The sequence below is a fragment of the Cervus canadensis genome, chromosome 21, assembly GCF_019320065.1.
Source record: "Cervus canadensis isolate Bull #8, Minnesota chromosome 21, ASM1932006v1, whole genome shotgun sequence".
Lineage (NCBI taxonomy): Eukaryota > Metazoa > Chordata > Mammalia > Artiodactyla > Cervidae > Cervus > Cervus canadensis.
In genome coordinates, this window is record NC_057406.1 from 53,732,098 (window position 1) to 53,876,276 (window position 144,179).

A 144,179-nucleotide genomic window follows, 5' to 3' on the forward strand; every position below is an offset into this window, starting at 1 on the left:
ACAGTTCCCACCAAGGGGGTGCCAGTTTCCGCGGCTGTCAACCAGTCCGACCAGCCCGGGCTGGAGCAGGACAGTCAGCTCGGTAAGGAACAAAAAGGAGGCAGAGCCGACGTTTGGACCCTCCCCCTAACGGTCTCCGGGCCTCTGGCCTCAGGCGGCCGCTGGACTCCCGTTTCCGGCCTTTGCAGGACCACAGTTCCCAGCATACCTTTGGCGGGAAGTCTTTCCCGCTGGATGACTACGAGTCCCGACATGCCATTCGGCACTCCAGTAGATTAGATGGAAGAGTGGAATGACCCCGTCGCACGCAGGGAATTGTAGTTCATTTAGCTGGTGGCTCTTAGAGGGGCGGGGAAGAGCCGGGTCGCTCTCGTCAGCTGAGGAGAATGATTCATAGAGGAGGGTCAGGAGAGAACATCTCTGTCTGTGAAAGCCCACTTAAAAGGCTGGACTGTTCTCCGAGGGAGGGAGAGGCAGGGGAGCAAGCAGGGTCTCGTGCCTGACCCTCAACGTTAGGCCATCCGCCAGGCCTCTACCGAGTACTGGGCCTTGTCAGGGGTGGCGGCAAAGCGCCGGTTGCTGGGGGACCGGTGACGTCGCGGGGTGAAAGTTGAGGGGCGGTGACGTCGGGCCTGCCCGGGCGGAGGCTGGCGGGCTGGAGGCAGAGGGAGGGAGGGAAGGAGGGAAGGAAGGAAGCTGGGAAGAAGCGAGCGAGCGGGGGCGCGAGGCGTTTACCTGGAGGCAGCGGCTTGGGCGCGCAGAGCGGCCGCGGCTCCCCCGCACCTGCGGCCATGGATGAGGAGCGCGCCCTCTACATCGTCCGGGCCGGCGAGGCGGGGGCTATCGAGCGGGTCCTGAGGGATTACAGCGATAAGGTAAAGAGCCCTGGCCCCGGGCGTGCGGTGTAGCACCCTTGGGCCGCCCCCCCGGGCTTGCATATCGCATCCCTCCCAACCCCCCCCCCCCCCCTCACGCCGGGGATGCGCATTGCTCTCCCCCGAAAACGTTTCCGGCTTGGGCATGCGTGTTTGTGCCCCCAGCCTTTTCCATCCGTGCATCCTGTATCCCCCCTGCCCCCACCCTGGCGCCCACCACTCTGATTCCGGCCCAGCAGCTTGCTCCACGGTCCTCTTCCCAAGCGTGCAAGTCACACCCCCGGAATCCGTGAATGTCTGTCTGTGCCCTGTGCCCCACTCTTGGATGCAGAAATGCACGCGAGGCTTCCTCACCTGCATAGCATAAAAATACGTGTTTCTTTGCATAAACACGGCCTTTGACATGCTTAAGACGTATCGGCCACGATGGCAGTTCTTTATAGACGTACAGCACTGTACAGTTTTCAAGGCGTGATGTCTCATATATGGTCTAACTTGATTCTCAGAATATTTGTAGAGTAGATAGTATCAACCTTCCCATTTTCTAGATGAGAAAACCGAGGCACGAGGAACTGAAATCACGTCAAGGTCGTGGACCTACTGTGTTGTACCTGGGAGGAGACTAACTCCTAATGATACCTGTTATTTGTATCGCATTATCAGCTTTCCCATCCTTTATCTTATTTAATCTTGACAGCCGTCCTGTGAGGTTTTATCTGCGTTTTGCAATTGAGATTCTAGATCGGTTAAGTAACTTGCCCAAGGTCATACTTCTGAGCTGGGATTCCAACCTAGGTCTTCAAACCATTCATTATTCTTTCCACTTTACAACTCTACACTAAAAAGGTATCTTCTTTTATATCCCAGTCATTTCTCTGAATGTCTCTTCAAGAACCGTTAGTTCTCCATTACTTTTCCTTCCAGGAATTGTGCAAGCTCACTTCTAAAGGTGACATACCACACCTTTATTCTTCCATTTAGAAGACTACTTTGTAGAAATGACTGACTTTTGTGAAAACACACCCAGCACCATGTCACATCCTAGATATAACATCTTTCTTCCTTTCATTTGCTTCCATTCATAATTTCTGTGTTTGCTATGTGCCCACCACTGCACTAACCTATGCTTTGCATCACGGAGCTGCCAGTATGCCATTTCTGCCCTATGTGGAGAATATCCAAAAATCAGGCAACTTCACTCCCTTTTGATCTTCTCAACAATCCTGTGAGGAAAGTGACGGTATTCCCCGTTTCACAAATGAGAAAATTTAGAATGTTGTTGCCCTAAGTCCAAACAGTCATTGAGAGATGGGGCTGAGATTTGAATCTCGGTTTTCTGATTGCTCTTTTACAGTACTATGCTGCTTTCTTTGGGAGGCTGCATGGATTCAGTTATCCTCATATCTTAGCTTCTTCAGTCTCTGATATGCTTTATTGTTGCATATCTGCTTAACTTAGGAGAAATTAATTTAATGCACAGGTGTACATATTGTGGAGATTATGGTCGTCCCTTGGTATCTGCTGGGGATTTGTTCCAGGACCCTTTCCCTCCCTCGTGGATACCAAAATTCATGGATGCTCAAGTCCCTTATATAAAATTGCATGTTGTTGTTGCTTAGTTGCTCAGTCATGTCCAACTCTTTCGTGACCCCATGGACTATAGCCCACCAGGCTCTTCTGTCCATGGGATTTTCCAGGCACAAATACTGGGGTGGGTGCCATTTTCTTCTCCCAAAACAGGGATTGAACCCGCATCTTCTACATTGGCATGCAGATTCTTTACCACTGAGCCACCTGAGAAGCCCATAAAATGGCATGTGTGCTGTGTGCTCAGTCGCTCAGTCATGTCCAATTCCTTGCAGCCCCAAGGACTGTAGCCCACCAGGCTTCTCTGCCCATGGAATTTTCCAGGCAAGAAAACTGAAGTAGGTTGCCATTTCCTACTCCAGAGGATCTTCCTGACCCAGGGATCGAACCTGCGTCTCTTGTGTCTCCAGCATTGGCAGGCAGATTCTTTACCACTAACACCACCTGGGAATAACCTATTCACATCCTCCCTTATACTTTGAATCATCTCTGGATTGCTAATAATACAATGTAAATGCTATGTAAATAATTGTAAATACAATGTAAATACTATGTAGCTAGTTGCCCATTAATTCAACTTTTGCTTTTTGGAACTTTTCCAGTTTTGTTTTGTTTTGTTTTTTTCCTTCAAATACTTTTGATCCATGTTTGATAAATTCATGGATGTGGAACCTGCAGATATGGAGGCCCGACTGTATATTCATGCAACTTGATTTTTAATTGCTTTCCAAAAAAGACTTGAGGCAGCTACAAACAGATTTTCAAAAGAACAAAATGCAACAGAAAACTTGGCTGTTGTGTTGAATCACCTAGTGTTTATTTAGCGCTTATATCCCAGGTATCCAGCAATAAATAGAAATTTTCTTCTGTAGGAAGGGAGGAGGAAAAAACCTCTACCTGGATCTCATCACCTCCTTCAATATTTCTCCTTCTCTTCACGACTAAAGTAGTTAGAACTCCAGATTTGCTTCCTCCAGTTTATCTCTTCCTTTCCTTGGTCTCCCTCCAGGTTAGTTTCATTTACTACTCCTGGCCAAGTGCTATCAGAGCTTAAGTTCTGAACTTTCACTTTGGGAATGGTTTTAAAGTTGTAATGCCCAATGTGTATAGTTTTGGGGTGGTATGCTGGGGGCCAGCCTTAAGAATGCTGTGACTTGATGTGAACTGGGTCGGCCAACTCCTTCAGAAAAGAGCTTTCGTGTTTAATGCTGATTACAGTAGATCCAGAGAACAAAGAAAATAGCTGCGTTTCATGTTGGCAGTGGGGCTTTGCTCCTCAAGGGAAGAGACATTAGAGGCAGATGAAGAAGAAGGGGAAGTATAGTTGCAGTGGTCTGGCAATAAGAATGAGGAGGTCAAATTAATTGTCTCACTTCTGGGAAATGGAATCTGAAATTATAAAAATGTGCCTGGGTCTACCATGTGCCTCGTTTTCTTTATCTGGAAAAATGGATGAGAAATGTTTAGAATGAAGTGATTATGAGGCATTAAAGAGTCTAACCAAGAAGGGAAATGAAAGATTTAGAGAGGGAATGATTAGTTTGTTGTTCTCAAAAGGAGGCTCAAGTATTGTGGAAAGAAGGTTGAATTTGGAGTCAGATAAGTCTTGCTTCAGATCTGCCATATATTAGCTTCATGACTATGGCTAAGTTATTTTAAGCCTGAGTCTCAGTTTCCTTATCTGTAACATAGGGTTCCATCACCTAAGTTATTATGAGGTCTAAATTAACTGATGTATAATGCCAAATACTGTACAAGGCATTTAGGAGGCATTCCCTAATGATCAAGGTTCTCAAGAGGTCCTGTGGCCAGAGCACAGGTTCTGAAGCCAAATTGCCTGAACTCTGATCCCCAATTTACCATTCATGTGGTGTAGAACAAGGCACTTAACTTTACTGTCCCTCAGTTCTCTCATTTGCCAAACACAGATAATAATTGTACCTGCATCATACATTGTTGTCAGGATTAAATAAGTTATATGTATAAATCAGAACAGTGCCTGGCACTGAAGAAAAACCCATAGCTGTTAGTTCTAAACAAAAAAGTCAGGGATTAACCCTGTGGCATGGAGTTGACGTAGCCTGATTAAAAAAAAAAAATAGAGAATATACTTCAGTTTTTCTTTTTCCTTGACCCTTGGCACTTATTAATGGCTGGTAAAATACCTTGTACCCTGTTTAGAGCAACATTTACCTGTCTGGCTCCAGGTAACATCTAATTTCTACTGTGTTAAGGAGATTCTGATTTTCAAGCCTTCTTCTTTACTTCACTGATATTGTTATCTTGCGGAGAAGGAAGATCTATCTATCCCAGAAAAAAGGAAATTTGCCTGTTTCTCAAGGGCATAATGCAAATTGACTCAGTGTAGAAAAGTATTTTTTAAAAATAGGAAGAGTGGTTGCCCTTTTCCTCTCCTCTCAATTCCTCTGTTAGCATGTATTGAGTGCCATGTATCTTGTTCTTTTAACAGATTTAGTAGAGATATTGGTTGCCTTCATTATGATTATCAACAATAAACAGTGATCTGGGGCCTTGAGGTGCATAAAAGTATCTTAGTTCCTTGAATCCAGGATATTTGACCTAGAAGGAACCTCAAAGATCATTGGGTCCAATACTCTGAATTAATAGGAGAAGAAACTGGTGTAGCATCATCGTCAACTATGATGATAACTACAGAGGTGGTTTGTGGCCATAGAGGCCACCTGGGCATATGATTACCCCTTGGCAAGCTCCAGTAGAATTCCATTATGTAAGTATGACAAGTTTATGGCCAAATGAAAGGTAAAAGTTACTTAAGATACAGACAGGTAGGTAGGTCTCTGAGATGAGTCCTCATTAGAGAGGAAAACAGCACTGATAGTAGTGAGGTGTGTTTATGTGCTAGAAGAATCCAATTGATAGGGACCTGATTTGGAGACAGTTCTAGAAAAACAGCCTCCACATTTGAATAGGGTGTATAAACATCCTGGACCATGTAAGAGGACATTTTGTTTTACACTCTGAGGCTGAGTTCTGACTCTTTGGGTTCATCCTGAAGATTTCTGATGAGCACGTGTAGGGGCTGTCCCTTTGTTGTCCATGTTCTTATTTCCAGATTGGACTATATAATCTCAGTCACTGGGCTTTAGTTCTAGAAATAATCTCTGTTCTAAAACACAGCACCGCACACACACACGCACAGACAGACACCACTCCAGTTAGGCTGATTCCTTTGCATTGGTACTGTTTGAGTATATCTTTGGAAATCTGTGAAGTAAATCCTAGCTGTCTAGTGGATCAGTATTTGGCCAGATGCCTCACCATAGACTGTGCAGTAACAACAGTAGTGTCTGCTTATTGAACACCTGCAATGTGCAAGGTGCTATACACAAAGATAAGGAAACTCTTGACAGGTAGTAAAGTTGAATAACTTGACCAAGGTCACACTTTCAGTAAACAGTGGGACTGGGCTCAAACCAGTGCTTTCTGACTATTGAGCCTAGCCTATTCATGGGATGTGAAACCTGGTTGGCGGGGAGCCGGGGGGAGTCCTCAAGAGCTGGATGTGTTACTGAGCTGTTACTAACTTACTTGGTCTCTAAAGTTTTACTGTTCAGTTCATATTTGACTTGTTGCTCCTGTTCATCTGGAAATTAAGCATATAAAGAAGGTGACGTGGTTGACTGTTGGCCAGCAGTTCTAGAAAGGCATCTACAGCCAGAAATGCTGGATCCGCTTCCCTCTCAGCCTCAAAAAGGGGAGAGAAGAGTTGTGCTGTGCTGTGCTTAGTCCTCAGTCATGTCCGATGCTTTTCGACCCCGTGGACTGCAGCCCACCAGGCTCCTCTGTCCATGGGTTTTCTCCAGGCAGGAATACTGGAGTGGATTGCCATGCCTTCCTCTAGGGGATCTTCCCAGCCCAGGATTTGAACCCAGGTCTGCCTGCATTGCAGGCAGATTCTTTCCAGTCTGAGCCACCAGGGAAGCCCGGTAGAGAATAGGTTAGGTATGATCTAAGTTGAATAAGAGAAGCCTGCCTTAGAGAAGTCAACATCTTTGAATCCAAACAACCTTAGGGATCTGAGTTTCTGAATAGATTGGCATGTTATAAATTCAATTTATTGCCTCACACCACCAGTATATTTGCTAATTAAATTAAGTCCTCATGCTAGTTGGACAGGACTTTTGAAAGCTTTTCTTCCTCCCTTCCTTTTTCCCTTCTTTTCTTTCTTTTTTAATATTGTAGTTTTATCACAGGATCAACTTTACATTTAAAAGGCAAGAGAAAAATTAGTCCTTGGTACTATTCTAAATTATCACCTTAAAAGATTTAATTCTATGTAGAAACCTTTTAAAAAATATTTTCATAACTTAGTGAGGGTCTTTCTAAAACATGATTTGTTTTTCTGTTCCTTACCACAAATGCAAAAAACAAGTTTAGGAGGACTATTATATTGGCAACTAGGTATATTTATTCCAGATAATGTATGGAATTAATATTTCACATATGATGCAAAAATTAAGCTTTCTTAGTTCTAAATGCAATTATGTATTTTCATTTGTAGTGAACCTTTACTAGGCTTCAGTTTATAACCAACAGAACAATCTACTGATTCTTTATCTTTTATTCAGTGTTAGTTTTTACTAAACCTTGGGTCTGTAAATTTCTAAGTTAAAGCTTTTGTTCTTCCTTCCTTTTCTTCTTTCTTTTCTTGTTTGTTTATTAATTCATTTACCTGTTAATTTTTTTTCTTTTAATAATAAAAACAATATACCAACAAGTTTTGTCAAAGGAACCACTAGAAATTCCACCAACCCTGTACAGTTTTTATTTTTGCATTTTTAACACTCAAGCCTTTGTTTGAATGCATCCATCCATCCATTGATATAGGTACTGTCATCGTAGACGTACAATTTGATATTTTACTATTTTTACAGTTATTGTCATAAAATAATTTTCCATGTTGTTACAGAACTTTTTAGCCATCTTTAAAAAAACTGCAGTATGATAATGTTTCAGATGAATGCACAGTAATTTACTTACTCAGTCTCCTGTTGTTAGATATTCAGGTTGTCTCTTTTTTTCTTTTGTAACATTTGATAACACTGCAGTGAATATAATTTTTCTGCCCTTTGGGTGATTTCATTAGGATAAATTTCTAGGAGTAGATGTTCTGGGTCAAAGGATATGAATATTTTTATGGTTGCTATTATGTGTTGCCAAATCACTTTCGTTTTTTGAAGATGGTGTCAATTTATACTGCCTCCAGCAATATTACACTGTGGATTACTGAAGCCCATTTCTCAGAGAGCTTTATGTCCTCAGCCTTGTTCTCCTTTGATCTGGTCTGTAGGCTACTGCTCAAAATATTCTTCCAGAATAAGCTACTATTTACACCTCCTTCAGAGTCTTCCCCTGGTGGCCTGTCACCTTTATGTCAGTTCAGGTATAAATTTTTAAATCCAAACCCTCACCATCTGACATCCATTTTAATTGTTTTGCAAGCCATATGTGAGGCAGCTTCTCTTTAGGTTTCCTCAAATGGCCCTTCTCTATTACCTCTAAGTCTTCCCTCTGACCATTTTGTACTTCAGAACTGCTTCTCTGTCAACATTTCTCAATCTCATTTAATTTCAAAAATCGCTTCTTCTACAAAGCTGTCAATGCAGAACCACCTGTAGTGATAATATCTTTAGTACTTACTGTATTTAACTCCTGATGGGTTGCCAATAAATGTTTGTCAGTGTTGCCAATGAGAAATCCAAAGGAAAGGCAGAGAGATGTTCAGTAAAGGTTTTTTTTTTTTTAAAGGAAAACTTAGAGGATTCTTAAGCACACTTGGCTTTCTTGAATAAAACTTGAGAAGAGAATGAGGAACTTTATGCTCTATTTTTTGGGTTACTGCCACTCTCTGATGGTGGACAACTTACTCCATTCTCTGTTTCAGCTACAGAGAAAAAATAGTGTTGCCAGTCATTTCAGGAGAGTCGTGACCCTCCTTTTCTTTCAGTTATTTTTTTCTCAATATCATTGGCATCATCATCATTATCATCCTAATGCTAACTGAGTGTTTACTGTGTACTAGGCACTCAGATGGCACACTATATGCCTTAGCTGCTTTAACCCTCACAGCAGCTTTGTGAAGTAGGCACCCCTCTTTTCACATGAGAAATACAGTTACAATTTGTTACTTGCTTAACTAGTAAGTGGTGGAACCATGGTTTAAACTCTCATTCCTGCAGAATTACTGTCCTTCCCTATCTATGATTCTCTGATGATTTCTTAGTGCGTTTGATATAGTACAAGCTCCTGAACAACATTGGAAGATGCTTCCAAATCTCTGTCTAGTCTACTTTTCCATTCTTATCTTTCTCCACTCCTGTCATCCTCTAACATGTGTCCTGTGTTTCATTCCAACAGAGCTGCTTATTTCACAAATATATCATACCATTTCACACATGAGCCTTTGTTTCCGTCCCTAGAATGCTTTCATTTGCCTCCTGGCAAACTCCTATTCATCCCTCAAGGTCCAGCTCAAATGCTTTATGCAAAGCATTCCAGATTTCCCTGGGTGGTTTGTGGCTTGGTACTCTGTTCTTTTCTGTATATATTTTTGCTTTAGTCTTTTTGTACTGCTTTATAGTTATTTGCTTACTTTATAAAGTAAGTTATATTCTTACTTTAGTAAGAATATTGAGGTGATTTGGGAAGACAACTTTTTTTTATAGACATCAGATATTTTTTAACATAGCCAAAATGAAAAATCTGTATATTTAAAATGACATTGTTTCCCTTTTTTCCCTCTTCAGCATAGGGCTACTTTCAAATTTGAATCAACAGATGAAGATAAAAGAAAGGTAAGCCTTGGTCTTACTTTGTGTGGTGTGTGTGTCTGTATGTATTTTCATTCACGGCTTTATAACAGTGGACTTGGTTTCATTTGATGGGTTAGTTTTCAGTTTCCCTTGAGTTTGGTTTTTAGGAACTCTGAGAAGAAAGACAAGTGCCAGGTTTAGTATGAATTACACACAACACCCTCCTGCTCCATCCCCATAGGACCATTACACTTGCATAAATCAGGGGAATGGGAAGGGTTCAGAGGGGACCCTCCCCCGTATCGTCTCCTCTCCAGAGATTGGCTTTGTTTGGTGGCAGGGTTGCAGGCTGCCAAAAATTGCTAATATTATAAAGCCAAGCTTGACTTTGAGTTAAGTTTTGGGGAAACAGCTATTGATCCTACTGTGCCTCAACCACATATTGTTCTCTGTGCTGGCAGCTTTTTTTGTAGCTAGCAATCATCTTGGTCACTGACTTCACGGGTAAAGAGGAAAACGGGATCAAGAGGCTCATCACTAGAGGAGTTACTATAAGAGAGGGTGCATCAGAGATTGGATCATGAAATGTCACATTGGCCTGTTGGGGTAGCTTGTGGTTGCTTTATTTAGTTGATTAGAACATGATGTTCAAGGAGAAGCTCACCAGTTCAGGCTCAGTGTTTCCTGGGCCCTGTACTTCTATCCTTGGCCTTACAAACAGTAAGACCAGGTGAGAGAGCATGACTGAATCTGTGTAAACCCATGATTGCGGCTGGAAAAATAGCTTAAGTCCAGTGCTTTGCTGGTAATGGTTTGATCATACCTTGAAATCATCCCTCTCTTCACATCTACTCCCATATTTAATGACAACATTCTACTCATTTTGCCTCTTAAGATTTCTCCCTGCATTCCCTCTTTAATCCCAGCCCTTGTTCATACGTTCATCTGGACTACTGTACCAGTTTCCTAACTGTTCATTCTTTTTCCAGTTATGCGCCCTTCAGTCCATTGTCCTTAATTCTATAACAGCAATCTGATTGTGTCACTCCCAACCTTGAGTGACTTTCTTTGTCTATAGGATAAAGTTCAAGCTTCTTATCATGACCTCGATGCTCAGTGATCTGAAGTTTGCCTGCTTTTGCAGCCTGTTGCTTACTTCTGTCCCTTGTAATTTATGCTCTAGCAACATGAAATGTTTCCAGTTACAAACACATACATCCCTTCTGTTTCCTACTTCCTATTGTTGCATGTGGTGTTTGCTGCCTGGAATGCCCTCTTGTATATTTCTTCACCCTTTCACCTGTTTAATTCCTACTCAGCTCTAGGAGCTTCTCCTTCAGGAAACCTCCTCTGGCGTTCCTATTTGGGTGAAGTGCCCCTTTTCAGTATCCCTATAAAATTTTATATAAATCTCTAATCCTATGCTTATTATTTGTTTCTTAATTTTATATGTGTGTGTGTGTGTTTCTCATTGTTAGACTCTGTGAACTCCCTGAAGACTGATGCTATGATAATATTTATCTTTATATCCTCGGCATCTAGAATGCCCAGCACAGAACAGGTACTTGAAAAGTTATATTGAATGAGTGACAAGGAGTATAAACTTTGGAAGTTAAAGATTTACTCTGATTTTCTTTTGCATTTAAACAATGTAAACAAGACTAGAATCCCTTTTAGAACAGGGTTCTCAGCCAGGGATGTGCTGTTTGGGGAGCTTTTTCAACAGGCCTGCTCAGGCCCCATCACTGTCTATTGAGTCAGAATTTGGGGGATGGAATCCAGGCATGTGCATTTTGATAAATGGTCTTCAGGAAATAAGTACATTACTCACTTGGTGGGAGTAGAAAATAACACAAGTCCCTGTGGAATAGAAGCTAGTTATATCTATCAAAATTACAGATGCATTTTGCCCTTTGACCAAGCAATGTCACTTTTAGATCTCTTCTGTAGATAGATTGAAATAAAGTAAGCAGAGTTACTCATTGAAGCATTGTACATAATAGCAGATGATTGGAAACAATAAAGCCTCCAGGAATCAGGGAATATTTGTAGAAACTTACAGAGATTTGCATAATGGAATACTGCACTGTGTTCAAAGAGAGAGGGAGAGGGAGGAGAGAGACTATTATGTGCTAATGGGAGAGATGGTCAAGTGAGAAGAAAAAAGAAGCCAGGTGTTAAAAAAAAAGAATATATACGTTTTTTAGGTATTCAGGCTAGGAAGGCAGCTGCTGTTTAGTTTAGTTGAGAGAATCCATACTATATCCATAGATTTGTGGTACCTTGTGGATCTGACACTAGAATCTTTGACAGTGCTTTCACTAGTCAAAGTAAATGCATACAGAGATTTCCCTCCCTCCATACGGCTTTCAGTTAAGGGAAGAAAAATTCCTACACAGTTGCTAGTAAAGCATGTTTATTTCCTGTAGGTTAGTAGCAAAACTTAACATTATCAAGGTATTGTCTTTTACTGCCTTTTAGATTTTTGGTGACTATAACTACTGTACTGGTGTTAATTTTGGTTTAGTATATAAATTGCTGCTTCCTGGGAGGTCTGATATAAACAGATGTCATTAGGGACCTAGCTAGGTAATCTTCATTAATGTAAAAACATTGGCAAACAAAACTATTTCAGTCTCCAAAGGTTAAAACCATTAGTGACTCTTTCATGCCTAAGGCCCATAAAGACTTTGAAATCAAAATTATTGGACTTCTCTAAAGGATCTGTATCCTAACAGCTTTTTAAGTTCTCGGTGTAGAGAGACATAGAATAATAGGCATGTCTCCACATTAAACCCAATCTTAAAATAGGAGGAACTCAAATTACCATCCAATTTGCTTTCCTGCTCTAGTTCTCTTTTTCTCTTTGCTAAACATGTCTCTGAAGCCTTCTACCAGTTTGTTGGTAACAGCATCACCCCTTTCCATAAACTACAGGTGCTGTTGCTCTGAAAAACACACCTCTCTTATGTAAAACCTTATGACAACCAATAAGTAGATGTAAGGGAACAGAGCCTTTCAAAAAATAAAACTTGATTATGTGAACTTTCTAGGAATTGGTTATAAAGTATGATCCTTAGACCTAATTCCTAACATTTGTGTAGCATTTTACATTTTTATAAGGATTTGCTTTTCAATAGTAAAGTAGTAATGATATAAGTATGGAAAGACTATTGCCATACCAATTTTATGGGTAAGAAAACTGAGGCTCATGTTAATGACAACTTGCTAACACTCACGTCACTAGTAAGTGGTGGAGCCTCACGCGGAGAACAGATTTTCTTGCTATTATGTGCAGCTCCTCACTGCTTAGTGCTCCATGGCTCCCACTCATTATCACTTGAGGTATGTTTCAGAAGGTCTGAAATTATGACTCAGTACCTTGTTTTATCTCTTATACCTTGAGACACCATTTAGGCAACTAGACTAGACTTAAATAGGAAAATATCAAAGGAAATTACCAACTGCTGCTGCTGCTGCTAAGTCGCTTCAGTCGTGTCTGTGCGACCCCATAGATGGAAGCCCACTAGGCTCCCCCGTCCCTGGGATTCTCCAGGCAAGAACAGTGGAGTGGGTTGCCATTTCCTTCTCCAATTAGGAGTGCTTAAATTTTTCCAGAGAAGTAAAGACAGACACATTTCTGATGTTTGTGCATAGAATGCAAATAATTCCAGGTGCATGTGGCTCATGATATATTTGGGTGTAAGCACCTGTGATTACTGAAGCATTTACTTTACATCTTCTCTACCTAAATAGATGGTTATGACTATATACCAACACATAAACAAATGTATCATGCAAATATGTAGGATGGAGGAAGGTATGATGAATAATCTGAAATTTTACACCTTAAGGAAATGAAAACTCTTATATTGGTTTATGAAACACAGCTGATCTCAAGGCCAATAAAGAGAACTAATTGCAATAAATATTGAAAAATACCTATCGTAAAATGATTAAAAGAATTGCAGCTCTTTCACCTGTAAGAATACTACCATATCAAATGCAAAAAACTTCAGTTGTTGTCTGAGATAAACTTTTAGGTATTTAGTTATTTTCCTGAAAAGAATCAAGTTAAAAATAGTTAAATTTCAAACATTTATTTCATTAGCTTCAAACTGACATAGGTAAGTTCATATATCTGTAAAGGTATAGGGTAGTTACTGAGATGAGAACTCTTTGAGGACAAAAATTCTAACTTACTTTTCTTTGTACTTTTAGTCCTTGGCACTGCATGTGGCACAAAATAAGCACCTACAATACGTATTCGTTAAATGAATAAAGGGGATTGGGGATTGAGTGGAGACCAGAATTCTTATGACTTGTACATATGGTTTGGTTTTGAGTTTGATGTTTTCTTAAGTAGGCAGTAGATTCCCAAGCACTTTTCATACTGTTGTTTACTGAAAATGCAGAATACAAAAATATTCATACAGTGGGATCACAACCATGTAAAACTAATAAAAAGTATACAAAGAAAAATGTCTATAAGGAAATTCACTAAATAATGGCTTTGTATTATCACTGTGGATGATATTTTCATTTCTCTTTTTTATATTTTAAACTTTTTCATTACAGTAGATCAGGTATAAGAATATGATGATAATATATGTGATAATATATTCTTTCAGAGTTATGTGATTCGGGATGTAAGCAAAGACCAATATGTTTTTTAATCATTTATTCTCTCTAAAATTGGCCCTTTGTGATTATCTTACATACTCCTTTTGGGGGAACATAAAAGTGTTATTAGGTTTGGAGATAGTATCCCTTGTGGAGCTGGTTTATGGAGTGAAATAAATTTATTTGAACACAAAAGTCCATTCTACCGCTTGAAATATTTCTTCTTCTTTCCACAAAGTTGGATGTACTTGGCATATTAGTGGAGATCTCTGTAGTCCACAAATATTTTTTCAGTAATTCCTGTGTGCCAGGTCCTGTGTTAGGCCTTGGTTCCTAAGTTGGCTATTTTCCTATGGTGTTTGGTTTGGCATTTCTCAGCTACAGATGCATACTGAGGGTTGTCATTGTGGACTATAGAAAATGAATGGGTAATTTTCCATATTAGAGTCCCCCAAGGAAAATGTGCCAAGATAGAACCATTAGTCGTATACTGTGAGTCCATGCTTAGGGATAGCTTGAGGCATGAAGGCTTGTTCTAAAAGCCTTTTACATTTAGCATAGTTGTTTGAAATTGTTAAACTCCAATTTTCACCAAAACAAAATGAGCTTTGTGTGTCTTGCAAATTTGACTCAAATTTTATTTGATGTCTTCACTTTGGGGAATACCTTGATATATGATGCAAGTTCGGTTCTCATTTAGAAACCAATAACTTTAAAGATAATCATTTTTAACATCTTGATTTCTTTAAAACACACAAACACACATATTACCAAATACATTCTAAAACTTTTATTTTTAAAGTTTCTATCCAGCTGGATCTGGCATAAAACTTGACCAGAAGGGCTGAATTATATCATAGGCCAGGATGAATGCCTCACAGTAGTTCATAAGTAAAATAATTTAGACTTCATTCCAGACTCCATTTTTTATTTTAGATGTGTTGCCAAGGTATTGAAGGACTAAATGCAGGGAGAAAGAACAGAACAGCCTTCTGATTTAGTAAGCCTTAGATGTGATAGTCCATACATGATCTCTGTATGGATCACTTTCTGCCTGGGAATGTTAAGAGTAGTATCTCTAATTTGTACTTTAGAGTTTCAGATCCTTTTTCTCATATAAAAAACTCAGCAAGAAGTTCTGCTTCCGGCCATGCCAGTGTGAGAGCTTTATGAACCTGCTCCTCAATGAAACTGGTTATTTAAACAGCAACAACAACAGCCATTTAAATTATCTGGAAATAGTCCTAAAAGCATGGAGTCAATGAAGGAACACGTATTCAGGAAAATATACTGAGAGTCAGAAAAGTGAAAGTCTGTGGTATTTGAACTGAGACCTGCTCCCTTACTTCCCACTGTCAGTGGAGTGAGATGGAAACGCTTCTCCAAACTGAGATCAAATTGCCAACATCCCTTGGATCATAGAAAAAGCAAGGGAATTCCAGAAAAACATCTATAAAATGTTTTTATAATATTTTCTAAATGTTATAAAATAATTCTGCTTCATTGACTATGCTAAAGCCTTTGACTCTGTGGATCACAACAAACTGTGGAAAATTCTTAAAGAGATGGAAATACCAGACCACCATACCTGCTTCCTCAGAAATCTGTTTGCAGGTCAAGAAGCAACAGTTAGAACTGGACATAGAAATAGAGACTGGTTCAAAATTGGGAAAGGAGTGTGTCAAGGCTGTATATTGTCACTCTGCTTATTTAACTTCTATGCAGAGTACATCATGCAAAATGCAGAGCCAGATGAATCACAAGCTAAAATCAAGATTGCTGAGAGAAATATCAACAACCTCAGATAAGCAGATAATATCACTCTAATGGCAGAAAGCAAAGAAGAACTAAAGAGCCTCTTGATGAGGATGAAAGAAGAGAATGAAAAAGCTGGCTTAAAACAGCATTCAAAAAAGTAAGATCATGGCATCTGGTCCATCACTTCATGGCAAATTGATGGGGAAAAAGTAGAGACAGTGGCGGATTTTATTTTCTTGGCTTCCAAACTCACTGTTTGGATGGTGACTGCAGCCACGAAATTAACATTTGTTCCTTGGAAGAAAAGCTATGAACATCCTAGGCAGCTTATTAAAAAACAGAGAGACATCACTTTGCCAACAAAGGTCTGTATAGTCAAAACTGTCATTTTTCCAGTAGTCATGTATGGATGTGAGAGTTGGACCATAAAGAAGGCTGACGATCGAGGAATTGATGCTTTCCAGTTGTGCTGGAGAAGACTCTTGAGAGTCTCTTGGACAGCAGGGAGATCAAACCAGTCAATCCTAAAGGAAATCAACCCTGAATATTCATTGGAAGGATAATGCCGAAGCTCCAATACTTTGGCCACCTGATGCGAAGTGCTGACTCATTGGAAAAGACTCTGATGCTGGGAAAGATTGAGGGCAGGAGGAGAAGGGGACGACAGAGAATGAGATGAGATGGTTGGATGTCATCACTGACTCGATGGACATGAGTTTGAGTAAGCTCTGGGAGATGGTGAAGGACAGGGAAGCCTGGAGTGCTGCAGTCCGTGAGGTTGCAAAGAGTTGGACATGACTTAGTGACTGAACAACAGCAAACTGATAGAGCCAAGATCAGAGCTCCTGCTTTCCTCAGTCCTCAGTTGGAAGGCTCACTAACCAGTAGGGACAGGGGTAAGGCCAGCATTCCTCATCCTGCCCCAGCCACATGTCATTGAGACAAAATTCTGGGTGAGTTATAGCTGAGAGATGGGGTCTCTCTTCTTTCACTCAATCTCCACTTGTGGATCATGGGCTCTACCTTGAGTAAGGCAACATTGAAAATATTGGGGTATCAATTGCCCTTGCCCTGGCTGGTGGGACAAACAGATTCCACCTTGGAAGGCAAATTGAGGAGTTTCGGGCCTGCTACTCCCCTGTCTCCTCCAGTTGAACTCTCAAGGAGGTGTCACCTAGAAAGAAGCATGCTGTTGTCTCTGCCCTCAGCATCAGAACCAAGGTTCAGGAATTTTGCCAAGAGAAACAAGCAGACCTTATAACCGAAAGCTCTGAATCTCTCCCCAGAGGGACCAACTTTTTGCAACAGTGTAAAGTTCCTGCCTGAAGGTACCGGTTGTGGTGAAAGGAGAAGGAGTTGGGAGACTGACATATTGATTGGAGTTATAGGGCTAACCAGAAGTCTAGCTAGTTTGCTAGAAAGGAAGGAGGAAAGACAGCTGGGAGGAACCTTCCTGTAATTAGAACAAATCTTAAATATGTACCTCAGGAACTATCTCTTCAAAGGAGCTGTAATAAATTGGTTCAGTCTGTAGAGCAATTTGTGCCCCAGGACATTGTTGAAGACAATAGATCAATCATTCTGCAGTTAGTGGAGCTTAACAGCTGGGTGTGGTCAGGGAAGAGAAAGTCAAAGAGAGGCCTGCCAAAGCCACTGTCATCCCAGGATGACTGTAGCACACAAAAGGGTGAGTCCCAAGAGGAGCTACATCTGTAGGGAGGAGGAGGAAAATATACTCAACTGAAATAATTCATCCAGTCACTGAGCAAATAAGAAAAATAACAATAGCAAATCTCGGATGACATAAGCAATACCCAGTGTTGATGTATTATCTAAAATGTCCGGCTTCAAAAAACAAAACAAAGCTATGTGAAGAAACAGGAAAGAATGACCTATACACTGGGGGAAAGGCAGGCAGTGGAAACTGCCTGTGAGAACAACCAGAGGGTGGATTTAACAGACAGACTTCAACATATTCAGTATAAATATATTCGGAAGGGACTTCCTTGGTGGTCCAGTGGTTAAGACTGTGCTTTCACTTGAGGGGGCTTGAGTTTGATCCCTGGTTGGGGGAAGTTCTGCATGCTGTGTGGTGTGGCCAAAAAGAAAAAAAAAAAAATTCAGAAAAGTAAAGGAAACCATAATTAAAGAAGTAATACAAAATTTGATGACATCACAACAAATGAAGAATACCAATACAAAGATAGAAATGATTAAAAAGAAAAGAACCAAATGGAAAGTTTGGAAGTGAAAAGTACAATAATGGGAAAAAGATCACTAAAGAGGCCCAGTGTTGGGTTCAAACTGTCAGAAGAAAGAATGAGCAAATATGAAGATAAATCAATAGTGTATACAAGGTAAAGAACAGAGAAAAAAGAATAATGAAAATGAGTGCCTCAGAGAAATATGAGATGATGTTAATGTAGCAACATACATATAATTGGAGTACCAGAAGGAGAGGAGAGAGAAAAGGGAAGAAAAAATATTTGAAGAAATGTCTAAAAACGAACTAAACTTACAGGAAAACAACTTACATATCCAGGAAGCTCAATAATGTCTGAGTTAGAATAACCTCAAAAAGATCCATAGACACATCACAATAAAAATGCTAAAACTCAAACACAATGAGAAAATTTTGAAAGTAGCAAAAGAAAAATGGATCATCACTTACAAAATAGTCTCAATGAGATACACAGCTGACTCCTCATCAGAAATGTAGTCCTGTGGCAGAGGAATAATGTATTCAAAGAGCTCAAAGAAAAAACCTCAACCAGGAATCATATCCAACAGAGCTATCTTTTAACATTGCAAGGGAGATAAAAACATTTTTAGATAAATGAAAAAATGAATTTGTTCTAGACCCACCTTACAAGAAATACTTCAAACAGAAAGCAAGTTACCTCAAACAGTGATTTGAATCCACACAAAGAAACAAAAGAGAACTAGTAAAGGTAATTATGTAATTATAAAAGATAATATAAATGCATATTTCTTCTCATTCTTTTAAATGATTTTAAAAACAGTTGTGTATAAAACAATGTCTTTAGGGGGGGAGGAAAAAAAAAAAAACAATGTCTTTAATATATTGTTCAGCTAGTAACATACAGAAACATGATACATTTGTTGGAAATAGCACAAAGGTTGATGAGAGCAAAGCTGTACTGCACTAAGGAAGTGACTCTAGATAATACAGGCACTATTTGGTTCTAGAGAACCGAAAATTATAAATAACAAGGCCAAAATAACAAAAGCTGTAAGTATATACCAGCTGTCCTTTCTCCTCAGTGACTTCAAAAGACAAAATTACATACCAAGTAATCATTTTTGATATGTATAACAATAATGCCACCAAAGAGGGGGAAGGGACAGCATCATATAGAAGCAGTGTTTCTATACCTCACTGGAATTAATGTAAATTGAAGCTAATTCTGTTAAAATATATACATATATAAGCTATTTAAGTCCTAGAACAACAACTAAGGAAATGACTCAGAAAATAATTCCATTTTGTAGAAGACTACAAAATGCTATTGAAAGAAACTAAAGAAGATCTAAGGGCTTCCCGGGTGGCTCAGTGGTAAAGAATCTGCCTGCTAATCAATGCAGGAGACACAGGTTTGATCCCTGACCTGGGAAGATCCCACATCCTGTGGAGCAGCTAAGCCTGTGCACCACAACTGCTGGGCCTGTGCTCTGGAGCCCGGGAGCCACAACCACGGAGCCCGGCACACTGCAGCTCCTGGGACCAGAGTGCCCTAGAGCCCGTGCTCCACACCAAGAGAGACCAACACAGTGAGGGGCATATGCAGCACAGCTGGAGAATGGGCCCCGCTCCCCACAACTAGAGAAAAGCCCATGTAGCGACAAAGACCCGCCACAGCCAAATGCAAATAAATAAGATTTAAAAAGAAATTAAAGAAGGTGTAAAGAAATGAGGAAACATCCATGTTCATAGATTGGAAGACTTATGCTCAGATGGCACTACTTCTCATTTTGATCTGTAGATTTAATGAGATACCTCTTAGAATTCTGGGTGGCTTCTTTGTACAAATTGACAAGCCAGTTCTGAGATTCATGTGGAATTTCAGGGGATGCAGAAGAGCCAAAACAATCTTGAAAGGAACAGACCTGGAGAACTTACAACTCCCAACATCAAAACTTATTACAAAGCAACAGTAATCAAGACAGTGTGTACTGACACAAGGGTAGATAAGCATACATATGGTTGACCTTTAAGCAACTCAAGGTTTAGGGTGCCAATTCCCTGAGCAGTCAAAAACCCATGTGTAACTTTATAGTTGGTCTTTCATATCCACGGTTCTGCATCTGCAGTTTCAACCAACTGTGGATCTTGTATGTATTTACTGGAAAAAAACCTGCATATAGATATAGATGTAGATCAATGGAATAGTATTGAGAGTCCAGAAATAACCAGTCTGTCTGTGATAAACAGATTTTTGACAAGGGTGCCAAGATCATTCAGTGGGGAAAGAGTAATATTTTAACAAATGGCACTGAGAAACTTAGCTACATATAAAAGAATGCATTGAACCTTTACTTCACACCATGTGCAAAATTTAACTCAAGATAGATCAGACCCAAAAGTAAGATCTAAAACCATGAAACTCTTAGCAGGAACGTAGGGTAAGTCTTCATGACCTGCATTTGGCAGTGGATTCTTAGATAGGACACCAAAAGCACAAGCAACCAAAGAAAAATCAATACATTAGACTTCATCAAAGTTAACTTTTTTGACTTATACTGTCAAGAAAGTGAAAAGACAACCCACAAAATGGAAGATAGTATTTGCTATCATATGTCTGATAAGAGACTTGTATCTAGGATATATAAAGAACTCAATAATAAAAAGACAATTGAATTTTAAAATGGGCAAAGGATCTGAATATACATTTTTCCAAAGAAGATATACACATAGCCAATCAACACGTGATGCTCAACATCATTAACCATCGGGGAAATGAATGTCAAAACTACAATGAGATACCAGTTTATACTCACTGATATGGCTAAAATTAAAAAAGTCAGATAATAAATGTTGACAGGGATGTGGAGAAATCAGAATGCTCAAACATTACTGATAGTTTACTGCATATAAAATGGTGTGGCCACTTTGGAAAATAATCTAGGAGTTCCTCAAAGGATTAAACCAAGTTACTATATGGCCCAACAGTTGCACTCCTAGGTATCTACAAAAAAGAAATGAAGATATGTGTCCACAGAAAACTGTGTACTTGAATATTCACAGCAGTATTATTCATAATAGCCAAAAAGTGGAACCAAACCAAATGTCTGTCATTTTGTGAATGGATAATGGAATGTATTATAGCCATACGATAGAATATTACTTATCCATAAAAAAGGATAAAAGTAACTGTTATAAGGGCTTGTAACATGGATGAACCTTGAGCATATTATGCTAAGTGAAAGAAGGAAGACACAAAAGGCCACATAATGTACAATACCATTCATATGAAATTTCTAAAATAGGCAGATCTGTAATAACAGAAAGTAGATCATTGGTTTCCCAGGGGCTAGGGAGAGCGGGGAATGGGGAGTTACTGCTAATGGGTATTGGGGTTTTTTTTGAGGATGATGAAAATGTTTTAAAATTAAACAGTGATGATGATTGCACAAGTGTGAATGTACTAAAAATCAATAAGCTGTATACTTGCTAACAGTGTAAATTTATGATATATAAATTATGTATTGATAAAGCTGTTATTAAATACTGCATGTCCACCATTCCAAGCACTATATGAATATTAACACATTTAATCCTTATAACAAAGCTAATAAATGAGCTACTGTTTTCTTACTTATTTTACAGATGAGGAAACTAAGGCACGCAAAGAAATTATTTGCTTAAACTAGTGAAGTAAATTACTTGCCTAAACTTGTGAAGTGGGAGGACATGATTTAAGCCTATGCAGTCTGGTCCACAGACTTTGTGCTGCACCATACTGCCACTCATTAATAATTGAGTTGACCTGTTGTATAGCTTATGAATTGATTCTGTTTTTTGATTGTAGGCTCCAACTCTCTCCAAAATTTGAGAGTTGTTGCAGAGCATAAACAAAACTTTGACACTGGGCTAATTAAAACCATTGACAGAAAACAGAAGCCCAGGATTTGCAGTATGACTGGATAGGGTAACGAGTGTCAGCCCTCCCCATAAGCAGCACAGTACTTGACCTATCGGAGTTAGGCATGCTGCAGATTTTTTTTTTATGGTTATTATTTTGCCTAAAATGTAGGGTTTTGATTTTTTTTCTTCTCAGCAATTAGCTCTTCTTTACACTGTTTGGCCATGTACTAAGGAAAGGGCATAACATGTACATCTTTGGCTGATTGAAAACTCAATCTTTAACACACAGCTTAAATTGCTATGCATTGAAATACATTTACAGTCCTTATTCATTTTACATATGTTCAGTCTCCATAGTATTATAAGTAACTTGAGTTATGTGCTTTTATAGCCCCCTAACCCCAACTCAACCTTTCTCACTTGGTTAGTATTTATTTCTCTTGAATAGTTTGCATGTACTTGAATTTTAAATTGAGAGCATTTTAAGTTTTGTGCCTGTATCAGGGCTATGTGCACAAGTGCTCAGCAATGAACTCTATAGATTCTAAATGGATACTATAGAATCTATAAAACTAATACAAAATTGCCATGTTATAACATCCGCACTTACCTTTCAAGTGGCTTTGGCATTAAATGGAAAATGCAGATAAAAATTTCCTAGCCCTGTTGTGCTTGTGCACAGTGTGCCTTTTAATATTACTTGACCTGCTCGTCCACCTGGCCATCTTTATGAGGTAATGTGCATAAGTCTCTATTCTGTCCCAAGCACTGTGCTAGAGATTTTTAAATGTATCATCTCATTTAATATTTATAAGCCCTAGATGTTATTCCTGTTTGTAGAGATGAGGAAATGAGGCTCGGTGATTAAAAAAATTTGCCAAGATCATATAAGCTAGTATTTGAACCTAGGTGCTTTCCTTACTTCAGTTGTACTGTTTCCTAATAAATAACCTGTGAGATGTCTTACTCCTTACAGTATATTGTCTCAGATGCTGTTCATGTTAAATAATATATAATATTAATAATATAGATAGGTCTTTCACAATAACTCTGTGAAATAGATATATTTATATCTTGCACACGATGAAATTTAGCTTCAGGTAGAATAAATAAATTGCTCCAGATCCAAATTCACAAAATAATAGAACTAGGAATTAGAAAAAACCCAAACTGTTTCTGTGCTTTTTTTCTGCTACACCACTCGTGTGTTCTTGTGCCTTTGAAGACCTCTAACATCACAGCTGTCTCATTGAAATAACTTTACTCTTGTCCTTATTCTCGGCTGTCTTAGTCTGCTCATGCTACCATGACAAAATACCAAAAACTGGGTTGCATAAGCAAAACAAATTTATGCCTCACAGTTGTGGAGGCTAGAAGTCCAAAATCAAGGTGTTGGTAAGGTAGATTTCCTTCTGAGACCTCCTCTTTTGGCTTATAGTTACCTGCTCTCTACTGTGTACTCATCTGACCTCCTCTTTGTGCAGAGAAGGAAGTGAGTGGGGAATGAGTGAGCCAGCCCTCTGGTGTCTCTTATCAAAAGGATACTATTCCCATAAGACCAAGGCCTCTCCTTCATGACCCCATCTAACCTTAATAACCTTCTCAAAGCCCCATCTCCAAATACCATCACACTGGGGTTAGAACATCAACATATGAATTTAATGGGAATACAAATATTTAGTCCATAACTTCAACTTACCATCAGATCCCTTGATTATCTTCTATAGAGGCCTGGGCTACTAGAGCTGAGATCTAGGGATTTAGAGATAGAGTATTTCAGAGTGAAGAGCTGAGCGTTGTAGAGTAGATGATGTTGGAGACAAAGAAATTCCAGAGAAACTTTATATAGGTAACACTTTAATACACTGAAAAAGACAAAAAGCTGTAGAGATCCATGGGATAAGAATCTGTACCAGTCACCAAGATATAGAGTATATGTTGTGACAGGATGTACATCTTCCAGCTTTGTTAGTGTACTTTTACATAATCAAACTATGACTTGGCTGAGAACTCAGTAAAGATTAAATGTGATAATGTTCCCTTATTTGGCAAACTAAAATGCAACAAATGATAATGCTTCTGTATTTGTCAGCATATTAACTTAAAATTCTAAAGTATGTTTTGTATAGGTAGTGAAGAAGAGCGTTTTCTGAAAAATAAAGACTTGCTTAAGTAGTAAGAAAACCAGAGTTGGCTGGTACTATATTTGAAGAGAAATTAAAAGTTTTGACATGCCCATTTCTGCCCTCAGTCAAGAAGGGAAAGGCAGCTGATTGGTTTTTAAGTTTTCATTTACACCTAAGCTATGTTTCCCATCTGTTAATGAACTCTTGATGATGCATCATGTCTTTCTTGGGATTGCTAATTAGTAAAGAAACTTGAGCCAAACTTACGTAATTGTTGTTACTATGAACTCTCAGTCTTTTGGCAGGATCACCATGATATAGAGCATAGCCAGAAGGATTGTATTACTGAAAAAAAATGTACATGTGCAAGAAGGGGAGCTAAAGGTGAAATTAAGGAAGTGAGATAAAAATTTCATTCACGAGGACAGTATCCATTAACTAAAAAGTGATAATTACTATTGCCTCCCATAGTAAAAGTAGGGGAAAAAAACCCCAAAGTGTATAGATATCATATCATATTAAACTAAATGTAATTGAAACCAGCTTCATGGGCATTTATTTAGAAAATCTCATCTTTCGCTTTTTATAAAGAGATTTCAGATTTGACCTCCAGAATCCTAACGTTTCTTAGAAGCACAGTGTAGAATCCTGGCAGTAAGTCATTAATTGTTTAAGGTCTTTGTAAAATACTCTTTTTTAATAGGTCTGTCTTCTGGCACTGACAGCATTGTTCCAACTATTGATTATAATAAGCTTATTTTAGAATTTAATACATCTCTTTCTGTCTTGTGCATACACGTGTGTGCGCGCATGTGCGCACACACACACACATTACTGTGCACAGAGGGCAAAAGTTTAGAACTATCAGATTTAGGTGTCTGACCTTCAGCTCCAGTTAAGAACTAAAATTAGATCCCTGTGGAATATATATCCAGTGACATCCATCAGAGAAGAGTGTAGGCATAACCCTGAGAAGCCAGGGAGGCACCATTCAAGGGACTTTGCCTTAACTACAAAATTGTTTCCCATTTGAATTTTTATCTTAAAAATTCATGTGCTTTTTGTATTGTGAGTTGTAACACATTTGTTTATTTTCATGTAGAAACACTTCCCTGCACCCACCCTTGATAAATCTTTTAGTAAAACAGTAGTTAAGGAGGATGCACAAGGATTGTCCTGTGACTTTAAGTATCTCTGGCACTGTGCCAAATCTCCCAGATGAATGTGCCTATTTTAAGAGCAGGGTCCTATCCCATCACTCTAGGAACACTGGTTGATTGCAGTGAGAGCCTAAATCAAGCTTGTGGCTAACATTGCAGATATATATAATGGACAAGAAGGTGGGGGTGGGATGGAGAATCCACTCTTATTAAAGAGAAAGTATTTAATTCTTATTAAAGAGAATGGATAGGTATTTCAACACACAATAGAAGACCAGAAACAGTAAATAACAAGAAGAACCATGTTTTAGGACTTGTCTGTTTAAGGAGAAAAAAAATCAGTCCTCAGTAATTCCTTTCACAGACCTAGCTTATCCCAGAATTGCTTTGAATGTTGTAACACTCATTTTTTATTTATTTTGTCACCAGATACCAGTAGAATGAAAAGAGAGTAGGACTGGGGGTCAAATAATAATCTTAGTCCCCTTTTCCATTGTAGCTTTCTGTGCTACTTAAGCAAATCATTTAGCTTCCTTGGGAGTCAGTTTTCATTATCTATAAAATAAATCCCCTGATCCTGAGTATGGGCTTCCTAGTTGGCTCAGTGGGTAAAGAATCCACCTGCAATGCAGGAGATACAGGTTCCATTCCTGGGTTGGGAAGATCCCCTGGAGGAGGGCATGGCCACCCACTCCATTGTTCTTACCTGGAGAATCCAATGGACAGAGGAGCCTGGTGGGCTACGGTCCATAGGGTCTCAAAGAGTTGGACATGACTGAGCACACACACACAATCCTGAATATGTTATTAGGTATTATTTTCTAAAAGGATTCTATGGTCAATAAATAAAGGAAGTGTCAGCTTAAAAACATGTTTCTTTTCCATAGTTCATTTGAGAATCTTTAATACTTTAATAAGCCTTATAAATTTCCCATGTTTATTCTTCAACAAAACCCATTTTTTAATAGCACCTTTTGCACTGCTAGTGTTTATTGATGTTAAGTAGTCATTATAGCCCTTTATAACTCTTAATATTCTGATTCTGGAAATTATACTCATTTTGTTTGGCTCTTCAACTGTTTTCTGGCCTGTAGTTATCATAGGGTTACTGCCAAGTTGAACTCACTGCCTCTGCTGTGTGTGTGTGCTCTGCCCCTCTTTCCAAGTTGAACTGAAAAGTTATTGCATTTTCCTGTTTCTTATAAATAAAACAGACATTAGTTTAGTCCTTGTCTTTTGCAGTGTTCATTTTCTCTGTTCACTGGCATTTCATTTTTGATTTGGTTGTTCAGTCATTGGCCCATTTTTAGAGGTCTTGTTCTTAGAAATGTACAATTTTGTCTCTTACTGTGTACCATCCTCTCATTTAATAAGCAGCACTGTAATATATAGGGTATTATCCCCATTTCACATGTGATGAACCTTATGCTCAGAAAAAAACAAATAACTTGCCCAGATCTCACAGGTAGTAAAATAGCAAAATGAAGTCTCTCTGACTTGGCAACTCAAATTCTCTATTATGGCATATACATTATAGTTATAATGGTAAATAACATTTGTTGAGTATTTTATTCTAAGGCAGCACATACATATTATCTTATTTAATTCCCCCAATAGCCTGTGAAGTAGATACTATCATTCCCATTTTATCTTGAATTTAGTAAACAGACATTGGTGAATTGTTAATGAATGGATAAGTAGATGAACATATACAAACCAACCATGGCACAACCAGGCCAAGTTGGTCTGAGTCTTGGTATTAGATATAGAGTAGTTGCTTAGTCATTGAAAATGTTAATTGCTCAGTCATGTCTGACTCTTTGCTACCACATGGGCTATAGCCCACCAGGCTCCTCTGTCCAGGCAAGAATACTGGAGTGGGTAGCCATTCCCATCTCCAAGGGACCTTCCCAACTGAGGGATCGAACCCACGTCTCCACAGGCAGATCCTTTACCGTCTGAGCCACCAGGGAGAACAGCATCATTTCTGTCACTTATGGAATGATGGTAGGAGAGGTTCTATATGGGGCATCACGGGGACACCGTATTTCAAAGGTGCATTCTTATTTAAATTTAAAGCCAAGTTGCTGCAACAGAGAGACCCCCAAGGAAGAAGTGATTTAAGGAATATGGGCATTTATTACCTTTCCAAATAACAGTTCATAGGTGATCAACCATGCAGGTGAGTAGCTCTGCTCCATGAGTTGATTCAGTGACCTAGCTTCTTTACAGGTTTGTCAAATCATATCTTTAAACATTGTCTTAGCCTATACTGGGCTGCCACTTCCAGGTTCTGGACTGCAGAAGGGGACAAGAAAGGGGAGAAGGCATGCCCACTATTGTAATGACCCAAGCCTGAAAAGGGCATACAATGTGTCCTCATACATTCCATTGGCAAGAGTTTAGTCATATGGCCATGAAGAAGAGCTGAGAAGTGTAGTGTAACCAGGCAGTCATGAAACGTGCCACAGTTCTCTTACTGTTAAGAAAGGGAGGATGGATTTTGATGGACATCTATCACTTTTTACCACAATGCCTAATAATTAAAGTCTTAACAAGTTCCCTGGTGGCTCAGTGGTAAAGAATCCACCTGCCAAGGAAAAAATGTGGGTTCAGTCCCTGGGTCCAGAAGATCCCCTGGAGAAGGAAATGGCAACCCACTTTAGTATTCTTGCCTGGAAAATTCCATGGACAGAGAGGGGAGCCTGGCGGGCTACAGTCTACGGGGTCGTAAAAGAGTTGGGCATGATTTAGCGACTAAGCAACAAAAACAGAGTCTGTTTATGAGGCTTTATAGTATTTCCTCATTACTCTGGGATCTGAGTTAATTTTACTGCCTTCATTATATATTTGAAGAAAACTTATATGGGATAAAATGCATTCTCTAGAGCAGTGCCTTCACATTATTTGTGATGAAGAACCAAGTTTTTTGCTTATTTGTTTTTTAATTTCCCTCTAATTTGTAGTTTGACCAGTAGTTGTGAAAGTACAATAAAAATGAATCATTAAAGAAGTAATTACATGCTTGGATAGCAAAGTCAGATCACCATAAAGTTTTCTGAATACATATTCTCAACTTTTTATGTGCTTAGTCGCTCAGTTGTGTCCGACTCTGTGACCCCATGGACTGTAGCCCACCACGTTCCTCTGTCCATGAGGATCTCCAGGCAAGAATACTGGAGTGGGTTGCCATGCCCTCCTCCAGGGGATCTTCCCAACCCAGGAATCAAACCCAGGTCTTCCTCATTGCAGGCAGATTCTTTACCGTCTGAGCCACTAGGGAAGTCTAAGAATACTGGAGTGGGTAGCCTATCCCTTCTCCAGCAGAACTTCTCAGCCTAGGAGTTGAACCAGGGTCTCCTGCATTGCAGGTGGATTCTTTACCAGCTGAGCTACCGGGGATGGTCTGATAACAGTTTGTGAACTGGCACCAATCTGCAGACACTTTTGAGTGGTAATATTTGTCTCAAAGGTATTTTCTTACTACCTCTTTGGGGTTGCCAGAGTGTAATAGACTATGATGTCTGTATTATAAGCAAAGACATTTTCTTTGTATATAAAACTTGACTTTTCTCTTTTAAAAATATTTTTAGAAATCAACTTTTAGAAAAAAAAAGAAATCAACTTTTAGGACAGCATATAAATCATGATGGATTCATTATTTGAATTCTCATATACATGTCATAGCCTGTTTCGCTTGTTTCATAGTTGAAGTCAAAGCTAATCCTGGTTTTACAAATTGATAGTGAAAAGCTTACCATTCTGGAGCTGGAAGAAGGTTGCCTAAAAGAGTCTTGATGCATGATATAGAGGAAGAAGAAAATCTAATAAAGTGACATGCTGAGGGTCACAGTTAAATGAGAGACAGCATAATATGATCATGGACTTAAGTGGAAATCACACTGGAGTCAGATGATTTGGATTGAGTCCTGGCCTTCTACTTCTCAGTTAAGTGTTCTTAGGTAGTCATTTAAAGAATCATATAGTCAGTGTTCAGTAAGCATTCCTTAGATTGAGGAATATATATGAAAGTTTTTTGTAAACTATAAAGCACATAAGCAAACAGTGTTACTGTTAAAATTATGAAGTCGTCCCTTCTGATACTAAGTCCACTGCTTTTCCTGAACTCTGCTATATTTCATGCTAAACACCTGTTGAAAACAGGAGCCATATTTAATATTGCATCAAATTAAAATTGCTGGAGAGGGGATAGACTACCCACTCCAGTATTCTTGGTCTTCCCTTGTGGCTCAGCTGGTAAAGAATCCTCCTGCAATGCAGGAGACCTGGGTGTGATCCCTGGGTTGGGAAGATACCCTGGAGAAGGGAAAGGCTACCCACCCCAGTATTCTAGGCTCGAGAATTCCATGGACTGTGTAGTCCATGGGGTCTCAAAAAGTCGGACATGACTGAGCGACTTTCACTTTCAAATTAAAATTATGTTTATAAGGACTCTATAGCAATGTGGAAAAAGTAAATTTAAAAGACAGGAAACAAAATTATTTACACATGATGATTGTGATTCTGTAGTCTAAAGTAATGTGCTTGTTACTGATACTCAAGTAGATTGACTACTGACTCCTTCTATCCACTGCATATAAAATGTTAATACTGCATAGTATAATTATAAACATCTTTTCTATTTTCTTTGATAGTTTAATGCATTTTACATTTTAAAGAACATGTATAAGGAATTTAACTCTTCAGAAAAGAGAACTTTATACGAAGACACATAATTTTTGCTTCTCATATAAAAAGACTTTTTTACACCATAGGGCAAACCATCTTACGTGTACAATCGTAAGAACAGCCTTTACTGCTTCTCCCATTCCTTCTTAGAAAGGGCAACTATCAGGACAACATTAGTTGGCTTCTACTAATGCTTTAAATTCAGGGAACTTCTTAGTATAGTCAGTTTATATGTTGGGTGCTTATTGTGTTCTTGTTGCTCTGCTGAGGGCTGCAAGGATTATGAAGAAATAAAACATAATGATAGTCACAATTCAAAAAGTGCTTGTTATGTCCCAGAGACTGTTTCACAACAGCCCTCTGAGATGTAAGTGATATTATTCCCATTTTACAAATGAGAAAGTGAGGCTCACAGAAGTAAAAAAATGTCTGAATCATAGTGGTAAAGCTGGCAGTTAAATCCAGGTTTTTCTGATTTAAAAGCCTCTACAGTACATTTTCTTCTCTCATAAAAGAAAGATGTCCTTTCTACCTTCAGAGAGCTTTTAGTAGTTGAGGTAAACTCATAAAAAAAAAAGGGAGAATTCACTAAATACCAAGGATTGCTACAAATTTTGGTATGGGCGTTCCTTGGAGAAGGAAGAACGTTGGGGGCTGAAGTAGTAAGGAAAAACTTTATATCAAAAGTTAATTTTAAGCTTAGTTTTGGAGAATGGGTAAAACTTAAATAGTCAAAGAAGGAGAAGGACTGATGCATATAAAAGGGAGATGGCAAGAAAATAAACAAAAAAACAACAACAACCTCTATATAAAATAATTTGAAAGAAATATAATTAGAGAGGAGGGTTTGATAAGGGAGCAGTATGAAAGAGAAGACTCAGAAAGCAGGTTGGAGGATCATAAATGCTAAGCTGAGGATTTGAGATTTTTTACCTTATAACAATATATAAATGATAACCAGTACTGAACACTTAATGCTTCCCAAGCACTGTTCTAAGTACTTTACATATGTGATGTCATTTAGTAACTTTCCAAGGTCACACCATTAGAAGACAGTAGAGTCAGTCTTTAAACACAAATTTAAATCCAGAACCCCTGCCCTTAATCACAACCCTGTTCTAATTCTGGAGTCTATGATAAGTTGAACAAGTTTCAGGCCCAGGACCACTGATCTTAAACAAGTAATACACTTTACACCTCAAGTGATTTTTAACATTTATGAAAAGTAATGTGACCAGATAATGACATCCCATCCCTATTCCTGCCACCCTGATACGTCTTTAGGACAGTTGAGGAGAAGTTAAGGTGTTTGTGCTAATGGCTTTCAGCTTTGCCTGCTCTTCTGTGCTTATCTGGTCAGTTACTCTCAGTTAACCCCTGGTCCCCAACATCCAAGTTCTATCAGTCCATTGTTAGTTGTAGTTCATTGGTTCCTAGAGTGTGGCTCCTGAACTAGCAGCAACAGCAGCAACTGGGAACTTGTTAAGAGACCCAATTCTGGCCTCATTCCAGACCGACTAAATCAGAAACTCTGATTCAGCCTGTGTTTCAACAGCCCTCACCTAGAGATTATGATACTAAGTGAAATAAGTCCGAAAGAGAATGACAGATACCATATGATATCACTTATATGTGGAATCTAAAATATGACACAAGTGAACATATCTATGAAACAGACAGACTCAGACATAGAGAACAGGCTTGTGGTTCGCCATGGAGGAGGGTGAGTAGGAAAGCGAAGGACTGAGAGTTTGGGACAAACTATTATATATGGATGGATAAACAGCAAGGGCTTATTACATGGCACAGAGACCTATAGTCAGTATCCTGTGATAAACCATATGGAAGAGAATATGCAAAAGAATGTATACATATATATGTATAACTGAGTCACTGTACTGTAGATATTAACACAAGACTATAAATCAACTCTACTTCAATAAAATTAACAACAACAAGTAATTCTTTAAGAGATTATGATGCATGCTAAAGTTTGAAAACCATTACTATAGTATACTCTAGGGTTTCCATTCGGGAGCAAGCTACCAAAAGTTTTTTGACAATACCTGGTATTAAAATTGAGAATTTCAATCTTGAGTCTCTGCTGCTGGGTCTTGCAGTCTAACTTTATTGAAATAGCCATGGCTACTAAGCTAGTGGGGGGTTCCCAGGTGGCTCAGTGGTAAAGAATCCACCTGCCAATACAGGAGATGTGGGTTCGATCCCTGGGTCGGGAACATACTCTGGAGAAGGAAATGGCAACCCACTTCAGTGTTCTTGCTGGGATAATACCATGCACAGTGGGCTACAGTCCCTGGGGTTGCAAAGAATCTGACACTACTGAGCATGCGCACTGCAACCTAATGAGCATTTTAAAAGGGCTTTTTGTCAGCCTCTCTGAAGTAATTATACTTTATGAACACACCTAAGCTTTGCTTTATGACTTTAATTCATTCCTGAAAACCTTACCTCTTAGTGAAAAGATTTTAAAGCAGAAGATATTTCCATCAATTTTAATGGAAAAAAATTATGTGTTTCATGGTTATCTAAGATACCAAAATAGTTTTCAGATTAAAAAATATATCAGTTGAACAGTGATAACAAGTTTGTATAAATAAATACTTAGAAAGTTAATAATAACAGTTTGTACTTAAAATGTTATGTAATGATGATTTATTGTACTTGCAAAAAGAGGAAGAGAAGGCTTGATAGTGAGAGGTGGCTGGTGGTGGAGGACTACAAAGGAATTATTCTTTGGAAGGGGCTGGAGAGTCAGGTAGTAAACTTTAAAGCAGATAATCTTTGGGAGTGTGTGGGTATCTTGCACTTAAAAACAGCTACAGCACACCTGGGCCTGCCAGTGGGATACAGGTGAAACAGCCTCTGTTCTCAAGGAGACTGGAGGAGTGAGATGCCCCAACATCTCACTCTATAAGGAACTAAGTGCTTGTGGAAACTAAGCGCTGTATAGAAGGAGAGCGGAGGGAGCGGCCGGGGAATATTCTAGACTCCTCAGTCTTCAAATTAAACCTTAGAAAAAGAGCGGGGTCCTAACTGGTGGAAATGGGGACAGGGTAGGCCATGCTGAGGTAATGGTGGGAGAAGGTTCAGGACTTATTGTCCTGAACTGGGAGGGACTGGGAGTCCATTTGGAGCACTTGGAAAGGAAAGAAAAGGAAGGGCGTGTGTGTATGACAGAGATATAGGAAAGGGGACACTGAACTTATTTCAGCTGCATTCTGTGGGCCACAGGGAGCTATGGAAAGCATTTGAAGAGAGCAAGGCATGTTTTAGGAGGAGTAAAATCAACGGAAAAAAAACTAGTTATAGCACAGGAAAATACCATTAAGGCAAAATAAAGAAACAAGAGCACCTTTGAAACAGGAGTCGTGCATGCACTCAACAGATGGGGGAATCATAAGGAATGCTACCTCTTCAATGTTCTTGCTTGGTGTTCATATGCAAAGAAAAACTTCTGATTCATCCAAATGCGGTACATGGTTTAATTTTTCTTTATAATATTCTCTAAATAGAAATGATCGTATTGAGTAGAGCAATGAATGTATCTGTTAAATATCACTTCTTATATTTTGAATACGTCTTTGATTTTTTTTAAGTTGTAATACAAAAAAGGGAGGGGTTCATTGTCCAAGAAGTGGTATTACTTTTCAAGAGACATTATGACAAAAAGCTACCTAACAGTTGTCATGTGAGGCAAGTCTGTGATAAGAAATGACATGTCTAAAAACAACTGATTGAAAACTATGCTTGAAACAGTCTCAGTTGTGGATTTCCTGCAAGCCTTTAGGTGAGGCAGTTTTTAACTATAAATTTTGTAGGCCTCTCTAATCTCTTTTATGTAGCCTTCTTATGTCCCAGAGTTTTAACAGTCCATTTGGTTTACAGCCTTGGCTATTTGTATTCATACTTTGCTCTTTTTCTTTCTTGAATCTGACAGTGGAGGAAGAAAGAAGTCATTCCTACCCACAGATTTGGAGCGGGGAGAGATTTTATTATTGTTTTTGGTTTAGAAAGAAAAGAACTAAAGATGTCTGTGTTTTATTAGATATGTAGAACTCCAAGTTCACATATATAATATTTTATAATACCTTATTTATTATGTATTTCTTAAATAGGAATGTAGATAATTCCTTCTTGGGTAAAATTATGTGGGAGCAAAGGTTATTTAACTCCACCACCCAGGAATATAGCACATAGGAAACAGTGTGTAAAAGATTTTTTTTTCTTTGTCTTGGATGTGAGAAATCTGAAATTGGAAAAATTTTCCTTTTTTATATATTTTTAATAATGGGCATATTATACTTTCCTCTATCCCAAAACAGCATTCATGAAAAAAAAAATGCTTTTATGATGATATTAAAATATTAAGTGGAAGTCACTTCTAGTTATCAGGTTTGTTAAGGGATAGAGTTAACAATGTAGTGAAGTTTTTTTTAGCTTGCTAGGTTAATTTCCTTTCTATCTCCATCTAGAGAACACAGAACATTTAAAATTGACATTTCCATAGCTGTTTGACTCAGATGTACTGAGAAGATGCACATGGCCTAAAATTTCTGCCAAGATCATAATTCTTGACCCACAGATAGCCTCTTTTAGTTAAAGTCTGATGACAGAGTAATAGAAACTTTGTAAAACCTTGTATTGGTCATAGTTGTTGTTGCTTTTGTTTTTATAAAATGTAACGGGTATAGAAATGGTTGGCAGTGGAATGGTTATACCTGCTGCTCCTCATATAAGGTTTGAGGTTCAGAGACCCAGATCTACAGTTTATGGAGAAGAAAACTGGACATTGACTTTTAAGAGAATTATCCGTGGTTCTTAAATTTGGCAATGACAGAAAAAACTTTTTCAAAAAATTCAAGATAGATTACACTTTGGGTCCAAATAAAGAATTGTTTCTGAGATAGTGATAGCAAGATTTGGAACCAGGACTACTAGTATATTTGTGTAATCTGTGCCCTACTCCAAGAGAATAAAGGAAAGCTAAGATCCCTGCCCACACTCTGAGCTTCCCAAGCCATATGTCCTGGCACAGGGCTGCGCGGAGGAAGAGGGTTTTTTTGGTATTTGACCACCCAGTAGGAACACTTTCTGCAGTTAGCGTGGAGAGGGGCACCTTTTTGCAATTGACTGAAAGGAATCATATATGCTAGCTGAGGCCTCTTTGGAACCCAATACTTGGAATAATTGTTAACAGTGTTGTCAGCAAAAGATCTTCTCTGGGGTCATTTGATAATTAATTGTTATTACATGTTATCTAAAGAGAGTTCTAAAGTTTATATAACATGGGACTACTGCCCATAGTACTATAAATTCAGAAGACATTAGCAATGCTGAAACTGGGCAAAAATGAAGGCTTCTTTAAGTCTTTTTATAAGAGCCTATATTTGTGGCCAAATGTGAACCAGTTCGTGAGGCATTAATTTTTATTTCCAGGAAGGGAATAGCTATGATTCAGATGATTACCTTCCATCCTCATAGTATATGTAATCTGATATTAAAAATTCTTGAGAACAAACTTATATAAAATATTTGAAACTCATCTGTATAAAGTCACTAATTCTCTTTTAAACTAAGAATATTAGGCTGGAAGTTAGGAAACCCATACTCTAACTGTTGGTACCCCACTAATTCATTCTGGCCTCATACAAGTAGCTTAACCTTTCTGGCCCTCAATTTCCAAATCTGTAAAGTGAAAGAAGTGCACCAAATATACGGTCTCTTTCAGTTCTAACATTCTGTGACTTTAAAAAAGTAAAAATCTTTTCTAGCCAGATCTTGAACTGCAATTTAATACATTGATGGAGAAACAGTCCATTTTAAATCACTTAAGCCAAATAACCATATTTTTCATACTCGTTCTTGTTTTCCAGAAACTCTGCGAAGGCATATTTAAAGTCCTTTTAAAGGACATCCCAACAACATGTCAAGTGTCCTGCCTGGAAGTTCTCCGCATTCTCTCCAGAGACAAAAAGGTTTTAGTTCCTGTAACAACCAAGGAAAATATGCAGATACTGCTGCGACTAGCCAAGCTAAATGAGTCGGATGATTCTTTGGAGAAGGTGTCAGAGTTCCCAGTTATTGTGGAGTCATTAAAATGTCTTTGTAACATAGTGTTCAACAGTCAGATGGCACAGCAGCTCAGTCTGGAACTTAACCTTGCTGCAAAGCTCTGTAACCTCCTGAGAAAGTGCAAGGACCGAAAGTTTATCAATGACATTAAGTGCTTTGACTTGCGCTTGCTCTTCGTCCTGTCACTTTTGCACACCGACATCAGGTCACAATTGCGCTATGAGCTCCAAGGACTACCGCTGCTAACCCAGATCTTGGAAAGTGCCTTTAGCATCAAGTGGACCGATGAATATGAATCGGCCATAGACCATAATGGACCTCCTCTCTCACCTCAGGAGACAGACTGTGCCATTGAGGCCCTTAAAGCTCTCTTCAATGTGACAGTAGACAGTTGGAAGGTGCATAAAGAGGTAAGGTCAAGAAGAGTATTCTCATCTGCTTGGAATTTCATTGGTTTGGGAGCTGCCTGAAACAGAGGAATGCTAAACAGGGAAATGGAAGAAGTTTCCAATTCCCTCATTAATCAGTTACATGACTCAGGATACATTTCTTAACCATTTGTAACTCTTATTCTTTGCATCTGTATGACACTTATCCAAAGAATAGGGTGAGGATGGACTGCTGTTTTGTGAGATGCCTAGTTCCTTTTCTGAGTTGTACTATCATGTGTCTTTTTTTTTTTAAGTGCCTCTTTCAGAAACAAGGTTTAAATTATTAAAAGAGTTGATGGGAAACAAAACAATGATTCATAAAGGTCTAGGAATGTTCATTGCCTGCTATTTTAAAGAAATATTAAGATATTTAGGCCAGTTGAAATCAGTCAGAATGGATGTCTGCTCAGAAGAGTAAAAGATACTGTGTTTATCACCTGTCATACCAGTCTCCTGATGTGTTACTCTGTAGTATTAGATAACTATCAGAAGTGTAGGATACAGCTAGGATATATGCTGATACACAGTCTTAGGAAACCAGTATAATTACACCAGAGTATGGGAAGGTTATTTTAAACGACTTGATTTATTTCTAGACTAAGATCCTTTTCTGTGGCTTGGACCATCCAGCAACCCAAAGTGAGGCAGATTTGATAGTTTATATTTGAGTACCACAAGAACAGTATGCTAAACAAGAAGATTAGTTTAAGAAAGTCAACAGTTTTCAGTGAAGAGGACGAACCTTTTCTCTTGCTTCTACAATCTTAACATTTCACATTTACCCCCTCTCTTTAACCTTAAATAACTCATAAAATTTAGTCTCTTTCTTAAAAAAAGAAAAGAAAGAAAAAAAGTATTTTGGTGCCAGAGCAAATTATCTTTTCTGACAGTTGACTTTAGGACTTCAGTTACCATTTCCCTGTGTCCATCTGAGGCAGCTCTCACCATGAATAAAGATCTGGTTTTGCCAGCACCCTACTTTGGAAGGGCTATCTCAATGCGGTGCTATAGTAGCAGTATGCAGGCATCTGAGTTTTAAAGTGCAAATAGGTCTATATTTTGAAACCAAATATTTGAAGATCAGTCCTAACAGCTGTTTTAGATGACTGTAGTATGGTTAGTTTTTCCTGGGACTTGGCAGAAAAAGATGCAGAAAGCCCACATGCTCCATTTGTGCTTTGAAACCAAATATTTGGGAGTATTTAAAATGTTATGTCTCTATGCTTATTTGGTACCTTCTATGGTTATTTTTCTTACACTGTTTGCTTTGGTGTTTTTAAGTTCTCCATTTAGTTGCAAGAGCTTTTCTGAGACTGTTGGTTTGCCATTGTTGGAGCCCCTGTTAATTAAATTGTGTCCAAAACAGTAGCTCACACCCGTTCAGATTCCTGACAGAAAGGGTTTATAGTTCAGTGGCACATCAGCATATGTATGGAATGATGTGTAATAAATATCCGTATACCGAGATTAGCCCTAATTAGGGTGCTTCAATTATAATTAATAGCAGGGCTGGAAGAGGCTTTAGAAAATGTTGAAGTGGCAAATACGTACTCTGTATTATAGGATGTTTATTTTTCAAAAGATAAATCATAAAGGATCAGTAGTCCTGAAGTGGACATCTCAACAAACCCCTTGTGAGTCATGGATCACTTGATACAACCTTTGTAAAATGTACCGAGTTAATATGCCTCTGGGCTATTTTGAAGTTATCAGAAGTTGTAAACAGTATTGAAAACAGAGTCTTGCCAACCCATTTAGACAAGAGTATGGGGAAGGTTGGGCTTCCCAGGTGGCATTAGTGGTAAAGAACCCACCTGCCAGTGCAAGAGACTTAAGAGACCCAGGTTTGATACCTGGGTCAGGAAGATCCCCTGGAGGAGGGCATGGAAACCCACTCCAGTATTCTTGCCTGGAGAATCCCATGGACTACTAGTGGGCTACAGTCCATAGGGTTGCAAAGAGTTGGACACAACTGAAGCGACTTCACACGCACGCACTCATGCATGGGAAAGGTTAATTTAGACCATTTGAGTCTCCATAAGTCTCTAAATTCAAATTTTAGCAAGCATTTGCTCATTCAGTTAGTCAACAAATATTTATGAACAATTGCTAGGTATTACCCAGGCATTGTGAAATATATTGGTGAATAGACAGATAGTCTCTGCAAACTTCAGTTCTATTGGTAAGACAGATAATTAGTAAACAAATATGTAATTTAAATTGTATTAAGTGCTAGGAGAGAAACAGTATAATGATGGAGAATATTAAGTATAGTTAGAGAAGGCCTCTGAAAGTCTCTCCTGAGATCTGAAGACTGAGAAGGATTTGGCCTTTTAAAGAATGAGCGGAGGAAACCTTTCTCAGAGATTGAACAGCATGTAAGAGACACAGAAATCATAGAGTACTTTTTATTGAGCTGTCTACAACTTGACTATGATGCTTTGGATGTGGCCAACAAAATTGGGATCATCTAAACTGAGTTGGGCTTCCGTGGTGGCTCAGACAGTAAAGAATTCACCTGCAATGCAGGAGACCTGGGTTTGATCCCTGGGTCGGGAAGATCCTCTGGAGGAGGATGTATTACTGGCAACCCATTCCAGTATTCTTGCCTGGAGAATTCCATGGACAGAGGAGCCTGGCGGGCTACAGTCCATGGACTCACAGAGTTGGACACAACTGAGCAACTAACACACTACAACTTGGCATAAAGAAAATCTATAGTAAGCGTGCAGAGAAACTCTTCCTCTTGTCAGGAAGAGTTCATTTACCTGAATTTTAATATCTACTTGATTGTCAGATTAAAGACATCTTTCTCCAGGTGAGCAATCATCTAAAGAATTGTTAATACTTTAAAATACCAACTGAAATAAAGGGATATGGAAAGCTGACTGTATGGAAGAATCCAACTTTAAAATACAGATTTAAAAATAATACTTTCCTCATTCTGAAAACGAATACTTGCTAAATAATACTGCAAAGATCTAAGGGAAAAAGCATATGAGCAAGAAGAAAGTACAAATTACCTGTAAACCTACCACTCAGAGATAAGCCTTGTTTGCATTTTGCTGTATATCTTTCTAACCATTCTTCGTTGTATAATATATAAACATTTATTATTTATTTATTTTTACAAAAATGCAGTCATTTTATCATCTTGCTTTTTTTCTTTCCCACAATAAATGTTCTTAAAGAGTAGTAGATTACATGATGTGTTCCTTGAAGCCATAAAGTTCCTAGGAGTGACCTCTGAGGTTGAGTGGACAGTGTTTCAGGTTCCCACCCTTTCTTTAAAAAAAGCACCTTTGATCATTGCTGTTGCTATTGTTATTTTTCTTTAAATTTAGATTGTAACTAGACTTCATTTGGGATATAAAGAGTTCTGCATCCAAAAAAAATTTTTTAATAACCACTTTCTTCTCATATTTGTTAAAGATAATAAATCTTTATGAAAGAATGAAAGTGAAAGTTGCTCAATCATGTCCGACTCTTTGTGACCCCATGGGCTATACAGTTCATGGACTTCTCCAGGCCAGAATACTGGAGTGGGTAGCCTTTCTCTTCTCCAGGGGATGTTCCCAACCCAGGGATTGAACCTAGGTCTCCCGCATTGCAGGATTCTTTACCAGCTGAGCCACCAGGGAAGCCCTTATGAAAGAACACTCACAAGTATATGTGTAAAAATACTTAAAAGTATTCCTTCATAAGGATCCATCAACCTTTAACCAATGCCCTATGTGTAAGAATTTGGGGTTTTTTGCAGTTGTTTGCTATTTTAAATAGTAATACAGTGAGTTTTCTTACAAAATCTTTGTAGATAAATTCCTGCGCCAAAGGATTTTTCAAAACTTTAGGGTTTCTTTTTATGTATCATACGTATTTAAATGTATATGTGTTACCAAATATTGACCTTCAGAAGAACAGTGCTAGTTTATACCTTTCAAAACCTGGGCATTTCACTTTTTAAAATCTTTACCTATTTTACAACTCAGTTGTCACAAAAAACATGCTTGGTTTTGGTTTTAACTGTTCCAGTAGGTATTTTTATGACTGTTCATTTACAATTCTCAAAAACAGAAAATTAAATTTTTCTTGAGGTTTAGCAAATTAGTGGAATTTGTTCATTTTAGATTCATGCCTCAATGTTAAATTCCTATCTGGAAGCCAATGCCGTCAGTAGAATTTGGAGATTCTTTTCCATTCATCAGGAAATGTAGCTAGCCTTATTTCCACATGCGGTGTCTGTCTCCCTACCTTCCCCCTTGTCTCTTTCTCTCCCTTTCCTGATAGTAGTGTATTTTAAATGGTCAAATGATTCCTTTTATAGGACCCAAAGTCAATTCTAGAAAAGTTCATGGAAATGATCCTGTCTTCTTCCTGTTTTAACACTTTGCTAAATCTCTTGGCTCATTGAGGAAAGCGTGTTATTCTAGAGATCCCTTACTTTTAACACATGTTCCCTTCTGCAGTGTTTCCTAGGTATCCGTTCAATGTAATGAAAAAATATAAGAACCAGCACACATGTTAGAGCCAGACAACCAAGCACAAACAGAGAAGTGGTACAAGTGTCTGAGTATTAAAGGATGCTGTTTGAGTGAGACAAGATAGTGAGTATCTTTAGGAGTCAGTTGGAATGTCACATTGTAACAGAAGAGATTGATTCCATCATTATTTTAGAGACTTGGAAGGAAATGTGAAAAAAATACATGACATTATTTAATTAAAAATAAAGCTTCTCTTAACTGAATCATTTTTTCAACAAACATTTATTTTGTCCCCAACACATGCAGAGTTTTGTATTAGGTACACAATATGCATTATAAAGCATCTTTGCCCTCAGAGAACTAACAGTACAATAGGAAAATCAGACATGTGAACAGATGGATACGTAACTGTTTTGTCATATTATTTACTGTTCTTCTCTCCATTTTCTGTATGTTTGAAAATAAAGAACTACCTCAGAATATACAGATGCTACAAATGCCATGTATTCTAGATCTTTGGAGGTATGTCTGACCTCACTTAGTCTTTCTGCTAAGCAATATACCTAGCCCAGAGTAAATGTTTAGTGAGTATTTGTTTTATGAAAAATAAAATGTGATATAGTCTGTGCAATCTGCATAAATAGAAATATATAAGAGAAATAGCCCAAAGTGACAGGGAAGAAAGTTTATGATACCTTTAAAATTTTCACAACTATTAAAAATTTTTTCTAGAAACCTAAAACATTTAATAACATTGTTTAGAGAGCAGATTCTAGCTTTTTTGAAGATACAGCACACTATTTTATAGCATTTATATTTCCCTTTGTAAGTTAATTCAAAAAAACATTTATTACTTTATGCCCAGCACCATGTTAGCTGTAAAAGGTGTGGAGGTAGAATACTTAATCTTTGCCTATAAAGAGACAGAGATCTTTGAACATACGTGATTTAGAAGGACAAGTAACTGAAAAATAGCCTGGGTAAAATATAGGGTGAAATACTACCCAGGGTATAGCTATATTTCCAGGTAAGAGTACAAGTGTACGTTTGTGTGTGTGTGTGTATTTATGTTTCACTTTTTGTAGAATTGAAATTGAATTTTCATAGGACCAGTTTCCTAAACCTTCTTGAACTAATTAGAACTACCCTGGGATAACATAGCCTGTTTAGGACTCACTGGTGTGAAGTATTCTCCTTTCAGACTTTTTCTCAGGCCTTGATTAGATCAGTTACAGCTTTCAGTGAAAAGGTAGGAAGATATTGATACCTTTACCAAACAAAAATGAAAATATTCCAGATTGCATAGTAGAAAAAAGCAATGGTACAGTTCAGTTCAGTTCAGTTCAGTCGCTCAGTCGTGTCTGACGCTTTGCGACCCCATGAACCGCAGCATGCCAGGACTTCCTGTCCATCACCAACTCCTAGAGTCCACCCAAACCCATGTCCATCAAGTCGATGATGCCATCCAACCATCTCATCCTCTGTCGTCCCCTTCTCCTGCCCTCAATCTTTCCCAGCATCAGGGTCTTTTCTAATGAGTTAGCTCTTCCCATCAGGTGGCCAAAGTATTGGAGTTTCAGCTTCAACATCAGTCCTTCCAATGAATACCCAGGACTGATCTCCCCTAGGATGGACTGGTTGGATCTCCTTGCAGTCCAAGGGACTCTCAAGAGTCTTCTCCAACACCACAGTTCAAAAGCATCAATTCTTCGGCGCTCAGCTTTCTTTATAGTCCAACTCTCACATCTATACATGACCACTGTAAAAACCACAGCCTTGACTAGACGGACCTTTGTTGGCAAAGTAATGTCTCTGCTTTTTAATATGCTATCTAGGTTGGTCATAATTTTCCTTCCAAGGAGTAAGCATCTTTTAATTTCATGGCTGCAATCACCATCTACAGTGATTTTGGAGCCCAGAAAAATAAAGTCAGCCACTGTTTCCACTGTTTCCCCATCTATCTGCCATGAAGTGATGGGACCAGATGCTATGATCTTAGTTTTCTGAATGTTGAGCTTTAAGCCAACATTTTCACTCTCCTCTTTCACTTTCATCAAGAAGCTCTTTAGTTCTTCCTCAGTTTCTGCCATAAGGGTGGTGTCATCTGCATATCTGAGGTTATTGATATTTCTCCCGGCAATCTTGATTCCAGCTTGTGCTTCCTCCAGCCCAGCGTTTCTCATGATATACTCTGCATATAAGTTAAATAAGCAGGGTGACAGTATACAACCTTGACATACCCTTTTTCCTATTTGGAACCAGTCTGTTGTTCCATGTCCCGTTCTAACTGTTGCTTCCTGACCTGCATACAGGTTTCTTAAGAGGCAGGTCAAATGGTCTGGTATGCACAGTTTATTGTGATCCATACAGTCAAAGGCTTTGGCATTGTCAATAAAGCAGAAGTAGATGTTTTTCTGGAACTCTCTTGCTTTTTCAGTGATCCATTGGATGTTAGCAATTTGATCTCTGGTTCCTCTGCCTTTTCTAAAACCAGCTTGAACATGGAAGTAATGGTACAGTAGTGGAATCTATAAATAAGAAGCAAAGTCTATATAAAAAGATCCCCCCACCAAAAAAAGATTCCAAAGAGTTTCATGAATTTCTACCTCTCTTTTAGTGTTATCTCATTTTGATTTCCACTGTCCCAACAAACTTGCTTGCTTTTCTCTTTCTTCCTCCTCTCCTTGTCTTAGGGATTTTTTTTCCTTATCAATCTTTGGAGATAGTAGGATTACAGAGGAGAAAATATTGATGCCCTAAAAATATCAAATCTAAGCTCTTGAAGAAGTAAATGACAGTTTATAAGTTGTTTGTATACTGTTTTGTAATGAGCAACTATATTTAATCCTTCAAGCATCTATATGAGACAGGAGGAATATTAATCTCATTTGACAGATGAAGACAGTGAAGATCAAAGAGTTTATTTATGTAGTCACCCAGCAGAATAACCGATAGTAGGAAATCATGTCCACTCTAACCTTTGTTAAGTAAAACATCTTAAATGATAGCTCTTATTCAATAAATATTTATTGAGCCATAGACTAATAATAGAATAAAAAGTTTAGAAACAAGCATATACATATATAGTCAACTGAGTTATGATACAGGTAACATTGAAGTGCAGTGGGAAAAGGTGGGTTTTGTAATCAATTAAAAATGAATTTAGGGACTTCCCTGGTAGTCCAGTGGTTAAAAATCTGCTTGCCAATGCAGGGGACACAGGTTTGATCCCTGGTCTAGCAAGATACCACATGCCACGGGGCAACTAAGCTGTGGGCCGCAACTCATGAGCCCACACTCTGGAGCCAGCAAGTCACAACTATTGAGCCTGTGTTGTGCCTAGAGGCCGTGCTCGCAACAAGAGAAGCCACTGCAATGAGAAGCCCACACACCACAACTAGAGAGTAGCCCCTGCTCATTGTAACTAGCAAAAGCCCGCATGTAGCAACAAAGACCCAGCACAGCCAAAACTAAATAAATAAATTTAAATCTCTACCTTACACCATACAGAAAAAATTAATTTGTGATGGGTAAGAGATTTAAAAATGTAAAAGGTAAAGTAATAAAAGCTTTTGGAAAAAAGTAGAAGATTATCTTCATGACTCTATTTTAAATAAACATTTCTTAAATATGAAAGATTTTTAAAACAGTACAAAGTAAAGATCAAACTATAAAGGAAAAATTGACAAACTGGCTTTCATGAAAATGAGTTTGTCAAAAAAAAAAAAAAATGAGTTTGTCAAGAGAAGAAGGTAAAAAAGCAGGCTACCAAATGGGAAATTATATTTGTAATACATATATGCAATAGGTACTCTACCTAGAATGCTTTAAAGAAGTTCTACAAACAGTGTCAATCAGCCCAATGGAAAAATACGCAAAAAGCTTGAAGAGGCACCTCGTAAAAGAGCTATACAAATTACTTATAAGAAAAAAATGTGTTCAACATTATCAGCCATCGGGAAAATGCATAATAAAACCTCTGTACATGCACCAAATGGCAGATTTAAAAGGCTGACAGTATCAAGTGTGGGCACGGCTGTAGATGTGTAAGCTGGTACCAACACTCTGAAACACTGTTTTGTGGAACCTCCTAAAGTGTGTCTTATGTATATGACCCAGTGTACCAAATGATATGTAAGAAAGTATGTACATGTTCATAGCAGCACTCTTCAGTATAGCCCAAGTGTCCGGCAAGAGTAGGATGGATATGTGAATTATAATATACTCATATTCAGCAGTGACTTCCTAACCTAGCTATGAGGAAACAGATTGTTTTCCCTAGATGTCAAAATGGAACTCTTTTATAATACAGTATTACACACAATGTCAAACTGCTTGAAAAGTTTCTAAATGTTCAAGTGTACCTTCTGTCCTCATGGTATTGCAGATCAGTGGCAAAAAGTGCAGACCAGCACTTCCAATAACACTAATCTCAAGTGATGAAAATGAACAAACTACAACTGCACAGAGCAAAGTGGCTGAATCCCACAACCAGATGCAGAAGGGTCTCTATTTTATGATTCCCTTCACATAAAATTCATGACAACAAAAATCACTCACCTATGATGTTATTTTTTAGAATTACAATTGAGGAGCTGGAGATCTATCATTTGAAGAGGTCATGAGGGCAGTTCTGAGGTTCTCAGTCCTGGCATTGCTCTGTTTTCATGCTGGTTATATGGACGTGCTCATTTTGTGAAAGTTTATCTAGCTGTACACTTAGGATTTGAGCACTTTTCTATATTTTATTTACATTAAAAAATATTGAACATTTATTAAATATATGCCCTCTAAATTTGTGAAGGTAATAGATGGAGAAAACAATGCCTACGTAAGTATATAAACAAATGTGGAATTACAGATTATGATTCCCTGAAAGAAATCATAACAAAATACAGTGAAAGAGAATAATAAAAGAAGGAATCTACTTAGATAAGGTGGTCCAAGAAGGGGTTTCTCTGAGACCTGGAGGATGAAAAGGAATCAGCGATAACCATGGCAAAAACTCCAGGGACTTCAATAGTTATTTTGAGTACAGAAATAGAATTTAGTGTAATTACAGTAAAAGAGGATATGCAGACATAAGGTGCAACCTGGGAATTGGTGTCACAAAGACTGGGACAGGAGGAGAAGGGATGGAAAGAAGTAGGATTTTCACTGGCAGTTGCAGAAGTGAAAAGACTAGTGGAAAGATTAGCATGCAGTTTTGCAAGAGGCTTGTTGACATCAGCAGGAGAAAAGAATGATGTGATATTTAAAATAAAGAAAAATTTAGTGTTAAAGGAAGTGTATTCCTAGTTAATTATCCAAACCAGAGAAAATATGATCTTTTTAAGAGTTAACTGCCGTGGTTAGTTGCTCAGTCGTGTCCGACTCTTTGCAACCCCATGGACTAGCCTGCCAGGCTCCTGTCTCCATGGGGATTCTTCAGGCAAGAATACTGGAGTGGATTGCCATGCCCTCCTCCAAGGTATCTTCCCAACTTAGGGATCAAACTCAGGTCTCCCGCATTGCAAGTGGATTCTTTCTCATCTGAGACACCAGGGAAGCCCAAGAGTTAAGTAATAGATGAATTTCACTTGCATTTCAGTGTGCTTCATGTAATGTGATGTATGTAAAAGTAATTTGCATATTAGAGGATTTTGATTCAGGCATTTGAAGATGGATGGCAAGTAGAACAGCATTCATTCCAAACTCTTAGCATCTCTAGCATTCCACTGGTCCCCCCTCCCCAACACACAATAATTTCCTTATCACTCATTTGAGCTCTATCAGTCTTCCCTTTTGATTTCTTCCTACTTCATCCTTTCCCCTCACCCTCAAATGTTTCATTGAATGTACTAAGCATTTTCATGTATATCAGCTTCTTTAATCCTTTTGTAACCCCAGCAGTCTCATGTTTGTGGAGCTGCATAGAGGAAACTTTGACTCAGAGAAGCTATGTGATTTGCCTAAAGTCACAACCTATACTCTTGACTCTAAGTGCAGTGCTTTTTCTACCATGCCATTGAGACCTTCATCTTTTCCAAATCAACACGTGATAGTGTTATTTCAAAATAATGAAATATTTCAGTATTGAAATATGAAATATATGAAATATAGAGATATTCAAAATATTACATTATGAGTAATGAAACTGTGCTGTTATTTGTTAGATTTTATAAAAGACATCTTTCTAGAAGGGCTAAGTTATATATAGGAATATAAGATGTTGTTGTTCAGTCATTAAGTCATGTCCAACTCTTCACAACCCCATGGATTGCAGCACGCCAGGCTTCCCTGTCCCTCACCATCTCCCGGAGTTTGCCCAAGTTCATGTCCATTGAATCATTGATGCCATCCCAACCATCTCATCCTCTGTCACCCTCTTCTCCTTCTGCCTTCAATCATTCCCAGCAACAGGGTCTTTTCCATTAAGTTGGCTCTTCACATCAGGTGACCAAAGTATTGGAGCTTCAACTTCAGCATCAGTCCTATATATGTATAATGTGTGACCATATTTCACTTTACATAGACTTGAAATCAATTTTATATATATGTGTATATATATATATATATATATATATAAACAAAACTTTAAAGTTTTTAATAGTTTTTGAAGTAATTGGAAACTTCCTAAAATGTAACATATCCAGGATCTGATTATAATAGATAATTATCACTAATTTCATATGTCTTCTTAATTACTAAAGATCTGAAATAAAAAAGATACAACCTTGATGCAGATGGTTAAAAAAATTGTAGTGGCCCAAGATCTCATTAAAAATAAAGAGGTAAACCAAATGATTATTCAGAGCTTAGCTTATCCTATTATTTGCTTTCCCTCTGACTCTGAAAGTGAAAGTTGCTCAGTCGTGTCCAACTGTTTGCCACCCCATGGACTGTACAGTCCATGGAATTCTCTAGGCCAGAATACTGGAGTGGGTAGCCTTTCCCTTCTTCAGGGGATCTTCCCAACCCAGGGATTGAACCCAGGTCTCCTGCATTGCAGGCAGATTCTTCACCAGCTGAGCCACAAGGAAAGCCCAAGAATACTGGTGTGGGTAGCCTATTCGCTCTCTAGCGGATCTTCCTCACCCTGGAATCAAACTGGTGTCTCCCACATTGCAAGCAGATTCTTTACCAACTGAGCTATCTGACTCTACCTGTCTTTAATACTGCTACCAGTGAGTAAACATTAGGAAAATAGGAGATTAAACTCAGATTGCTTGTTTTTATCACTTGCTTGTCACTTTGGAGAGCCCAGGAGCAAGATTGGGAGGAACTAGGAGATTAAGAAGATTCATTAAAATGAAGTAGGTAGATGAGTAGGTTTTAATCCATTGTCTTTGAAACTTAAGAGATACGATATTTTTACTGAGAACACACAACCTGCTTCTGAAATATCTGATAGTATTATATCTGTTTGAATTTTTATACTGACTTGTAAACTGGAACAGTATACTATCCAACAAAAGAATCTAGACTTTCTGGAAATGGAAAAGATCCCTAGTTGCACTGAATCTTGTGATCAGGTAAAACGGAGTAGTTGATATATGGATCTGATCATTATTCTCTTTTTCTGACATGTCATAAGGGAGAGGCCAGATCAACAATTTCTGGTTTCAGCCATTTCTGGCAGTAGCTGTAGCTGTTCATATGAGATGACTGTTCACTTAGTGTTACCTTGGAAATTGTTCTGGTGTCTATTATGTATGGCATGAGAACAGGTGTTTTGGGGGTCTGATATGCCATAGGATGGCTCCCAGGAGTGTAGTAATGTACCAGACTCTTTGTGAAAGCGTTCTTTGAATCTCCAATCTTGCTTCTCTTCTGTTTGCCACAGAGTGAGTCTCATCAGTTCCGCGTCATGGCAGCTGTCCTTCGCCATTGTTTACTAATCGTAGGTCCAACTGAAGACAAAACAGAAGAGCTACACAGGTAAGTAACCTCTGTTGGTATCTCAGTGAAAGACATAATCAGTTCTTATTGTTTTTATGCATCTGATTTTAATTGTTATAAACACAAGAAAGTGGAAATGTTATAGTAAATCAGGTAGCCAGTAGGTCGAAAATCATTACTATGCCCTGATGAGAAATTTTCATTCTGTTTCCTTTGACTTTGTTATATTGAGCCCCTCAACAAGAGAAGAGAATTTGGCATTTGTTGCATTCAACAATAAAACCCAGAACAACAATAATAATAGCACACAGTTGTTGAATACTGTGCGTAGCATTATGCTGAGTGCTTTATAAAGACTAACCTCTTTTAATCATCACACCAATCTTATGAGGTAGGTACTATTTTTCCCTTTCAATACGTGATGAAACTGAGTCATAGAAAAATCAAGCAGCTTCTCTGAGATTGTGTATAAGTGAAAGAGCTTGGGGCTGAACCCTGATTTTAATTACTACACTTAAACTAATACTCTATTTTCATTGTAAGAGGGTTTATCAAAAAGTATATCTTAAGCAATGTTAATTAAATTTTAAAAGCTTATTATAAGAATTGGGTCACAGTCTCAAGTATCAATATATAAAAAAATAGTTCAAGTTTTGTGACTTGCCTACTAGAATTATTATGGACTGCTGTTAAAAGTTATCATTCTCTGAGAACAACTGAAGAAGTATTAATGCATTTTTCTAGTTCTCTTACTTTCTATTTTATGTCAGATTGGTAGTAACAACACTTCTGACTTTAACATGAGATTGTCTATGGTGTTTTATTCTGTAAGAACACAAATGGCATTTTAAACAATTCAAATAAATTCAAATTTGTAAACTTTGGCATTAAATCTCCTTTAAAAACAATTTAAAATTGGGTTCTTCTAATAATAGAAATTACCTTTAGAAATTATCCAAAACATACATTATGTTTACAGTATATACAGTACATACAGTATATCCAAAATATATAGTATATCCAAAATATAGCTTAAGTAAAACTGTATAGAAATACAACCAGACTGTAAAATAAAACATACCCTTGTTATTTTTCAGTCATATCCATATTATTTTAGTTATGATTGGCAGTTTATCATTTGATATTGTACTCAGTTTGTTGGTGGGTTACCTTATGTACTCTGCCCTGTAAGCCTTCAAAAAATTGTTTTCTTCACAATTAAAAAGTATACTTTTTTCTGCAGCTACAGATCAAAAGTTCCTTTAAATATCTGGAACTGTGTCTTAAAAAATAATCAGGTTAACTGCAGTAACTCAAATCCTCTAAAAAAGATGTTATTAAGCATTTTTGTCTCACTAATTTTTTCATAACAAGAAACACTGGAAACCTAGATATTAAAGCTAAAAGAAACTGGGTTTATAAGCCCAGGTATAAATTTATTTATTTTGGAAATCTGATATCACAAGTTAAATGACATTCATACAAGGATATGAGAAGAAAGTGTTTTGATGGCAATTGTTACACTAGTCACAAAAACATTGCTAAGGATTTCTCTGAAGAGTGAATTTAATATTTTAAAACAGTACCCAGTGTTCATCAAAAGAGAGCAAAACTGTATAGAGGTTTTAACAAGAAAAGATTTTTTTTTTAAGTAATCTGATATCTTTATTTTACTTTCTGATGATATTTGCTTTAAATACTTATTTTTCTTAAATTTAAAAACCACTTTTCTTTAAATTTATTTTTATCTTATAAGTTGCTCTGATAAATTATGTGTTAGCTCTACTGTAAATAAGAAGGAATGTCCCTAGAGCCACAGACAGATTTATATGTATTTCTAAAAGGCTTTCCTTGGAGATTGAGGTTGCTGCTGACATGACAGTTTATCTGGACTGGCCTTGCATGTCCCTTTAATCAGAATTAAAGTGATTAGTATCATTTGAGCAGTAATGACTCTAAGCTAATCTATTTAAATGCAGAAAAACTGTACCAGCCTCAAAGGGTTATTTTAAGAACCTTATTAGAATTGTAATATCTACTGAATTCTGCCCAGTTCTAGTGGCTCTGAAAACTGTGTGTGTGTAGTTAAAAGCATCATTTTTAAGATAAATCAGAATGTTTCATATTTCAACATCTCATTCCATTTTTACCTTTATTTTGTAAATTTGTTTTTGCTTTTTTTTTAAGAAGAAAAATGTAATGAAATAAGTAAACCTAGATAGTGTGGTGGATGGTTATGCATTGTCAGCAAACTCAAACGATTGTAATAGTGATCAAATGAGAAATTAGTAAAGCCATCCCTCCCTGGTATGGAGTAAGTTCTCAGTAAATGGGGGAGAAGCTGCTCCTGCCAGCACCGCAACCCTACTGCCACTGCTGCTTCTGTTACTGTTATTATAATGAGCATATTGGCTTTGAGATCCAATATTTCATTCTAAATCTCTTCTTTAAAGTTTCTTCAATTTTGATATTTTGTTTAGAAAGCTGTTTCTTTGTATATATTGTGATTGTGTAGTGAAATCTCTTTTCTGTTAATCTAAGATTTTATCAAGCCAGATGCTTGGCAGGCACATCAGGAGCCTGCTAAGGTGCTCTAGGAGACAAGTGAGTAAAAATATGGCTTAGCAGCAGCTTTTTCTGATACGTTGTCTCTGTAAGACAGTGCCTTCTTTTTTCCACTAGAGAAATCAGGAGGACATGGACATAGAGATAAAATGAATTAGCTGACAAAGACAACTGACCTTGACATCAACTTTATTACCACTAATCTGAATTTTATATAGTTTCTAAAATCTATATGTTCTATTTCATTTCCTTTTGTCTATATTTATGGTAAAAAGTAAATTGTTGGTATGATCCACCTTTGTGGCTCCATTAAAGCACATCCTAATTCTGTCCATCTCTGCTATCTGCTTGAGAGTATTTTCAGCCCTCTTGTCCATAATCAGTAAGCTTATGCTAAACACTTAGCCAAAAAAAAAAGAGTTGCTTGTGGATGTGGTTGTGGTTTTGTTTTATTTTGGAGAGAAGGGGGAAGATGGGGATGGCCCGCATGCTAGAGAAGAAAGGAGAGGGAAGGACCAGATCTGATTTAATTTCCTTCAACTTCTCAGCCTAATTCTTTCACTCAACACATTGGCATCTACAAAGATTTCTTTTTTTTTTTTTTTGTATCCAAAAGTGCCAGTGTGTATTTGAAAAGTACTTGCTTCCTTGCTTTTTTTGTTGTTCTTTGTTTAGACCAATTCATTTTAGCTCACATATTTAAGGGGACAGTTTAGCACCTAATGACACCTCATTACAGTGCTAAGCATAATGCCTTTTTTTCCCTAGCTTTACCGAGTCATAATTGACATATAACATTATGTGCATTTAAGGGGTACAGTGTGCTGATTTGATACACATATTACAAATGCAAAATGTTAAAAAATAAGCATAATGTCTCACACATGGCAGACTTGATAAATGTTTGAAAACTGGAACATTTCATTTTGGTTTATATTTATAAACTGAGTACTTACTATGTGTTAGACACTATGTTGAGCTCTAGAGGCAACAAAGATAAAGAGAGTATGACTTTTGTTCTCCAAGGCTCACCAACTAAGTTGATGAGTTGTAGTTTTGAATAGGGTAATCTGGGCAGACCTCACTTAGATGGTATCATTTCAGCGAAGACTTAAAGGAAGTGAGGGAATGAGTGAGCCCTTTGACTGTGTGGGGAAAGGGCGGTCCAGGAAATAGCGCAGAAGCAAAGGGCCCAGGGCAGGAGCAGTGGCAGGTGTGAAGAACTGCCAAGAAGTTTGTATGGCTAAACCACCATATACATGTCCCTTTACCCTCTTGAATTTTACTCTCACACCTTTTATCACCTTCTACGCAATCAGCTTTATTGTTTTGACTGATCTCTACATGCTAGAAAATGAGCTCCAGAAGGGGAGGGATTTACCTCTGTTTTCTTCATAATACCAGTCTAAAAATGCCTGGCATAAGTAATTAATAATTACTGAATTGAGTTAGATTAAGGTAAACTTAGGTATTTACCTCTGAAAGTCTTTTGGAGATCTTGAGATTCATATAAATAGATTTTCCAGCCATGATAAAAGGTATGTGAGCTCCCAATATAAAGAAGATACATTTGACCAGAAAAGTTTGCTAACAGCTGTAGGTCTGCTTATACTGTTATCATGCTCCTCAGTGTCATCTGGTATTAAATTATGTTTAGCCCAGCGATTGATACAGGACTGGATTTCAGATTGCCTTCCTTCTCCCACAACTAAAAAGACTTTAATCAGAGCATTAAGGAGCTCTTAATAGGCCCTGCTTTTGAATCTGCATATCAGGAGGGGGCTGGGAGCTTGAGTGGGAGGATGTCATGTCCCAGTGATTAATGATCTCTAGGAGGCTGAAAAGGGGAGAGTAATATACACAGTATTTCTACCCCCTGGAGTAGGAATGCAAACACCATTGTGCAGATCTGTGCATAGTCACTGACTTCCTGGTAGCTGGAGAATTTCATACTCTCTTCTACCACAAATAAAACTGTCAGAGAAGTGACAGAACTCAAAAAGCTGGCTTTCCTTACTTAAAAAGAATAGCTCGAACACAGTGAGCCAGAAAATTAATTTTGTAGTTGTTTGGTAACCCAGTTGTTCAATAAGAAACAAGAAAATTGAACCTTTTCTTGAAAAGCCTAAAACCTCCAAATATTTGTTGACTCAAACTCCACATTTGATTTTTTAAATTTACCAAATTCCTAGAAACTGCTAATTTTAGATGAATTTAAAGGGAAGCAGTCCTTTATAATGTAATGCATCACCTTAAACTTCAGTGTGGTCTCAGTGTTAGATGCCAGCCTATTGCCCTCTGTGTTGAAAATACACCAGTAACATTTCAAAATGGATTTTATGGTTTTAGAAATTAATTAAGAAGAGTTCTATTTTTTTTCTTTTACCTCCAGTATATCTATGATATCTAATAATAGTTCTCAAATGTTTAAGTTAGGAGCAATATTTTTATCTATAGATAATTATCTACAGATAATTGCAAAAATTTTTAAAGGAAGGCTTGAGGGAAAACTATTGTATTTCAGCCAATTGTGATCATTTACAAGTAACCAAAAAGAGACTCTGTTGAATAGTAGTAGCAGTGATAGAGGAGCAGCAGCTGTAGTAGGCTCTTTGTGGGCAGAGCCAAATAACTTGTATTTTATCAGTAACCATTCATTCATAGGACTTGTTAAATTATTTTTCTTCTTGGTTCTGATTTTTTTGATGCCCTTTAACTACTTACTGTTCTCCATTGTCTACTTTTTAAACCTGGAGTTCTTACAAAATTTTTTTCCCATAATATAAAAAGAAAGAAAAGAAATACCCATTCTTAGGGAAATGCAGCCACACTTCAGGGCAGAGGAGAGACAATATTTTGTATTTTATTTCTGTTTTGTTTTGTTTATTTTTTATTTTTGAGGGTGTCACTATAATCTAAATTAAAAGAAACTACTGTGGTCTAAATTAAGACCGCATCAGTTAGATTAAGCCCTGAATTTGGTTTCCAAGTGGTTAGACTTTTAAATTGCATTTGCAAGAGTTTATTTTTAGTCAGGATGTGGTTATTTTTAGATCTGCTTCTCTGTCACTAGGAAATGTAATGCCTGTCTCTCCATTGTTGTTTATCAGGAAGTTCTGAGGCACAGGCTTTTAAGATCCAGTTAGCGCAGAACACCACCTCTCCTTTTAAATGAAAAAATATGAAATAATACCTGAAGGAAAATATATTAAATAAGAGCATGTCTGATTTTTAAGTTGTTAATGTCATTTTAATCTCTTACACACCAAGAAGCAGAACAAAATTTTTAGGGAATACCAAAAAATACAAGGTTTGGGTTCCCCCTACTGGTGTACATACTAGGCTCGTGATTCCATTAATACATAGCAAGAAAGGCCTAGGGGAATGAAGATTTGAAATAGCTATATTGGCCTCTTTTAAAGAAATCTGGGGATGAGAGAGAGAGAAAAAGCACCATTTACCATTTTCGGCAAATGTCTTACGAAAAAGGGGCTGATCTAAAAATTGTATTTCTACATCTAGGAAGGACAAAACTTAATCCTGCAATATTTGGTTCTTAATGCTGTTGCCGCCGTGATAAGCTGCTTATATACAGTGCTTCTCAAATGCTTTATGTTGTAATCTAAGGAATAATAAAACACCAGTGGATCCACAAAAGGATTTAAAACCCCAAGGAAAAACTGCAAGACTAGTATTGTATCATAATAAAATTAAAGAGCTAGTGTTAAAGCTCACTAATTCCTATTTTAGCATTTCAGAAAGTGACATGACATCATGTGATTGTGTATGTCCATTTAACATCTGTTCTTTCTAATTTGCCATGTGTGTATTTGAAACAATTCTCTTTATTTTCTGTCTCTTAGTCAGTAAATGCCAAATAATATTAAAGGCTTATTTTGAAAAAGAAGAATTTTAATTGACTCCTAAAAGTCTTACTATGTTTGCATTTTAAAGGACTATTCAATCAAATTAAAATATTGTCTTTTTAAATTGCTTTTCAGCAATGCAGTCAACCTTTTAAGCAATGTTCCGGTCTCTTGTTTGGATGTTCTCATTTGTCCATTAACCCATGAAGAAACAGCCCAAGAAGCAACGACTGTAGATGAACTGCCCAGTGATAAAACAGCTGAGAAAGAAACGGTTTTGAAAAGCAATACCATGGTATACAATGGTATGAATATGGAAGCCATTCATGTCTTACTCAATTTTATGGAGAAGAGAATAGACAAGGTAATACTGATAAAATGGAGAAGATGCTTCTAAAGAATGTAATTGTACACATATACAAACATCACAGGATGTGATTTTTGAATCTAAATTTTTTATAGCTGATATCCTGAATAATTATTTATACTCTGGAAAGGTTTTTATTTACCATAAATGACAAATTGCTGAAACCAAGTGAATTTATTTGTTTAAAGCTGAAAATTGTGTTGATGTGACACCAAAATTGTGACTAGTGCCTGAAAACAAAGGAAAAAGTAATTTTCTAGTGTAGGTATTTTATAAGTTCTAGAAGTAAAAATTATCCCCCTCCCCTCAAAAAAATTGATTATAAATACTTTCCATAACACCCAAAAGACATCTTTAAAGGAAAATTGCCACTGTAAGCTGCTTATTTTCTCCTTTCTGATCACTGTCTTTGTCAAGTAACTATATTAAAAGGCAGAAAGTTAGTTTGGGTCGGTCATGAAAACCTTTGCTGCCTTTCAGCCCATTGTCTGAGCCAGTGAGAATCCTATAAAATGCAGGAAAAATCAAGAAGGATACAAAATAAGCATTAGTAAGCATGACGAAAACTCATGAAATAGAAATTTTTTAAGAAAATAATTTGTAAAATAGTTTTTACAGCTTTGGTAACATAAAATATCTCCCCCTCAAAAAGAGGAGTATTAATATACTCAGTTATATGAAGGAAAGTAATACTGTTATAAACTAATCTAATGCAGCATGTATGGTTTTCTTTGTAGGGAAGCAGCTATAGAGAGGGTCTCACTCCAGTTCTCAGCTTGTTAACAGAATGTTCCCGAGCCCATCGAAACATCAGAAAATTTCTCAAAGATCAGGTAACTGTTTAATGCATATTTCATCTCAAAGTTAGTCTTCTTATATGTATTTTTTTTAACATAAAATCAATGAATTGAATTCTTTCATAATGATTTCCTTTCAGAATGTCAGAAAACTCAAAAAAGTTAAGTGTTAATCTTTGAAATCTTCCTAATCCAGAAATAAGTGACCCTGTATATTTTTTAAGTCATTCATTCATTTACTCAACAAATGTTTATTGAGATTTGTGTGCTGTGTTCTAAGCCTTGAAATACAAATTAAGTCTTTGCCTTGTGGAGTTTCCCTTACAGTAGGGGGATTAAAAAGTAAACAAGTAAGTATCTTGATACAATGGCAAGTAGTGGTAAGTGTTCTGAAGAAAGATACAGAGGAAGGGAAAACTTAAGGGAATAAGGAAGAGCCTCTCTTGAGAAAATTTGAGCAGAAACTTGGATAACTATGAAAAGGATCTTTGAAAATATCTAGAAGAGGATATTCTCTGAGAATAGTTCTGGGAATATTCTGGAAGAGGAATGTACCAGAGAGAATGAGTTCAGAGTCTCTGGATGAGAGGATATTTTGGTATGCTTAAGAGAAAGCAGAAAAGCTAGACAATGTTGTGCCAGAGGGAGAGTGCTGGGTAAAGTACAAGAGGTAAGCAAGAATCAAACAACGTAAGGTTGTGCAGGACTTTCCGTTTTCTTCTAAGTGACGTGGGACAGCATTGGATGGATTTGAGAAGGGAAGTGGTGTGACTTCATTTATATTTAAAGATATTCTGGCTACTAGATAGGCCAGAGGAGTGTGAGTAGATGTGAGGAGACCATCCCAAAAGAGAACTGATGCTGAAGGTTATGATGGTAGTAGTTAGAGTTCATGGTAAGAAATCATCTGTAGTCCTACCTCTGCATCTACTGTCTATCTGTACCACCATATCCTATGTCTCCCCTCTGTCACAGGGAATGAACTGTCCCTGCTTCCTTCTGTGGCCAGCCTCTGTGCTCATATCCTGGAACCCTTTCCCTCTCACCTCAAGAACTTTGCTCCTACATTTATTCTTTCTTCTCATCTTTTTTTTTTTTTTTTAATGTATTGGATCATTTTTGTCTGTTCCCAAACACATCTCCCATCTTATAGGCAGAATAACCTTCCCTTAATCCCACTTCTCAAGCTGCCTCCCCATTTCTCTGCCCTTCTTCATGCAGTGTTCCTCAGGAGAGTTTTCTGTGCTCACCTTCTCTCTCCTTTTTGCTCATTTTGATTCTCTTGTGAACCCCCTGAAATTAGGTTTTCATGCTTTCCAGTCCACTACAGAGGTGTTTATCAAAAGTCATCAACCCAATATTGCCATATCTAATAGTTCTCAAATCTTTTTTTTAATTCCCCAATACCATTTTGATATAATTAAGTATTCTCTCCTTTTTGAAGTAATTTCTTCACTTGGTTTCTTGGACACAACAGGGAACCTCTTCTTTGCAGTGTTCTGAGTTCCCCAAGACAGTGTTATCTTTGCCTCTATGTCTGTTCTCTTGTTGACCTCATTTAACAATCTTGGTTTTGAAAATCTTCTATTCGCCACTGGCTCCCAAATTTCTATCTCTAGCCGTGATTGTCCCCTAAACTCTCCAGACTTATATAATGTATGCCTACCTATCTCCTCCCCTTAGATGGGTAGTAGGTATCTTAAGTTTAACATATCCGAAACTAATCTCTTGACTTGTGGTCCTCCATCCGTATATCTTTTCCTTCTTTCCTCATTCAATACATGGCACCACCATTCACCCCATTGTTTATTGTCATGTAGAATTTCTCTTAATAAATGAACTAGGTTCATTTTTCTCTGTATGTTTATGGTCAAGATTTAATAAGCACTTTGGTCTGTGTAGAGCATATTAATAGATATTGCTGATAAGGAGAGATTAGAAAGTAGGGACTCATATCTTTGAAGAATTTATAGTCCATTAGAGGACTGCTGCTGCTGCTGCTAAGTCGCTTCAGTCGTGTCCAACTCTGTGCGACCCCTTAGACGGCAGCCCACCAGGCTCTGCCGTCCCTGGGATTCTCCAGGCAAGAATACTGGAGTGGGCTGCCATTTCCTTCTCCAATGCATGAAAGTGAAAAGTGAAAGTGAAGTCGCTCAGTTGTGTCCAACTCTTCACAACCCCACGGACTACAGCCCACCAGGCTCCTCTGCCCATGGGATTTTCCAGGCAAGAGTACTGGAGTGGGTTGCCATTGCCTTCTCCGATTAGAGGACTAGGTATCATCAAACATGAATAATCATTTAAGCAAAATAAATTAGATAATTGAATTAAGGTCATTCCCAAGTTTGATTATTTTAAGACATGTATTCTGACTAGAAAGACTTAGTGAAGAATAATACATGAAAATATTTTGTGTCCTGTATTTTAGCTTTTCACATAGGAGATCCACTTTCCACTAAACTGTTTAGATTTTGCTATCTCTAAGCAGGATACCCCAAATATATCCTGTTTGTTAAACAAATTCTTTATATGAAGGCCTTGGTCTATACATTATGTAGGCACAAAAGACTGTGAGACCCACTGTTTGTCCTCAGAGAAATACTGCAGTACAAAGGAGACATAACAAGTAAAAAGTTAACTAGAGAAGGATAAATGGCACAATACAAAAATCAACTTTCCTTCTGAGGAAGATGTACTCTAGACTATGATGATCAAGAAGGGCAGAACCTCAAGTAACAGATGATTAGTTCTGGTAACAGTGTAAATGGAACCATGGCTAATTAGTTATTGTTCCCAGTGGTTAATACCTGCTTAAATCTACCTTGTGCATACCCAAAGTAAATTGGTCTTGAATATTCAGTATTTGGGCAGGTAGAAAGAGACCAGATGGTAGAAATTACTGATTCGGGTTGGATTAGTCTGGAGAGGCATATAGAAGAGATGAAGATTCCATGGGTTTGAAAAAGAACTGGACAAGATTTCTCAAAAGAAAAAATTTAATGAAAAGTAGTATTTGGGGGAAAATAGAAATTTTGGAGAAAAAGGATCCCTTGGAGAAGGAAATGGCAGCCCACTCCAATATTCTTGCCTGGGGAGTCCCATGGACAGTGGAGTGGGACATGCTACGGTCCATGCAGTCACAAGAGTCAGACATGACTTAGCGACTAAACCACCACCACCACCAGAAATGACCCGGACTTATGCAGTCTGTGTGGGCATGATATATAACAATAAAAACTACAAAATTTCTTGTTTTAAGGAACTGAAAACATAGCTAATAAAATTTTTGTGTGATAACCTTTATTAATAGATACTATGCTCTGAAACTGTAGGTACATACTACATGAAATCACTTGTTTCATGTCTCATTTCTCTAGAAATGGGAGATAAACTCAGTAGGGTTAGCTGAATCAAATAATAAGAATTTACTGTATAATTATTTTATGCTTACAGGGCACAAATAGCAATTTGCTCTGTCCTGCCAGAGATATTGAAATATGGATTCTATAAACACTTGGGTAGATTATTCAGTTTTCTGAGATTTAGTTTCTGATTTTTTTTTTTTAAACCTCCTGATACATGGTAGGCACTTAGTATAGAAAGAGATAAAGAAGGAAGGAAGGAAATCAGCTGAATGGATTAAATAAAAATAATATGCACATGAAGAGTCTGGCATAGTAAATTATAACTTGACTTGTGTCTATCTTCATTTCCTAGCATAGTGCCTCACCTATAGAAGGTACTTTTAAAAAGTTACTTGAATTAATTCATTCTTCCTTCAGACAGAAAATATTTATCGAAACCTGTAATATGCCAGGCACTGAGAGTGGTAAACAAAACAGAAAGAAATCCCTGCCCCAGACTCTTGTGGAAGAAGGTAGACAGTTAAGAAAGAAATGTATACTATGTCAGGTGGTGATAAGTGCTGTGAGGAAGACTAGACCAGGAGCAGGGGATGAGAAAAGATAATGCTGAAGGTGAATTCCTTAGGGTGATCAAGGATTGTCTTTCTGTAAATGATATTTGAACAGAGACCTGAAGAAAGTACGGGAATGAGCCAAGCCAGTTTCTAGAAAAAGGGTTTCTGGGCAGAGAGAGCAGCAAATACAAAGACCATGAGGCAAGAAAATGCTCAGTGAGTTTAAGGAGTTCCATCTGTGAAAGTGTAGCAATGTGAGCAAGAAATTGTCAGAAAAGTAGCAGGAAGACACATTATGTGAAACCCAAGGAATCTGCAAGGATCTCGACTTTTACTATGCATAAGATGAGAGGCCCTGGGAACTGGAGGACTTTGAGAAGAGGAATGACATGACCTGACTTTAAAGGATCATCCTAACTGCTCTGTAGAGAATAGATCATAGAAGGACCAGAATGGAAGCAGGGATGACTTAGGAGACTGTGGGAACAGTTCAGGTGAAAAATACTGGTACCTTGAATTTAGTAATACTAAAGGAGGTAGTGAGAAGTGGTCGGGTTGTGGATATAATGCAGGTGTGGAGCCAAAATAATTTGCTGATGGACTGGATGTGGGATGTGAAAGAGAGGAATTAAGGCTGTTTGCAGTAAACAGTTGGAAGAGTGTGTTGAGTCACTTCGGTCATATCCAAGTCTTTGCGACCCTGTGGACTGCAGCCTGCCAGGCTTCTCTGTCCATGGGATTCTCCGGGCAAGAATACTGGAGTGGGTTGCTATGCACTTCTCCAGGGAATCGTCTCAACAGGGATCGAACCTGATTCTCTTATGTCTCCTGCATTGGCAGGCAGTTCTTTAACAATAGCGCCACCTGGGAAGCCCAGGTTGGAAGAATAGACTTGCCATTTAATGAGATGGAAAACTGTGAAGAAACAACTTTGTTGGGAGCTTCAATATCTGTTCAGGACATGCTAAATTTGAGAAGCTTTTTAAAGTCTGGGGGTCATGGAAGAAATCAAGATAGAGATATACTTTAGGGAGTTAGCAGTACATATAAATCCATAAAACTGGATGAGATCACCAACAGAGAGTGAAAATAGTAAAGAAATGTTGCCCAAGAACTCAACCCTTGAGTATTCCAACAGTTAAAAAACAAGAGGAAAGGGATTTCCATGGCAGTCCAGTGGCTAAGACTCCATGCTACCAATACAGGGAGCCCAGGTTTGATCCCTGAGCAGGGAACTAGATCCCACATGCTCCCACTAAGTATCCAGCATGCCACAACTAAAGATTCCATGTGCCACAACTAAGACCCAGCACAGCCAAAAATATTTTTTTAAAGAACAAGAGAATAAAAGAGAATTGGCTCAGAGGCTAAGATGAAGCAAGCAGTAAAATAATAGGAGAACCAATAGAGGAAGGGTCTAGGTGAGTGAGTGAGTTATCAAACAGACAAACCAAGCAAGTTTTGTAACTCCTCTGGGGACCAGTCTGTATAATAGGAATGACAGTGTTGATACCACCTCCCTTGTGTGGTGACTGTGAGGGTTGACTACAAAGCATGTATGTATATCATCTATTACAGCAACTAGCACATAGGAAGTACTCAATAATTAATAAACATTTTATTATAAAGAAAACAACTAGAAAACATATGTACAGGGTTTTTTTTGTTTTGTTTTGTTACTAATGAAAATGTTGCAGGAATTAAAAGAAGGAAAAAATCAATGAGTCAGGGTATTAAAGAAGTCTCTGAGGGAGAAAGGGAAATTTGACCCAGACTTTAAAATGGATTTTGGTAGAGGCAGCTGGGGCATCCCAAGGTGCTGAGATGAGCAAACACCCAGGAATGGATTTGAATATGTCATGGTGGTCAGGGAAGAGCTGTTTCTCTTCAGATGAAGTTTCATTGCAGACATGAAATGAAATCATATGAAGTTTGGTTTTGTTGTTTCAGTTCAGTTCAGTTCAGTCGCTCAGTTGTGTCTGACTCTTTGTGACCCCATGAACTGCAGCACGCCAGGCCTCCCTGTCCATCACCAACCCCTGGAGTTTACTCACACTCATGTCCATTGAGTCAGTGTTGTTGTTTAGTTTTATTTTATTTGGAAAATTATTTTTTTACTGTTTGTTCTACTCCTACAAAACTAAGCTTGGTAGACATTATAAGAAAAGACTAGTTGGATGGTACCATTCTTACTTAATCTAGCACTTAAATGATTGATGATGGTTTTGCATTTGTGCCATTAGGTTTTACCACCATTGAGGGATGTGACAAATCGACCTGAAGTTGGCTCAACTGTGAGAAATAAGCTGGTGCGCCTCATGACACATGTTGACCTGGGAGTCAAGCAAATTGCTGCTGAATTCCTTTTTGTCCTTTGCAAAGAGAGAGGTAAGTTAAACTCTTTGCCCTCTACTTTTTCACCTTTCTGAGGGTATTTGCGAAATGTTTCTGTTTTTAGTGGCCATCTTGTTCTGCTGTTTTCAGAACTTATTGTCTATCTGTTCCATTAGAGGGTTTGAGGAGATAGTAAAAATTAATAATTTAAAAGCTTTTCTATACACTTCTGAATTTATTGAGGCATGCAGACAGATACACTACTAAACACACTCACATTTAAACTTTGCCTCCTGTATTCTTAACCCAGACTTCTTAATCCTTATGAGTCAGGACCTGGAGTCATTATGAAAAATCTACTTACGTAATTAAGGTGCTACTATTTTGACAACCAGGCAAAGGACTAGGTTAGTTCCTCTTTTTAATTTCTCTTGGAATTAAAGCTACAGGAGTTTTGATCTCTTCATTTCTTCTTTAATCAATAAAAAGTTATTGAATGTGAGCTATAAATGCTTAAGATACATCCCTTACCCTTGAGTTAATGGTAAGACAAAAGTAGAAAGAAATTAAAAACTATACTCTAATAAATGCTATTCTATAAGTTCATATAAAGTGGCTGTCTTCTGAAATATATCTAACAATTTAAATTACTGGGTTATTTTGCTCTGCAAAAGTTCTCCAAACAAGAACTTTAACCAAGTTATTCAGGTATTTTTACCTATTTCTTTCTTCATCTCCTAGTTTATAAAAGTACTAGTAAAAGTCCCAACTAAGCAGATTTTATATTCCACTTTTTAAAGTACCCCAGTTTTGTGAGATAGATAACTTAGAGGTGAGAAACTTCACTCACTTCTCTAAAAACCTTCCGTCAGTTGAATTCTTTTCTCCCCCACCAGTTTTACTGGGTATATTTGACATATAAAATTGTATATATTTAAAGTATACAACATGATAATTTGATATACATATACACTGTGAAATGATTACCACTGTCATGTTAATTAACGCATTCACCACCTCACATAGTTACGTGTGTGTGTGTGTGTGGTGAGAATGCTCAAGATTTCCTGTCTTAGCAACTTTAAAGTGTACAACAGGGTATTATTAACTATAGTCATCAGGCTGTACATTAGATCCCCAGAAATTATTAATCTTATAACTGAACTTATTCGTCTTATAAATTGTACCCTTTGACTAGATCTCGTTGGTTCCCTACCCTCTACCCTCTGGTAATCACTACTCTCTGTTTCTATGAGTTTGAATTTTTTTTTCAGGTTCTACTTATAAGTGAGTTCTACAGTATTTATCTTTCTCTGTCTGGCTTATTCACTTAGCATAAATATTCTCTAAGTTCATCCATATGTTGCAAATAGCAAGATTTCATCTTTGTCATGGCTGAATAACATTCCATTTTATATACAGTTCACCATTGACCATGAGTTTGAACTGCTTGGGTTCACTTAGATGTGGATGTTTTTTAAATAAATACACACTATAGTACTACATGACCCATGATAGGTTAGGTCCACAGTTGGTTGGGTCTGTGGATGTGGAACCACAGGCACAGAAAGCAGACTATAAAATTATATCCAGATTTTCAGCTGCATTAAGAGTGGACATCCCTAATCCTGGGATTCTTTAAGGGCCAACTCCGTGTGTCTTACCTGTTCTTCTGTTGGTGAATACTTAGCTTGTTTCCATTTCTTGGCTATTATGAAAAATGCTGCTGTGAACATGGGAGCTGAGCTCTCTCTCAGTTATTACTTCATTTCCTTTGAATATATTTCCAGAAGTGGGGTGCTGGATTATATTGTGGTTCTATGTTTAATTTTTTAGTAACCTCCACTACTGTTTTCTCTAGTTGTTCTTCAGTCACTAAGTCATGTCCAACTCTCTGTGACCCCACAGACTGCAGCACGCCAGGCTTCCCTGTCCTTCATAATCTCCCGGAGTTTGCTCAGATTCAAATTCATTGAGTCAGTGATGCTGTCTAACCGTCTCATCCTCTGCCGCCCTCTTCTTTTGCCTTCAGTCTTTCCCAGCATCAGGGTCTTTTCCAGTGAGTCAGCTGTTCACATCAGGTGGCCAAAGTATTGGAGCTTCAGCTTCACCATCAGTCATTCCAGTGAATACTCAGGATTGATTTCCTTTAAGATTGACTGGTTTGATCTCCTTGCACTTCAAAGGACTCTCAAGAGTCTTCTCCAGCACCACAATTCAAAAACATCAATTCTTTGGCTCTTGGCCTTCTTTGTGGTCCAACTCTCACATCTGTACATGACTCTTGGAATAGTAACTAGTAGCTACACCAATTTCCATTCCCACCAACAGTGTAAAAGGGTTTTGTCTTTGCCGCATCCCCGCCATATCCCTGTATCTCTTGTTTTTGATAAAAGCCATTCTAATAGATGTGAGATGATCTCTCATTGTGTTTTGATTTGGATTTTCCCTGATGATTAGTGACATTTAACACCTTTTCATGTACCTGTTGGGCATTGGTATGCCTTTGGAAAAGTGTCTATTCAGGTTCTTTGCCTAGTTTTTAATTGAATTGTTTGGGAACTTTTGTTATTGAGTTGGATTCATTGAATTCTTAACCTTCATTTCTGACTAATTGATACAACCACTTAAGTTACTGCTAAGATAGTATATTAATAAGATCAATATCACTATAGTGATAATAAACACAACTATTGCAGTATCATGTGTCAAACATTCTAAGCCATAATCTCATTTCATTCTCATAAGGACTATAATGTAAATATTATTATTATTCAATATCATAAATGAGGCAAGGGTTTTATCCAAGGTCATGCAGTTGCTTAAAGCTAAGCCTGAATTTGAGTCCTATCTTTCCATTCTGCCATATTTCCTTTCATAATACAGTTGACCCATAATGCAATACAAATGAACAACATGGGTTTGAACTGCTGTCCGTGGTCCACTTATATGCAGATAAATATATACTACAGTACTGTGCGATCCACAGTCAGTTTAACTCACAGATGTGGAACTGCAAGTATGGAAGGCCATACTTATGGGAGGATTTGCAACTGATTGGAGGGCCATCATCCCTAATACCTGTGTTGTTCAAGAGTCACCAGTAATTATCCTCAACTGTTCTCATAGACTAGCTCATTTAACATCTGCTCTTTTAAGCAGTTCAATTATTTCTATGAAAAAAGATCCCATATCGTAAAATTAAGTGATTGGAATAGTGCCTTGCATTTAGTAGTCTGTAAGTACTTCCTGAATTGAATCAATTTATCTGAGATCAGAAATTAGCTGTTTTTCAAGTATAATTTTGTGTGTGTGTGTGTGTGTATACACACACATAAATCTAAACCACACATGTGTATGTATTCATTAAAAAATGTTTATCAAAATATACATCAAAATCTTATCCATTGGTACCTCTAAGTAGTAGAATGCCTGGAGATTTTTTTTTAGTTCTCTGTATTTTATAGTTTTCTACAATGAGCATGCTTTTCTTGTGTACTTGTAAAGTTTTTAAGAGGGGAAAAATGAAGTTTATTTCATCTGTAATTATAATCTAAATATATATAACATATCTAATTACATATCTAAATACATATATTACCTAAATACATAAATTACATTTCTAAATATACATCTAAATAATTTTATAAATCTAACTGTAGTTCAGTTCAGTCGCTCAGTCATGTCCGACTCTTTGTGACCCCATGGACTGCAGCACGCCAGGCCTCCATGTCCATCACCATCTCCCAGAGCTTACTCAAACTCATGTCCATGGAGTCGGTGATGCCATCCAACCATCCTGTCCTCTCTCATCCCCTTCTCCTCCTGCCTTCAATCTTTCCCAGCATCAGGGTCTTTTCCAATGAGTCAGTTCTTCACATCAGGTGGCCAAAGTATTGGAGTTTCAGCTTCAGCATCAGTCCTTCCAGTGGACATTCAGGACTGATTGCCTTTAGGATGGACTGATTGGATCTCATTGCTGTCCAAGAGACTCTCAAGAGTCTTCTCCAACATCACAAAACCATCAATTCTTCGGCACTCAACTTTTTTTGTAGTCCAACTCTCATATCCATATATGACCACTGAAAAAACCATAGCTTTGACTAGATGGACCTTTGTTGACAAAGTAATGTCTCTGCTTTTTAATATGCTGTCTAGGTTGGTCATAACTTTTCTTCCAAGGAGCAAGTGTCTTTTATATATAAATGTATATATATAAATATAATCAATCACCTCATGTATGTGTTACTGTCATAACACATATTGTATATACATTTAAAATGAATTTGTTAATTGTTTTTTATTTGAAATGGTTAACTTTGTTCCCCCAGGACCCAGTATTCGAGGTTTCATAGTCCTAACTTTGAGCCCCAAACACATGTTAGCAAAACTTCATCTTTTTCATTTGATCTTTAATAATTATTTATATTCATCTGCTTTTCCTTCCAGTTAGACTTTAATAGTAAAAGTATTCTTCTGGAATACAAATTTGCTTATTCAAATTTTGAATACTTTTGAGGTAGACCCTGGGAATACAAAGGTATACATGATAAACAAGGTCTCTGCCCTCAGTATTATTTACTTTCTTTATCAAGGATTACAAATTCAGATGCCTACAAAATTAATAAAGTAAGTCAAATGGATGAAACATAAGATGATCAATGAAACCTGACACTTAGCTAATTGTTGGGGAGACTATGGGTTGGGAGTGGAGGAGCAAGGGGAATGTGGGGGACTGGAAAGAGGACCTTGCTGCTCTTTAGCTCCAGCTGCTTGTTACCATGAAGGGACATGTGGCCAATATTACCAAATCATCCAGATTTTTCAAGAGGAGCCAGGACTCTGGATTTTTACATAAAATTCCTCAGTTTTTAAATGCTGTCAACTAATTCTAATTTAAAATTCTAAGTCTAATTTAAAACCACCAAAAAGTTTGTAGTCCATATTCAACTTATAAGTCATCATAAGATTTTGGAGCTTGGGTTGGGTTTGGAGACAGATTATATCACAATAAAATAAATTTAAAATAATTTATCAGAGTGATTGAACTTGCCTCTTAAAGAGGAATGTCTTTAAGCTGAGTTTGAAAGTTAAGTTACCATGATCCAGGCACAAAGGTCAGACCACTAAGTAGAAACAGCACAAGCAGTCAAATTGGGCTAGGAACACAGAGATGAGATTAAGAATGAAAACTGAAACAGAGCGAGATACAAATTCAAAACTTTATGGAAGATTTGGTACAGAAACAGCTATCCAAGTGCCCTCTGTGCCAGGCTAAACATATCTCACAATTAATAGCTGCCTCCTTGTTTTGTTGAGCCCTGACAAAACTAAATTTTTATTACCTGTTCTGCCAGTTATGTACTTTATACAGGGGCCCTAAAACAAGCCTCACATAGTTTAATAAAAGAAAATAATTTGTAAAACAACAAGCCTTTGTGGGGTATTTCCCCCCCCTCCCCAAACCCCTCATTTTAACACATTTATTAATTCTCAGCGTGTGTTAGGCACTGTGGTAGGGCAGAGGCTGAATTGCAGAAATAAATAAGGCTTAAACTCTCTCAGAGCATAGCCCCACACCTTTATACACTTACTTTTGTCTCATTTATTTCAATCACAGGAGTGTCCAGCTTGAAACCAAGCAGTTTCCCTCTCCTGATGATCTTTTCTCTTGTCTTCTCAAAAGCCTTGCTCCATCAAGTGTTAATAACCCTTTGTTCCTTTATTAACTCTTCCTGATTTGTTCTTTTCAGTATCCTCATTACCCACTCAGACTTCAACTTGCAGTAAGTAAGGCATTTCCACCATTCCCTACTTCCCAGAATCCAATGAAAATGCTTTCAGTAAGGAAGGTAAGGTCACTTTTCAGTAAGGTCACAAAGTAACTAATTTTCAAAGAAAGAAAGTGTTAGAAAGTGTTAGTTGCTCAGTCCTGTCCAACTCTTTGAGACGCCCCTGGACTGTAGCTCTCCAGGCTCCTCTGTCCATGGGATTCTCCAGGCAAGAATACTAGAGTGGGTTACCATTTCCTTCTCCAGGGGATCTTCCCAACCCAGGGATCAAACCCTGGTCCCCTGCATTGCAGTCTGAGCCACAAGGGAAGCCACAACTAATTTTCAAAAGGAATGGATAGTTTTTAGTCTTTACCTTAATAGCATCTTTCTTGTGTCACAGTTGATACTGTTGACTACTGTTTGTCTCTACTACAACACACTCCTAGATTTCCTTTGACCCACCTCTGTTCATTCCTTTCAGTCTGATTTGTTCACGCCTATCTTTGTCCACATCTAATTGCTATCTTTCTCTAAAGTTCTCATCTGGCCCCATCCTCACTTTACCTTGCTTCCTGAGCAGTATTATCCCCTCCCTTGGCTTCTGCTTCAGCCTATTTGAGCGGGATTTCCAAATCTGCATCCCTCTTAATAAACTATTAAAATAATACTCTCTCTCTGTATCTGGTCAGGTTTTCTTCATTCTGTCTTACACACGGCTGAGAGACTGACTGTTCTAGAGTACACACATCCTATTGGCATTCCCCCTTATAAAACTCTGAATGACTCTCTGTCACCTCCATGGTAAAATACAAATTTTACCTCCATGGCCTACCTTTACAGTGTATCCTAAATCTACTCCCTACCCTGCACTTTTTGCTTAATCATACTAAAGACTTCTTTATTCTTGCCTGATTATACTGCGCTGTTCCTTGGCTCATCTCCGTGGCTTGGCAGATGCTGTTCCTTTTGCATGGAATGCTTCTTCATCCTTGTTAGCATATGAGCTTTATGTATTCTTGAAGATCATAATCTTCATCTGTGTCATCTGTATGAAGATCATCCATTGAAGAGTTCATCATTCTCTGCTTTGTACCATTTTTACTTATTCCTCTCTATTTTTAAAATACTTCTGACATTTGTTATATTATAACTTTTTGTTAAACTTTTATTCTAGACATTGAGTTTCTTTAGATTAGCTATCTTGTCTTCTTCACCTTTGGTTCCCCAGTGATTAACAGAGTACCTTACAGGTAGTAGGTACCCTATAAATGTTTAATGAAAGACCAAACATTAATGTTGTCTATGAATTCAGTGTGGTGAATACACTGTCTTATGGACTTTTCCATATAAAGGAATGATTGTAATATACTTTGGTAAGTACCATAAGAGAAGACTATGCCAGGTACGGCAGCAACCTGGAAGAGGAAATGATTGGTTGGTGTGGAAAAGGTCAGAGAAAGTCTTCATCCCAGAGAAAAGAGAAGTGGGAAGAAGCCTTGTTCTGTACAGAAAAGAGACTAGTTCAAAGTGTGAGGAATCTGCATTGCACAGAAGCAGTAGATGAGTTTGGGAAGGAAGGCAGAGGCAAGAAAATGATCCCTTTAGGCCCTGTTTTAGAACTTGAGCTTTAGCCTTTGGGGGAGGTTTTGGAGGTTTTATCCAGGAAGGTGCTTACGTCATATTTTTGCTTTACAAGGATATAAGGGAGTTGTGTGTAACCAGGAGAGGAGGGGGGTGTGAGATTGGAGTACAGAGACTAGTCAGAGGAAGCTTCTAGTACAGTATTTCAAAAAGTCACAACATTTAGCTGCAAGGAAAAGTACTATAAATCCTTCTGTATGTAACAGAGGGAGGGGAATGGTTTCTGGTAGAATCTGCTTGTGCCTTTCTTTCTCCTCAGTAAAAGAGCAAAGCCTTTTTCTTTTTTTCTTAGTCAAGTGTGATAAAACCCATGCTTTGTATAAGCAGTAATGTCATTACTACCAGTGCAGTTCTGACTTTGCCGTGTGCTGCTGTGGTTGCTTTCCTCTATTCATAATGCCCTCTAGCATCTTGATAAAATCATGGTGAAATCTTTCTTGTAACTTGCTGACCGTATGCTGATTTATTTCTTTTCTGTAGCAGTTTCATCTAAGTGCATGAATGAGTACTGTGACAAAGAACAAAAACATTTGTTGTGTTTCCTTTTTTTTTTTCTTTTAAGGATCACTCAGAAGATTTTGTTTGCCTTAACAGTTCATCTTAACATCCAAATTCAGTCCATTTTCCTTTTACTACTTCCCCAATATCAAATAGGATGTTATAGAGAATATTCAAAAATAGACTAAAAAGTAATTAGAAACACTCCACCAGATATCAGTAATATAAATCAGAACTTCACAAAGAAAATGCCTCCTCACCGTGTAGTTTTTGTAGTCCATTTGTCTCCCCTTCCCAACGCCAATTTTTAAGTGTTTATCTTATTAGCAAATGTTCATTTGATTTTTAAATTATTGGCTATAGCCTTATCTACTGTTCTGAAAGCAAGGTGTGTCTGAAACAGTCTTTGTAACCCAAACTATCACAGAGTTGACACAGAAGGTTTGTTCCAGTGAATGAACAGTAAGCACAATTTTCATAAAAGTGCTAGGAATTTTTACCATTCACTAGCTTCCAGGAGGATTTTCTGCATAGGAAAGCAGGTTATTTAGTGTTCTGTTAACTTGTTTTTAACCTATTTTGGCCTTTTATAAACTATATTCTTAAACTATTTTACTGTTTAGCCACTGTAGGTGGTTATTTAAATTTTGTGTCTTTTTTTAGTTATTTTTTTAGTATATTTATTTAAACCATTTATTCATAGCATCTCAATTTAGACTTTCACAATTTCAGTGAGTATTTTTTTTCTAGAACTGCTAAATATCCGTATTTGTTTAAAAATAAATCTTATCCAAAAACTTGCGATGAGAGCGTCATTGTTACTGTGGGTTCAGATACATGATCCTTCAGCCTCAGTGGCTTTGTGCCTGACCATGCCTAGGGTCATGAATATCAGGAATATTTGTATACACTGTTTATTCACTTCCCCTAATAACCATTAGGGCTTCCCAGGTGGTGCAGTGGTAAAGAATCTGCCTGCCAGTGCAGGAGACACAAGAGACATGGGTTCGATCTCTGTATGAGGAAGATCCCCTGGAGCAGGAAATGACAACCCACTCCAGTATTCTTGGCTGGGAAATTCCATGGACAGAGGAGCCTGGAGGGCTACAATCCGTGGGGTCATGAAGAGTTGGACATGACTGAGCATGCACGTACAATAATCCATTAAGAATCCATTAATTTATCTAAATCACTCCATTTTGTGGAAGAACTGATGGCAAGAGAGAGCATATCACATTTATTCAGAGGGCTTTCAAACTATACCACCATGATCCCTCATTAAATTCTAATGATTCTACCCAGCACCCATCAAGAATTAGTACCAAAGAGACCACAGTTACCAATAGGTTTTAATGTAGAAAATAGTTAAAAGTGACTAGTGTAAACTTTATTTAATCTACCTGCATTATTAATCCATATTTCCTTTTGCATAAATTTCACTGGTTTCTGTGCCCTTTGAAAGCAGACTTCCCTTTACTTGCTCTCAAACTACCTATTTTCAGTGTTGAGGGAGATACTCTGTCATTCAAGTATTTGAAAATTTAATGAACAATTCTATCCTGGACTGTTCATCCTACATCGTCTCCACGCCCTTCATGGTACAGTGCAATGGTGGTTCAAGAAGTTTTGCGAAGAAGACAAGAGCCTTGAATGTAAGCATAATGACTGGCCGTTGGAAGTAGACAGTGACCAATTGAGAGCAATCGTTGAAGCTGATCCTCTTACAACCACACGAGAAGTTGCCCAAGAACTCAACGTCGACCATTCTACAGTCATTCAGCATTTGAAGCAAATTGGAAAGATGAAAAAGCTAAGTGGGTGCCTTATGAGCTGACTGAAAAAAAAAAAAACAAAAAACATCATTTTGAAGTGTCGTCTTCTCTTATTCTACACAACAACGAACTGTTTCTCAATCGGATTGTAATATGTAACGAAAAGTGGATTTTATATGACGACTAGTGATGACCAGCTCAGTGGTGGGACTGAGAAGACGTTCCAGACCACTTCCGCAAAGCCAAATGTGCACCAGAAAATTGTCATGGTCACTGTTTGGTGATCTGCTGCCCGTCTGATCTACTACAACTTTCTGAATCCTGGCAAAACCATTACATCTGAAAAGTATGCTCAGCAAATCAGTGTGATACACTGAAAACGGCAACATCTGCAGCCAGCATTGGTCAATGGAATGGGCCCAGTTCTTATCCATGACGACGCCTGACTGCATGGTTGCACAATCAATGCTTCAAAAGTTTGACGAATTGGACTGTGAAGTTTTGCCTCATCTGCCATATTCACCTGACCTCTCGCCAGCCAACTACCACTTCAGTCATTTCGACAACTTTTTGCAAGGAAAAATGCTTCCACAACCAGCAGAAGACAGAAAATGCTTTCCAAGAGTTTGTGGAATCCTGAAGCATGGATTTTTACACTATAGGAATAAACAAACTTACTTTTTGTTGGCAAAATGTGTTCATGGTAATGGTTCCTATTTTTATTAATAAGGGTGCATTTGAGCCTAGTTACAATGATTTAAAACTCACTGTCTGAAACAGCAGTTATTTTTGTACCAACCTAATACCAGATAATTTTCTAAGCACCTTGCATGTATTAATCTGTGAGGTAGGTATTATTCCAGTTCTCTATATCTGAAAACTGGAGTAAAGAACTGCAAAATAATTTACCTAAGGTCCACCTGCTAATAAGTGGTAGAGCCATCACTAAGGTCCAGCAGTTCCTGGCCTTATACTCACTGGGTATAATGTGCTTCCATACTTTCTCTGACTTCTTTGAAAAAGCAGTAACTTAGCCTACCCTGTTTACATTTGCTAATATCCTTAGGTTTTCTTGGACTTCGCTTGTGGCTCAGCTGGTAGAGAATCTGCCTGCAATGTGGGAGACCTGGGTTTGATCCCTGGGTTGGGAAGATCTCCTGGAGAAGGGAAGTCCAGTATTCTGGCCTGGAGAATTCCATAAACTGTATAGTCCATGGGGTCGCAAAGAGTCAGACACGACTGAGCAACTTTTACTTTCGCTTAGGTTTTGTTATTCCTTATTATCTTAATTCCTTATTTCCCTCTAGTTCCTGTAAAAGCAATAAGAAAGATTTTTCATTATATGCTATATTGGTAAAATCCCAGTCTGGCTTTCATTAACTCTAATCATCATTTCTCTGAAACTGAATAAAGATAACAATTTTGTGATCAAAACCTTAAAACATCACCCTTACCAATGGCCTGGCAGTCACAAAAGCCCCACTCCTGCCACAGAATGTATTCAAAACAGCTCCATTTGAATTTCTGATACCTTATAAAAGGGTTTTGGTCCTCGGAGCATGTAGGATTCCTACTACCACACTTTGACAACCTCTCAACTTTTAAGATTTACTACCATGGCTTGTATGCCCAGCTTCCCTGTGTTGGTGAGTCGCTGGTGATGACAGTGAGCACTCAAGGATTTCTATCTAAAAACCTGTTCTGTTTTTGCAGTGGATAGTCTCCTGAAATACACTGGCTATGGGAATGCTGCAGGACTGCTGGCGGCCAGGGGCCTCTTGGCTGGAGGAAGAGGAGATAATTGGTACTCAGAGGACGAGGACACAGACACTGAAGAATACAAAAATGCAAAACCAAAGTATAGTATCACATTTCTTTTCACCTAACTTTGTCTGCCTTTGGATTGGTTATTTGCCTTTCACTTCCTTTGTCTTTCATTTTCCAAGTATTTCTCTTCTTTTGTGGATTTGGAAGCTTTCTGTTTAATATTGTTTTAGAGACAGTTGCATAGCTAGTGCCTTAGAGAATGATGTCAAGTGATTGAGGAAGGATAATATTGCAAGAAATGTTTAGCTGCATGATACTTTTAACATGCTCATCATCCTCTCCTAAGTATTAAGAGAGGTAGTGTTTCTCAACGTCTCCTGTCATATACTCAAAGGATATTGTTGCTTATTTTGTGCTCTTCTTTCCATAAGTTGAGATTTTATAAGGGATAACCAAGACCAAGTATTTAAGTTGGTTATCTGATGCTTCAGTCTTTCTCAGAAATCTGAATGTAGGTTCCATACATTCTGACCTTTCCTCTTGTGTGAAAGCCCTTATAAGTCAATCAAGTAAAGCCACAAGGCACATTACTACCCAAAGGAAAGAAATTTGGCTCTGTGGTAAATTTTAATTAAGCAACTAGGGAACCATCTTTTAGCAGAGGCATTAGTCCGCTGGGTAGGCAAGCCAGAGACTTTTATCAAGTTTTCCTTGACTCAGTGCTTGTAAGTCAAAGACACTAGTTGTCTCTCATCCCGAAACGAACCACCTCTACTCTCTTCTACCCTCTTCCCATCCTTTTCATCCCCCTCTCAACTCCAATCCCAGGTAATTTTCTTAGTTTCTACTTATTAGGAGTTATTTGAGCTCAGTTTTGGGGGAATGTTAAAAGGGTATGCCTTTCCCTATCAATGATGGCATTGACATATGCTGTTTTCTACCCACAGTCTTCTATAGTGTGATGTGGATCATGTAGTAGTTGACCAGGGCTGGAAAAATGATTATCTGCAAGATATGGCCCATTTTTAAAAGTGTAGATTATGCCTTGTTGAAATGAAAATAATGGGTTGTCAGAAGGTAAAAAAGATCACTGCCTAGTTTGATGTAGTTTCAAAAACAAAATCATTGCCAAAGCCAATGTAAAAGAAACAAAAAAATATCCTTCCCTAATCAGACAGGACTTATAGGGCTGGTATTCTTAGCAAATCAGGTCTGAGTAGGTGGTGTTACTTGTGGCATCCCCAGATCTTTCAGCCTTGGTAAGATCTTATAGAGTGTGTCCCAGAAGATAAAGGCTTTGGGGGAAAAAAGCTAGCAGTGACTTTAAGCATTAAATTCTTAAGACTGACACCATTTAGATGTTATAAATTGGGCATCTCTATCAGATATTTGAAGCTAAGGTAGAAAAATAATACATTAATCTTTGCATAATTATAGAAGTCATCATTCTAAATTATTCTTGCTGGCTCTTGATTTTTTTCATTTCATAAACTATATTTCCATGTCAGTTTAATATCCTATTTGAGACATTAAAATGTACCACTTAAAGAGTCTCATATTTTTAAGTTAAGGAAGAAATTACATTAAGTATTCAGTGTGTTCCAGGGTATGTGGACACAATCAGCTAGCATAGGAAATTCTTGAGTACTCATGAGTGGTTGATATCATTGCATTGCAGTGTGTATTTTTGAATTTGTTTGGTAGATGACTTCTAAAATGGCATTGGTCATATATCAAGCAGGGCTTCCCTGGTGGCTGAGACAATAAAGAATCTGCCTGCAATGCAGGAGACTTGGGTTCTACCCCTGGGTCAGAGAGATACCTTAGAGAAGGAAATGGCTACCCACTCCAGTATTCTTGCCTATAGAATTCCATGGACAGAAGAGCCTGATTGGCGACAGTCCATGGGGTTACAAAGAGTCAGATATGACTGAGCAACTAACATATATCTAGCAAACACAAGAATACTACTATAATAAGAAGAACCTCAGAAAAAATACAAGAACATTGGGTCTCTCCCAATAGTACAGGAAATAGAAATGGGTTACATTATGGAAGTGATGTTAAATTTCAGGAGAGCACTGTTTTTTTGAAATCAAGGACCATGATGTGTGATTTTGTTATTGTCTTGGCTCTCAACCATAGAAAGATTTTGTGCTTAGGCCTTACATCCCTGGTTGGAATCTTCTTCAGCCTTTGGACCTGGCCTGTATGATTAATAGGAATGGTGTGTTAGTGTGGCCAGAATTGTCACCATTGTGAAATCTTGTTGTGTTTCTTAAACACTGCTCATTACAAGTGTAAATATGTCTTTCTTTTTTTTTTTTTTTCTTTTTTTGTTGTTTTTTTTTTTTTTTTTTTTTTTTTAATGGCCAGATCATATCTTCTTAGTGTAGATCGAGTAGCCATCCTAATAGGCTGACCTATGAGGCTGGTACTCTTTCATAGACTTCAAGTAGCTCTCCAGGGGAGGGCACCAAGCTCGTTAGGAGAGCAATCAGACATCTACACTCCTCAAGTTTTTTTGAAAAAGCACCAAACAATAACATTAGCAGGAGGCCACCTCTCCATCTGGGGAAAGAACACACAGTGACCCTCAGGGGACCAGTGTTGTGTTTGGAAGAAGCAGCAGAGGTGGGGAGCTGGGCTGTGTTCCAGCATGAAGTGATGTCTCAAGGCTGTTTAAAACACATCAGAAGCTGAGTGTTGCTTTGAAAGAGACAGAGACATGTCAAGAAGAAGCGGTAAGGAACTGTGTTGATGTCCAAAATGTATAAACATAAAGTGTTGAGACTGCCAGCTAAATTTAGGTGTGGATGAATGACACCAGGTGTCAGGATGCTGCAGGGCTTAAAGAATTAAGACAACAGAGTGAGAGAGAAAGGAGAAGGGCAGGGAAGAGAGGAATCCTTAAAAGGAAATAGGACAGGACGAAATAGAGTAGCCAGAAAGAACACATATTGCTGGTCTGAGTCTGACTGTGAGCACAGGGGCCAAAGTCGCTGAAACAGACAAGCACAGAGGATGACAGAGAGTGTGAGGGAGAGGAGAGATCAAGGGCACGGTGTTTCTTAGAGTCAAGGGTAGAGATACACAGTGGAATAGAAAGTAAATGCTGTCCCTGAGTCAATACAGTTTTGACCTGATGCAACAGACTCAAAGTCAGAAGGCCTCCACTCAAACACTGAGCTTTCACACTGAGAGAGTCTTAATTCACTTGGGTTTTCATTTTCTTTTGTGTAAAACAAAAATAAAGGTACCAACCTTTCTGGGATGTTTGAAAATCCAATAAGATGATAGATATAAAAGTTCCAAGAGAAGAACAAACTAGAAGTTTGGGATTAACAGATACACACTACTATATATATATATATACGTATATCTATAAAATAAACAATAAGAAACTACTGTTTAACACAGGTAACTATACTCAATAGCTTATAATATTCTATAATGGAAAAAAGTCTGAAAAAGAATATACACACACACACATAATAAAATCACTTTGCCGTACGCCTGAAACTAACATTATAAAGCAACTATACTTCAGTTTTAAAAAAAAGTTCCAGTCTGGGCATATAAGGCCAGATTGTGAAGGGCTTTGTGGTTTTGGTAGAAATGGAGGTAAAATCCTACCGGGATCCAGCCCCGGCAGTGTCCCTTCAGATGAGCAGCGTCAGCGAAGAAAAGAAAGCGAGTCTTGGTTGAGTGTAGGATCAAGACTTAAATATGTCTTTCTAACATAGCATCACGTCTTCCCTTTTCAGATAGATCTGCATCTGTTTTTTTCTTACATCTTCCCTCTTTCAGGTGCAGCAGTGTAGTGCAATGTTTCATTTCATTTGTTAATTTAAAATACTTATTAAAATGGTTCCCACGGAAGTGGTGGTAAACAAAGTGCTTTGCAAGCAAGATAATCCTTTGTGCTTTGGACAGTGATCAACAAGCTCAAAGAACTTCTTCCTTTAAAATTGTTATGAAAACTTCTTAGCAATCTGGTCAAGTTTATAAAGTCAGCATCTGAAAGGATGACTTACTTCCCTACCGCCTGATTAATGGTCACCAATCAGTGCAATCAGGATCACAGCCTGCTTCTCTTATGATGCACTTACTCACAAACAGTGTTAGTATTGGCAGAAGCAGAGAAATTACCCTTCATTCAGTTGGCCCTCATCCCGTTGTCAAAAATATAAGTGGATTCTGATTAATGCACCAAGGTAACCTGTAATCCTTTAGTGGAATCTGAAACTAAGAATTGTATGGAGCTTATATTTAGGCCATAAGAGACAGTTAATATCACAACAGTCCTTTCTATGTCAAGATAAATGTATTTAATGGACTGGAAATAGCTTTCTACAATTAACATACTTAGAGAAAATACAGTCATAGAATCAAGTATACGCCACACAGGTTTTTGGTGTCTGTCTAGCCATGTTTGTAAAAAAATAATTAAATAAGCTTTGGTCCTGTATAAAAGAGAAACCACATTTCTAAATGCTAACTTTATACCTGTTTCTTTTATGCCTCTGAGCATGAAGGCCCCTTGACTGTATTGGTGATATAATGTTTAGGGCTTCCCAGGTGGTGCTCATGATAAAGAACCTGCCTGCCAATGCAGGAGACTTCAGAGATGCAGGTTCATCTCTGGGTTGGGATCCCTGGGTTGGGAAGATTTTCTGGAGAAGGAAATGGCCACCCATTCCAGTGTTCTTGCATGGAGAATCCCATGGACAGACGAGCCTGGCAGGCTGTAGTCTCTAGGGTAGCAAAGAGTTGTACATGACTGAAGTGACTTAGCACACATTTCTAAATTCTAACTTTATACCTGTTTGTTTTCTACCTCTGAGTATGAAGGCTCCTTGACTGTATAGGTGGTATAATGTAACTGATCACTGTGGTTTGTACATCATTCCAAACATCAGTTGACAGATACGTCAACCTAGTGACATTTGACTCATTTTAGACTAGTTGCCTTCAGGCTTGATATGGTATATAGGAGCCTTTGAGTCCAAAAGGGTATCTTTAAAGAGCTGCTGTATGGAGGGGCAGAAGAAGGGAATGGCCAAAGTGGATAGAACTCTAGGATGCCCTCTTACATTCTTAATACACTACACTAGTTCATAATTACACCCAGCAGATTGAAATTATTATACTACTAAGCAATTCAGGGGTGTTTGCTTCTTGACCATGTATTTTTCAACAGTAGCTATGGCAGCAGCTGTATAGATATTATAGTCTCTTCAGCACAAATGACTTTGTTTTCTTTTGTCAAGATTTTGTTATGCTGCTTTAAGTCAAGTCCCATTATAATTGTCTCCGTATGTTGGGGTTATACAAATGAAGAGATAGCTTTGTTTTTAATATTTCCTGAAGTAGATAAACCAGAACTAGGACTTGAAGATTTCTCGGGTTTTTTTTGCCTAGTTTTGACTATGATGGTATATTTATGTATAGTAGGTTGTAACTAGCCTTTCTAGGAGCTAGAATTAATTTCCTATAAGCAGTCATGAAACACAATCTAAATTCAGATCTCTAAAGACCAGAATTGAAAATAAAATCACTGCCTCTTCTGCCATGCATACTGGTTAACTTGCCTTTGTGATGTTTACAGTCATACCAGCTTTGCACTTTGAAAATTGAGTTCTCTATTTTTTCTTTTGTATTTTAATTTGAGTAAATGACCAGCAAGAGGTGTGTTATCTGAGTCTACAGTATTGAGCTTTACTTCAGATTTTATTTCCTACAGATTTACAACCATAGTTTTTTATATCCTTTATATCAAGGATATCACTTGAAACCAACAGCCCAATATAAGAAACATATAAAACACTGTCATTTTAAAAGTATCTTGGAGCTTTTTTAGTTGCCTAGATGCAACTTGATATATATATGTGTATTCAGTACGTCTACTTATATTGCTGATCCATGATACTTAATAAACGAATTACACCACATTACCCTATGTCTTTGCATTGTTAATAGAATGCAAAATCTTTGACAAAGACATTGTTCCATAATTTATCCTACTTCTTGAATGTGGAATCAGTCTTACTTATACAGTAATTCTCAAATTTTCACCTCAGTCACCATTATTAACTGGTATCTCTTCAAAATATCTTGTGACTGGATTTAACCATAGCAAACTCCACAAAAAACCTAGTTGTTGCATGGCTTCTTTAGTTAATGAAGATTGCATGTGCAGCTCCATGGTGATGATTTAACTTAATAAACTAACTCACTGGATTCAAGGACTTCTGGCTTATTTACTTCTTGACCAGTAGCTCATTTATGCTAATAATAGCTGGTATTTATTGAATGGGACTTCCCTGGTGGCTCAGTGGTAAAGAATCTGCCTGCCAGTGCAGGAGAGGCAAGTTTGATCCCTGGGTTGGGAAGATCCCCTGGAGAAGGAAATAGCAACCCACTCCAGTATTCTTGCCTGGGAAATCCCAGACAGAGGAGCCTGGCGGGCTGCAGTCCATGGGGTCGCAGAGTCGGACACAACTGAGCAAATAAACAACACTTACTGGTATCTAATGTGTTGCATTAAGAACTTTCGTAATACTATCTCATTTAGTCTTCACAGCAAACTTTGGGCTAAAGGGTATCCGTATTTTACAGATGAGGAAAATAAAGCTCAGTGGTTTCCAGAACTTGTCTAGGGCACACAGTTTATGAGCAATCAGGTGACCTAACTTCAGAGGTGGTCTTTTTTGAGATTTTTGTTTGTTTGTTTTCTTTTGAGGTAGGCAAAGCAGGCTTTATCGTACTTTTCACTTTACCTTATTTTGAGGGTAAAATATACATAAAATTTACCATCTTAAGCATGCAGATCTGTGGCACCATGTACATTAATGTGTAGCCATTACTACCATCCACCTCCAGGGGTTTTCATCTTCCCAGCTGAAACTTTTATCTATCCCCTCTCCCCACAACCCCTTGTAACTATTGTTACACTTTCTCTGTGAATCTGCCCAGGAACTTCTTGTAAGTAAAATAATATACAATATTTCCTCCTTTTGTGACTAAGTTCACTTAAAATGTCTCTAAAATGCATCCATATTATATAGCATGTGTCAAAATTTCCTTCCTTTTAAAGGCTGAGTAACATTCAGTTGTATGTATTTACCACATTTTGTTCATTGATTCATCCATCAGTGGATGCTTGGGTTATTTCCACCTTTTGGCTGTTGTGAATAATGCTGTGAATGATGAACATGAGTGTATGAGTTTGGGTATATACCCAAAGGGGAATTGCTAGATCATATGGTAGTGCCATGTTTAATTTTTTGAGGAACTGCCATACCATTTTACATTCCCACCAGCAGTGCACAGGGTTCCGGTTTCTCCACATCCTCTCCAATACTTATTATTTTTCGGGTTTTTCTTTTAATATCTTAGCCATCCTAACAAGTGTGAAGTCAAAAGTTGTGTTTTAACTGCTACCATATCCTTCAGGGCCGGTCAAAAGGAGAGAGAAGTTTGTCCTTCATGTAATCTCCCTGTTCTTAGAGCATCTATTATCTTTCTTTGATATAACCAAAATAGAAAATAAAATATATTTTTTATAAATCCTAATATCCCTGAAAGTTAAAAATTTTTATTGAGTTCATTCTGATTCACATAAATCTATCAGGTAATTCTGGCTCTACCTTCATAGCACATTCAGAATCTAGTCACCCCTCACTACCATTACTGCCGCTATTCTAGTCCAAGCTCAAATTTTATCTCCCTCTGAGATCATTTTAAATAGTTTCCTAACTGGTCTTGTTGCTTCTCTCTTTGTCATTCTTTACTTTTTTTGCTTTACTTTACTTCTTTACTTTTTTTTGGTCATTCTTTTAGTTCTCAACACAGCAGCCAATGTGATCTTTATAAAAATGTAAGTCAGACGTTAACACTGCTCAAAACTCTCCAGTGGCTAAAAACCAAAGTCCTTACAGTGATGTACATGTACCCTTTGTCACTGTGCTATCACCACGGTGATTCGCTGTTTGTCATGCTCCAGACACACTCCTGTCTGAGGCCTTGGCATTGACTGTTCCTTCTGCCTGGAATGACTGTTCTCCAGATAGCTATAAGGCGATTCCCTTGGCTTCTGCATGTCTTTACTCAATTATCATCTTCCTGGTAAAGTCTGTTCTGTCCCCACATTAAAATTGCCACAATCCTACCTTCACCTCTCCACCTCACGCTTGCTCTTTTTTCTTCATAGCACTTATCACCTTCTAACATACCATATAATTTACTTATTCACTTAGTCTGTTTTTCCCAGTAGAAGATAAACTCCATGAGAGAATTTTTTTTATTCATTGAAATGTCCCCAAAAAGTGCTTCATGTGCAGTAGACATTCAGTAAATTTTTGTTGAATACATTAGTTTTTTTAAGGTGTTAATAAATTTAAGTTGGTCAGCCCCTTCTTAGCATGAGGATAACCAAGACAGATGAGGTCCCTGCCCTCTTCAGGCTCCACATCCAGCTGGGAAATGGCCAAGGGATGGAATTCAAGAAAACAGGGTATGGTAAATTTCCACTCTATTTATTGTTTTGTGGGTGGCAGATGTTATGGAGAGTTTTTCCTGGAAAGATATTTCTAATTTCATGAGTACATAATGTCTCCTTTCCCATCCCACTGCCCTCTTCTTCCTTAATCTGGACTCTCAAACGCCTTCTCCTAAAAACCCTGATCCCTTTCCTAGAGGTTGCAGATCGTTAGTTCACAGACTTGATTTAGCCCACAAGTAGGTTTTGCTTCACTTGCCTGATGTTGCATTGGTTATTTGGTTTTATGTTTTTAATATGTTTTACATAGGGCTTAAAGTAATTTAGAATTCATATCTTTCAGATGAAAATTAAGATTCCTAACTTGTTTTGAAAAGGTGGAAGTTCTGATCACATTAGGCCTGCAGCGCCACATGGTACCTGACTGAGTTGAGTGACTGTGGCCCCTGTCATACCAGGCATCAGCTCCTTCGATTTGATCATGTGTCTTCTTTGTTCATCTCGTCTGCCTTAGCCTCTGCAGGGACTTGACTGTACAGCTTGTTAACCAGGATGCTTAGAGTAAAATTTGACCCATGTTTTTTAGAGATAGATGTTAACTTTCTTATAGCTCAGGGAACATTTAATATCTCCTTCTTTTTTTTAAAGTGAAGTAGTATGATGCAATTGATGTTGGCCAAATGTAGCAACAATTTGAAGAGTAAAAGTCTTAATCCTTTTGTCTCCAGACCGATAGCTGCAGTCATGTAATGGCATTATACATAATGCAAATTTCTTGATGACATATTACATAGAAGAGTTAGGATTGGAGTGATGAAAATATGGGGGCCAGGAGCAGAGACGAGGTGGGAAAAACTATGATAAATACAAAATTACCCGATAAAATATCTACTGCAGTTAGTATACTTAAAGTATCTTAGGACTCAGAGTCTTGGACAAAAAACCAGTCCCAGAATTTCAGTGTTAAGATCCTGAAACCCGGAAAGTTACATCTCAGACTATACTCTTAAGGTTATAAAGGTGGCAAGTATTTGTTCAGCAAAAATACTCTTTTATGAAACCTCACCCTGTTGCTGTGCTGGTGACTGTTATTTGTTTTCTCCTTCTCTGGGTGGGGAGACTGCATGAGATTGGTTTGAAGTGGAGAGCAGGAGGGGAGACAGTGTCTAAGGTTGCCTCCTGCCCCCCGTATATTGGTGTTTTTGATTTTTTTTTTTTTACCATAACTCTGAGTGGCAGAGTTCAGCAACTTCTGTGTGCCATGGTGGTGGTTATATTCTTCTGAGTACCGGGTTGGGGTTTGGGGCAGGGGATATTTTTTCAAGGAAAAAATTGAAAGCTCAATTCCGAGAGTGTTCTTGGGGGGTTGGAATGTTTTACTACATGGGTAAAGGATGGTAAGTTCTTACTCTGTAAGAGTGAATTTTATGCTCAGTGAGCAAAGGATTGTATGACTCTAGTAGCTAATTTCACAGCAAGTTGTTAAATCATTTTAGCAGCAGCGGACTTGAGGTCAGCTTGTGGAAAGGAGTCATCATTTCCACTAAGCCCTTAAAAGAACCAAGAAAAGAATCAAATGTGCCCTGATCCAGGAATCATGTCCTGACTTCATGTGCTGTGGTATCCTCCTTGACAGATTTTTTTCCCTGAGGCACGTGATGGCCTGTGCTAATTTCATTATATTCTAAAATAGTGTGTGGATCTGATTTTTTGTCACCCTTCCATTGAGCTTGAAGAGAGAAGACTTCTCTTAAGAGACAGATGAGCATGACCTAAATAGTTAATACACCTGTCTGCCTTATACCTTCTTCTAAGGCCGTATTTCTTTTATCTGCTTGGAAAGGGGCATGCGCCTTATAATAAGTACCTTTACTTACTTATTTTTAAGACTAGTTGTTTTTCTAATTTAACAAGCAGCAGAAGAGAAACCAGTGAAAATATGTCCTATTGTTTTGTGCCTAAGCAAATAAGAGATGAGTGGTGGAATTACATTTTCAGTGTAGCATCTGGAGACTTCTTAAAAATTACCTTCTCAGAAGCTTTATCTGGGTCCTCTTTGTTCCTGACTTTTGGGAAATATGATGACCCCGTTCAACGTTTTTGTTAATGGCCACCAACTTGAGGCCTTTTTCTTTTCTTTTATGAGTACCTGATGCTTCCCAGGTGGTGCAGTGGTAAAGAATCCACATGCCAATGCAGGAAACGAGGAGACATGGGTTCGATCCTTGGATGGGGCAGATCCCCTGAAGTAGAAAATAGCAACCCATTCCAGTATTCTTGCCTAGTAAATCCCATGGATAGAGGAGCCTGGCAGGCTACAGTCCGTGAGTTCGCAGAGTCAGACACGACTTAGCAGCTGAGCATGCATGAGCACCTGAAACAAAGGAGAGGGGCTGGTAGCACACAGTGAGTGTCTCAGGTCGGTTCTGTCCCAGGGGTTTGCAACCTCAATGTGTATCACAGTCGCCTGGGGAAAAAAAACATTTAGTTGGGTTCAGGTGAGGCCCAGGTCACGTCTTTAAAGTTTCTCAGGTGATTGCAGTTTATAGCCAAGGCTAAGAATCACTGACAAGCCCATGGGTTTTCAGACTGTTTCCCCAGAGTTCTTGAAAGTGCCATAGGGGCTGCCTTCAGAGGAAGCAAGTGAATGAGGATAGAAGGGAAGCACATAGAAGGGATTCTAGGCCCCCACTCTCCTTGGCCATCTCTGGCCCCTCTTCTGCCTGAGCAGTTCCACTTTCATCTATTTCACATATCAGCTTTCTGTGTAGATTTCATTTGTTTAAAAGGGTGAGGGGTTCCTCTGCTTTGAAGGAAAAAGAAGTTTTTAACCATGGCCCTTGACCAAGGTCTTTATGCAAGAATGGTAAAATAGATGTTTGCGATCCAGTTTTTGAGGATGGTGAGCACTGAGTCCTTCTGCAAGAAATCTGTCAGGCAGCCTCTGAGAAATGTAGAAAAAGAAATATTTTTACTAACATTATAGTACCTAGCCCTTGCTTTATGTTAGAAAAGCCCTGCTTAGTTAAGGAAGTCAACTTGCCCAAGTAAAAAGTCTAAAGCCAGGCCAGCAAGCTGGCCACGTGAGGACATAATCAATCACAATGTCTTGGTTTTGGCCCACATGATTTTTTTCCCCTGTTTAGACTAGAACTGTTCTCCATTTTACCCTAGTCCACAGTACTCCACGTTACTTAACCAGTTCACTCATCTGCCTATCCTTAAGGCCTGACCCCTGAAAGCATTTGTGTGTGTAAACCCTAGAAAGTAATTTATTGGCACTTTGCTGTTTGCAGTGATATTTGATCATTAAAAACATTACTGACTGTACTTGGATGGTACAGAATATTATAACCTCTTGTCTGCTTCTCCAGAAAGATGTTTAAACTATAGATATTTGGCAGCCATTGAAAGATTTATCTTTTATTTCACCTCCTCCTCCTAAAAAAAAAAATAGTATGGCTTTTAATTAAGAGGATAGTTTGGTTTGGTATTAGAACTTCATACAAAGTTTATGGAACACATTCATTTTAAGTACTTTATTAAATCTATTTCCAGAAAGCCAGATGGCATACCTGTCTTTTGGTAGACTAGATTTCATTCCTTTTTTTTTTTTTTTTTCATCTAGGTCAGATCAAATCTGATTAAAATTGTTCTGCTTTATCTTTTATTATTTAAACACTCATTGCCTTCTGTGGTCTCACTAATGGACTAATTTCCTGAGATTATAAATTGGCATGCTTTCATTTTCAGATTCCAGCCTGTCATCATTTTTCCAATTTTTTTTGACATACTTGTTTTATGCTGTATCACAAAATAGGTTTCTTCTTCTCTGAAATCATTTGTCCCCTATATAATTAAGCTGTGCATCCAAGGATGTTTATCCTAACGGCACCAATCAAATTTCCAATTTTTAGAAAGTAGCCATGCCTTCAAAAAAAAAAGCTGGCAAGTTAGCTATCACCCACTTCCCAAAGCAAATTAGTAGGAAAAGTCAGTTTTTTAAAAAAATTCTTATAGCAGTTCTATACCTAAAATTGCTACTGCCAATTTTTTGGCTATTATACTCTTTCTTATTATAACTTAAAACTTGGACCAGAAAAGTATAGAAAGAGCATAATTTGAAAACATACAGCATAACTTTTTTTTCTTTTTGTAGCATTAATCTTATCACTGGTCATTTAGAGGAACCAATGCCAAACCCCATAGATGAAATGACAGAAGAACAAAAAGAATATGAAGCCATGAAACTTGTCAACATGCTTGATAAACTTTCCAGGTATTGTATTCCCCTCCATTTTTTGCTTGGTTTCTAAAAATGTTCTATTTCTTTGTCTCTCTCACTGAGAGTTACCATAGAACAGCAACTCTGGAGATCCACGTTGATTGGAACAGGCTGGCCCAGGCAGCACTAGTTCAGACCTCTCTCGGCCACTGTGGTTCTTCTACATGTGCCGCTTATGGATGTGCGTTCCCAAACATTTCAACTCTCAAAGCTAGGAGAGTAGCTGCCAGGTCACTGTGATATTTAACCAACTAACCTCCCTGTCTTCAAAAAGATGCTGCGAATTAGGTTTGATGATTTTGCTGCTTCTTGTATTTTTTCGTTTTAGTCTGTTTTGGTTTTTGTTCCAAATCATGGTGCTTTTTATTTTTATCCATTTTTGATGTGCAAGTTTGCAATTTTTTCTTTTTGGATTGCTGCTGAAACCAAGAATTCTAAACTGTCTAGGAAAAGGTGAAAAGGAATAGCTCAAATGAAGGATTTTCTGAAAGCAGGCACTTGTATTAACTAGGGATTCTAAAAACAATTTCCCCTTCCCTTCTTGCTTCACACCTCCTTCCCCTCCAAAAATAGCCAGTTTTGAAAATAATTAAACTAAATATATACTAATAAGTAACAAGTCATCTTGGAGGAGTTATTAGAAAGTATTCCTTTCACACTTGCCTGAATTGCTCAATTTTCTAGTCATATATTGAGTCACTGTCTCCTTTAAGCCATCTTGAGTGAGTGCTTCTGTGTGTTGGTGGCAGCTGCCACCGGAAGGTGAATTTCTTCTGGTCATCCCTTTTTCACAGCAACTCTGCAAAGGCTAGTATCCCTCAGTCAAGAGAAGTAGCAACTGGAATGGTAAAGCCAGAAAGTGAACCATAAAAGGGAAAGGTATAATAAAGAAACAGTCAGAGGCTAAGAGCACAGCAGGAAGCTTAGAGCAGAAATGTTCAAAACAGGAAGAGCTGACATGAGGAGTGTGACAAGTTAGGATATTTAGACCCTCTACAGAGCCTGAGTTTTCAAATGCTGCTGCTAATGCGATAGACTTACATACAAGTAAGTAGCTTCATATCTAAAAAGCTAGTATGACTACACTTTAGTTGACTTCCAGCTATTCCTTTTAAATTTCCATCATTTTCCCAAGCTTAGAATTTACAGCTAACCATGCTCATAATATTCAAAAGACATTGTTATCTCTTTGTATATGACATTCTTCATACTTTGTATAGAATATACATACATGTTTCTACCCTGAATGAATTTACAGTACAAGAGAAGATATATTGTTAGAGCAAACATAGGAGGCAGAAGAACAAGTTCTGAATGAACAAATAAAAACAAGATTTGTACTTCACAAAGATCTGATGGGGCAAGTGAAACACAGCAGTGTAACTACAGCAGTTAGGATGAGAACCAACAGAGTCCGCCTGCTAGGTGGAGGGGGAAATGTTAACCAGGGCCAGAAGGGAGCATGCTAGCGTGAAGACAGTGAACTAGTTAGGTTGAATAAATTTCGTTTTTCTTAAATTGCATTTCAGTAATATGAGTTCTTAAAAGATAACACAGGTACTATCCAACTGGCCCATTTGCCCTGGATGAGTAAACATCCAGCCGACTCCCAGCTCAATCTGAAGGTGATACTGATGTTTCCATAGCAAAATATGTCTTGTGTTGGCTTTGATGGTATGAGTTTCGCCATTCAAGTTAAAGTTAAGGCAATTTTGAGAATAATCCTAAATCACAACTTTTCCATGATGTGTGGTGGGTTTTTTGTTTTTTGTTTTTTTACATTGTCTGCCTTTATGTGCTTTCTAACATTTGCTCTCACTAATAACAGTCAGTGACAAAACTGTATGGAGGTCAGCAGTGGGCATTCCAAAGCTGGAATGCAAAGAATGAACCCATTCTTTATGCGTCGTCTTATGTGTTTGTCTTAGTTCCTTCTCTCTTTTCACTGTTGTTTTTGGTTTTTGTTTTTGTTTTTAAGATAAAAAAGATGCCATAAAGCCAAGGTAGACTAAAATCAGAAAATTAGGGGAATATTTGTTAAGCAGGTACTCTGTGCAAGGCACTGTGCTAGGAAGATGAGGAAGATTCAGAGGTGAATGTGGTATTCTCTGCCTTTGGAAAACTCACCTTTTAGTGTGGGATATGGCTATAAGCTATTCTAGAATACAGGGTAGAAGGAAGTAATGTCAAAATAAGGTCTGTATTGAACTGTGCGCCCCAAGGAAAAGGAGCAGTTCATTCTGTTGCAATGAATCAGGGACTCTTTCACAGGGAAGGTAACAATTGTGCTGATCCTTGAAGTTTAAGAGGTGTTAAATTGACAAATGGAGAAATGACCATTCATTCCAGGTGGAGGGAAACTTACTCTTGTTGATATGATAAATCTTTGTTATTCACATACTGCATCTTTCTTCCAAAGAGCTCTGGTTATTTTATCACAATCTGATTAAGTTGTCAGATTTATCATTAGGGGAAGCAAGGCCCAAAGAATTGCCCCACACACTTCCAAGCTAATGACTGATGAAAATCCATTTCCTTTCACAGTTTACAAAACTGTTTACAAAATGTACACATTTCCTTTCACAGTTTACAAAACATACACTGTCTTTCTAGCTAAAGTGAGGCTAAGAACTTCATGTTTCAGATTTCAAGACCTTTGCTCTGTCCACCGTGCTACTGTGTCTGTCTGTTAAGAGTCAGTGTTTGCCAGAATATTTCCTAAATCATCCTCTTCAGCAGTGTGCTATTGGTTAGTTCCTTCAGCTGTCACTCTAAGGATGTTCTGCATCCCACCAAGTCTTACTGTGCTAAGAGTGTACTGCAGCTTTGTCTGGTTAGCTTTCCTTTCCAAAAATGAAATCATTTTCTCCTGGGCCTGATTTGAAAGGCATGTGAGTAAAAGATAGGATTGGAGGTGATGTGGCCAATGAATGGACACTAGACACTCCCTTTTTTCCATCCATAGGAGAGCAGATGTGAAGGACCTGCACCAGGATGGTGGTTAGCAACAGTGGCCCGTGCGAAAGCACTTACCAAAGTGATGACTAAGGTTGGTCATGCCAAGTACTATTACTGAGCCTGGTGTAGGGTACAGATGTTATTTACCACCAAAACGGTAAAAACCACCAGTGCAAAAATTTAAATTACATTCCCATTTTGCCTCCAGGCTGGACATAGCCACTGCCTCAAGTTGCTCACCACCTTAGCAACTTTATCTAAGCTAGATTTTTAAGGACCCTGGAGAGATCAGTGCTGAAACATTTTTTTCCCATTGAATACCAACGGACAGTGGTAGTCCATGTGATTTTTCTTTTTTTATTATAAGGATTCTGTTTGTGACAGATGTAGGTAAGGGGATTGGCAGTGGACCTGGAGGTCTTAAGAGTTTGAGAATAATATAAATCCTATAAATCCCATCATGTCTAGCTAGTACAGTGCCTTGTACCCTGTGATTTTCCCATTGTGTTTGATGAAATGTCAAAGCTGATCCCCAAATCAAAGGTTAATTTTTTTGCTCAATAAAATAGCCTACATGGTTTAAAGACTTTAAAGTATACTTTTGTCAGTTCAATTACTTGGCCAGATGTCATAAAATTTAGGTCTGGAAAGGAATTCTGTAAGGTACTTTGGTCCATGAGTGGCTAATTTAAATAATGGGGTGCCTAATTTCTTTAATATAGAATAATAATTGTAATATTTATCAGACATAAGCATTAAGGCCTGAGGCATGGAGATTATAGAAAGCTTCATTTGACATTTTTAATGTGAGAACAGAGGTGGGAAGGAGGATGAAATTGGCCTGCCTCTCCACCTCTTCTTTCCTTTTTTGAACTGGAAAAAATATAAGTCCCTGCAACCTTAAGTGGGAGATTAGAATTCGGATTGTATGTGGTTAAGCAAGTCCAGTGTGGCTAATACAATTGCATTCACCTTAGCTACCGCACACAATTTGCATATAACAGCACAGCCTCCTCCAGAAGAGGGGAGAGAGGATTGACTGACTTAAGCCTAAACTAACCAAGGGAAGTAATATTTCAAGTTTCAAGTTTTGTTTTGACTTTTCTAATCTCCCTTAGTTTCTTAATTGGAACAGGACTGATTAATCTTCTACTCCACACTTACCCCATCACTGTTTAACAAGGTACATTGCCTTTTTGCTTATAAATTATATCAAAATCTTCTAAAATTTACATCTATATAAATAATTGTTTTCCATTTCTTCCCTTTCTTATCTACTCCTTGTCTAATATATTTTTGCCAGCCATTGTGTAGTATTGGTGGGATATGGCTTTCTTAATAAATGCAAGTACCAAATATAGAAATAGTTCCCCTTAAGTCTCCAAATATTATTTTTAAGCTTAGTAAAGCTGGGACAGGTAGTTTATGACTGAAAGTAATAACTATATAATTTTTTCCTTATAACTAAATTTCTTGACCCTGCTTATAAAAATAACAACTGTGATTACTCCCACCTTGATGAGTTAATCAAGGAAATGCTTTGTAGGTACATTTTAGAAATATGATCCTGTATTTATAGCATTGTAAGATCTATTGTGGGTATGAAAGTGTAATGATCTTAATTGCTTACATCAGAAAATCCTTTAGATTTGCACTGTCCAATATGGTAACCACTAATCATATGTGACTATGGCTAGTCTGAATTGGGATGTCTTCTAAGTGTTAAAGTACTCAGACATTCAAAGACTCAGTACAAAAAGAGAATATAAAATACCTCAATTGTTTATTATGAATTTATGTCGAAATAATATTTTTGATATATTGAGTTAAGCAAATTATTTTAAAACTAATCTTACCTATCTTTTCTCACTTTTTTGATGTGGCTTCTAGAACATTTAAGATTACATATATATGGCTTACATTATGTTTCTGTTAGACAGCACTGTTCTACCCCATTAAAAATACACTGCAAGTTTGCTTAGAAGCTTAATTAAAGGAACTTGGATCCAGTTAAACTAATATACCCTTACAGTGGTAAAGGAGAAATATGATATTGTTCATCTTTAGGTTAAAGAGGGCCTTTCCACTGGCTGGACACCTCTAAGTAGGATGTCATGCAATCTTTGTATTGCTCATTAGTAGTCATTGTCCCTTAACTCTGTAGTAGGAATGCCTATGAGCTCTTGATTTAAGCACTAGCCAAAATGACTTTTGTTTATTAGAGAAACATCAAATAAGAATAATCTCCATTGACTACTTGCTCTTAGTCACCCTCCTCCTTTAAGTCTTTCTAATTGAGAAAAGCATGTCAGAACTTCCATTTCTACTGCTTTATTCAACACTGTCAGTTGGCATGCTGACCTCTTATTAATATTTATTTTGCTAATTTTGGACAACAAGATAGAAAGGTCTGTAGAGAAATTACCAAGAAATAAAGATCACCTTCACTTAAGGGTCAAACTCAGTTTTATTTTTCTAACACTATCCCTAACCTCTTTCTCTATATTTTCTTAACTATACTCTTTAATGTGAGGTGGATAGCACATTTTTAGAAGCTTTGCATGTGATCTTCTAACAGAAATGAGAATAATAAAAGACTAATATTTTGTATATTGCTTTTAAGTTTGAAAACAGCCTTGTGAATTAGATAGGGTAAGAGATATTTTATTGAGGTGTAAATGGGACCAGTGATTAAGTATCTAAACCAAGATCACGCATCTTGTTAATATCAGTCAGGATTTGGTTCTTAGACTTCAGACTCCAAATCTTAAATGTTATTTTAAAAAATTACCAACATACAGCTCTCAAATTTGTCAGTCTGATTATCTTTATTTAGTAAGATGCTCTAAATTTTAAATAGATTCAAAGGACAAAGACTGATAGTAAGCATATTTACCTGAGAAGAAAATTAAGATTTGGAGGCCATTCCTGCTTTTTCATTCCATAATTGAGCTTTCCTCAAATATCAAGTCAGGTCCTAAGCAGCTTATATCAAAAACAAAAACAGCTTCATATGAAGGAAACCAGTAAAATTGCTATAATTCTATGTTAATATAAAATATTTTAATTGTTTTGAAAAGAGAATAGATATTCTGATAGATTCTTATATTCAGTGTGATCATATGAAGAAAATTAACTTTAGAAAGGCTTCCCTATTTACAAGGCTGTTGCCTGTTTATTCAACTCCCAAAGTGAAAGGACATGCATGGTGTGGACAATGTACCATATCCATTTCTCTTGGGAATGATATTTTTATGTTATATATTTTAACTTCCCAACTGTACCCAATCCCAAAGCATGACAGTGAGGCTGAGGGAAGGGTCTCAGAAATGTTTTTGAAAAACGGAGCTTGAAGACCTCAGATTTGGTACAGAAAAGCCACCACACCTTTCCTACCTATTGGTTAGTGGCTTAGTAAAAGATGAATATAACTTCAGCACTAGGAAGCCATTCAGATGGAAGATTATACTAAAGATGAAGGATCAGCACAGAACATGCTCTTATGGTATATAACTAAACATTTAACTAATGCCAAAAGTTTTATTAATTTCTTGAGGACAAAGCATTTAAAACACTTCAGAGTATCACAAGTTTTGAGGAAATCCATCGTCCTTCAGTAGATTATGGACTATTCCATTGATGCTGAAATGTTGAAATAAGATGCACTCTCAGAATTACAGCAGGGATTACAGAGCTTCCTTCTCCGGGCTCTCACAGGCTCCTTCACAGCAGGCATTTTTGGAAATGCTCTGTTAATTAAAATGCCTTATTTATATACTAATTTTCATCCTATCTTCCAAATGTGAAAGGGAATTAAATACGAAATGGCTAATTTTAAATGTCAGGGTTCTTTTTTTCCAAGCCAACCTTACATTAAGAACAGGAATCCCTGTGCCAAAGAAATGGTTCCCAATTATCCCATCCTGGGTTTTGTTATACATTGTACAGAAGTCAACAAAACAAGTATGTAACAGAACCTGCCTAAATAACAGCCACCCTCATTAAAATCAGAATTAATCAGGGGGTGATTGAAGGAAGCAATGCTTCATAGGTTCCCCCTTTTTCTTCTTTTCTAATCATAGAACAAAATATGTTACATAAAAGGATTGGAACTATTATGCAGTACTCAATTAGAGGGAGGTGAATAGGTCTCTAACATGCTGTTTTATCAAAAGAGCAGACTGGTGTTTGCATGACTGTTGTTTCATTACAGACCCTGTCATTAATTCCATGTGTCAATACTGCCCTGTAGTACACAGAGCAGACAAGAAAGAAGAGCCCTTGAAAACAAGGGAATGATTTTTGAGTCGTTATCAAGCTAAGTGGCAAGCGGGAAGCTGAAACTCGTATAGGTAAATTCGAAGGGACTCTTGGGAGATCTGCAAGTGGGAAACAAGAATGCATTTTACCAACTGCTTAATTATGTCCTGTTTTTCAACAAGTACACTTGAATTGAATGCTTTGTTTGTATTGCACAAAAACATGTGCTTTGGGCAAGAGTATTCTCTTGTTTCCAGGTCAAGTAAGGTGTCTTATACACATACACATCTGGCCTATTCTATAATGTGCTATTGGGTATGTTAGTATCTGAGCCCCAATATTGCACTGTCATTTCTGGGGGAAAGTTATGTAGGAACTAGAAGTCTAAAAAGTGGAGCCTTCTCTAAGGTCCTGAGAGATTGGATAAGCCCAGGCATCCCAGAGGAGCATACTTACAGGGCAATGGTGGCTCAGGAAAATGTGGAACTGTATCTGGGGGAAGAAGACAGACTATAAAACTTTACATACGGTATAAACTCCATAATCTCCCACCCCTAAACCTTTAAAAAAGTACTTTTTGGTTTCCATTAGCAGTCCTAAGGGTTAGGCTGGGGCAAAGTAAGGTTTCCTTTCTTGGACGTGCTTTATCTGTGTCCTCGTGCCTGGCCAAGCCCTTATAGATTATGGTTCCTTATCGTTTAGTAAGATCAAATTTCTAAATGATGTTTCGTTCCAGTTGAACATTCTTGGAGGCTTATCTCTTCCCTGGCCAGATGCCTGATCAGATGAGAAGCCCGCCATGATACTGTCACAGTGCCTAGAATGGGCTCTTTATCCAGTAGACATCACTGTACTTTTTGATGATAACGAGGGCAGTCTTAACTTGTGTTAAGGCCTGTGTATAGCATTGAAGGTAAGTATGAAGGAGTTATTACTATGTGAATATCTTAACCCTGATGCACATTTCAGTGTACAGTATCTTCGTTTAACCATGATCTACATGTATCTAACACCTAGCCATCCTTTTTAGATGGGACCTTCATAATTTAGGACCAGTAACTCTTCATGAAATGGCCTGTTTATTGAGGGCCATGATTGAATTTAGATCCATCCTTGTAACATTTGCCATTGCTTTGATTTATTTTTGGAATCATTCTAATCATTTGCTGGTAGCTTTGCAGAAAGGACTTGTGGTCTTGGTGTATGTCAGTGACAATTAGGTAGGCTGCTGTGCTTGACGTTTAGGTTTAGAAGATCTTGATTAGAAACAAAAGCCTAGCAGTTTTAGTGTCTTAAAAACCTAGCAGCTTTTTAAGTAGATCATAATTATTTAGTAACCTAATATTTAGACTCTTGGAATTAGAATAGAATCTTAGGGATCATCTTGTCCAACCCCTTCATTTTATAGATGGGGAGACTCAAGCCCAGAGAAGGAAATGACTTGCCCAAGGACACCCAGAACATTAGTGGACAATCTGAGACTAAACCCACTGGTGCCCCATATGTATGCAGCTGAGTCTACGTGAATCAGTGGTTGGAAATTCCAGGCTGTGTGGCACAAAGAGGGCCTTGATTTCTGGACGATCAGAATGTCTGATGACATTGACTTATCAGCGAAATAATTACAGTTAAAATAGTATGAGGATGATTCGTGGCAAATGGTTCTCTACCATTGTCCACTTATGCTATGACCCATGTATTATAGTCTTTCAGTAGAACTTTACTGAGCACCTATTCTGTGCCCATCCTAGATACTGCAGATCACAGCCAGATAAGACATGGACTCTGTCCTCAAGTTGCTCAAGTCCAGTAGAGAATGAGAAATCCCTGGAAAGCATCATGCAGAATTCCCTGTAGAATGCTAATACTTCTCCTAATTGTACATCTTGGTGATGAAAGTGAACCTTTTCTCTTGGTCAGGGTTTGTTTATTAGGAGTCACATAAAACACTGTACGATTCCTTTCTGTGAAAATACAAGATAATATCAGCTGCAGCTAAATTGAGTTCATAAACACGTATTGAGGATCTACCATCTGCAAGGCACTGTGCTAGACACATAGGGATATGAAAATGAATACAGCGTAGAATATTTTCTTTTTAATATGTCAAAGCAATATTGTTTTATAGCTTTCAACCTTTGTAATAAGAATTATTTTTAATAAATAGTCTTAAAATATGGGACCCTTGAAATAGAAGACAAAATATCTCTGTACTGTAACCCAGACTTGTCAGCCCAGGATTGCAAAGTCTCCATCCAAATCCTCTTTGTACCCCATATCTGTCTTGAGCTTTCTTTTTCCTTTATCTCAGCCAAGCCAGCCTGCTTGCCAGTCCCTGCACACAACTAACTCTCGCTTCTGTGCCTTTGCTTGACTAATCTTCTGCTTCGGGATGCCTTTCTCCCCATGAATCTATGTCCATCACTGCCATTACAGTCTGGCCCTGAATCCATCTCCTGCCAGGAGCCTGTGATCAGCATCCCCATCTCCTCCATGTCCCTCCCACGTGTACATACTGAGCACCGTATGACTGGTGGAATCACAGTTCTGTGGTATTCATTAATGCTTCCCATTCTCTGTCCACATCTTGCTGATCTAGATACAACAGATCTTACTAAATGAAGCAGTTTAGTATAACCAGTTCATTTTTTAGACCTTTTAGGAGTAAGTTTCTATATCAAAGAATTCATTTTGGTATTTGTGGGCTGTTATATGACAGAGAGGAAAATCAGAATCAATAGGATGGGGGTTTGAAAAGTAAGCCTCGAGGTCCATAAGAGAAAACAGACACATATCTGTAAGTGATCCTCTCTCCTTCCATTCCCAAACAGGATGAGAAATCGCCTTTAAATAAATTTCAAATACAGTAAGGATGTATTGAACTGTCAAGCTAGGGAAAGCAGGGCTCTGCCTGTTAATCATCTCAAGCCTGTTGATCTGCTGTTCTGTAATTCCTTTAATATTGTTTAATGTGTGTGTGTTTTACCTTCTGAACTGACTAAAAGCTTCTTGAGGACAGGGACCATGTCTTTTATTTGCTTCTGCATATTCTTCCCCCACTTATTCTCAGAGTGCCCTAACAATCTTGTGGAAACCTTCCTTCCATAAGCACATAAAGGACCGGAAATGCATCTCATGGGTTCCAACTACATCCCAGCCATTGCACTATGTACTTCATATGTATAATGACCTTTCACCCTCATGACAATTCGGTGAAATGGGTATTCCTATCCTAAGTCTATAGATAAGGAAACTGAAGTTCAGAGAGTTCAAGATCTTACTGCAATAGAACCTAGGTCTGACTCCAAAACCTTTATATGCCTTTCACTGTACCACAATAACAACAACTAATATATAGGACTCCTTTACAGTTCATAGAACTCTTTCATCTACACTATTATTGTTGCTGTTACTACTACCACTGCCAGTACGATAACCCCTTAAGTCATCACTAGGAAGTAGGTAGGTAGAGCTAGTATTATTATCCCCATTTCACAGATGGGAAAACAGAGACTCAGAGACTTGCCCAAGATCACACAACTGGTAAGTGCAAGAAAGAGGACTTCAAATAGACTTCCTGACTCTAGACCTTTTTGTTCTTTCCAGTGTATCACATTGCCGCCTTAGTTTATTTGCATGAATGCATAATTATGTGGCCAGTTATCACTGACACCTCTCCTACAGGAGTGTCAGTAAGACAAGACATCCTATAGCATCCTATAGCCATGTGAGAAAGAAAATAATTCATATCCTCAGAGGAGCATCTATGTTAGTAGAGGGGTGATACATAAAATCCAAAAATAAACCCTTGAGAAGAATAGTTCACAAGTCAGAATTAAAATATCAGCCCCTTTATTCTATAGATGAATTTTCATAATTTGGCCATACAACTTTTGTAATGTTCTTAATTATTTCTATTATAAAATTGGATTAGGGAGTAGGTGTGAAACTTGTGGACTTTATTTGAAGATATTCCTTCTGGGTTTGGATGAGAAAGTACTGGCTACTTTGTGCAAGCTGGTAGCTAGCCCCAGTATCATTCTGTTACCAGAGAAATGCAGAAATACTAGGAGTGATGGCATGGCCCCCCTGCAGTTCATTATTATCTTGGTAGAAGTCATACAGTCTCACCTACTGATCCCATTCCACCCACCCATACCCTTCACTCCTAGGAGTGATGGCATGGCCCCCCTGCAGTTCATTATTATCTTGGTAGAAGTCATACAGTCTCACCTACTGATCCCATTCCACCCACCCATACCCTTCACTCCACCCCACCGTACTGTTCCTGCAGTCACCAACCCCTTCAAACCTTTGAACTTCTGATCCCTTAATGTTTCACCCCAGAAGGTGGTCCCCTTCTCCTTCTGTATTGATTATTAGTAAACAGTGTCCAGTATCACAAAGTCCGTCAGGACAACCAGAACTAGGAATTGTTACTAAAGTACAGATGTGTAGTATGAACTGGTGCTAGAGAGAAGTTTCAGTGGAAGCAGACTGTTCTCTAGTTCCACTAAACATTTCTACCTGGTTGTCATGCAGAGTTCTTCACTGTCCTGAAAGATGTCAGTGTCTCCTCCCGCCCCCCAAATCTGCTCCATCCGCTGTGCCCTTGCTCAAATGAACGGTCACCATCCACATGGTCATCTGAGCTGGGCGCCATAGAGACAGTCTTCCTCACTCCCCTTTACCAACTCTGCCCTCCCAGTGGATGACAGCTGTACCTTGGAAGTGACGCCTTTTCTTCCCACAACCACAGCCACAATCCAACTTTCTGTCTCTCACACGCACTGTTACAGTGACATCCTCGTGACTTGTCTTTCTGCCGCAGTTTCCCCTATTCCGATGTGTCTTTGCACTGCTGCCAGAGATTCTTCCCTATAAACCGACCCTGGCCGGGCATTCCTTACAGGCCAGGACCCAAGCTGCTTACTTTGACATTCAAGACACTTGACTCCCAGACCCCAGCCTGCCCTTGCAGACTTACTTCCTGCTGCTCCTTCATTGAACCTCAGCCTCCCCAAACACAGGGCCCTTTCCCGGCTTGAGAGCAAAGAAAGAAACTGACACAATCCAGAAAGGTCTACACAAACCACCACAAGTCGGTGGGACCATACAGAGCCCTCCACACACTCTCCCTTGCCGGGAAAGTCCTGTGCCATCTTTGCCTGGCACAGGACACTTCCCCGGAGGCGCCGCTCCCACCTTTCCCAGGCGATTAGATCGATGCTTCATCTCAGGAGCTGTGATTTCCTTCGTTCCTGATCCTGTTCAGCATTTACCCCATTATGTCCTAAGTTATTTTCTACGTGTATGTTTCACTCCCTGCTCGAGGGCAGCAGCTGTTCCTGGCCTTCCTGCTGTCCCCAGTACATGACACAGTTCTCAGCACATAGTTGCCGGACAGCTGAACTCAGAGCGTGTTCCTCCAGTGCAGTTAGAGCAGTTAATCCAGATGTGCAGAGTCCCGGACTGGGATTCAGGGACTATGTCCCAGGCCCAGCTTTGCCACTAGATATGTGACCTTGGGTAAGTCACTCAGTCTCCTTTATTAAACAAGGGAGTTGGACTAAATGATCTCTAAGGCCGCTTTAAGTTCTATGATTCTGACCCCATTTCTGGGATCACGAAACACATTTCCTACTTTATAAATATTTAGCAACCTCAATTTAACCAGTCAACCATCCATATTAACAGAGTCTTCAGACTCTCAGCAGTAGTCTTCTGGTAAGAGCTGCTTATTAGGCTCCTGTTGGCTTATCCAGTGACCACTGAGCTGTCCTTCCCCTTCCCCAGAAGTTTCTCTGCACTTGTAACACTAGCCCACAGTTTGTGTGGCTGGCCTTTCCCAGGAGGGAGCCCTTCTTTGTGCTGGCCTGAGGGACAACCACAAGGAAGCAGAGGGAGAGGAGACTTTATTATTTTCCTTCACTCTAGCTCCCACCAACATTATAATTGCTGCCATCTGGGTTCTTGTTGTAGACATGTTTTTAGGGGGCGATGCCCGTTTCTGTGAGAAATAAGTTTTAAGCAGCTCATGTGCCTCTTCAAGACTCCTTGTAAAGTACACTGCTGACTTTTTGGGGTGGGAGGAGGACTAGAGTTAGCAGCTCAACAGGTACATTCACCATAATCTCCATATAATAAATAAGAGCCCATGAAAAGATTAAATAAATCTTTCCTAACGCTTTTTGATTGGTTTAATCAATAATTAATCATCTTTAGATGAGGCTGTAACTTGTGGAGTAGATATAATTGGATTAGCTGAGGAGAGGCAGTTGGGGAGCTTTGAAGAGATTAAAATGGCTGTCAATCCCATAATTAAACTGCCACAAACAAAAGCAATGGTGTTTTTTTTTTAAAAAAAAAGGAGGAGAGAAAGAAGGAAAGAAAAGGGAGGGAGAAAGTTAGGAAAGGCCAACTGATTTGAAATCAATAAGTACTTATGTGTCACTAGAGACTGGAAAGGGAAAAATCAAATGGCAGATTTATTCCATTAAATGAAATCAATCCATATCAAATAAGCCATTTAATTACATGGCTGGTCCACTGGGACAGGTGAAATTTTGGCAGCTTCAACTTCACTAAAACAAATCCACAAAAGGAAAAAAAGTTAATTATTAAAAACAGAAGAGACCTGCTCCTAGTCCTGAGCCCATTTAGACCTTGACTTTTCATACTTTTAATTGGCTTAGTAGGTTTGGCCTGTGTGAATGAAGTCTTTTATCTCCCTCTTTTTCTTTCCATACCCCTTTCATCTTTCCTGTTACAAACACACAGAGAGAGCTTGAGGAAAAATACTTTGGTTTTTAAAGACTTTTTTTTTTTTTTAAAGGATGTGGATTTGGGCGGGGGGAGGGTGTGTGTGTGATGCTGGTGAATACTTTTTTCTCTCTCTTTTATCTCTTTTTCCAGAGAGGAGTTGCTTAAACCAATGGGACTAAAACCTGATGGGACAATAACGCCTTTGGAGGAAGCACTCAACCAGTACTCTGTCATTGAGGAGACCAGCTCTGACACAGACTGAAAGCGTCACCTGCTCACCTCTCCATATTGCTTTTATCAGCATCTTTTCTCTGTAGCTCCAGGGGAATCTTTTCTCTAAAACATTTATGCCCTTGCTTTGGCTAGAAACACATTAACTGGTTTACTCATTGAGAATCCAGCGTATTTAAGAAGTGATCCTGTGTTTTTGCGATATTGAGGCATTCATACAGAGCTGCAGTTAGATGGAGTTGCAGGGACTAGGAACAGGAAAAAAAAATTCCATTCTGTCAAGATGGAACTGAAGGACTTCACTCTATAAAGCAGCCCTGGTTGAATCTGGCAGTTCTGTTTGCCAAGATTCTTAACAGAAGATTTAGCTGTGTCCTTCCTCACACTTGTGTGAGCTGCCCTTTCTGAATCTCTCCAGAGACGGAGGCACGTGAGAAGCAGAATGCGCTGCTGAAAGGGGCTGAGGCGAGTGACCCTTTAGATCAGGACTGAGTGAATGGAAGCCAAGCAGCTGCTCCGTAGGCCTAGCCCCACTCTTCACTTTGTTTCAATTTTGTATAAATCCATAGAGACACACACGCGCGCGCGCGCACACACACACACACGCACACACACACAGCCCCAGACTTGCAAACTGACTACATTCAAAAAAGTTTGTCAGTTATCTAGAACTTCAGAATACATTTCTCCCTATAAAGTTACAAAGGATGGTTTAGTTCTGAGGCAGCTACCAATGCCTATTTATTCCCTAATAACCTGAACACTAGTACCATAGAACTGAACCCCCATCTGTATTGCTGCATGGGGAGCATGCATTCTGAGGTCTAACATAGGGGTGCCAGGAAAACACACCCTCCAACCCGGAAGAGGGGATGGGGATCCCTGGGTACTGGGAGTTCTTTTGTGGCCTCTGCTGAGGGTGGAGGAGACAGCAGCACCCATTTGTACATATAGGTCATTCGTATGTCACATGTTTTAAGTTGGGGACTGTGTGTGCTTGTGTGTGTTCTACCTTCCTACCATATGTGATCAGTTTAATGGTAACTTTATTTATTTAAAAAAGAAACACAGATAGTTACTGTTAAACTGATTAAGGCTGTTTTTACTTTGGTAAAACAGATTGGTCATATGAAAAAGTAGAAAATGAATCATGCAATAGACAGTGGGCCTAGTTAATCAATGGCTAAAGTTGAAAAGGGGTTGGTTTCCTCTTATATATATATATATGTATGTATGTATATACATATATATATACACATAATGTGCTTAACCACTGCCTTTTAAAACTTTAAATTAAATAAAACATTGGGGTTGATTCAATTTAGCCATTTGTGTGTGTTTCTTTATAAACAATACTATTTATTGTTTATTGGGGTAAACAATACTATTTCACAGTTTGTGCTTTTTTAAAGTGCTTTTACATCTATTATCTCAGTTGTAATAAATAGTTTTTCTAAGGATAAAGTACACAGAGTATTAGTGAAATGTCATTTATCCAGAAGTCACTTCTCTGGCAAAAAGTACAAATCAGGAATTCAGTTTTAAAAGGCCTTTGAGCTGCCAAAAGAGATGTCAAAGTTTCTTACAATTTATTTCTACGTGAGAGCCTCAAGAATCTATCTCACTTTTTGCCTCTTTACTAAAATTTGCATATATTTCTAACATGTTTAGTTATCTTGACTTTCACGTCCACCAAAAAAGAAAAATGTCAAAGGAGGAGGCTGTTGGATGGAAGGCAGACCTACTGAAAGCAGAAAAAATCCACCTGAAAACTGGATAGGAATGTGGGGAGAATGAGAACTACTTGAGGCATCATAGGTCTGGGACCATCTGTTTCCCAAAGGACATTCTAGTTGACCCAGAAAGTATCCATACAATAGTATGGCCCGTAAACTAATTCTCATGATGATGACCTTGTGTTTCTTTTTTAAAAAAAGTTAAATCCAGAATACTCTATACAAAGACCAGAAAGAACACAATACATTTTAGGATTTTCATCCAAAATAACGGGAATGGAAGTTATGGGCGACCCATGTTTTAACAGTAAATAAAGTGAAACTTGGTAATTCATAATTTTAGATTAAGTGAAAAAAAGTTTAGAAAAAAAGAATTTTAAGTATTTTTGTTACTTCATTCTACAAATGCATTTTTAAGATATTTTTATAATTTCTGCAATCAAATAGCTTTGGCATGAGTGTCGCTTACCTAAGATGAAATACCATCTGGCCAGCTTTATGCAGAGTTAGTGTGTGAACAGTCTTGTTTAAGTTGCTGTGCTCCTCTGTTTTCAGTGAGTTCTGTTTCATTTTGGATTTCTCTGTGCTGGGCACTAGGCTTTGTTTTGAAGAGAGAATTTGCAGAGGGAGAAGATGAAAGTGACTTCATCTTGCACATGTAAAGAGAACCAACATCTGTCGCTTGCTTGCTCTGTGCTGGGCTTTTTATGTATCTTTATCTTGTGTATCCTCATCACATCTCATATTAGAGATCATCTCTGGAAAGCACAGTAAGTTACCCAACATCACACAGCAAGTTAGACTCCAGCTCGGGCTGGCCTGACCCCCCGCACCTCACCTTCCCCTTTACATTGCCCACGGGGTCCGCCTGGTGCCTCCCTATGACTCTGGAATGCTGGGAGACTGGTAATTCTCGGGCCATTTTAAGCAATAACTATTTCAGCATAACTGGTTTAAAGAACTTATTAAGTAGGGAGGTGACCCAAATGAAGTTGAAGTATGAGCAGGAAACTTGCTCAGTTAGTACTGAATTTGAGATGAGGGCGTGGAATCCTTTAGGTCAGAAATTAGGGCTGCAGGCTCCCTACCGCCGCCCCCCTGCCCTGACCCCCGACGTGTCCCGGCTCAGGGACCTGCAGTGGGGGTGGTGAGAATTCACTGGCCAGCTCCGCCCTGCAGGCCCCTGTGTCCACATCCCTCCCAGTCTTTAAAACAGGGTATGGGGGAGAAAAGGGCAACCCACTCCAGTATTCTTGCCTGGAAAATCCCACGGACGGAGGAGCCTGGTAGGCTACAGTCCATGGCGTCGCAAAGAGTCGGACACGACTGAGCGACTTCACTATGGAGAAGAAAGTTCGAACATAAGGCGCTTGAGCTGCTGCTTTAGAGTAACAATCAGCAAATACCTGAGGCCCTTTCAAGCCCCTTTCACACACCCACTGGTCCTGAGAGGTGGACAGGATGGACCTTACTGTCCCTCCTTTATAAACAAAGATGTGGGCAGAGGTGGTATAAGTATGCAACCTCCTCTTCACAACCATCAGTCTTGCTGCCTCCCAGTACTAGATGTCTCTTATGTTGACTTCTCTTCCCCTTTGGATTTTAAAAATAAATGTTTCATCGTGGAAAGTCTGGAGAATACAGAAAATACTAAAGTTAATCATTCACCCCACAACCCACCACCTGAGATAGTCTCTGTTAATGTTTCAGTGTATTTCCGTCCTGTGTTTTTTCTATGCGTATATAATTTATTTTACTACTAGATTGGGATCATGCTGTATTTACAGATTTGTATCCTGCTTTCTTCTTTAACATACTGTAAGCATTTTCCCATGTCAATAAATATTCTTCAAAAATTAATGGCTATATGATATTCCATTATATGCATTGTGGTAAACAGTAGTAATTGCTTACCCAGTATTATTCTTCCTTACTAATGGAGGAGACATCATGACCTATCCCTCCTCCCCCCCAAAAATCAGTGCCTGCTGCCTTTCTGGGAGGCAGCGTGGGTCTTGTCAGCACTGCAGGGCTGCAGGAGAGGGGAATGGGCGCCAGGAAGAGCAGACTGGCTCTGCCATACACAGTCCAGCAGGGGCCTTGGTGGCACAGATCATGACACAGCTAGATTAAGTACCTAGATGATTCTATAATTTTTGTTAAGGAGAGGCATTTGAAAAGGGCTAGGTATCTAGCTGACTTTAAGAAGCCTGCATGTGATTAAAAAAAAAAAAAAAGATGTCAATCGTGTTTATGATGGTGTGATCCAGTTACCAACATTACATTTTTTTGGAGCTATTTTTCACTGCAATAGCAGAAGTGAAAGGGGCTACCCAGGGATGGGGAGAGACATGTTATTCTTTCAAGAAAAGTGAAGGGACACCTGTCAAAACTAGTGGGTATGTGATGAACACAATATGGAGAAGGAACAAATGAATGGTGTTCTAGGGACAAGTTATATGCGTGAGGGAGGCAGGAGGGAGAGATTTCTGACAACTGTCCTAAGTGAGAAGATTCAAGGAAACAGGTTTCTAGAGAGGATGTGACTGACACACTGCCGAGTCCCAGCACCCAGTCTTCAAGAAGACTCAGAACAGCCTTTTCTGCAGGGAGGGAGGGGAGATTAAGCCTCAGTTCCTGAATCATGCATTGTACACAGTGAACCAACATTCCTGTGCATCTAGAATGGCGTTAGCTACATAGTATCCTTGACAGAGAGGAAAAAATTGTCATTCCAGTCCAGAGTTCAGTGGTTCAGATGAACCCTGGTTGAGAGAGGCTGTCTTAAAAGATCAAAATAATTCTCTCTGAGGCTTCTGGAGTCCAATTTGTGTTTTCCTTTAATGTAACACAGGGAAGATCCTGGGCACTAATCTCCAGCTCTACTGTATCCAGGTCTCACAGACGTGTACCTTTTCTGCACTGAACATAATTGTAGCTGTAATGCTTCCTGAATAATTACTGTGCCAGTTCAGTTCAGTTCAGTCGCTCAGTCGTGTCCGACCCTTTGCGACCCCATGAATCGCAGCACGCCAGGCCTCCCTGTCCATCACCAACTCCCGGAGTTTACTCAAACTCATGTCCATCGAGTGGGTGATGCCATCCAGCCATCTCATCCTCTGTCATCCCCTTCTCCTCCTGCCCCCAGTCCCTCTCAGCATCAGGGTCTTTTTCCAATGAGTCAGCTCTTCACATGAGGTGGCCAAAGTTTCAGCTTCAGCATCAGTCCTTCCAATGAACACCCAGGACTTATCTCCTTCAGGATGGACTGGTTGGATCTCCTTGCTGTCCAAGGGACTCTCAAGAGTCTTCTCCAACACCACAGTTCAAAAGCATCAATTCTTCAGCACTCAGCTTTCTTCACAGTCCAACTCTCACATACACGCATGACCACTGGAAAAACCATAGCCTAGACTAAACAAACTGTGCCAGACACTGTGCTAAATACTTCATGTGCACTTCCTAATTTCATCTTCATGACCATCTTGTGAGGTAAGTACTATTAGAATAATTCCCACTTTCCAGGTAAGAATAATAAGGCATAAAGATGTTAGGTACTAGGTGCAAGGCACACAGACAATAAGTAGCAAAATTTGAACTCAAACCTACATGATAGCTGTGTAAATACTATGCTATATGTTGCTTCTGCAATCAGAAAAAAATGCAATGAAGTCTTATTTGAGAGAAATAAATTTCAGAAGAGATTGAAATAGGAAAAACAATTGGAAAATAACACATTTTTCCTCACTCCATTTCCAGATCCCCCCACTGCATACAATACCATAGCCCTACCAGTCTCAAAGAAAGGCCCATACTCAGAAGCACACCAATCCACATCGGTGTGTCCAGTAAACATTCACTGAGCATTTACCATGTAGCAGGCACGACTGAAGTGACTTAGCACACACAGGCACTGTTCAAGGTGCTTGGGGACACAAACACAACTGAAAGTCCCTGTCCCCAAAGTGCCCATAGTGTGAGAAATCCATAACCAAAGCCTGGACAAAGTGCTCCAGGATGCCAGCAGGAATGTGGGGTTGAGTAACAGTTTCATAAGTGACATTTGAGCTAAGCATGAGTTCGTCATGTGGAGGAGAGAAAAAAACTGTTCCCACCAAAAGAACTGGCCCCAACAAAAGCTTGTGTGTTTGATGTTTATAGAACACAAGCAGCTGAGTAGGACTGAAGTAAAGGCATCCCACATCTCAAGACGGCACACATGAGTAGCAGCATTTCAGGCGAGGAAAGGACAAAGGAGAAGGATCATGCTGGCCTCCCTATGAAAACTGGAGTGGAGAAGGGACAGGAAGTAAGACAAGAGACCAGATAGAAGGCTGCTGCAGCTATTCATGACAGGTAAGCAGGGCCTGAACTGGAGTAGTGGCAGGTGCAAAAAAGAGGGGATGGAGTCAAGAAATACCTAGACATTGGAATAAACACAATTTGGCACTGTGGAAAGGCAAGAAAGAGCTCATTTAAACTCAGGTGGGAATGACTTTGGGGAAAAGAATAGTCTAAAACACTGGCTCGACCAACCTGTGAGCTAAGCAACTTTGGGTTTGGGAACAGGAGGGTGGTGCTAAGAAGTATTTCAAAGAATTTGCAGATCTGTAGGGTCTCTGAGACAGAGAAGGCAATGGCACTCCACTCCAGTACTCTTGCCTGGAAAATCCCACGGATGGAGGAGCCTGGTGGGCTGAAGTCCACAGGGTCGCTACGAGTCAGACACGACTGAGCGACTTCACTTTCACTTTTCACTTTCATGCATTGGAGAAGGAAATGGCAACCCACTCCAGTGTTCGTGCCTGGAGAATCCCAGGGACAGGGGAGCCTGGTGGGCTGCCGTCATGGGGTCGCACAGAGTCGGACACGACTGAAGCGACTTAGCAGCAGCAGCAGCAGGGTCTCCGAGCATCATTTACAAACTGAGTGAAAAATGTTTTGGATATCAAGTACAGCTATTTTACAGATACTGTATCACATGTTGATGTGATAAGAGTTCATTGATAAGCATTACTCAATTTATAACATCCTTTTGACCATCTGTATTTCTGTCAAAGTATATTAATGTGTCAATATATTGTGTCAATATAATGTGTCAATAATCTGTCAATATATATTAATATATTAATATATAAATATGTTAATGTAGCCATCATGTGTGGAAAGAAGATCCACAAAGTTCAGGTTTTTAAAAAAAAAACACCAAAAACCTCGAAATTGGAAAGACTTAGCTCTTGGTAACAAGTAGCAGAAACTCAAATTGAACTATCTTGGTCATGAAAGCATACCAGGATCTCTCTTGGAAGGCAAGGAGATGAACAACCGAGTTGTGCAAAGATGGAGACATCACGGGGGCCACAGTTACAACCAAAACCCACGTCTTGCTGTATTACAGGGGGAAGATAAAGGAACTTATAGAATCCTTTTATCCACAATGAGTTATGACTTTCAAAACATTTATTTTGTCTTTAAAGTAAAAAAAAAAACTAAACCATTTTTCTTGCTTTTTTCTTTTTTGCTCTAACGATTCCCTCCTCCTCCACCCCTCTATCTCAAGACAGCTGATAAGCTCACCAGGAATAAAGTCATGTACTCAGTAAACAGAAATACATGTTGATAGATGTAGAACACTACTATTTCATTCCACCCAAAACGAACATTCCTGAAACTAAAAATTTTTACTGTTTTAATGTCTGTGGTTTTTAATATCTATGGTTGTAAGAGTTACTATCATGGTATTAAATGAATCTATTTTCATACCAAAGGTACATTAAGCAATAGAAATTAATGAAGTAAATTTTATACTAAAATTTTATGTGAACGATAAAAGTAAAAATAGTAAAAATGAAAAAAAGGAAAAGGAAAAAAGCAAGAGAGAAAACCTATATAGGTCAAAGAATATGGTCATATCATACATTTTCAAGCATGTACATGCAAGAAGAAATTAAAAGTAATTCCAAATAGAGACACTTCCAGTTAAACAAAGCAGTCTGAACACATGCATTTACCTCGACAACCTCCTAAACCTATTAAAATAGCAGTAAATTGGATGTTTTGGAGTAAAGCTTAACCTCAGTAAGACAATGAAAATGAGAAGATGACAGCTGAAAAGAGACATCAGCAAAATTTTGGAAACTAAAAACTTTGGAAGTTTTAGATGAGCAAGAAATATTTGATGTAGGAAGAAGAGAAGATGCGGAAAGATTAAAGCCTACAACAGACAAGGGAAGCCAAAAGCAAGATGACACAGCTTATACCAGCTGATAAGAGCAGACTGTTAAATGCTTAGGAATTTTTACAAGCTGATTAAAATTGTTCATTATTTAAAATTATATAAATTTTAATTAAATAAGTTATATTAAAAACAAAGTTAATAAATGCTCAGAACTCCAGATACATGGATGGGGTTTGAAACAGGCAACCAGATTCCTCTCCCCCAGCTGCCTTGGCACACATAACCAGGTGATTCCCGTTTTACCTCCCCAAGATACACCAGGAATTTTCCCTCAGAAGAAGTTATTTCAAAGGGCTCTGCACCTAAGGACTCAAGCACAGAAGATAACTGAGTACTTTACTGGAAACAGAAGGATCGGGTAGAAGATCTCCTTCCCCCAGTCAACTCCAAGAACACTCGAAGCTAGTACGCTTATGGCTGGGAAAATGGCCCAAAAGAAGGATCTGAAGAGAATGAAAGACAGGGATCTTCCAACGCAATGGCCAGGTACTGGTCTTCTCACACTCAGGGAGGCCACCATTCACTCAGTCATTCACGAGATATGCACTGAATACATGCTAATGTCCCAGGCCTGCTTCAGGTACACATAAGTGAACAAAATAAAGACCCTGATCTTAAGGTGTTTTAATTCTGGATAAAGACAGACAATAGATATAGTGTATCAGTGAACCTAATAAAGCACACAATCCCTGATGCCATGTCAGGTGGCAATAATACCTATGGAAACTAAAGCAGAGTTAGGTCCGAATAGAAGTTTTATTAAAAGGTGTCAGTGAAGGCATGTCTGATAAAGTGTTATTTGAGCAGAGACCTGAAAGTAGTGAAGAAATAAGCAATGTGAACATCTAGCAGATATTCTCTCTAGGCAGTGGGAACAGCAAGGAAGTGCAAAGACCTCAGAGCAATAATACCGATATGACTGGGGAACTACAAGGTGTCCAGTGCAACTGTAGGAAGAAATGTAAAGAGCAGTCAGAGATTCCTGGGGTCGGGAAGATCCCCTGGAGAGGGAATGGCTTCCCACTCCAGAATATCAATATTTAAAAGATCCACCCCCTAACCAATTTCTACCGTCTTGGGGGCACGCTTACCCGTGTTAAGAATGCACAGGAGACATCATAGCAACTCATTTTTTGAGCCACCTTACATACAGCATCCCAACGTCCAGTGAAATAGTACTAGTCCCTGCCGAAGTACTCTGCCGAAGACTGAACTGAGGCTGGCTTCCCTGATAGCTCAGTTGGTAAAGAATCTGCTTACAATGCAGGAGACCCCAGTTTGATTCCTGGGTTGGGAAGATCCCCTGGAGAAGGGATAGGCAACCCACTCCAGTATTCTTGGTCTTCCCCTTGTGGCTCAGCTGGTAAAGAATCCACCTGCAATGTGGGAGACCTAGATTCAATCCCTGGGTTGGGAAAATCCCCTGAAGAAGGGAAGGGCTACCCACTCCAGTATTTGGGCCTGGAGAAGTCCATGGACTGTATAGTCCATGGGAGCGCAGAGTCAGACACAACTGAGCGACTTTCACTCTCATATGAAAAATAGAGACCTTGGCTGTCTATTCTGTTTCATTAATCTACGGGTCTGTATTTGTACCAATACTACACTGCAGCTTTGTAATATAGTTTGAAGTCTGGGAGGGTTATAGCTCCAGCTTTGTTCTTTTTGTCTCAGGACTGCTTTGGCAATTTGGGGTCTTTGGCAATTCCATATAAATTTTAGGATTATTTGTTCCAGTTCTGTGAAAAATGGCATGATTATTTTAATAGGCAGTGCATTAAATCTGTATATTGTTTGGGGTAATATGGCCATTTTCATAATTCTTTCAATCTAAGAACACAGGATATCTTTTCATTTCTTTGAATTTCCTTCATCAGTCTTTTTATAGTTTTCAGCATACAGGTCTTTAGCCTCCTTGGTTAAGTTTGCTCCTAGTTTTTTGTTTTGTTTTGTTGCAGCTTTAAACAGGATTGTTTTCTTCCTCTTTTTGATATTTCATTATTAGCATATAGGGCTTCCCTGGTGGCTCGGATGGTAAAGAATATGCTTGCAATGCAGGAGACCTTGGTTTGATCCCTGGGTTAGGAAGATCCCCTGGAGAAGGGAATGGCCACCCACTCCAGTATTCTTCCCTGGAGAATTCCATGGACAGAGGAGCCTGACTCACAAAGAGTCAGACATGACTGAGCCACTAACACTTCCACTTCAGTTTTTCACTTTATTAGTATATAGAAATGCAATACATTTCTGTACATTAATCTTGAATCCTGAAACCTTGCTGAATTTGTTATTAGTTCTAACAGCTTTGGACGGTGACTTTAGGGTCTCTATATACAGTACCATTGTCATCTGCAAAGAGTGACAGTTTTCCCTCTTTCCTTCCAATTTGGATATCTTTTATTTCTTTTTCTTGTTTGATTGCTGTGACTAGGACTTCCAATACTATGTTGAATAGAAATGGTGACAGTGGGCATCCTTGTCTGGTTCCTGAATTTAGAGGGAGGGCTTGGGTTTTCAGGGAGGCCTCATGACACAGGTGTGATTGATTACTTCACTGGCCATCGGTGATTGATTCAACCTGACCCCCTCCCTGGAGATCAGGGAGTGAGACTCTTAAGTTCCACCCTTCTAATCACCTGGTTGATTCCCCCAGCAAACTAGCCCTTATCCATAGGCTGTTTCCAAAAGTCACCTTATTAACGTAACAAAAGACACATTTTTGGCTCTCATTACTTAGGAAATTCCAAGGGTTTTCGGACCTCTAGACCAGGAACTGGAAGAAGACCAAATGCAGATTTCTTGTTATAAATTGGGATATCTCAGCTTGCTTTTATCATCATCATCATCATGACCAAGCAAAGTGGTAACAGTAGGACACAAACTGAGAGGACGGTGAAGGTAAAACTCAGGACAGCATTGTATGTACTTAGCAGAAGCTTCTCTCCCCTGGAAACGCTTTCAGAGTTAAACCCTAGAGATCCTCATTTATATATTCTGAAAAGAGTCTCGACTTCATTTTCATCATCCCATATCGATATTCTATTATATTGCACACTCCTGATTTTTCCAGTGCAAAACACAAGATAGGCAGACTCTCAGGAAAGAACAGAGGTAAAAATTACATACATTATCTCAGTCAGTATGCACATCAACAAATAAGGATTCCTATACCTTTTAACTGAGGAGAAAACTGAGGCTCAGAAAGATAACTTGTTTGAAGTCACAAAGTTGGAGGTGGCAGAGCAAGAATTTCATGCCTAGCTGTAATGACCCTGAAATTATGTTTTACCTTACTATACCACACCAACTAACAAAATGATGTACTGTCAATTCTGAAAAACCAGTCCTAAATAACTGCTCTCTTCCTTGTAAAGCAGCCAGACAGGCTGCAAGAAAAGGAAGGAAGGGAGGACATCATCAACCAGCCTCTTTTTCCTCACCTCTGAGTTCTCAGGAATAATAAGAGCTAGATGAACTAAGTAACTAAGACACTAAGGGCTTTGTATGATTAATCTCATTTTAGTCCTCACAACAACCTGAAAGCATAGCCACTGTTGTGTTCCTAACTTACAGATGGAAAAGGCAGGCCAAAAGATTAGATCATTTAACTAGCTAGCAATCAAGCTGGGCTCAAGAAGGAAAAAGGAAATCAAGTATACCTGGGGACAAATGAAAACAAAAATACAGTGATGAAAAAACTATGGGGCACAGCCAAAGCAGCTCTCACAGGGAAGTTTGTAGCAATGCAAACTTACCTCAGGAAACAAGAAAAACTGCAAATAAACAATGTAACCTTACACCTAAAGGAATTAGAGAAAGAAGAACAGAACCCAAAGTTAGTAGAAGGAAAGAAATCATAAAGATCAGAACAGAAACTAATGAAATGGAGATTAAAAAAATAGAAAAGATCGATGAAATTAAAAGCTGATTCTTTGAAAAGATAAATGAAACTGATAAACCTTTAGCCAGACTCATCAAGAAGAAAAGGACCCAAATCAATAAAATCAGAAATAAAAAAAAATGAGTTACAACTGACACCACAGAAATACAAAGGACCATAAGAAACTACTATGAACAACTATATGCCAATAAAATGGACAAATTTTTAGAAAGGTAAAATCTCCCAAGACTGAACCAAGAATAAATATAAAATTGAACAGACCAATTATCAGTAACAAAATTGAATCAGTAATTTTAAAACTCCCAACAAACTGAAGTCCAGAACCAGATGGCTCACAGATGAATTCTACCAGACATTTAAAGAAGAGTTAACACCTCTTCTCAAACTATTCTAAAAATTGCAGAGGAAGGAACACTTCTGAACTCATTCTATGAGGCCAGCATCACTCTGATACCAAAACCAGACACATATTACAAAAAAAAGAAAATTACAGACTAATACCACTGATGAACATAGATGCAAAAATCTCAAAATATTAGCAAACCAAATCTAGCAATACATTAAAAGAATCATACACCGTGATGAAGTCGGATGTATCCTAGGGATGCAAGTATTTCTCAATATTGGCAAATCAATCAACATGATACATCAACGTAACAAATTGAAGAATAAAAACCATATGATCATCTCAACAGAGGCAGAAAAAGCTTCTGACAAAATTCAACATCCATTTATGATTAAAAAAAACTCTACAGGAAGTGGGTATGGGGGAACATATCTCAACATAATAAAGTCCACAGCTAACATCATACTCAATAGTGAAAAGCTGGACGCATTTCCTCCAAGATCAGGAATAAGACCAGGATACCCACTCTCACCACTTTCAATTAACATAGTATTAGAAGTCCTACCACAGTGATCAGAGAAGAAAGAGAAATCAAATGAAACCAGATTGGAAAAGAAGAAGTAAAACTGTCACTATCTGCAGATGACATGATACTATACATAGAAAATCCTAAAGATAGCACCAGAAAACTACTAGAGCTCATCAATGAATCTGGTAAGACTGTAGGATAGAAAATTAATACACAAAAATCTTTGCATTTCTACAACAAAATAGCAGGAAGAGAAATATAGGAAATTTACTGTTGCATCAAAAAGAATAAAATACCTAGGAATAAACTTACCTAAGGAGGTAAAAGACCTGTACCTGGGGAATGTAGTCTTAAGGAGTCAGTCTGGACTTTTCCTATCAGCACCAATGAGGTGATCAGACACATAGTCCCCTTCTCTCCGCACAGGTAGGTTACAAGCCTGAAACAATTCCGTCTTTCCCCCTTCTGCCTATAAGAGCCTTCTATTTTGTTCAGCTTCTCAAAGCTCCTTTCTACTTGCCAGATCATCTGTCAAATGAGTCAATTTGATCTTTAAACTTCACTCAGTTGAAGTTTGTTTTTTAACAGCCCTCATTCCAGTGTCATTACAAAACCCGGTCCTATTTCCTATGGTCCAACTGTCAACCCCAAAGCCAAATCATAAGAGAAGGGAGCTTCCTGGGGGTGGATGTCAAGCAGACACCACTTGGCCATCTTCCCTGAAGGCTGTGTGTCTCATTTCTCTACCTCTGATCTCTCTCATCGTCATCCTAACACGCTTCCGTCAATATCACAATTTTACGATTGCAGACTGGGTGCAGCCCTAAGACGAGCAACTACTCCGCTGCCTACCCTCCCCTGCACACTCCCCTCCTGCCCCTGTGCTCTCTCCTTCACCTGGGCAGACACACACAGGCAGCCTTTGGGCAGCCCTCCATCTTTGAAACTCTCCAGCAAACACATTAAGAGTTTCCTCTTCACCAGAGATGAGAAAATTATCCCATCTTAAAGGACCAGGCCGTAAGCCTCCTGATCTTAATGCTTTCTGTGTGCGTGCATGCTAAGTCGCTTCTGTCCTGTCTGACTCTTTGTGACCCCATGGACTGTAGCTCGCCAGGCTCCTCTGTCCATGGGGTTCTCCAGGCAAGAATACTGGAGTGGGTTGCCATGCCCTCCTCCAGGGGATCTTCCCAATCCAGGGATTGAACCCACATCTCCTGCACTGCAGGTAGATTCTCTACCACTGAGCCACCAGGGAAGCCCCAACTCTTTCTGAAACAGAAGCAAAAAGTAAAAAGTCCTGCTGATCTGGAGGTCACCATTCCAGACCCAGTAAACTTATTTTATGTGCTCTTTAAGGAGAAGAGGGAGTTGGAGACAACGGAAGGCCTGGGTTAGCTGGAGATACCTATCCCTGTTTTCCTTGGTGTCAATTAGCATAATTTAAAAGACAAGGGTGGGGGAACTGGATATCTGTGTGCCTGCTTTCACGCTTTGAACTTTTCTGTCCTTTGGGGCTGATTATGGCCAAGTGACCCATATTTTAAAAGCATTTACAATAAAATGATGCACTTTCTTTTGTGGCATCGGCTTTCCCAAAGAAAGGCAAAAATGTTTTTAAATTGTCCCTTTTTGTCAGTGGTAATGGCTGTGCTATATTTCAGCTCGTCCCCCTTGCGGGCATAGAAAGGGATGGGTAATAAAGGCACAGCTGTAGACACTTTATGGCCTGCTTGGGGGGTAGAGGGGGAGGAGGGGAGTGGAGGCAAGAAACAGATTGAGTGTGTGTCAACAAATGCAGCTGGGGAAAGAGAAAGCTCTAAAGGGCTCTGCAACTTAAAGTCCAAGATAAATGATGTTCCTATTTGGAAAGGGAAAAAAAAAAAATGGAGGTGAAATTCAATAAAGCCTGGTTCAAAAGAAAAGGTTTCCAAAGGCCTTTTTTTTGCAGCTAGGCAGCTCCCAAGAGAAATGAGCAAGGGTAGCCATAGGCAAGGGGGCTGTGCAGTCCAAAGAGACAACAAAAACCCGTCCAGGCTGATGCATTACGACCCAGGCCTGGCAAAGCTGGGCTCAATGGAGCACCACCAGGCAGGGCAGGCGGGGGCGGCGGGGAGGATCTGGTTCACAGAAATGGCCCCAGGAAGCTGACACAGTCCTGTTTCAGGGCCCAGTCAGGCCTCGAAATGGAGAAAAGGCAGAAAAGAATGAGATGACGCCCTAGGTGGTGAGGCTGAGTCATGTTTTGATAGAGATCATGTTGCATTGGAGGTCAGGAGATCAGATCAAGCCCCAACTCTACACCAGCTGGCTCTGAGAGGACAGCGTGTCTATGAGGGGTGCTGGCCCTGACATCTCTGCAGCCTGTGATGGATTATGAAAACTTTCCCCTTCCAACACCTCATCTGAATCTCACAAACATCCTGTGAGGTCAGTTGAGATCCTTGGCCCCCAAGTAACAGATGAGAAAACTGAGGTTCAAGGAGATGAAGCACTTGTTGAGGGTCACACTCTACACACTGTAGCAAGTGCAAGAGTCAGGACTTGTCTCCCAAAGCACCTGCCTCTGGGGCTCATGCTCTTCCTTTTCTATCCCTTGGGCCTCAGTGAACAGAGACAAGGGGCTTTCCTTCACCAGAAGCCCAAAGGGAAGACCACCAGGAAGAAGCAGCTGAGTTTTCTTCCCACAGACATTGGTGGGCACCAACTTTAAAGAAAAAGTTGTATCCACTAGGATGCAAGAAACAGAAACCTCAATCTGGTTTAAACAGAAGGGAACAAATTATCTCACAAAAACTAGAAGTCCAAGTCCAAGCTGCTTGATTCAGCAGCTCTTAAGGTTAAAGAGAACACTGCTTCACCCCAAAGCTAGCGCAAGATGAAAGAAATCCCAAACAGGACATCACATCTGGACATGATGATATCTAAGAAGATCACCTTTTCCTGTGGTTCCCTCTTAAGACGAAGGAAATGTTACCCAAATCCTCCCAACAGACTTCCTGAAGATTCTTCAGACAGGGTGGTGTTACCTGCCCATTCTCAAACTGATTATTGCTAAGGAGAGTAGGATTACCCTCCGTTAAATAAAGCCCAGACATGGAAACAAGGCCAATGCCAGCTTCTGCCAAAGCCCATGGAAAGGGATGGAGACAAAAGAAAAGAAAGGTGGATACTGAATTCTGGCAATTCTTAGGCAACCATTAGTGGCCACTAAACCAACAGCATCCACTGAAGAGGTGTAAGATATACACAGGCTTTGTCTACATACCCACCAGAATGGCTAAAATGAAAAAGATGGAAATGTCTCAAAAGATTAAACATGTTGGCAACCCAGATCTCTTAGATACAGCTGACAGGAGTGTGAATAGTACATCCACTTCAGCATTGAATAATGCTGAATATACATGTACTCTATGACCCAGCAATTCTACTCCTAGGATTGACCTAGAAAGAAACCCATCCTTATGTTCACCATAAGATATGTATAGAGTGTTAATACATTCATAAGAGCCTAAAACTGGGAAGTCACCCAAATGTCCATCAATAGTAGATCAGGTAAATACACTGAGGCAGATTCACACAAGAATGAGAACAAACAATCTACACCACATGCATATGAACAAATTGAAAGATAAAAACCATATGATAATCTCAACAGATGCAGAAAAACTTTTGACAAAATTCAACACCCATTTATGATCAAAAATAGGTCCCAGAAAATAGGTATAGAAGGAACCTACTTCAACATAATAAAGGCCATATACAACAAACCTATACCACGTGCAAACAATATGCATGAATCTCACAATGTGGAACAAAAGATGCCAGAGAACGGGTTTCCTCACAAAAACTGGAAGTCCAAGGTGGTTGATAGGTAGCTCCATGATGACAAAAGAAGTATCCTGTGGCATGCCATTTATACAAAGTGCAAAAACAGGCAAACAATCTAAACGGGTAGAAGTCAGGGTAGAAACTATCCTTGGAAGGTTAGTACCTCAAAGGGAGCAGGAAGAGGGTTTGAGAGGCATCCGTACAGTTATGACATGTGACTGTGTATATATCTCAACATTTTAAAATACAGACTCCAGAGTCATACAAGTTGGATTTGAATCCTTGATGCATCAGTTTTTTGTAGTGTGATTTTGGACAAGTGACTTCACCTCATTTTTCCATCTATTATATGGTGACAATTATATCATGCAATAGAATATTGTGAGCAAGAAATGAGACAATACATACAAAGTGCTTAACATAATATCAATAACATAGTAAATAATCAATAAACAGTATCTATTATTTTATTATTACTACTGATAACAACAATAACAGTGCCTTCTCAGGCATTGAGGGTACAGGCTCTGAAAAGCCTCAGGAGTAGTTAGCAATTGTAGTTAATTGTAGGGTCAGTGGAGACAGGAGGCCTCAATGCAATAAGCTAAAGAAGACCAGGAAGAAAACGGCAGGCTCCACAGGCAACCCAGACCAGAGCTTCTCAAACTTTACTGGACATAAAAATGTACCAGGACCTGACCAAAATTCAGATTCTACATTTTTAACAAAGTCCAAGGTGAAGTTGATGATGCTTTGAATAGCACAGACCACACTTTGAATAGCAAGGCTCTAGGTCTTGAAGAACACATGAGTCAGAGGAATCTGGAGTGAGGGAGGATAATCTTCCCACTCATGGTGGAGACAGATCTAGAGATATAATGTGTGAAGCTCCCATAATGAATCCTGTCTCCCATAACATGCATGGTGACTCTGCTCTCTGATTCAACCATGACTGCTATACCTGTTATGAGGAAGAGATTTCTTTTTAAATTGAAAATATGAGACAGGTAAATTGTATAAGAAAAAGAAAGTTAATTAAAAACTCCAGGAGATAAAAAGCACTGTCCAAAAGGAAATGTAATAAAAGGCAACAACTTGACTATGCAATGAAAAATAGCTATTGATTCAAAGTATTTAGAATCAATGAATACACAAAGTATGGAAGGGTTAAGTATCACTACCCAACCCAACAGAATTTAAAAGTATGAATCCTGACAACACAAAAATAAAAGTTTATAAAGTGAAATCAAGGAGAAAAGAGAAAGCAGGGGCACTTAAAAACTCATTACAGGAAATGATGAGCAAAACAACAGTGCTAAAACTCTCTTACAGTTTATAGAAGGGGGCAGACCTTTGCCTTGTTCTCCTATTTATTCCCAATGTCTGGAATACTGTCTGGTACAGAGGTGTTCAACAATACTGGTCAAACAAAAGGAAAATGTTAAAGTCCAAAGGCACTCCAGAGGTCATCTTAGTCCACTCCCCTTACTTTACAGACGAGGAACTCAAGGTGCAGAGTATAGGTGAGACAAAAGTCTCACCACTCTTTTGTGGCCAAGCCAGGATTTAAATATAGATTCTCTGGCTCCCAAGTCTTGTGCCCCCTCCTCCATGCTGCCTTCTTTGAGTCCACTCATGGGTGGAAGAGTCATACTGAGGTTTGGCAGCAGACCCTTCCCGTCTCAAGACTGCATCTAAGTGCTAACACTCTGGTGTCCCTGTGGAGTTCGCAGAGCAGAATGGCCACTGTGGCTGAACTTCACCAGCAGCTAAGACCAGTGATGGGAATGGAACATCAGTGGGTAGACCAATGTGCCATTCACCCACCGACCAAAGATAATCACGTGCGTGCATGTTCAGTTACGTCCAACTCTTTGCGACTCCATGGACTGTAGCCCACCAGGCTCCTCTGTCCATGAAGTTGTCCAGGCAAGAATACTAGACAGGGTTGCCATTTCCTCCTCCCAGAAATCTTCCTGACCCAGAGATCAAACCCGACCCTCTTGCATCTCCTGCATTACAGGTGGATTTTTTATCACTGTTACCACCTGGAAGCCCAACAGAAAATAGATTTTTAGGTTTTTTTAAAAATATATATTCACAATTGTGATCATATCATATAGAATTTTATAAACTGTTTCATTTGTTACCGTAACACATTTCTCCCTAAGAAATTATGTACTGAACCATTTTAGTTTTGTTTGTTTTTTTGTTTTTCACCAAGAAGCTTGCAGGATCTTAGTTCCCTGACCTCAGCAATGAAAGCATGTAGTCCTAACCACTGGATCACCAGGGAATTCCCAGAAACACTTGGTTGTTTTTGTAACTTGAATAGTATTGCTTCACGTGGCCATACTATCCTTAGCTTAAGCAACTTCCCTACTATTGGCAGATTAGGTTGCTTATTATTTAATGTTTTTATTATTTTGGGCTTTACCATAATGGCATCAGTCAATAGCTCTGTAAGACTTTTAATCTCATTACTTGCTTAAGTGGAGACTCCAAGAAGTAGAATAATGGAATAACAAGAAACAAACATTCATAAGGGGCTTTGCTGGTGGCAGAGTGGTAAAGAATCTGCCTGCTGATGCAGGAGATGTGGGGTTCGATCACTGGGTTGGAAAGATCCCCTGGAGGAGGAAATGGCTACCGACTCCAGTATTCTTGCCTGGCAAATCCCATGGACAGAGGAGCCTGGCAGGCTACAGTCCACAGGGTCACAAAGAGACGGACACAACCAAGCACGCAAGCAACAAAATACCACTGACTAGGTGGCTTATAAACAACAGACATTTACCTCTCACGGTTCTGGAGGCTGGAAGTCAAGTTCAGGGTGCCAGCATGGGCAGGTGAGGGTCCTCTTTTTGGTTGCAGACTTCTTATGTCTTCACCTGGAGGAAGAGGCAAGGGAGCTCACTGAGGCCTTTTCTATAAGGGCACTAATTGCATTTGTGAGAGTTCCACCTTTATGATCTTACCCCCAAAGGTCCCACCACCATCAAATTGCATGAGGACTTCAATATATGAATTTCTGAGGGGACACAAACATTCAGACCACAGCAGAGGGGACACAGACTGGAGCTGCATAAATAAATACATATTCTAAGCAGCTGCCAAGCTCCCATCTTTCTAGACTTCCTAGACTTTCTAAAGCCAGCTTACACAAGGCTTTAGAGTCAAGCCTCATTTCTGACCCAAGATTCTATGGCCCAGCTTGACCACCTACTTTGTCCAGGACACCCAGTTTGTAAGTGGCAGTGCCAGGATTCAGGTTTACAACTGACCAAGAAGCTTCCAGAGGGAAGTTTATCCTCGCCCCCAGGAGACTCACAGAGTCCCCTGTATTTTTCTTTCACAACTCTTCTCACAATTTGTAATTACATAATTATACATTTGTGAGTATGTGTTTACTGTCCGTCTCCCCAGCTGGACTCTCAGCATTTTGCTTACCACTGTATTTTCAGGGCCAGGCACTCGGGAAAGGTTCAGCAAATGCTTGCTCTTGGGTTTCCTGGGGCCAGGACACCCCAAACCCAGGCCCAGTCCCTCCACGCAACCCCCTCCACCCTCGCGGGGCCCAGCCCTTCTCCCAAGTGCCCCAAGCAGCCAACCAGATGTCACCTCACCTCAGCGCGGCTCAGCCTTGCCACCCCCGGCCTGCCTATCGTCCCTGGCCCCTCTGCCACCTGCCCACCCACCGCTGTCTGGGAAGAACTGGAGATCCAGAACGCCCGGTACCTCATCACTCCCCGAAACCTCTGACCCCAGGCAGTTCCCCTGGGCTCAACCTGCAGGGCTGCAGGAGAAACCCAATCCTAGCCACTAAAAGAAGACAGCCTCCAGAGCAGCTCCCATGCAAAAGGCCGCAGCAGCGGCAGGAAGGAGGCCTTGGGAGTTCCCGAGGGAGGGAAGGGGAGCGCCGACGACTGAGCTTAGAGGCTTTCTTAACTACCGGGGTCTCATGACTTTCCAAAAATGCTCTAATTTTGGTGGGCTGAGGCCTTCTCAGGAGAGCCTAGCCCCGGCTGAGGCTAGGTGGGGCGGGGCCTGAGGGGGCGGGGCCCTGGGCAAGCAGGCTGGATCTGGAGCAGGAGGGGAGGAGCCTAACGGTAGGAGGGTAGATGGTAGGGGACGGCACCTTGGCCAGGGGGCAGCACCTCAGTTCAGTTCAGTTTCTCAGCCCTGGCTGACTCTTTGCGACCCATGGGCTGCAGCAAGCCAGGCCTCCCTGTCCATCACCAGCTCCCGGAGCTTGCTCAGACTCCTGTCCATTGAGTCGGTGATGCCATCCAACTATCTCATCCTCTGTCGTCCCCTTCTCCTCCTGCCCTCAATCTTTCCCAGCATCGGGTTTTTTCTAAGGAGTCAGTTCTTCCCATCAGGTGGCCACAGTATTGGACCTTCAGCTTCAGCATCAGTCTTTCCAATGAATATTCAGGACTGATTTCCTTTAGGATGGACTGGTTGGATCTCTTTGCAGTCCAAGGGATTCTCAAAAGAGTTCTCCAACACCACAGTTCAAAAGCATCAATTCTTTGGCGCTCAGCTTTCGTTATAATCCTACTCTCACATCCATACATGACTACTGGAAAAACTATAGCTTAGACTAGACGGACCTTTGTTGGCAAAATAATGTCTCTGCTTTTTAATATGTTGTCTAGGTTGGTCATAGCATTTCTTCCAAGGAGCAAGCGTCTTTTAATTTTATAGCTGTAGGCACTGTCTGCAGTGATTTTGGAGCCCAAAATAATAGTCTCTCACTGTTTCCATTGTTTCCCATCTATCTGCCATGAAGTGGTAGGACCAGATGCCATGATCTTAGTTTTCTGAATGTTGAGCTTTAAGCCAGCTTTTTCACTCTCCTCTTTCACTTTCATCAAGAGGCTCTTTAGTTCCTCTTCACTTTCTGCCATAAGGGTGGTGTCATCTGCATGTCTGAAGTTATTGATATTTCTCCCGGCAATCTTGATTCCAGCTTGTGCTTCCGCCAGCCCAGCATTTCTCATGATGTACTCTGCATATAAGTTAAATAAGCAGGTGAAAATATACAACCTTGATGTACTCCTATTTTCCTATTTGGAACCAGTCTGTTGTTCCATATCCAGTTCTAACTGTTGCTTCCTGATCTGCATACAGATTTCTCAGGAGGCAGGTCAGGTGGTCTGGTATTCCCATCTCTTTTAGAATTTTCCACAGTTTATTGTGATCCACACAGTCAAAGGCTTTCACATAGTCAATAAAGCAGAAATAGATGTTTTTCTGGAACTCGCTTGCTTTTTCGATGATCCAGTGGATGGTGGCAATTTGATCTTTGGTTCCTCTGCCTTTTCTAAAACCAGCTTGAACATCTGGAAGTTCACAGTTCATGTACTGTTGAAGCCTGGCTTGGAGAATTTTAAGCATTACTTTGCTAGTGTGTGAGATGAGCGTAACTGTGTGGTAGTTTGCGCATTCTTTGGCATTGTGTTTCTTTGGGATTAGAATGAAAACTGACCTGTTCCAGTCCTGTGGCCACTGCTGAGTTTTCCAGATTTGCTGGCATATTGTGGGCAGCACTTTCACAGCATCATCTTTTAGGATTTGAAATAGCTCAACTGGAATTCCATCACCTCCACTAGCTTTGTTCGTAGTGATGCTTCCTAAGGCCCACTTGACTTCACATTCCAGGATGTCTGGTTCTAGGTGAGTGATCACACCATCGTGATTATGTGGGTCGTTAAGATCTTTTTTGTACAGTTCTTCTGAGTATTCTTGCCACCTCTTCTTAATATCTTCTGCTACTGTTAGGTCCACACAGTTTTTGTCCTTTATTGTGCCCGTCTTTGCATGAAATCTTCCCTTGGTATCTCTAATTTTGTTGAAGAGATCTCTAGTCTTTCCCATTCTATTGTTTTCCTCTATTTCTTTGCACTGATCACCAAGGAAGGCTTTCTTATCTCTCCTTGATATTCTTTGGAACTCTGCATTCAAATGGGTATATCTTTCCTTTTCTCCTTTGCTTTTCGCTTCTCTTCTTCTCACAGCTATTTGTAAGCCCTCCTCAGACAGCTATTTTGCTTTTTTGCATTTCTTTTTCTTGGGGATGGTCCTGATCCCTATCTCCTGAACAGTGTCATGAACCTCTGTCCGTAGTTCATCAGACACTCTATCAGATTTAGTCCCTTAAATCTATTTCTCACTTCCACTGTATAATTGTAAGAGATATGATTTAGGTCATACCTGAATGGTCTAGTGGTTTTCCATACTTTCTTCAATTTCAATCTGAATTTGGCAACAAGGAGTTCATGATCTGAGCCACAGTCAGCTCCCCGTCTTGTTTTTGTTGACTATATAGAGCTTCTCCATCTGTAGGTGCAAAGAATGTATCTGCATATCTGAGGTTATTGATATTTCTCCTGGCAATCTTGATTCCAGCTTGTACTTCATCCAGTCCTGCATTTCACATGATGTACTCACATGATGTACTCATTTCACATGATGCATATAAATTAAATAAGCAGGTGAAAATATACAGACTTGAGGTACTCCTTTCCTACTTTGGAACCAGTCCATTTTTCCATGTCCGGTTCTAACTGTTGCTTCTTGACCTGCACACAGATTTCTCACGAAGCAGGTAAACTGGTCTGATAGTCTCTTCTCTTTAGGAATTTCCACAGTTTTTGGTGATCCACACAGTCAGAGGCTTTGACATAGTCAATGAAGCAGATGTTTTTATGGAATTCTCTTGTTTTTCTATGATCCAGTGGATGTTGGCAATTTGATCTCTGGTTCCTCTGCCTTTTTAAAAACCAGCTTGAACATCTGGAAGTTCTTGGTTCACCTACTGTTGAAGCCTTGCTTGGAGAATTTTGAGCATTACTTTGCTAGTGTGTGAGATGAGTGCGATTGTGCAGTAATTTGAGCATTCTTTGGCATTGCCTTTCTTTGGGATTGGAATGAAAACAGACCTTTTCCAGTCCTGTGACCACTGCTGAGTTTTCCAAATTTGCTGGCATATTGAGTGCAGCACTTTCAGAGCATAATCTTTTAGGATTTGAAATAGCTCAGCTGGAATTCCATCACCTCCACTAGCTTTTTCATAGTGATGCTTCCTAAGACCCACTTAACTTCACGCTCCATGATGTCTGACTAGGTTAGTGATCACACCATTGTGGTTATATGGGTCATTAAGATTTTTTTGTACAGTTCTTCTGGGTATTCTTGCCACCTCTTCTTAATATCTTCTGCTTGTTAGGTCCATACCATTTCTATCCTTTATTGTGCCCATCTTTGCATAAAATGTTCCCTTGGTATCTCTTATTTTCTTGAAGAGCTCTCTAGTCTTTCCCATTCTATTGTTTTCCTCTGTTTCTTCACATTGGTCACTTAGGAAGGCTTTCTTATCTCTCTTTGCTATTCTTTGGAACTCTGCAATCAGATGAGTTTATCTTTCCTTTCCTCCGTTTTGCTCCTCTTCTTTTCTCAGCTATTTGCAAGGTCTCCTCAGACAACCAATTCTGCCTTTTTGCATTTCTTTTTCTTGGAAATGATTTGGATCACCGCCTCCTCTACAGTATTACAAACCTCCATCCATAGTTCTTCAAGCACTCTATCAGATCTACTCCCTTGAATCTTTTTTTTTTTCGTTTATTTTTATTAGTTGGAGGCTAATTAGTTTACAATATTGTAGTGGTTTTTGCCATACATTGACATGAATCAGCCATGGATTTACATGTGTTCCCCATCCTGAACCCCCCTCCTACTCCCTTGAATCTATTTGTCACTTGCACTGTATAATCGTAAGGGATTTAAGTCGTACCTGAATGGCCTAGTGTCTTTCCCTACTTTCTTCAATTTAAGTCTGAATTTTGCAGTAAGTAGTTCATGATCTGAGCCACAGTCAGCTGTGGCTCAAATCCAATTGTAAATCACCCCATTTCCACCCTCTATGGAACATAATCACTTTTACCATAATCATTTCCATGTTTTTCTTTATAATTTTATAATCACAGTGTTCATCCCTAAACACATGCTTATTAATGAACTTCGTGTAAATGCAGACCTACAGTAGGAAATATTTGGGCTCTGGCTTCTTTCTTTAACATTGTATTGTGACACTGATCTGTGTTGTTGCATGTATCTGTGATGTGTTCATTTCCATTACTGTGTAGTATTCCACTCCATGACAACCACAATTCAATGATCTCTTCCATAGTTGAACATTTCAATTGTTTCTATATCAGGGTTATTACAAATTATGCTCTTATGAGCATTCTTGTACATGTTTCCTGTTGGTTTGAGGCTCACTTTGTAGGCTATACGCATGTTAGTGGAAATGCTGTACCATAGCATATGGAATTTCCAACAGAGCAAATAATGGTAAGTGGTTTTTCAAAGTGAAAGTATCGAATTATACGCTCTACAGCAGTGTGTTCAAGTTCTTGTTGTTCTCATCCTCTCTTTCTCCCTAGTCTGTTTTCCAAAGGCTTCCCATTTTGGTCATTGAGGTACCTGGACCCCGTCCCAGGTGAAACAGAAACCAGAGTTCTTGGGGGCAGTTCCTGGGCTCCTAATGTCACCTGTAGCGCCCACAGGGCGGGAACTCCAGCTCCTAACTCGCATTAGAGCTTTCCCGAGGACTGACCAGGGGCTTCCCAGATGATGCCTGGGTAAAGAATCCGCCTGCTAATGCAGGAGCTGCAGGAGATGCAGGTTCAATCCGTGGGTCGGGAAGATCCCCGGAGGAGGAAATGGCAACCCACCTCAGCATTCTTGCTGAGACAGTCCTATGGATAGAGGAGCCTGGGGTCGCAAGGGGTCAGACACGACGGAGCAACTGAGCACTGGGACTGAAAGTGAAAGAAAACTCCCTGGACGGCCCAGGCTGACTCACTTGTGGAGGGAGCAAGCACAGGCAGAGGCAGGACTGGCAAACTTGGAAACTGGACCAGCGTTTAGACATCTGTATCTTCCCTCTACATGGCCATTAATTAGCTCTGTTTTGGGCACACCCATTCGCCTCTCCATGGCACCCATTAGCTTCTTCTGGGGATGAGAAGAACCACTGATACCTGCCTACCTCCTAGGTGGGGACTCATCTGGGCATCACAAGATGACAGATAAGAAGGCCACCAGAAAAGAATTCAAAAATGCGGGTCACATTGTGGTTTTTGCATTGCTTCCTGATTTTACCAATTAGAGTAATATACAAAACCACTTCTTCCCTTTATTTCCTCCTATCTATAAAATTTGTTTGATGGATGTTTTACTTAGTTTTCCCAAAAGCCCAGCCAGAGCCTCTGGGGCTTCAAGAGGAGGAAGATGGCCATTCTGGTGAAGAGAAGACAGTATGGCTTCCTATCCGAGGCAAGTGTTACTTCCCAAAGAGTAGTTCACATCCCAATTCCCCTAGTTCCAGCTGTGGGGTGCCCTGTCATGCCAGACACTGAGAACTGCTGGCTGATGATAACCTCTCAGGGGTTTCTATGCCACCTCTCTCTCAGGAAGTGACGGGAGGAGGAAGCTAAATACATTGGACACCAAGTGGGGGGAACTGTGCTCTTGAAACAGGCTTTCTTATCCTTATTTTCCAGTGGGGGAAACTGAGTCTCTGAGCAACAAAGCTCTCCCAAGATAATTTAGCCAATAAGAGCTGCAGAGTCTGCCAACACACCGAAGTCTATCCTGGTTCCAGAAGCCAGAGGCTTTTTGCTCTAGTTCTGTTTTAGAATTGTACTCTCCTGATTCCGTATTGTTAGACTAGGAGTCTTTATGAATGGAATATTTCACAAAGTCCCTCAGTCAATAGCAAATTGGAGAATCTCCCCATAAAAGCTCTGAGCATCTATCAATGCAGGGTGAAAGTGCCTCAGTCGTGTCTGACTCTTTGCAAGCCCTTGGACTGTAGCCCAACAGGCTCCTCTGCCCATGGAATTCTCCAGGCCAGAATACCGGAGTAGGTAGCTGTTCCGTTCTCCAGGGGCTCTTCACAACCCAGGGAACGAACCCAGGTCTCCATGTTGCAGGCAGATTCTTTTATCGTACTGAGCCACCAAGGAAGCCCATTGCAGGGTGGGAGAGGGGCTAACGGAGTTTCTATTTCTGGCCTTTTCTGAGGCTTGACCATATCTCCTGTCATTGGAGGCCATGAGATGCCCCCATATTTTCCCACCCCTTTTATTTTCTTTTTAATTATTTTTGACTGTACTGGGTCTTCGTTGCTGCCCGTGGGCTTTCCCTAGTTTCAGCAAGTGGGGGCTTCTCTTTGTGCAGTGGTTTCTCTTGTTATGGAGCATGGGCTCTAGGGTGCACAGGCTTCAGTAGTTGTGGCCCATGGGCTTAGTTGCCAGCGGCGTTTGGGATCTTCCCAGACCAGGGATCAAACCCGTGTCCCCTGCATTGGCAGGCAAATTCTCTACCACTGGACCACATAGGAAGACCCCACCCCTCTTTTGACTAAGCAGGGAGACTAGGTTTTTGTTTCTAGCAATCACATGAACCCTGATTAAGATAGAAATGAACTGATCCAGTTCTTTAATCTCTTACTTTTCCAAACCCTTCCTGGATGCCTCAACAATGACATTTATGAAGTCTCAGACAACAAAAATGTCTCTATAGCTGGTCAAATTGAGGAGCACAAACAAGTTCTCCCAGCCTTGTCTCCTCTCAGCTCTGCTGTATACATACTCTCTCCCAGCTGCCTCCCAGATTTGCAGGAAGCACAGCCTAGTGGGAGAGGCTTGGGTTTAGGTATGAGAGTGGAGTTTGAATCAGGGATCCACAGACGTGAGCGAGCAGCTTCATGTCATTGAATCTCAGTGTCTCCCCAATGTACAATGGGAATAATAATATCTCCATCTGTAACAATTTGTTAGGGCTGTCCTAACAAATACCATACAGTGGGTAGATAAGCCACAAAAATCTGTTTTCTCATAGCTCTGGAGGCTAGAAATCAAAGACTAAAGCGTTAGCAGGGTTGGTTTCTCCCGAGGCTCTCTCTGACTTACAGATGGCTGTGTCTTCACAAGGCTGTCCCTCTGTCCGTTGTCTATGTCCTAATCGCCTCACCTTATAAGGACACAAGTCATATTGGGTTAGAGCTCATGCTAATGGCCTCATTTTAACTCAGTTACCTCTTCAAGGCCTCTATCTCCAAGTACAATCTCATTCTGAGATATTGGGGATTAGGATTTGTACATAAAATTTGGGGTGGAGGGGACATAATTCAGCCCAAAACACCATTGCAGGTTGTTTTTAAGGCTTTTAGAAGATGAACCAGCACAGAGGAAGTATAAATAAGGATGAAGACCTAGAGGTTCAACCCAGCCTCATTTACCCACCCTGGGAGCCCAGAACCCACCTGGTGGAGCAATTGCATGGGAGCCAGGGTGGAGGAGATCAAGGCCTCAGGCAGTACTGCTTGCAGAAGGCCCACAAGGGTGCCCTGCTGGTCCAGGTTCCAGGGGAAACTGACCCCTTCTGGAGCCCACAACTTGGGCTTTGCTCCGAAGATGGTGGGGAAGAATTCACTGAGGAATATGTTCAAGCTCAAAGTGATGAATGACTGTCTCCACAAATTAAAAAGAATGCTTTTCTCTAGCCCAATGACTTTTAGATATTTCAGATCTTTTCTGTGGCCTGGCACTATAGCCAAAATCCTATAGAACTTGATGAATCATTCAAATACAGAACCTGGGTGAAGGAGTAAATTTTAAAATAATAATCACCTGGTTCTTTTGGTGAACTGCTTTATACTTAAGGCAAACCAAATCATTATCATGAAATATATCAAAATACATCTCTTTCATGAGTGAATTACTGGTGTTTGTGTACCTGGAATAACATATATATTTTGCTTATTGAATGTTTACATTATAAGGAAAACATTTTTAAAAAATTGAATGTCTGTAATCAGTTATTCCTAAGTTTTTTATACTATATCATAAATTTGTTCTTTTCCTGTGAATTTACAATTTCTAAATGGGGACCAGCAAGTGTAATACCAGGGGAAGAATAGATTTTACTAATCAAATGATGTCTTTGCTTTCGTAAATGAGAAGATTATCTTATTTTTACACTAAATCTGGCAAATATTTCTTAGAAAACATGTTTGGAAAGATTAATGCTGTGTTGTATATTAGATTTCCCCATCTGACTTATGAAATAGATTTGATCTTTGTCTCCTTAATTTCCTCTACTTTATGACTGTGGTTGTACTCTTTAAAAATACTGTATTATTTCATGCCTTTAAAAAAATGTTTAAAATAAGACCTGCAAAACATTGCAAATGGTTAAAAAAAGTAATGTGAAAATTTTACCTCAAAGAATTCTTAATGTTACAAGTGTTTAAGTTTGATGATGTCATTTTTATTTAACATGCACACTTTTAAAAGGATAGTTTATGTTTATCATAAACTTTGAAGAGCTTAGAAATAAAATTTCTGCTTAATTCATGAAAAAGAGTGGTAAATATTACTTTAATGTGAACCTCAGATTTCCAGAGACAACCTTCATTAAAATAGTACTTATTCACTCCTATTGTTCATGTAAAAATGCAGAGTTTTCCTGGACATTCCAATATTTTGGTATCCAATCTCCAAAACTGAAACAGCATGTTCCAGTCTTGGGTGGAAATCTGTGGTCCTTGCACTTGAGACTTGGGCTCCAGGAGGGGTGGACGGTGGCAGAAGGAACTCACTGGTCTCTAACAGAAGGACTTCACCCCTTCCAGGCTTGAGAATCCTGTTCTGTGTTGACAGTATTGTTCCTGCTGCCCCCACAGAGCCGCAATTCAGGCCCCAGGCTTGGCCCTGCCAAGTTCCCGGAGAGCCCTGGATCCTACGGAGTGGTCACTGGCCCCCAGTGCCAACCATGTGAAAAGAGGCCACTTTACATTTGATACAAAGCATCAGCCGGTCTCATTCACGGTGCCCGGAACATGCTAAGCTCCGGACGTGGAGCTGGAAAGTGGCACTTCAACACAAACTCCCTTTCCTGCCAACCCCACCCGCAAGGATTTCGCAGGCGGAGAGGAACACGCGGAGGCTTGTCTTTTCCACCCCTTCTCTCCCCAGATGTCAAGAGAGGTTGTTCTGGGGAACAGCCCAAGAAAAGCCCTATTCTCCTCGCTCCTCCTCACCTGCCAAGAAGCCGTGGCCTGCAGGTGCCTGACCGAACCTCAGAGCTGCCAGGAAGTAAGTGTCCGGCCATTCACTCTGATTGAGAAGCCGCCTCCCCTGTGCCAAGTCCCAACTTTGGCAGCTCCATCCATGGCGCCGGGTTTTCATGAGCAGCACCTGTCTGCCTCGCCTCCAAACCCCAGCTCCCACCCGCCGCTTCACACAAATGCAGGTGACCCCCATGGCCGGGAGGGCCTCCCTCGGAGCCATGGTGCCTTCACTTACAAAGCCCGGGCTTGTTTGAATCACTGCGCCTCAGAGAGGTCTGAGTCCCCGAAATAAGAGAAGCCAGCAGACGGATGATGATATTGCCCAAAATGCTCCTTTTTTTTTTTTTTTAACAGATGGAGAAATTCAGGTGGAGCAAGAAGAGGAACCTGGGAGAGTATCATCAGGTGTGGGGGTTCTCAACTCTGCATGCAATTAGAATCAGCTGGAGGAACTTTAAAACATGAGATGTAGTCTGGTGTGGAGGAAAGGCATGACCCCTCAGTGGAGCCCATGCTGAGAATCCCTGATCTGGTTCAGCCCACTTGTTTTACAGAGGAGAAAAACTGAGGTCCTGACAGGAGGGACTTTTGAGATCCTTTTGTTGTTGCTCACTTGCTAAGTTGTGTCCGGCTCTTTGACACCCCATGGACTGCCACACCCTAAGCTCCCCTGTCCTTCGCTACCTCCCGAAGTTTGCTTAAACTTATGTCCATTGAGTCTGTGATGCCATCCAACCATCTCACACTCTGTCACTCAGGCTGTTAATCTTGTCCAATTCCCCGGTTTTACAGGTGGGGAACTGAGGCCCAGAGAAGTTAAGGAGAGTCACCTGAGCCTCCATAGCAAGTAGGATGTATCTTAGTACTTTGGGCAGTTTGATTTTTGTCTTAGAATGGTTCTGCTCTATCATATCTAGTTTTATTACCATAAAGCTCTGCTTTAAACCCATCATGCTTCTCTACTGCTCAAGAAATAAAGTCTACATTCCATAACATGTCAAAGCCCTGTCACAACCCGGCCCCACTTACTTTTCTAAGAAAAGTATTAATACTCCCTTCATACACAGGCGAGTGGGTGGGGTCTATGCCCTGGTCACCTCACTTTACAGGGCTCCACTCTTGCCCTTTTCTATCTGTATCACACCTCACAGGACAGAGTCCACAGGCTTAAGGAGTTATGCTCAATGGTGTACTCTCGACCTTGGAATATCTCAAATTTACCTACAGCACCTGTTAAGAAGACCTCTTCCTGAAAAACACAATAGTGCTGCTAGGCCTAAGGGACAGCCGCACAGCATCTGTCCAGTGGGAGGTGAGAGAGGAGCTTTGGCTCCTCCTGGCCTGATGTTGGAGCTGGGCATGCAGGTTGGATGTCGTCAGGTATGTACCCAAGTCTCCTCCCAGTGCAGGCTAGTCCAGAGTGGGAAAAGCAGAGAAGCAGGCTGCAGGCTGGGAGCTGGCTCCTCTATGTTCCAGAGAATCCAAGAATTCTAAATTCAAATGTTACCTTCTTGTCATGAAGGTGTATTTGTCAAGACAGGTGGATAAAACATATCTGACTGTTTTCTTTATAATTTTTATTTATTTTTGGCTGCACTGGGTCTTGGTTGTAGCACGCAGGCCTCCTCTTGTTGTGGAAATCAGAGGCTACTCTTCAGTTGCAGTGCATGGGTTTCTTGTTGTGGTAGCTTCTCTTGTTGCAGAGCACAGGCTTGAAGCACATGAGCTTCAGTAATTGAGGCATGAGGGCTCAGTAGGATGCATGGGCTTCAGCACTTGTGGTGCAGGGGCTTAGTTGCTCTGAGGCATGTGGAATCTACCCAGACCAGGGATCAAACCTGTGTCCCTTGGATTGGCAAGCACATTCTTATCCACTGTGCCACCAAGGATGTCCTTCTTTATAAATTTTAAAGATTTACATATGGTATGTAGGCCTGATATTGAAGCTGAAGCTCCAATACTTTGGCCACCTGATGTGAAGAGCTGCTTCATTGGAAAAGACCCTGATGCTGGGGAAGATTGAGGGAAGGAGAAGGGGGTGATGGAGGATGAGATGGTTGGATGGCATCATTGACTCAATGGACATGAGTTGGAGCAAACTCTGGGAAAATAGTGAAGAACAGGGAAGCCTGGCATACTGCAGTCCACAGGGTCACAAAGAGTCAGACCCAACTCAGCAGCTGGACAACAGCAAAGGCCTCCATTTGCATACTTGCCTTGACCCTGTGCATGCTGGGGAGGTGGGTTGACCCTTGAGGGAGTCAGGGAGAGAGGGATGGTAGTCAGCCTCGCTGTTGGAAGGTGAGTGGTGCAGCCCTCCTGTATGTACGAGATCTACATTGGCAATTCCTGGAGGAATCACAAGTGTACTTATGTTAAAAAAAAAAAAAAATATATATATATATATATATAGTGTTGACGTGATATGAAACCAGGATGTGGTTTCATTCAGGTCCTGGCTGGTGAGCACTTCCTTCCTTTCTCCCTGCAACACAATTCTTACAAACTCATGTTTTTAAATTCTGGTGAGGGCTTTCTTCTGTGTTGCAGGTGGCTGTTTTCTCATTGGATCTCCCCATGGCGGAGACAGCAGAAAGCTCTCTGGGGTCCGTTTTATAAGGGCACTAATCCCATTCATGAGGGCTCTATCCTCATGACCTAATTACTTCTCAAAGGACACACCTCTTAATATTATCACACTGGGGATTAAGATTTCAACCTATGAATTTTAGTGTGTTGGGGTGGGGGGACATATTCAGTCCATACAATGACTAATGATTTTCAGCAGCTCAAATCTAATTTTTTTTTCAAACTGAAATAACTGTAATCAGTTCCAGGTCCTATTGGCCAGCCCACCTTTCTCTACTGTTGTCTGCAAGGATAACTCAAGAGGCCAGGAATCAGCCTGCAATCTAGATTCACTATGACACTGAATAGTGGAGACACTCAGTGATGGGACAGCATTTGCCATTTCTGTTTTTTCTCATCTTTTGGGAAATTCATCTCCTGCCTTCTCGCCACCCCTCTAGTCCCTTCTTCTCCAGTTGCACTGGCCATGAACATGCAAAGCCATCCCCACACCCTAGGAACTTTGACTCCCTGTTTCCCCTGCCAGGACCACTGACATTCTAAAGATGTGTTCCTTCCCTCCCTTGAGTTTCTGTTCAAACGTTGTCTCATTGGTGATACTTCCTCTTTCCTTTGTAACTAAAGTAGCTCTTTGTCTACTTTCTCCCCTTAAGTTTTCTTCTTAACACCCCTCACTAACTGGCATTTCCACTGTCTGTAATTTACTAGTCTGTTTATTTAGCATCTGGGTCCCAAGTGCTACAATAGCAGAGACTGTATCACTTCTGTATCCCAAGTGCATGGAGGGTGCCTGGTAGACACTCAATAATCACTTATTAAATTTAATAAACTCTTATTGGTTACTCCCAGGGCTTCCCAGGCAGCAGTGGTAAAGAATTTGCCTACCAATGCAAGAGATGTGGGTTCGACCTCTGGGTCGAGAAGATCCCCTTTAGCAGAAATGACAACCCACTCCAGTATTCTTGCCTGGGAAATTCCATGGACAGAAGAGCCTGGTGAGCTACAGTCCATGGGGATGCAAAGGGCCAGACACGGCCGAACACATGCACATTGGTTAATCCTATCTAGACACATTGGCACAACATAATTGCAAACATTTAGACATTTATTAATTTTCACAGGGTGGTTTTTAGATCATTAAATAAATGGTAGTTTTTACATCATTTAGAGGCATCACAAAATGACAACCCACAAATAGGCGAATAAATCATAGACTGAGTGGATTTCATTATCTCCCCCAGGGTCTCTAGTGCCTTCCCCAAACTGACCAAAGATACCTTTTCAGATCTGGCTTTGAAAAAAATCCAGGTTTCTCCTAAATGTGCGATAATTTCCTAAAGTTCACATAGCACACATTATTTTGGTTGTCTTGTATCAGTGATACGAGTTCAGTTACAAGTGATCAGTTTTTAGCTTGAAATTTTAGTCCAAAACAACGATGAATAATAAGAAAAGCACCTTGTCGCAGTTGCACAAATGCTTTCTAAATAACTCCACTTGCTTTCTCGGAAACTTCGGGGAAAGAAGTGATTAGGAAACACTAGGGCTAGAATTCAGCCACAGCCGTGTCTTTCTTTAAAAAAAAAAAAAGAAAAGTCATTTGGAGGGCCAGCTGTATAGGGCTGTCCATTGTCTGAGAAAAAAAAGTTTTAACCCCGGGGAGGAAAAACTAACACTGTCACTAGGATATGAAGAAACCATGGTGAAGAACTGGCCACAGCGAGGCCCCACAGAATGGTCGGCGGCATCTGCTCCGAGGGCCTTTATCAGCAGCCTTGTATGTTCTATTCAAGACTCTCGGAACGATTGTTGGCATGATGTAGACAAATTGACGCAAATTAGTTTAGCATGGGCTATGCAAAGTTTAAGCTTGTTGGGCAACGCACGTGGACCACATAGCAACAGCTCCCAACACTATGCAAAAGGTGTTGGATGCAAAGCACTAACTACCCAGACTCTCCTCTTCCAGATTGGAAGCAGGATTTGCAAATCATTGGTAGAGGATGGGGGAGGCATCTGGGGAGTCAGGAAGCTGGTAACAGAGAGTGGATCCCCTATACTGACCCTGAAGGCCAGTGAGGGCTGTGAAAAATATCTCCTGAAAGGGCCGCTTTCCCCATCGAAAACCTGTTATTTCATGGCCACAAATCCTCAAAGGATAGGCCCCCAAAGATTAAGGGGATTCCGCCACTTTGCTCTTTACTTTGGTTCAAATATCTCAAGACAATGCCTTTGGGGCTGGTGTCACACAGACCACCTAGAGGGGCCTTCTAATTGTATTTACAGTAATTTAATTACATCAGGGAGAGCTTCAGAAGGCAGGATTTACCAAGATCGATACTATAGGTGTCGCTGGCAGTTTTAATCTGTTAAACCAACAGAGAAATGGTAAAAATAAAGCCACTCCAGAGTTTAGAAACCACTTCATAAACTTTCTTTTTCTCTTATTTTTTCTTTTTTCAAGAAGAATGGGAGGGTGAAGGAGACATTTTCCTGAGGTCCACAGCTTTCCCACTTTTGTTCATATTATTTTATAGTCCATGCACACATTAAATCCATCTGAACACACACACAGGAGTCTGGATATTATAAATGCACCACAGCCAAGTTTGTGTGTGTCTGCGTGTTTAATTAAATATATCTCTGGAGGGTTATTTAAGAACTTGGTGGCAGTGGGGTTTCTGGGGAAGACACCTATGGGAATACTGGGTTGGGGTGGGAGACAGACTTACTTTTAATCTCATTCCTATTTGTTTGTTCTGCTGCTTTAAAAAAGTTTTTTACACCAAATATTTAAAATAGTTTTCAAATGAATCCATAAGGAAGCTTTTGACAAATATTAAATCGCAAAATTCAGCAATCTGTATAAAATTTAGATTGTTTGGCTAACTACCTAGCCTTGGTTGGTAACTTTCCCTTGGAGCTTTAGCTTTCCTGCCGGTGAAGTGTTTGGGAATGAACCAATTACCCCGGAAAGCCCCTTCCTCTCTGTGAGATTAACCGGAGTCTAAAAACAGCATGTCCTGTTACTGCCATCTAGCAGTTCAACTGGGACCATGCAGGTCCAGCTTTTCCTAGGCCTTTAAAAAGAAGTCTGGGGCTATTATTCAACACACAAAGACATCATTGGCTATGCAGACATCCTGCAGTCCCTAAGTGCCTTCTGGAGCAGCAGAGATTTTAAACATATAAATAAATCCTTAGATACTTAAAAAATAGTTCTCTATCTAAAAACTGTTAGAACAAATTAATTCAGTAAAGTTGAAGGATATAAAATCAATATACAAAATCAGTTGTTTTCCTTTACACAAATAACTATTGGTGAAATTAAGAAAACAATCCTATTTACAATTGCATTATAAAAAATAAGATACCTGGGATACCAAGGAGGTGAAAGACCTACATATTGAAAACTACAACACATTAACAAAAGAAATTGAGTGGACACAATTAAGTGGAAAGATCGTGCACTCATGAGTTAGAAAATTAATACTGTTAAAATGGCCACAGTACCCAACAATCTACAGATGCACTGCAATCTGTATTCAAATTCCAATGGTATTTTTCACATAAATAGAACAAACTATCCTCAAATTTGTATGGAACCATAAAAGACCTGAAATAGCCAATGCAATCTTGAGAAAGAAAAACAAGCCTGGAGGCATCAAGATCACTGATTTGAAACTAAATAACAAAGCTACAGTAATTTAAAAAGTATGGTATTGGCATAAGAACTGACTCAGAGATAATGGAGCAGAAGAGAGAGCCCAGAAATAAACCCAAGCATATATAGTAAATTAACTTATAGCAAAGGAGCTAAGAATATACAATAAGGGAGGGTCTCTTCAATAAATATGTTGGGAAAACTGGACAGCTACACACAAAAGAATAAAACAATCCCTGTCTTATACACTGTCTTACATTATACACAAAAATTAACTCAAAGTGGATTAACAACTTAAATGTAAGACCTGAAACCATAAAAATTCCAGAAGGAAACACAGGCTACAAACTCTTGATACAGGTCTTGGCAATAATTTTTTGAATCTGATACCAAAAGCAAAGACAACAAAAACAAACATAAACAAGTGGGACTACATCCAACTAAAAAGCTTTTGCATAGCAAAAGAGAAGATCCACAAAATGAAAAAACAGTTTACTAAATGGAAGAAAATAATTCCAAATCGTAATATGATAAGGGGTTAATATCCAAAATACAAAGAACTCAAACTGCTCAATAGAGAAAACAAAACCCAAGCAATCTGATTTTAAAATGAGCAGAAGATATGAATATACATTTTTCCAAAGATGACATACAGATGGCCAATGGGTACCTGAAAGATGCTCAACATTATTAATCATTGTTGTTATTGGCCAACTAAGTCATGTCCAACTCTTTTGCAACCCCATGGACTATAGCATACAATGCTTCTCTGTTCATGGGATTTCCCAGGCAAGAATACTGGAGTGGGTTACCATTTCCTTCTCCAGGGAATATTCCTGACCCAGGAATTGAACCCATGTCTCCTGCTTGGCAGGCAGATTCTTTACCTTTGATCCACCTATGAAGCTCTATTAATCATTAGGGAAATGTTAAGTCAAAATACAATGAACTATCTACTCCACACAAGTTAGAAAGGCTATTATCAAAAAGACAAGGACTGAAAAATGTTGGTAAGTGTGTGGAGAAAAGGGAACCCTATGCACTGTTGATGGAAATGTAAATTGGTACAACCACCATGGAAAATGGTAGGAAGTTTCCTCAAAAAATTAAAAACAGAACTACCATACAATCCATTTCTGGGTATTTATCTGAAGAAATTTAAAAACTAATTTGAAAAGATAGATGCATTTCCATGTTCACTGAAGCTTTATTTACAATAGCCAAGATGTGAAAACAACCTAAGTGTCCATGAGTGAATGAATGGGTAAAGAACTTGTGAATATATATACACATGCATGTATGTATATTCATAAAAAGGAAATCTTCCCATCTGTGATAATATGATAATTGAGGGCACTATGCTAAGTGAGATAAGTCAGACAGAGACAGACAAATAACATATGATCTTTCACATGTATAATCTAAAAAACAAAAACAAACCGAGAAACCCCACCAAAACCCAACCATATAGACACAGAGAATAGATTGGTGGCCAGAGGTGGGGAGCTGGAGGAGGAGGGTTGTAGGAGAAATGGGTGAAATGTGGGATTTTTTTTTTTTTTTTAGTTTTTATAAATTGAATTAAAAAAAAATTTAGATAGTTTTGAGCCTATAATATTTGACTAACTATTAAACCCTCACTGCAATTTACTAGCCTCAAGGGCCTCTGTTAACAAGTATTTGTTGGGTATCAACTATGTGTGGAGGGCAACATATAGTTGTGCATGTGGTACAAAGAGGCAGAAATCTGATATCCTGGAGTTCAGACACTGCAGCCCTGTAAGGACAGAGTCTCAGACCTTTCAGAGGTATATTCCCGGTTAGCCCATGCCTCTCCAGAAGCTAGCATGGTACTGGCATAAATCAGGAACTTAACAAATTCTTGTTTCCAGTGAATGAATGAGCTAGAATTGAATTCATATTTTCTGCTTATGAGAGCATTTTTTTCTCTGAGCCTCCATTTCCTGGCCTGCAAAACAGAAGTAATCCTTGCCCCTAATTGTGAAGGTCCAGTGATTAACAAAGGGCAATGCCTCTGTCAAATGGAAAACATTTTTTAAAGGAGATGCGGTAGGGGACTCTCCATAATTTGAGACTCATTGAAACATTTATTTTGCGTGACTAAGACATATATTCTTTACTCCCAAGGCTGGTATTTCCATTTGAGAATCAGAAAATGTTTTCCACCATGTATTCTAAGTTTACTTGATTAGCTAAAGGGGATACTGTGGAAATAACCCACAGAGGTTGTTCTCACCATCTTTTCCCCTGACTTGCCCTTTAAGCAAATGAATACGTTGTGTTCTTTGTTTATACTGCATCTCCAGGTTTCCATATAGATAAACTGGAGGAGTAAAATTAAACTCAGCAGTCTCTTACTTTTAAAACAGATTCTAACAAGTAAAACTGTCCAGCACAGACACAAGGACAGGCCTAATGCAGTGAAGAAACCATGATATGCTGCCACCTGTCGGTGATGCATTAAATTATCTTAAATTTCAAATAAAGCTGAAATCAAGTATTAAAATAATGTTAACTACAACCTAAAGGACTTGCATACATATTTACAGTTAGAAATTCATTACAGTGCCAAGGGGAAAGAGATATTTTCTCCCAAAGTAATAACAGTTGACTCTTAAGCATTTATTACCAAGTGCTTACATGTATTCTCCAAATTAAATCCTCACATCCAACTTAAGCCAAGATTCTTTGATGATCCCACGCCTGCCCCCCTCTATAGATGAGGAAACTTATAATCATGGAGGTAATGACCTGTGTCACATGGCTGAGAAGTAACAGAGGCAGAACTCAAGTCCGATCCTTTCTGACTCCAGGGCCTAAATGTTAACATTAACAGTGACATATACCCTCTGCTGGTGTATTCTTTGCTTAATTTCCTTGTTTCTGGTTAGAAAAGTACTTAACACCTTTGTAGAAATTGTATAAATTACAATGGAGATAAAAATAACTTGAGATCCTACAACTTAAAATCAATGGTAACATTTTGTACATATCTATCAAGTATTTTTAATGCTTATACTGTATACATATTTGTACTTCCATATATAAATTTTGTCAAAACAATAGATCTCCTTTCCAGTTATTTATTTTTTTCCTTTCCTTTTAAAATTCATTCATCTATTCAATTAAACTTAGCAAATACTTACTTTGTGCCAGGTAGAGATACAGTGGATGAGATTAAAAAACAAAAAGGACATGATCACCACCTTTGTGAAGCTAATAAGCTAGAAGAAATATATAAATAATCACAGAGAGATTAAATGCTCTAGAGAAAAACTGTTTCAGGAGACTAGGTGACAAGTGAAGCTAGCCTACACTGTGCAACCACAGAAGGCTTCCTTGGGGAAGAGATGCTTAGAAAGAAAGGTATGGACAATTCATGCACCTCATTCCCCTACCCCCACAACCAACTTTTCGAGCAATCGGCTTCACGGAGGGGAAAACCTGCCCTCTCCATTCCCCTCCCCTTGGTAAAGCCTTCCCTAAGCAGACAAAAGAGTGAGAATTAGATGTTATTTTTTTCTTATTGCCGGCACCTTGATATTCGCAACCATCCTTCTCTTGTCCTTAGGAAAAACGTCTTCCCCATAAACATTGCTTTTCCACTCCTACTGCTAAAGGGATCTAGAGGTCTATCCCCAGCTGTTGGGACCTCTACTGGGGAAGATCTAGAATCTACAGTTTTCAGCTGAGGACCTAGGGTCAGTTCCTGGGTGACAGGAAGAAGACCTGCCTAACAATTGCATGATTGGTTCTCAATCCTAACAGTATATTCAAATCAGCAGAGCTGTGGCCCTCAGCCTCAGCGGTTGTGTTTTAAGCGGTCTGGGAAAGTGCCTGGGTCTCCGGTTTTGTTTTGTTTTGTTTTTAAGCTACCAATGTGAAAAGGAAGCTGACAACACAGCTCCATTTTTTATATTTCTGTAGCATTTAAAACTGTTATCTTCTTCCTTCTCCCACGCTCTTATAACTTCTTTCTTTCCTTGGTTTCTCATACTTCGTAGAATGTTTAATACTTGAGAGGACTTTAGTTTCCTCTCATTGTTTCCTTTTTCAGTTTTCTTGGCAACTTTTCTTTGTTTTTTATATTAATTTCAGATTCAAGTTGTATAGATTTTTTTTTAAATGGTTGATATTTTCATTGGAATCAGGTTACACGAATAGGTGAACAGTTATAATCTTTCTGATGTTCAAATTGTCCTATCTTTTCCATTGAAAATCACTTTATATTGGTTTGAATTCTTTCTAAATTAAAAGAATGGTTATAAAATATTTCAGACATACACAGAAGTGAAGAGACTACAACAACACATTACTCTCACGTACACAACATCCAGCTTTAATGATTCTCAACTAATCACCACTCTTAATATCAATAAGAAGTGCTGGGGAGGATACAGAGAAAAAAGAACCCTCATATACTGTTGGTAGTAATGTAAATTAGTGCAGCCACTGTGGAACACTTTTCAGGTTTCTCAAAAAGCTAAAAATAGAGTTACCATATGATCCAGCAATTCCACTCCTGGGCATATATCCAAAAAACAGAAAATAATAATTCAAAAAGATATCTGCACTCCCATGTTCAATCAGCATTATTTACAATAGACAAGACATGGAAACAATTGAAACGTTCACCAATGAATGAAGGATAAAGAAAATGTGGTATTCTAAATGTGAGACCAGGCACTATAAAACACTTAGAGGAAAATACAGGCAGAAAATTCTCTGACATAAATTGCAGCAATATTTTTTTTTACTTGTTTCCCAAAATAATGAAAATAAAAACAAAAATAAACAAATGGGACCTATTTAAACTCAAAAGCTTTTGCACAGCAAAGTAAATAGTAAACAAGATGAAAAGACAACCCACAGCTTGGGAGAAAATATTTGCAAATGATGTGACTGATAAGGGATTAGTCTCCAAAATTTATAAACAGTTCATCATGCATCAAAACAAAAAATCCACTCAAAAAATGGGCAGAAGACCTAAATAGACATTTCTCCAAAGAAGACATATAGATGGTCAATAGGCACATGAAAAGATGTTCAACACTGCTAATTATTAAAGAAATACAAACTAAAATTACAATGAGATATTACTCACACCAGCCAAAATGGCTATCATCAAAACTGTGAGTTCAGTTCAGTTGCTCAGTTGTGTCTGACTCTTTGCGACCCCATGAACTGCAGCACGCCAGGCCTCCCTGTCCATCACCAGCTCCTGGAGTTTATCCAAACTCATGTCCATTGAGTCGGTGATGCCATCCAACCATCTCATCCTCTGTCGTCCCCTTCTCCTCTTGCCCTCAACCCTTCCCAACATCAGGGTCTTTTCAAATGGATCAGCTCTTTGCATCAGGTGGCCAAAATATTGGAGTTTCAGCTTCAACATCAGTCCTTCCAATCCTTCCAGGATTGATTTCCTTTAGGATGGACTGGTTGGATCTCCTTGCTGTCCAAGGGAGTCTCAAGAGTCTTCTCCAACACCACAGTTCAAAAGCATCAATTCTTCAGTGCTCAGCTTTCTTTATAGTCCAGCTCTCTCATCCATACATGACTACTGGAAAAACCATAGCCTTGACTAGACAGAACTTTGTTGACAAATAAAGAAAGCTAAGTGCCAAAAATTGATGCTTTTGAACTGTGATGTTGGAGAAGACTCTTGAGAGTCCCTTGGACTGTAAGGAGAGCAAATTGGTCAATTGTAAAGGAAATCAGTCCTGAATATTCATTGGAAGGACTGATGCTGAAGCTGAAACTCCAATACTTTGGCCACCTAATGCAAAGAATGGACTCATTGGAAAAGACCCTGATGCCAGGAAAGATTGAAGGCAGGAGGAGAAGGGGATGACAGAGGATGAGATGGTTGGATAGCATCACCGACTTGATGGACATGAGTTTGAGTAAGCTCTGGGAGTTGGTGATGGACAGGGAAGCCTGGCGTACTGCAGTTCATGGGGGTCGCAAAGAGTCGGACACAACTGAGTGACTGAACTGACTGAAAAAATCCACAATAGTAAATGCTGGAGAGAGTGTGGAGAGAAGGGAAGCCTCCCACACTTTTGGTGGGAGTGTAAATTGGTATAGTCACTATGGAGAACAGTATGGAGGTTCCCCAAAAAATTAAAACTAGAGCTACCACGTGTCCCTGCAATTCTACTCCTGGGCGTATATCCAGAGAAAAACATGGTTTGAACCCCAATGTTCATTGCAGCACTGTTTACAATAGGCAAGACATGGAGGCGACCTAAACGTTCACTGACAGAGGAACGGATAAAGGAGGGTGGTACATATATGCGATGGAATATTTACTACTCAGCCGTTAAAAAGAGTGAAATAATGCCCTTTGCAGCAACATGGATGGGCCTGGGTAGTGTCACAGTGAGTGAAGTAAATCAGACAGAGAAGGAGAAATATCGTATGACATCCCTTATTTATGGAATCTAAAAAGAAATGATACAAATGATCTTACTTACAAAACAGAGACTCACAGACTTAGAGAACAAACTTACGGTTATCAGGGGGAACGGATAGTTAGGGAGTTTGGGATGGACATGTACACACTGCTATATTTAAAATGGATAACCAACAAGGACCTACTATATAGCACATGGAACTCTGCCAAACGTTAGATGGCAATCTGGAGGGGAGGAATGTTTGGGAGAGAATGGATACATGTATATATATATAGCTGAGTCCCTTCATTGTTCACCTGAAACAATCACAACATTGTTAATTGACTATACCCCAATACAAAATAAGAAGTTAAAAAAAAAAAAAAGAAAATGTGGTATACATATACAATAGAATACCATTCAGTCAGGAAAAAAGCCATTTGCAACAGCATGGATGGACCTTAAGAACATTATGCTTAGTGAAATAGGCCAGAGAGGGAAAGACAAATACTGGATTTCATTTATATGTGCAATCTTAAAAAAAAATCCTGAACTCATAGATATTGAGAATAGATTGGAATGGGTAGATAAAATGGGTGAAGGTGGTCAAAAGGTACAAATTTCCAGTTACAAGATAAACAAGTGCTGAAGATGTAATGCATCATATGACAATTGTAGTTAACAATAGTATGCTGTATATTGGAAAGCTGCTAAGAGTAGATCTTAAAAGTTCTAATTATAAGAAAAAAATGTAATTATGTGTAACGATGAATGTTAACTAAACTTATTGGGGTGATCATTTTGCAATACAATATACATGTCAAATCAATATGTTGTAAACCTAAAACTAATACAATACTATATGTCAATTATAAG

At 39.2% G+C, this 144,179-nt stretch overlaps 1 protein-coding gene across 5 annotated transcripts; it reads left to right on the top strand.

Moving 5' to 3' along the window:
* Nucleotides 1–352: 352 nt before the first annotated feature.
* On the top strand, nt 353–102,226 carry RIC8B (RIC8 guanine nucleotide exchange factor B). 5 transcript variants are annotated; one of them, XR_006264116.1, is made up of 13 exons: nt 353–875; nt 9,251–9,298; nt 35,613–36,221; nt 48,549–48,643; nt 55,171–55,399; nt 56,140–56,235; nt 62,362–62,506; nt 73,851–73,995; nt 86,567–86,686; nt 89,658–89,741; nt 93,864–94,002; nt 94,647–94,823; nt 100,826–100,960. XR_006264116.1 is itself a non-coding variant. In XM_043440107.1 (10 exons), the coding sequence occupies exons 1-10, from the start codon at nt 792–794 to the stop codon at nt 100,935–100,937; spliced, it is 1,683 nt and encodes a 560-aa protein (XP_043296042.1). In that variant the 5' UTR covers nt 354–791; the 3' UTR covers nt 100,938–102,226. The 5 variants fall into 5 exon arrangements, 2 of the variants coding, with proteins under 2 accessions (XP_043296042.1, XP_043296043.1); XR_006264115.1 differs by having other exon boundaries at nt 89,658–94,002; XR_006264117.1 differs by lacking the exon at nt 89,658–89,741 and having other exon boundaries at nt 354–875.
* Nucleotides 102,227–144,179: the final 41,953 nt, after the last annotated feature.

What these genes read in the sequence shown, in the direction of transcription:
- RIC8B (XM_043440107.1), top strand. Translation starts at nt 792, where the DNA reads ATGGATGAGGAGCGCGCCCTCTACATCGTCCGGGCCGGCGAGGCGGGG. An exon ending in GTTGGAAGGTGCATAAAGAG is followed by an intron (nt 36,222 to 48,548) that starts GTAAGGTCAAGA and finishes TGTTTGCCACAG; the next exon opens with AGTGAGTCTCATCAGTTCCG. An exon ending in ATGCTTGATAAACTTTCCAG is followed by an intron (nt 86,687 to 100,825) that starts GTATTGTATTCC and finishes CTCTTTTTCCAG; the next exon opens with AGAGGAGTTGCTTAAACCAA.